Source organism: Mauremys reevesii, linkage group 8, assembly GCF_016161935.1.
Source record: "Mauremys reevesii isolate NIE-2019 linkage group 8, ASM1616193v1, whole genome shotgun sequence".
NCBI classification, from domain to species: Eukaryota; Metazoa; Chordata; order Testudines; family Geoemydidae; genus Mauremys; species Mauremys reevesii.
The window spans coordinates 845226-979708 of record NC_052630.1 but is presented as its reverse complement, the minus strand read 5'-3'; the positions used below and the strand labels follow the sequence as shown (position 1 = coordinate 979708).

General features: G+C 60.9%; 6 protein-coding genes across 19 annotated transcripts in view; 4 read left to right on the top strand and 2 right to left on the bottom strand.

The window, feature by feature from the left end:
• Window positions 1-4767, top strand: part of DDX41 (DEAD-box helicase 41) — a 10894-nt gene extending 6127 nt beyond the window's left edge. The window contains exons 14-17 of the mRNA XM_039485497.1: window positions 959-1108; window positions 2495-2566; window positions 2997-3107; window positions 3489-4767. Coding sequence (XP_039341431.1) covers window positions 959-1108; window positions 2495-2566; window positions 2997-3107; window positions 3489-3625 — 470 coding nt within the window. The 3' untranslated portion in view covers window positions 3626-4767. The remainder of the gene's footprint in view (window positions 1-958; window positions 1109-2494; window positions 2567-2996; window positions 3108-3488) is intronic.
• On the top strand, window positions 4352-12776 carry DOK3 (docking protein 3). The gene is made up of 5 exons (XM_039485498.1): window positions 4352-4483; window positions 8156-8449; window positions 8976-9072; window positions 10366-10538; window positions 10757-12776. Exons 1-5 carry the CDS (start codon window positions 4427-4429, stop codon window positions 11612-11614), a joined length of 1479 nt encoding a protein of 492 aa, XP_039341432.1. The 5' UTR covers window positions 4352-4426; the 3' UTR covers window positions 11615-12776.
• Window positions 12777-22727: 9951 nt separating this feature from the next.
• On the top strand, window positions 22728-46874 carry PDLIM7 (PDZ and LIM domain 7). Of its 7 annotated transcripts, XM_039484909.1 has the most exons (15): window positions 22728-22791; window positions 24902-25008; window positions 34429-34580; window positions 34829-34859; window positions 35733-35899; window positions 37052-37072; window positions 37867-37944; window positions 38254-38408; window positions 38914-38950; window positions 41530-41588; window positions 41770-41992; window positions 42156-42336; window positions 42614-42734; window positions 44435-44550; window positions 44803-46874. In XM_039484909.1, exons 2-15 carry the CDS (start codon window positions 24904-24906, stop codon window positions 44887-44889), a joined length of 1533 nt encoding a protein of 510 aa, XP_039340843.1. In that variant the 5' UTR covers window positions 22728-22791; window positions 24902-24903; the 3' UTR covers window positions 44890-46874. The 7 variants fall into 7 exon arrangements, with proteins under 7 accessions (XP_039340843.1, XP_039340846.1, XP_039340844.1 ...); XM_039484912.1 differs by lacking the exon at window positions 35733-35899 and having other exon boundaries at window positions 37052-37068; XM_039484910.1 differs by lacking the exon at window positions 37052-37072.
• A 5418-nt stretch (window positions 46875-52292) lies between these two features.
• Window positions 52293-81419, top strand: DBN1 (drebrin 1). Of its 5 annotated transcripts, none has more exons than XM_039486329.1 (14): window positions 52293-52440; window positions 63813-63868; window positions 64114-64226; window positions 65600-65674; window positions 66765-66911; window positions 67226-67303; window positions 67982-68133; window positions 73477-73540; window positions 73868-73930; window positions 74948-75062; window positions 79129-79263; window positions 79355-79923; window positions 80287-80386; window positions 80495-81419. In XM_039486329.1, exons 3-14 carry the CDS (start codon window positions 64161-64163, stop codon window positions 80563-80565), a joined length of 1635 nt encoding a protein of 544 aa, XP_039342263.1. In that variant the 5' UTR covers window positions 52293-52440; window positions 63813-63868; window positions 64114-64160; the 3' UTR covers window positions 80566-81419. The 5 variants fall into 5 exon arrangements, with proteins under 5 accessions (XP_039342263.1, XP_039342264.1, XP_039342265.1 ...); XM_039486330.1 differs by lacking the exon at window positions 52293-52440 and adding an exon at window positions 55124-55270; XM_039486331.1 differs by lacking the exon at window positions 52293-52440 and adding an exon at window positions 62912-63001.
• A 473-nt stretch (window positions 81420-81892) lies between these two features.
• Window positions 81893-90017, bottom strand: PRR7 (proline rich 7, synaptic). Of its 2 annotated transcripts, none has more exons than XM_039485370.1 (3): window positions 89885-90017; window positions 83252-83967; window positions 81893-82906 (listed from the first exon to the last, which is right to left on the bottom strand). In XM_039485370.1, exons 2-3 carry the CDS (start codon window positions 83544-83546, stop codon window positions 82527-82529), a joined length of 675 nt encoding a protein of 224 aa, XP_039341304.1. In that variant the 5' UTR covers window positions 83547-83967; window positions 89885-90017; the 3' UTR covers window positions 81893-82526. The 2 variants fall into 2 exon arrangements, with proteins under 2 accessions (XP_039341304.1, XP_039341305.1); XM_039485371.1 differs by lacking the exon at window positions 89885-90017 and adding an exon at window positions 84116-84373.
• An 11594-nt stretch (window positions 90018-101611) lies between these two features.
• On the bottom strand, window positions 101612-133709 carry GRK6 (G protein-coupled receptor kinase 6). 3 transcript variants are annotated; one of them, XM_039484769.1, is made up of 17 exons: window positions 133559-133694; window positions 125751-125838; window positions 124466-124561; window positions 120329-120441; window positions 119858-119935; window positions 119431-119531; window positions 117804-117896; window positions 117375-117438; window positions 116396-116536; window positions 114244-114434; window positions 111540-111577; window positions 111269-111358; window positions 108038-108246; window positions 107253-107390; window positions 106792-106929; window positions 106368-106502; window positions 101612-103382 (listed from the first exon to the last, which is right to left on the bottom strand). In XM_039484769.1, exons 3-17 carry the CDS (start codon window positions 124515-124517, stop codon window positions 103332-103334), a joined length of 1632 nt encoding a protein of 543 aa, XP_039340703.1. In that variant the 5' UTR covers window positions 124518-124561; window positions 125751-125838; window positions 133559-133694; the 3' UTR covers window positions 101612-103331. The 3 variants fall into 3 exon arrangements, with proteins under 3 accessions (XP_039340703.1, XP_039340701.1, XP_039340702.1); XM_039484767.1 differs by lacking the exon at window positions 125751-125838 and having other exon boundaries at window positions 133559-133709; XM_039484768.1 differs by lacking the exons at window positions 101612-103382; window positions 125751-125838 and adding an exon at window positions 103389-104275 and having other exon boundaries at window positions 133559-133709.
• Window positions 133710-134483: the final 774 nt, after the last annotated feature.

Below are 134483 nucleotides of genomic sequence, written 5' to 3'. Positions count from 1 at the left end.
ATCATAGGGCTTTTACCAGGGGAGCTGATGGACTCACCATTTCTTGGAGTCTGGAAGGTGAGATTAGATGGCTTAAAAAGTTACACTTGAATCCAGCTTCTAGGGGAAATCCCCAAGCCTGCATGCCTGGGGTGTTGGGCTGGATGGTCACCGCGGTCCCTTCTGGCCAGGGACTCTGAGTTGCCCTGTCCTGTCCCCCCGTTCTCCCCCCAACATGGCCCATGAAGGGGGTGAGTTGCATGCATGGCCCTCAGCGTGCTCAGAACCCTTCCCCTCTGCATTAAGATAATGACTAATCCAGTGTCAGGCTTCAGGGCTTCAATTGGTCACCTGCGGGGGTCAGGCAGGAGACTTTTCTGTTGGTGCACAATTGCCTAGATGTATTCTGGGGTTTTCTCACCTTCCTCTGGGGTGCCAGGGATCGGCCACAGCTGGAGACAGGGCACCTCCCAGGTGGACCAGTGCTCCGAGATGGTGTCTGCGTGCCAGACTGGTGGGTCCTGCTGACATGCTCAGGGTTTGGGCTCGAGAAGGAATTTCTCTCTAGGTCAGATTGGCTGGGAACTAAGGGCTTCTTCGCCTTCCTCTGCAGCGAGGGGCGTGGCTTGCCATCGGGGCACATCTCCCCAAGTCACTTCCCAGCTGCTGCAGACAGCCCAGTTCCCAGGCCTCTGCTGTGAATCTGGCCCCAGCCCCCTAATGTGACGAGCGGTTCTGGGCTCAGCTCCATCTGCCCTGGGCCATGGCCAGGCAAGTCGCCACACCAGGTGCAGGGCCGAGGAGATGAGTGAGCCTTCCCTGGACCGCCTACTCCCTCGGGCCCTCTGCGTCCGGTGCACGGGGGAAGGGGCTGACTAGTACTTGGCACATCGCTCTGTCGTGTGAGTTGGGTTTGGGGGCGGGGCCCTTAGCTGGCAGAGCTAGGCCCACACTAACCCTCTGTGCTGGGCCCTTGCAGACCAGGAGGAGCGGACGAAGGCCATTGAGGCCTTCCGGGATGGGAAGAAGGACGTCCTGGTTGCCACCGATGTAGCCTCCAAGGGCTTGGATTTCCCAGCCATCCAGCATGTCATCAACTACGACATGCCGGAGGAGATCGAGAACTACGGTAGGGCAGAGGGCCCAAGGGTGGGGGGTGAGCCAGGCAGCGGTGTTACCCGCACAAAATTCTGTTGTTCACACGTTCTAGGGCACTAACCGTTACCCAGTTCCTAGGGCTCCAAGCGACGGGCTCTGGGCTCTGCCCCGCCGTGGGCTCCAGGCAAACACCCTTTCCCTGTGGGCTCAGGGCTTAATCTTCTGCGGATTTACAGGGTCTTTTACCAGTGAAAGAGCCTCACACAGTAATATCCTACTTAACCTCTATTTATTAACAATCCCCAAACCACACTGCACACGCTACACACACAGTGCTCACCACTCCCGCTAAGACACATGAACTTTTCTTGGTGGCCAGGCAGGATCAGGATCAGGATCAGGTCCATCTGGGGGATTCCAGTTTCTGCACAGTGTCATTGGCAGAGTGCAGGGGCGGCTCTAGGCCTCAGCATGCCAAGCGCGTGCTGGGGGCAGCATGCCGCGGGGGGCGCTCTGCCGGTCGCCGGGGGGGCGGCAGGCGGCTTTGGTGGACCTCCCGCAGGGGTGTCTGCGGGAGGTCCACCAGAGCCGCAGGCCTGGCGACCGGCAGAGCGCCCCCCGCGGCGTGCCGCTGTGCTTGGGGCGGCGAAATGGCTAGAGCCGCCCCTGGCAGAGTGTTGAGCTCTGGCGGCTCTGATCGTGGGGCCGCGTCCTGGAGCTGGTTCCCAAAGAACTTCCTCCTGGAGCCCAGTTTATATAGTGACACTTGAGTCCTGCTTAGCTGTGCCTCAACCAGCCACTTCACTAAAATGTTCCCAACCAGTCCTAACATTGGGACAAACTTCTCTGACCAATCCGACCCCACCCCCTTAATTTACACCTAGCACAATTAATTACCTAACAGACAGAAACAATCAACAAACCAGACAGGTCATACAGACAAACAATAGGGAATTGGGAACAAGGAAGAAATGAGGGTTTCACAACCACAACTGTTGAGAAGTGATTTCTTGACTGATGGGATTCTGTCAAACTAAGATTTCTTTAACCATCTTGTATCTGGTGATGGTGGTGCTGTTAGGTGGGATGTCCTTCCTAACAGCCTGCTATGACACTGTGTGAATGTAATTTAGATGGAATGTGGGGAGGTGAGTTCCTGCTCCTTAGCTAAAGGCTGCTGCCTGTTTTTAACCTGGCTGCAGACAAAGGCCTTATCCTTACAGAGAGTGAGCCAGGCCGATTGCTTTGCTCAGACTGAGGGCTCGGTTCAGGGGTGGGAGGACAGGTCCTTGGGCCTGCCCCTGCAGTGGCTGGTCTCCTTGTGGTGGGGAGTTCCCCAGTCTGGGTGCCCAGCTGGATTCCTGCCTGGCTCTCTGCGGTCAGTGGCCTGGGCCTGACTCTCTGTTTCTCCCCATAGTTCACCGAATTGGGCGTACGGGCCGCTCAGGGAACACTGGCATCGCCACCACCTTCATCAACAAGGCCTGTGGTGAGGGGCGCACGGGAGCGGGGCTGTAGCTGGCTGCTGTGCCCTTTGGGTTTGCAGCAGTTGGGCTGAGCTGGGCCAGGAGTCTCTGCCCTGAGAGCTTGCTCCCGGGCTGGGCTCAGTGCTTAGAGGGGAGACACCCACGTGCTGCGGGGAGTGGGCCGGGGCTCACTAGGGCTGGCCCCATGCGCCCCAAGGAGCAGGGCGGGTGACTCAACAGGGCTGCCCCGATGCCTGTGTGCTGCCCTGTGGGGTTTGCTGGCACTCGCGGACTCCTCTTGTCCCCAGCTTGGCTGGTTCTGCCCCCCCACCGGCCTCAGCTGGAGTGAGCATTGCCCTCTGTCCTGCTGTGATGCCCAGATCCAGTGGGCCCTTGCAGGTGGGCAGAGCTGCCCCAGGCCGGGCTCCGTTCTCACATTCCTCTCTGCCCCAGATGAGTCTGTGCTCATGGACTTGAAGGCGCTGTTGTTGGAGGCCAAGCAGAAGGTGCCCCCAGTGCTGCAGGTGCTGCACTGCGGGGACGAGACCATGCTGGATATTGGAGGTGAGGGGGTCAGCAGTCCCAGAAGCCCGGAGGGGCGGGGGGGCCCGGAGCACTGCTGCCTGCGTAGTGGTGCAGACACAGCGGGGGCAGGGCACTCTGGCACCCTGCACTGCCCGGCTGGCAGGCCACTCCTTGGGCAAAGCACCCAGAGCTGGCACCTCCAGCCCCCAGCACTCCCGTTGATTGCAGCGCTAGCCTGGAACTCGAGAAGTCAGTTCCCTGCTCTGTTGCGTGCGGTCTGGGGCTCAGCTCCCCACGTGATGGGTTGGCCCTGCCTCTGGGGGCGCTGGGCTGGGGCTGCTTCTCCGTGTGCCGTGGGGTGTGTGCACTGCCTCCCCCCGGCCCAGCAAGCTGCCTCTGACCCCACTCCCTCCATTACAGACGAGAAGGGCTGTGCCTTCTGTGGGGGCCTGGGTCACCGCATCACCGACTGCCCCAAGCTGGAAGCCATGCAGACCAAGCAAGTCAGCAACATCGGCCGCAAGGACTACCTGGCACACAGCTCCATGGACTTCTAGCCCAGGCTCCTGGGCTGTGCTGCTGCCTGCTGTGTGCTCGCTGGGCCAGGCAGGAGAGTTCCCTGGAGCCCAGCAGCCTTGGCAGCTGGCCCCACTTCTTCCCAAGAGCTGGGTCTGTCTGCAGGCAGTGCCATGCCCCTTCCCTCTGGGCTCAGACGTGTCGTAAGGTGCCCTGTGTTGTGTGGGCCGGGGGCCGGTGCTGCTCGGAGAGGAAGTACCGGAGCTATGCTGCAATGGCCCATTACATCAGCCAGTGTCACCATGCAGACATGGGGCAAGCCGGGCCCCCAGCCCCAACCCCAGCCTCATGCAGGCCCCGCAAAGCCCCTGGACACAGGAGAGCCCTGGCAGAGGCAAACCCCAGCCCTTGTCACGTGGGGCTGGGCCCAGTGACACCTGCCGAAGGCCTGGGCTTCTGAGGGGCGGTTGTGACTTGCCTTGCTTGAGTTGTTTGGGGCTGGAAGGGCAGCTGGAGGCTCTGGCCGACCCTCTGCTGTGGGCTGTGTCTGGCGCAGGCGCTGGCTGCGGAGGAGCTGGGCACTGTCTCCAGGCTTGGCTGCCTGAACCCAGCAGTCCCCTGCAGGCGGCTGCTGCTGCCTCTGCCATGCTCGTTCGGCCCCGCTGGGCTCCCTGGGGGCCGTTGCTCCCCCGCGCTGCCTGCCCCTCACCCCACGCACCACAAAGGGGAAGTTAGCAAGAAAGGAAGTCTCCCCGCGCACTCACTCCACTGCAGCGGCCACCACTCTCCATTACTGGCACCGCTGCCCTCCCCATCCAGCCTTGCCAGGCTGGGCTGGGTCCATGGAGACCCCCGTGCAGGCCGGGATCCTCTATGTCCAGTACTTCAAATTTGGAAAGGTAAAGGGGAGGGGCTGAGAGTGCTGGGTGGGGGGGGGTGTTAGTCTTCAGGCCCAGAAAAGGGGGTGAGGCCAGACCAGGCCCAGCAAAGCGGAGCCCCCAGGACTGGCCATGCTGTGTCTGATCTCAACCCCTGCTGGCCCCAGGGCACAAGCTCCGGGCTGGGTGGGGCTTGCCTGGGCAGCCTCTCCCTCCCCCCATGTTACTGAGCCACCCCTGCCCCAGCTCTAAACTGTCGGGTGCTTAACTCTCACTGAAATGTTAATAAACAGACTTAAAACAAACTCCAGAGCTGGGGGGAGGGTGTTTGAACAGGGAGTCCTCCTTGCTGTGTGCAGGGGGAGTGGGGCACTCTGGGGTCGGGTCCCCTGCCTCTGTGCCAGCAGACCTGGGTGTTGATTGCTGCAGGGAGCTATGGGAGATAACAGCTAGTGGGGGACAAAGGGGTCACCTAGCTCCCTGTCCCTTTGTGCTGTCTCTGGGGAAGGGCGGCTGCTGCTGAAGCCTGGCTGGGGCAGGTGTGTTCTGCCGGGGGCAGGTTTCAGGACAGCTCCCCACAAGTGTTATTCTCCATTGAGCAGCTGCAGGGTCCCACCTGGGCAGCTTCACTGATGTGCCTCGGCCCTGCTGGGGTACCGGGACTCAGCGCAAGAGCAGGCCTGGGGGGCGGGGGGGGGGGCTACCAAGGGGGCCTGTGGGCACAGCTTCCTCCAGGCCAAGTTCCAGGCTTTGGGAGCCAGGAGTCCTCTCCACTAGGCCCCATCTCGGCTGCATGGCAGGACTGCCATGTGCTCGGCCCCTCAGGGCTGGGGCTGTGGAATGCGCCTGCCCCATGGAGCAGTGGGGGGAGGTTTGGGACGGTCCATTCCTGGGGCGTCATCCCAGCCTGTAGGGAACCTGCCTCCGGCTTTACCCTGGCTGGGGCGCAGCTCAGAGCCCCTGGGCCCAGCCATAACCACAGGCAGGGCCATGACGGCAGCTTGTCTGTACCCCTGTCCCCTCAGCTGTGCCCAGTGGGGTGCCCCATATGCATGAGCTGAACAAAGCAGGGAAACGCCCCCTTTGGGAACGGAGAGGGGGGATGGACCCTGTGTGCACATGGGGACCGCTTGCATGGGCATAGGCACCCACGGGAGGGGGGCTTAGCGCCCCCCTCCCCCTGTGTAGGGTTTGGATGATTAACTAAAAGCCACGCTGCTTTGGGAACTGCTCATTTTATTACAATGAGCAACACAGCTTGGCCGGGAACAGATTTCCTCCTTGGGGGGCTGCTGCTGTTTTATTTATATGTAGTGCATCTCTCTCCCCCCGCCCCACCCCGCTTTGAAAAAAGCACTCTGCTGTCCTGCTGGGGCAGGTATTTATGGCCTGGTGTGTGCTGGGAGCCAGGCTCACCTGCCTTCCATCCCATAGTCTCTGCTGGGCCAGCCCCAGTGATCCAGTTGCAGCCACACTGTTCTGTTCTACTCCCCTGGGGGTGGGGGGCTGCCTCCTCTCTCTCCTCCCTGCTGTGCTCCGGTAGGCCAGGTGCTGGCTGATGCAGACCCTCCCCCGGGAGGATGTGGCTGCTGCTGGCTCCAGGGCCTGGGCTCATGCAGCAGATGTGGGGTTGCTATCGAGAAAACAAATGGCTCAAAATGGCTTAATTTGCATCAAGCTCTGGGCTAAAAACAGCCCAGCAGCCCCAGCCCAGGGCCCAGGCCTAGCTGTGGAGTGGGCAGCCAGTGGGTACTGCAGGGAGCCCAGAATCAGGGCTTGGCACCTCTCCCGCCCGTCGCTGCCTCGCCGCATGGCCCCCCGGAAGCCATAACGGGCTGGGGGCGGCTGCACTGGCCAGCCACTACTGTGAGGCTTGGAAGCCCTGCGGATTTGCCTCGCCCCCATCTCCAGCCCCCCCGGGGCTCATGACACGGAGGCTCCGATCAGGGTCTCTGCAGGAGTGAGGGCTCCAGGAAGGGGCTGGATGTCAGCAGGGCAACTGCCCAGCAGGCCCTCCCTGAAGCTGCCTGTCTCCTGCTGGGAAAATCAGTCTGAAATCAACAAGATGGAACTTCACTTCGGAAGGAAAAATCAAATGCCCAGCTACCCTCTGGGGCCTGTGACTAGGTGGTGATGCCCTGAAAAGGGTCTGGCCTAGCATGGGTCATAAATTGCCTGAGAGTCAACAGTGTGGTGCAGCTGTGGAAAGGCGACTGTCACTCTGGGTGGATTTAACAGGAGGTGCACACTGGAAAAAATAACCCCAACTATACATACAACATGATGGGGGCTAATTTAGCTACAATGAGTCAGGAAAAAGATCTTGGAGTTATCGTGGATAGTTCTCTGAAGACGTCCACGCAGTGTGCAGAGGCGGTCAAAAAAGCAAACAGGATGTTAGGAATCATTAAAAAGGGGATAGAGAATAAGACTGAGAATATATTATTGCCCTTATATAAATCCATGGTACGCCCACATCTCGAATACTGTGTACAGATGTGGTCTCCTCACCTCAAAAAAGATATTCTAGCACTAGAAAAGGTTCAGAAAAGAGCAACTAAAATGATTAGGGGTTTAGAGAGGGTCCCATATGAGGAGAGATTAAAGAGGCTAGGACTCTTCAGTTTGGAAAAGAGGAGACTAAGGGGGGACATGATAGAGGTATATAAAATCATGAGTGATGTTGAGAAAGTGGATAAGGAAAAGTTATTTACTTATTCCCATAATACAAGAACTAGGGGTCATCAAATGAAATTAATAGGCAGCAGGTTTAAAACAAATAAAAGGAAGTTCTTCTTCACGCAGCGCACAGTCAACTTGTGGAACTCCTTACCTGAGGAGGTTGTGAAGGCTAGGACTATAACAATGTTTAAAAGGGGACTGGATAAATTCATGGTGGCTAAGTCCATAAATGGCTATTAGCCAGGATGGGTAAGAATGGTGTCCCTAGCCTCTGTTCGTCAGAGGATGGAGATGGATGGCAGGAGAGAGATCACTTGATCATTGCCTGTCAGGTTCACTCCCTCAGGGGCACCTGGCATTGGCCACTGTCGGTAGACAGATACTGGGCTGGATGGACCTTTGGTCTGACCTGGTACGGCCTTTCTTATGTTCTTATGTTCTTATGACTGTCCCACAGTGCGGGGCCCTGGAGGGCTGTGTCCAGGTGTGGGAGCCACACTTCAGGGAGGTGGTGGATAAATTGGAGAGACCAGAGGCAGCAGAGCAACAAACATGATCAGAGGTTTAGAAAATCTGCCCTGTGTGTTTTGTCTGGAGAAAAGCCACCGAGGGGGCACCTGCTACCAGCCTCCCAGTCTGGGGAGGGCTTCTCTGCCAGGTGCTGGATGAGGAGCAGTGGGCTCCAGCTGACGTTAGCTAGCAGGAGAAACCACCTGACCCTTGGCATGGTTCAGCGCTGGGCCGGGAGGCCAGGCAAGGCTGTGGAGTTCCCATTGTGGGAGGGTTTAAGACCATTTTGGACAAACCCATGGGGGGCGGGGGCGGGTTGACTTGGTCCTGCCCCGGTGCAGTCCCCTCCGTCCCTCTGTAGGATTCTGTCGGCCCCACTCTGCTCTCTGCTGCCTCCCGCTGGCTGCCCCAGGGGCACCAGGAGCCATTTGCATTGTCTGGGGGCAGATAGGGCTGTGCTGGGAGCCCCTGTGGTGAGTCCTGCCCTATCCCCCCCCCCAGAAGTTCTGGAGGAAGGTGCGGGCCCAGCTCTTTGCCACCAGCCCCTGTGGTATTGCCCGGCTGGAGACGTGCGATGCGCGGGACAACGGCTCTGGGCCAGAGAAGACATCCCTGCGGAAGGGTGAGCGCCGGGTCATCCGGCTCGCAGACTGCGTCTCTGTGGGGCCGGCGGACGCCCACAGCTGCCCCAAGGACACGGCTGCCTTCTACCTGAACACCATAGAGAAAAGCCACGTGCTGGCAGCCGAGCGGCGGGACGAGTGGATAGCACAGCTCTGCCAGCTGGCCTTCCAGGTACTCCCCAGCCAGCCCTGGGTACCGCGCTCAGCGCGTGGGGCCCAGCCACGGGCCGACCCCCTGGGCAGCACCGGGAGACGCAGGGCGGGGGGCAGTGTGACAGGGAGAGGCTGCCATGAACCAAGGCAACGCTCCTGTGCTGGCAGGACTCCATCTGCAATGGCACCCCCCAGATGCCATCATGGCCTCGCCCGCACTGCCCCCCCCGGGGGCTGGGCCACCCTTCCCACCGCGCCTCCTCCCCCCGGGTACTGGCATGGCCTTGCCCACTCCCTCGGGTGCTGGCACGGTCCCACCTGTTCCACCCCAGGCGCTGGCATGGCCCCGCCAACCCCTCCCCCTCCCCTGGGTGCTGGCACAGCCCACCCACCCGACCCCCAGGCCCTGACAGGACCTCTGCCCCAGGGGCTCTGAGTTGGCTGCACCCTATTGTTCACATTGGGGTGCCAGGAGGGTGCAGCCCCTGCGGGCGGGGGGGGGCAGGTGCCCGGGGGCCTGCAGCTGCTCCGCTCTCTGCTTTCAGTGCACTAAGGAGCCAGCAGCGCCTGGCAGCACCAGGGACCCCCCCGGGCCCGATCTCCATGTGGAGGAAAACACCCTCTACTCGTCCTGGCAGGACCGTACGTACAGCTGGGCACCACGTGGGTCAGGCAGAGGGGGAGGGGGCGGGGAACAGAGACCCCTCCCCCAGTCAGCTGGGGGAAGGCTGCGATTGGGGGTCTCGCAATGGAGGGGGAGGGGGAGGGGCTTCCTGCGTGGGTTGCTCCTGGAGAGCGGAACGGCGGGAGATGGGGCCGGGGGGGGAACGCAGTGGGGCCAGACAGTGACCGGTGGAGGGGACGCCACAGTGGCTCCAGGCAGAGACTCTGGCCGGCAGGAGGGGGGCTGCAGTGGGCCGTGCAGTGACACTGGCAGTCAGGAGGGGGGGATGCAGAGCGCCGGGCACTGACTCTGGCAGTCAGGAGGGGATGCAGTGGGCCAGGCAGTGACTCTTGCAGGTGGGCGGGGGGATGCTGTGGGCCGGGCACTGACTCTGGCAGTCAGGAGGGGGGATGCAGTGGGCCGTGCAGTGACACTGGCAGGTGGGAGGGGACACAGGCGCCGGGCACTGACTGGCAGTCAGGAGGAGGATGCAGTGGGCCGTGCAGTGACACTGGCAGGTGGGAGGGGATGCAGGCGCCGGGCAGTGACTCTGGCAGTCCGGAGGGGGGATGCAGTGGGCCGTGCAGTGACACTGGCAGGCGGGAGGGGACAGGCGCTGGGCACTGACTCTGGCAGTCAGGAGGATGCAGTGGGCCGTGCAGTGACACTGGCAGGTGGGAGGGGACACAGGCGCCGGGCACTGACTGTCAGTCATGAGGGAGGATGCAGTGGGCCTTGCAGTGACACTGGCAGGCGGGAGGGGGGGACGCAGAGCGCCGGTCACTGACTCTGGCAGGGGGGGGGATGCAGTGCGCCGGGCACTGACTCTGGCAGTCAGGAGGGGGGATGCAGTGGGCCGTGCAGTGACACTGGCAGGTGGGAGGGGGGGACGCAGAGCCCCGGGCACTGACTGGCAGTCAGGAGGTAGGATGCAGTGGGCCGTGCAGTGACACTGGCAGGCGGGAGGGGGGGACGCAGAGCGCCGGGCACTGACTCTGGCAGTCAGGAGGGTGCAGTGGGCCGTGCAGTGACACTGGCAGGGGGGAGGGGGGGATGCAGAGCGCCGGGCAGTGACTCTGGCAGTCAGGAGGGAGGATGCAGTGGGCCGTGCAGTGACACTGGCAGGCGGGAGGGGGGGACGCAGAGCGCCGGGCACTGACTCTGGCAGTCAGGAGGGGGGATGCAGTGGGCCGTGCAGTGACACTGGCAGGCGGGAGGGGGGGACGCAGAGCGCCGGGCAGTGACTCTCGTGTGGGTTCGTTTCCCTGCAGTGAACGAGTTCCTGGTGCTGGTGCACAGGACGGACGCCTCCGCCAGGTGCGGCCTGAGTGGGCACTACCTGCTGGCCGCCTTGCCCAAGGGGCTTGTGCTGAAGACCCGCCAGTCCCACCAGACCCTCCTCACCTGGCCCTACCCCTTCCTGCGCAAATTCGGCCACGACAAGGTACTGGGCTGCCTCCCGCAGGAGCCGCCGCTGCCCTTGCAGTGCCAGGGGCCGCAGGAGCGTCGGGGTCTGCCCAGCCCTGCCGTCTGCCTGCCCTTCCCGCCTTTCCTGGGCGGCTCCTGCTCCAAGCCTGCTGGGCCCCTTGGGGAGACCCGAGCTCTCCGGGCAGACGGCCGTGGCCCCGCGCCCCAGGTAACGCTGCTGTCTGCTCCCTGCAGGCCCTGTTCTCCTTCGAGGCAGGCCGCCGCTGCGACTCTGGCGAGGGCATCTTCACCTGGGCCACCAGCCGGGCTGCTGAGCTGTGCAACCTCGTCTCCGCAGCCATCGCCCGCCAGAGCAGCAGCCTCCTGGACAGGAACAGCACCCAAGCACCAGAGCCACTGAGCTCCAGGCAGGGAACGGAGCCCAGGCTCTGGAGCTCCCAGAGCCTGGAGGAAGCGCTGCCCACCTGGGCCCTGGAGGGTGCAGGGAGGCCACTCCTCCCTGCGGGGCTCTGTCCAGAGAGTGGACAGGCCATGCCCTGCACCCTGGAGCCGGGGGGCCGTGCGGGGGCCGGAGGTGAGCCCCCCATCATCTATGCCTCCATCCACAGAGGCCTGCAGCCCCCGCTCGAGCCCTGGGGCGAGGCCAAGGTGGAGCAGGGAGGGGCCAGGGCGTCCCGGGGGCAGGGGCTCCCAGTTTCGGAGCATCTCTACGAGAACCTCTGCGCCCTGGGGCGCTCCTGCTCCATGGAAGAGGGGCCCTCACGCCTGGGCTCCAGGGGCTCCCCGGAAGGGAGCAGCACTGACCTGGCCCCCATCTACGACAACAGCTGCATGGTGTCCAAGCGCTGGAGCAGCCCCCTGGCTCCCAGCACAGGGCCCAGCCCCTCCCTGGAGGCCCAGTACAGGCGGCTGCTGGACCAGGACGGGCAGGAGCGAGGCGAGGAGGAGGAGGAGGGGGAGGGGGATGCCCTCGTCAGCTCCCTCCCCAGGGCCAGAGCTAGCAGTGGCTTCAGGAAGTTAGTCGCTCTCCTCAGCCGAGAGGTAGCCACCAAGGTGCCTGGCGAAAGCTCCAGTGCCCTGGACAGGGCCTAGCCCCCCATGCTGGGCAGGGCACCTCCAGGCCCAGGCTGGCGGTGAGGGGGGCCCCCCACACTGAGAGTCACCCTAGCACAGGGCCGTGTCAGCCAAGGGCAGCCCCAGCTCTCCCCGGCCCTGCCTCAGCCCCAGCCCCAGGCGCGAAGGCTGGCCCAGGACTCCTGGGTTACTCAGGCAGGTGCCTGGGTGAGGCTCAGTCCAGCAGGATGGTGGGTGCTCCAAAGCCTGGCACAGGCTGACTCTGCCCTTGGCACCTGGGCCCCTCCACAGGGGCAGGGACGGAGTCTGTACAGGCCTGAACTTCCCCTACAAGGGGGGTGGGGTGGGAGGGACTGAGCCAGCGTGGCCTCATGGGCCCCATGCTGAGGACATGCCAGGGCTGGGGTGCCTGGGGCTGTTGGATGAACGGGCTGTGCCCGATGGGTGATGGGGAAGGGTAACCCCTGCCAGGAGGGCGGGTCACATGGCAGCTGCCTGGCACAGACACCCCAGACGTGCGCAAATGGCAGGGGAAGGTCTGAGCGTGGCTGGGAGCAACGCTGGCTGCGGTGGGTCAGGGGAGACAGCCTGGGCTCCCTGTTATAATCACTGTCCCTGCGGATGTTCTGAGCCCTCCCCCCCCCGCCAGCATATGGTCTCTGGGCACGTCCCCCTCCTCGGCTCTGTGTGCAGGGCACAAGCTGGGCAGTGAATGGAGTGTCCAGACTCTGCTCTGCTGCCCCCAGGCGAGCTGTGAGCGGGCAGGAAGTGCTGGGGCTAACGCTGCAGGGGAGAACGGCCACACTGGGTCAGCCCGATGGCCCGTCTGCCGCCAGCGGCCAGTGCCAGGTGCCCCAGAGGGAGTGACCAGAACAGGGCGAGTGCGAGTGATCCGTCCCCTGGCATCCAGCCCCGGCTGCTGGCCCTCACAGGCTTAGGCACACCTGGAGTGTGGGCTGCATCCCTGCCCAGCCTGGCTAGCAGCCACTGAGGGACCTGTCCTCCAGGAACTTGTCTAGTTCTGAAGCCTGTTCTAGTCTTGGCCTTCGCAGCATCCCCTGGCAAGGAGCTCCACAGACTGACGGCGTTGTGTGAAGAAATACGTCCTTTGGTTTGTCTTAAACCTGCAGCCTGTTAATTTCCTTGGGTATCCCCCGTTCTTGTGTTACAAGAAGGAGTAAACAACACGTCATTCACTTTCTCCACCCCAGTCATGATTTTATAGCCCTCTATCAGATCCCCCCTTAGTCGTCTCTTTTCCAAGCTGAAAAGTCCCAGTCTTTTAACCTCTCCTAGGGAAGCTGTTTCAGATCCCCAGGGGAGGTGTCCCAGGGGCCCGGGCTCTGTGCTCTGGAGCTGCTCACAATGAAGTTCAGACAGGACCCACTAGTTGAGAGACACCCCCAGGGGACATGTTCACTAAGGCAAGACGCCTCCTTGGTTTCAGCACCTCCTGGTCTGACTCAGAGCGTTCAGCCTCCTGTTCCCACTGAGAGCTCCCCTGGATGTGCCACTTGGGGAAGCCCCACACAGTGGTGGGTTAGCCATGGAGCCCTGGCCTGGAAGAATGGGAGCCCCTGCACCCTGACCCCCTCTGCCCACCTGGCTCTGCTGCCGGGGAGTGGGGCAAGCCCCTGTGCCCCAACCCCACTCCCTGGCAGGAGCACGGAGGAGAGGTGGGGGGACTGCAGGCAGAACGGATAGGGAGGGGCCCCCACTTGCTCTGACCCAGGGCCTCACAACCCCCAATCTGCCTCTGCTTACACCCCCCACACACTGGCCCTACCCCCACCCCTGCAGCCAGCCGTGACTCCCAGCCAGCCTGTGGCACAGACAGGTTATTAGTCGCCTGGAGCGCAGCGTAGGACAGACCATGTGAGCGCAGGAAGTTTCAGTGAAGTTCAACCCCCCCCACCCAGGAGACTGAGCAGCCTCCAGCAGCCCAGCCTCAGTCACGCCCACTCCCCCTCCTCTGGCCCCTGGCCTCCAGCTCCTCTGGCTGGCTCTGTGCAGAGGCAGGGCCAGGATACAGAGTGTCGGCCATTGTCTGGGCCCAGGCGGCCCGTCGGCATCACACCTGCCCTCTGGGGTCTCTGCAACGATCACACACCCTTGTCCCGCACCGAGATACTTGTGCGACACAGAGGGGAAACTGAGGCACACACTGTGTTCATACAAAACATTAAGAAAACTTCCCCTTTGTCACAGGAGGGCACTGCTGGGGGCCAGGGTCGGGTGGGATGGCACCCGCCTTGTGCTGCACCACCCACCCCCAGCAGCTCGGGACCCCTCCCAGGCTCCCCACCATGTGGGTCCCACCTGCTGGTGGCTTCCCGCACCAGCCACTGTGGAGCCAGCAGGGCTCATGCTGGAGCGCGGCGGCTCCCGCCTGGTGGGTTTCACTCAGCCCAGGAGGCAGCAGTGCAGTGCTGGGCACCTCTGCAGCTGGGCCGGCCCGGGCACCCAGCTGCCTGGGCTGCTGCTGGGCATCATGAGCGCGAGCCATCTCCAGCTGCCAGCTCCGAGCGGGCGGGAGCTGCTCCTTGAAACCTGCCAGCAGCCCCTGCCCACATGAACCCAGGGCCGTCTCCCGTCCCTCCCCTCCCAGCATGCAGAGCATCCGGAGCCGGGCCCATCCAGCTGCTTGGGCCCCTTGTGCTCAGCAGAAGGAGCCGGCTGCCCAGTTTGCCCGATGGGTTGTGCACCCCTCGGAGGTGGGAGGGGGTTGCTGGGGGCTGGCTGGAGCCCCTGTAGGAGGGAGGGCTGCACAGAAGGGGGCCGCTGCCTGGCTGGGACTCGGCCAGGCCTGGCCAGGGAGGCGAAGGGGCCGAGATGCAGTGACAGCTCTTGCTCAGGGGACCTGCGCCCTGTGCTGTGAGCACACAGAAGCTGTGGGGGCGCGCAGGGCTCGGGCCCAGCTCGGCTGCAGAGCCACCAGCCACTGGCAGGGCTCACAGTCAAGCTGAGCCCAGCCGGGTGGGTGCCCTGCCCCCGGGAGCTGGGCTGGAGCACGCCGCTGTGGGGGGCAGGCAGGACCTAGCGCTCTGCCAGGGCACTGCTGGCAGTGTGGAGGAGGGGCCTGCATGGAGGGGGCTTGCTGGGGCTTTCCCCGTGGCCTGGCTGCAGCAGGGCTGGCACCGACACGGGCTAGTGCAACTGCTCTGCAAGGCGCTCTGTGGCTCACACGGGCCTCTTGCTGGCACTCCGGATCCCATCAGGGCAAGGGCACGGTCCGGGGCAGGGCCTGGTGCTGTGCCCTGGGGGTGGGCATTTCCTCTCCACCCTGGGGGATTAGCTAGCAAGGGGAGCTGCTCAGCAGCTGGGGAACGGCTGATCCGTTGAACCCCAAACACTTAGTGGCAATGTATCGGGTTTGTTGAACTCCCTGTGACCCACAGAACAGACTCCCTGGGAGCCTGGTCGCCCAGGGGCTGCAGCTCCAGGGCCAGCCCTGGGGGCTGGCACAATGAGGCTTCCTGCTCCCCCCAGAATGGAAATTCTGATTCCTGACCAGCGGAGCCTGCTTAGGTGCTGGCTGGCCCCTTGCCCAGCTGGGCCGCAGCTCTGGGCAGGGCCGGACACATGCCTTCCTGCAGCCTGCCCTAGGGGTGCCAACTTTCTAGCCGCACAAAACCGAAGGCCCCTGCCCTGCCCCTCCTCAGAGGCCCCGCCCCCTGCTCACTCCCCCCCCCCAGTCATTTCACTGGGTTGGCTCAGGGGCCTGGGGTGTGGGAGGGGGGCGTGGGCTCCAGCTGGGGGGGTGGGAATGAGGGGTTCAGGATGCAGGAGAGGACTCTAGGCTGGGCCTGGGGGTTGGGGTGCAGGGGGGTTGAGGGCTTAGGCTGGGGGTGCGGGCTCTGATGTGCGGCTGGGGTTGAGGGATTTGGAGTGCGGGAGGGGCTCTGGGATGGGGCAGGGGGTTCGGGTGGGGGGGTGAGGGCTCTGGCTGGGGGTGCAGACTCTGGGGTGGGGCTGGGAATGAGGGTTTGGAGTGCAGGAGGGGGCTCCGGGCTGGGGCAGGGTCTTGGGGCATGGGTGGGGGCGCTCAGGAGTGCAGGCTTCAGGCAGCACCTACCTCAAGGAGATCCCAGAAGCAGCAGCATGTCCCCTTCCAGCTCCTATGCAGAGGTGCGGCAAGTTGTCTCTGCTGCGTGCTTCCCCGTCTGCAGGTGCCGCCCCTGCAGCTCCCATTGGCTGCAGTTCCCAGCCAATGGGAGCTGTGGGGGTGGCGCTTGGGGTGGGAGCAATATGTGGAGCCCCCTGGCTGCCTCTACATGTAGAAGCCGGAGGGAAGACAGCACAGAGGCGAGCAGGGAGCCTGCCAGCCCCACTGCATAGCACCACCAACCGGACAGTCGTTGACCAGAGCTGCCAGGATCCCTTTTCAACCGGGTGTTCTGCTCGAAAACCAGACACCTGGTCACACTTCCTCTCACTGCCAAATGATGGGGTGGGGCCATGATTGGCTCTAGGAGTCCTCAGTGAGTGACAGGTGCGCTGGGGGGCCACGCCCCAGATCCCTGCCGCACAGGCTAGGCCTCGCTGCCCCCCACACCTGGTGCTGTTGCTGGGAGGAAGGAGCTCTGCAGTTGCCCTGCTGCATGGGAAGCTGCAAAGGCAGCAGGTTCTGGCAGCTCAGCCACACCAACGGAACAGGCCCCAGCTCAGCACCGTGGGCCGCGCCACCGCCAGCAGCAAATGCTCCTTCCCCAGCGGCCCCACAGAGCCCCTGCTCCCCACGGCTCCTGGGGGCAGCCAGGCTGGGCTCTGGCTCCAGGGCTTCTCTTGCCAGGCGCGGGGGCTCCGGGGCTGCTCCAGTGCAGCGGCAGCCTCTGGCAGGCAGGTGTTGGGCACATGGTACAATCCCCCTCTCCTCCCCAGGGCTGCAGGAGCCCAGCCAAGGGTGTGGGGGGCTCTGTCCGCTCAGAGCAGGCCCAGCATCGGGGTCGGAAACGTCAGTGGTTCCACCTGGCTCCCCACGGAGCTGCCCCAGGACACCAGGTGGTGAAGAGGGGGAGAGGCCTGGGACTGGGGCACAGAAACAGTGCCACACGGTCACGCAGAACAGGCATGTGCACAGCTGGGGCCGTCCCAGGGCTGCGGCTGTGACTGCGGATCATCATGTGGGCCCAGGATGAGCTGAGGGTGCTGGCCTGGCTGGCCAGGGCCGCAGGGGAGCATTGGCTTGTGTAAGGAGGTTGGGTTTTAAAAGGGGAGAGCAGCTTTTCGGATTAGGCTGTGGAGTTCCTGGGTGCGTGTGCAATGACTGTGATCCTGCATGTGCAACGGGCAGCGCGTGCAGGCAACCTTCAACCTCGCAGCTGGCACAGCTGCATGGCAAGTCCTCCACGTGCCTCTCGACACCTCGGCCCCATGTGGCCGGCCTTCGTTTCCCTCCTCTGCCTGGAGCTAATGCACAGCACTACTAGCCAGGTCTTGCTCCTGGCCCTGGGTTATGAGTGCAGGCATCACCTTCCCACAGGCCCCCATTAGATCGGGGTGACTCCTGGCTTTAAATGGAGTCCGGAGATTAACCAGAGCATGGAACCGAAGCGAGTGAAACCAGGAGCCAGCCGAGTTCTGGTGCTAAGCTTGGAGTGACCCTTCCGAGTGCTCCTAGGTGAGCACTGGGCTAAAGGAACTGGCCCCAGGGCCACAAACCTTTGGCTCCTTCCGCAGGGCTGGCCTAAGGCTGGTAAATGGTACCAACGGCGCTGGCTTGGTACATGGTATTAAAGAGTCAAGTTGGACGGAAGGTCGCTCCGGAGACCAGCCCAACCAGCTCCCCGCATTAGCCCTTTTGTAAGGAGCTTGGCAGTGGTTTGTTACTGATGGGCTGTAGCCAGTTGCTTGGCACTGAGGCTTTGAGGCATGTGTATAAATACCAGTTGGTCTTTGGATTTACTCCACCAATGTATGTCGTGGTAATGCCCTGCCCAAGTGATGATCATGCCAACACCCGGCCCTTTGGGCCCTGCATGTGCTAGTGTAGAGCCCTTGCTCAGGAGCAGATTGTTGTTTCCGGAGTCACATTTTTGGTTGATCACCTTTCGGCTTAAGAAATGCAAAAGGTTTGAGCATATCTGTGGGTGCCCAGGGCGCCTGCTGATCACCAGCTCAGCTGTATAGAGAAGAAATACAGAGCAGAGAACAGCACTTTGCCTGCATGAAGAGAACGCCTGCTGCACAGTGCCCCGGGGCTGCATGCCAAGTGGACTCGGAGGCGTTACCAGGCCTACAGAGGTGTGGTGCTGCCAGTGCCAGGCCATGGAGATAGGTGCAGCTTGGGGAGGGAGGGGGGAGGGCGATGCAGGGCCGCCCAGAGGATTCAGGGGGCCTGGGACAAAGCAATTTCAGGGGCCCCTTCCATAAAAAAAATTGCAAGACTATATTCTCGTGGGGGCCCCTGTGCAAATTGCCCCACTTGCAACCTCCCTCCCCCTCCCCCTCCCACGGGCGGCCCTGGGAAAAATAAACCTTCCGCATCTCAGCACAAACCCAGTTTTGAGAAAACTTCTTTACAAGGTATCACTGGTTCTCAGCGTCAGCTAGTGCTAAAAGGCTCTAAAGCTCATTAAAGGGGTTGGACAAATATTTTCCGTCAAAACTTTTTCTGGATTGAAAACTAGGGGTTTTAAAAAAGCAGAAAAAAATCACAGACAATGTCTGCTTTCCTTCAACATTTGTTGTGTTTTTTTTAATTGAAAAGCTGAAATTAGTCTGCCAAAACCTGAACATGGTTTGGGATTTCAGAAGTGTGGGGCCAAATATTTGCTGCTTGCTGTATTTGTTTAAAGAAACAATAACAAAATTCTGCTTAAAAAAAATCCAAAACTTTTGAACCACCTCAGCTGGTGACCAAACGCCCGAGCCCATCCAGTCAGAGATTTTTCCAGGTTTCTGATACTCTGCTGGCTTCCTTGACTCGCATCTGTCTCCATAACTTTGGGTTCATTTAGGTTAGAACATAAGAACGGCCAGACTGGGTCACACCAAAGGTCCATCCAGCCCAGTATCCTGTCTACTGACAATGGCCAATGCCAGGTGCCCCAAAGGGAGTGAACCTAACAGGCAATGATCAAGTGATCTCTCCTCTGCCATCCATCTCCATCCTCTGATGAACAGAGGCTAGGGACACCATTCCTTACCCATCCTGGCTAACAGCTATTAATGGATTTAACCTCCATGCATTTGTTTCCTAGAGACTGGCTCCATGGGGTCCCTCACAAACTGGAGACGGTTACTGTGGGTTTGTCTTTAGAATAGACTATGTACATACTCCACGAACTGGGCATTTGAGCTTGTTCCAGAATCTGGGATGAGCCTATGTTGTGAAAACTGAAATGCTCAAAATAGCACATGCATGTGAATGGACACAGGGTGCTAAAATTAAATTAACCCAGGGGTTCTCAAACTGGGGGTTGGGACCCCTCAGGGGATCACGAGGTTATTACTGGGGGTCGCGAGCTGTCAGCCTCCACCTCAAACCCTGCTTTGCCTCCAGCATTTATAATAGTGTTAAATATATAAAAAAGTGTTTTTAATTTATAAGGGGGGGAGGGGTCACAATCAGAGGTTTGCTATGTGAAAGGGGTCATCAGGACAAAAGTTTGAGAACCACTGAATTAACCCTTCTGGAGCCTCAGGGAATGCGGGGGAGGGGAGTCTCCCTTGGTAGGGTTGGGAAGGAGGTAGGTGGTGTAGGATATTGCTCTTCTCATGTGATCCCTCCCCCAGTGGCTAATTTTAAATGAAGCTCCCCTCCCCTGACATGAATCTCCCTATGGCACTGAAATTAAATACAGACTAGAATTTGGCATTTGAGAAGTGAAAGGGATGGGAGCCCTAATGGAAAAGCTAACAGCTCGGCTCTTCTGCAAGCCTCAAACTGCTGAATGAGCTTTAGGGTAGGGCAGGCTGTGCCTCCTAAACAGCCTGGCCCTGCCCCCTATCCGACCCCCACCCACTTCCTGACCCCCGACTGCCCCCCCGAATCCCCGACCCCATCCTGCTCCTTGTCCCCTCACCATCCCCCAGAGACCTCCCCCAACCACCACCCTGGGATCCCACCCCTGCTCCCTGTCCCCTGACTGCCCCGACCCCTATCCACCCCCCCCCGCTGAGTCCTGACAGACCCTCGGAATCAGGGCCGGCTTCAGACCCCAGTGCGCCAAGCGTGCGCTTGGGGCGGCGTCCCGTGGGAGGGCGGCAGGCGGCTCCGGTGGACCTCCCGCAGACGTGCCTGCGGAGGGTCCGCTGGTCCTGCGGCTCCGGTGGAGCATCCACAGGCACGTCTGTGGGAGGCCCACCGGAGCCGCGGGACCGGCGACCGCCAGAGCGCCCCCCACGGCGTGCCGCCGTGTTTGGGGTGGCGCAAATCCTAGAGCCGCCCCTGCCCGGAATACCCACAATCCAACCTCCCCCATTCCCTGTCCCCAACCTCTGCCCCCTCCCTGTCCCCTGACTGTCCCTGGGACTCCCTGCCCCTTAGCCGACCCCCCGCCCCCGGGCCCTGGCCCTGGCCCTGGCCCCTTACCCCCAGTTTCCCTCTCACCCAGAGCCTCAGCGCATACAGGAGCATCCTTCGACAGCTGCAGCGTGGCTCCGGCGGGGCCCCTCCCCGCTCCGAGCCGCGTGGGGAGGGGGTGGGGCTGCGAGCTCCACGCCGAGCAGAGGGAGCGGAGCTCAGGCCCCGCTGGAGCTCGCAGCCCCGCCCCCTCCCCACGCGGCTCGGAGCAGGGCCCCGACGGAGCCCCGCTGCAGCGCTGTCCCTGGACGCTGCTGGATGCACTGGGGCTCCAGGTGAGGAGCAGAGGAGGTGGCGGGGCGGGAGCCTCAGCCGTTCTCTTGAGGGCCCCTGCGAAGCCCAGGGCCTGGGGCAAATTGCCCCACTTGCCCCCCCGGGCGGCCCTGGGGCGATGCCTCGGGGGGGTTAATGACAAGAATTAGGTGCGTTATTAGCAGTGCGTGACGGGGTCTGCTCAAAGTGGAGGGTGAGTCTCTCTGCATCTGGTGCAGCAGCTTGGTCACTCAGTGCTCGCCATGTGCCCCCAGAGACCTGGCTCCAGGCTGGATTTCGTCCTTCCTTCGTTTTTGCTGGACTTGCTACTTCTTGTAACCAGGGCTTTGGAGCGGAGCCCAGAGCTGGTGCGCAGAGCAGCTCTGGAGCAGTGGAGCTGCAGGTTTTTGCCTGGAGCTGGAGCGGATCTGGAGCACAGCTCCAAAGCCCTGCTTGTAACCCCCTCCCCCTGTGAGGCACCGGTTAGTTTGGGGCAAGATGGTGTGAGGCGGAGCCTGGGGCAGTGCTGGGAGGTGACTGGGCAGTGTTAATTGGAAAATGAAAACTTAGTTTCGCAAGAAACTTTGAAATGCCCAAGTTGCTCCATTTTGAAAGGTTGGAGATGGCTGAATTATTTATATTACATGTAGTGAAATATTTTGCCTTCAGACAGTGTTTTCCAGTAAATGGAAAAGATGTCATGTTTTCATACATTTCTCTTTTTTTCTTTTTGCAAAAATGAAAAATATCAACATTTTCTGGCAAAAACACGTGCTTTTGAGAAATGGCCATTTCCCCAAGAGACCCTGCCCATTCCTAGCTCAAGCGGGGAGTGAAGGGCGGGGCGGAGCTGAGCGCTTCAGGCATAGGGAGAGAGAAGCTGTTCCAGGAGGGAAAGGGGGGGACAGAACGTGGGGCTCAAGAGGGGCATGGGGAGAGGAACTGAGACGGGGGGCAGAACTGCGTAGGGCTTGAAGCTGCATCTTGCCCTGGACGTGGGAAAGGGGAAGGTGCAGCAGTCGGGAGAGCTGTCCCTGCTGCCAAAGCTCAGGGTGAGGGGCTGGTGTGAGCCAGGACAGGTGCCCTTGGTACTAGCGCTGCCCTGCCAGGCCCCGTCAGCGTAGGCAGCACTCGCGGGAGGAAAGCCCCCTCCCGCCCACAGGAACTATCTAGCCCCTAAATTTGTGATGTGAGGAAGTGCCTGAGTTTGTTGGCAGCCTGGTTCTGCTGCCTCCTTAACTCTGAGGCCCAATGAGGGCTGGGCTGGGGGCAGGAGGGCGGGGCCTGTTGGCCGTGCAGACCCCTCCCCCGGGGGAACCTGCCCCCGCCCTTCGGCGCTGCCCGCAGGAGACGCGTTGTCCCTGCAGAGCCCATCCTGGACAATGATCCCACACTTTCACAGGCCTTGGGTGGCAGGCCAGTCCTCGCCCACAGACAACCTGCCAACCTGAAGCATATTCTCACCAGCAACTGCACACCGCACCATAGTAACTCTAGCTCAGGAACCAACCCATGCAACAAACCTCGATGCCAACTCTGCCCACATATCTACACCAGCAACACCATCACAGGACCTAACCAGATCAGCCACACCATCACCGGTTCATTCTCCTGCACGTCCACCAATGTAATATACGCCATCATATGCCAGCAATGCCCTTCTGCTATGTACATCGGCCAAACTGGACAGTCTCTAAGGAAAAGGATAAATGGACACAAATCAGACATTAGGAATGGCAATATACAAAAACCTGTAGGAGAACACTTCAACCTCCCTGGCCACACAATAGCAGATTTTAAGGTGGCCATCCTGCAGCAAAAAAACTTTAGGACCAGACTCCAGAGAGAAACTGCTGAGCTCCAATTCATTTGCAAATTTAACACCATCAGCTCAGGACTAAACAAAGACTGTGAATGGCTTGCCAATTACAGAACCAGTTTCTCCTCCCTTGGTTTTCACACCTCAGCTGCTGGAACAGGGCCCCATCCTCCCTGATTGATCTAACCTCGTTATCTCTAGCCTGCTTCTTGCTTGCTTATATATACACACCTGCCCCTGGAAATTTCCATTGCTTGCATCCGAAGAAGTGGGTATTCACCCACGAAAGCTCATGCTGCAAAACATCTGTTAGTCTATAAGGTGCCACAGGATTCTTTGCTGCTTCTACAGAACCAGACTAACACGGCTACCCCTCTGATACCTGAGCCCAGGTCTGGGCACCAGGGGGAGCCCAGCCGGGTGAGGCCGAGCAACCCTGCGCAGGCGCACAAGGCGTCGCGTGAGCGTGCATGGAGGCTGAGCTGATTGGCTGAGGGGGCGGGATCGCCCCGCCCCCTCGGGGTATAGAAGAAACTGGGCGGGGGGGGGCCGCGACTAGAGCGAGTCTGCCCCGCCCGGAGGCGGCGGCGCGAGCAGGTGAGGGGGGACCGGACCGGACCGGACCGGACGTGGGGCTCCGGGGGACCGGCCCGGACCGGGTCTGGCTGCTCGGCCTGGGCTGCTGGGCCCGGGGCCAGACGGGAGCCGCGTCCTGCTGCCGCCGGCCCGCTGCGCTGGGCCCCGCCCGCGGAGCCGGCCCGCTGCGCTGGGCCCCGCCCGCGGGGCCGTGCCGGGCGTTACGGGGCGCGGGCGCGGACCCGCTTCCTCCTGCGCCGGGTGCGGGCGGGCGGGGTCCGCCCCTCCCCTCCGGCTCCCGGGCCGGGCGGCGCGGCGCGGGGCGGGAACGGCACGGGCCTTTCTCCTCCACAGCCGCCGGCCTGGGCCGCGCCCAGCGCCTCTCGCAGCGCGGCGACCAGCGGCCCCGGGCGGAGGCTGCGCTGGGCCGGGCGGTCTTGTGCGGCCGGGGCCGGGGGGGCTCCGCTGGGCCGGCAGCCGCCCGTGGGCCCCCGCGTGTGCGGGCACCAAATGCCCGGTCAGCCCTGTCCTGCGGCAGCCGCTAGGGGCGGCTCTGGGGCGGTTCGCAGCCCCCGACTCCCCTCCTCCGGCCCGGGCCGCCCCTCCTCCGGCCCGGGCCGCCCCCTCCTCCGGCCCGGGGAGCCGGGCGCCAGGTGGGCGCTGCCCCGTTCTGTGCCCTTCGCTCGACCTGCCGCCGACGCTGTCACCGCTGCTCTCCAGCATCCAGCGTCCTGCTGCCGCGGGAAGGAGCCGTTCGTGCTCCCGCCCCCACTGGGCGCGGGGGGTTTTGGCTGCGGCCTGTCGCGGGGGCACCTGCACCCACCTGGGCGCTTCCCCCGCCTGCCTGAGCCGGTGACCCAGCTGCCGTCGGGGTCCCGGGCCCGCCTGGTGGCAGAAGGCGGCGGGGACCCCGGGCTGTGTGCGGGGCGAGGCGTGTTCGCGTCAGTGCAGGGCTGGGAATGGCCGCACCGGGACACCCCCCCCCCCAGCCAAGACTCCTGCTGCAGCCTGTGGCGAAGGGCCCCGCTCGGGCACGTCCTGTCGGCTCAGCCCAGGCAGGGGGGAGGGTTCAGCCTCCCCACCTCTGAGCCCCGCACATTCCTCGCCCAGCCCCGTGGAGATGAGCTTTAAGCTGCAGCTGAGCTGCGGGGAGGGGGGCTCTGGAGTGGGGGAGCGGATCGGGTCTGAGCACAGGCGCTGCTGTGGGGGGGAGGGATCCCAGCCCGGGGTGCTGGTGTTCGGGGCCAGGCAGGGAATGTCTGACACGCTCGCTGTGGAGTATCCCTCCCAGCCCCAGCCCGGATGAGCAGCCAGAGGAACATGCCGGTGTCATCTTACATGCCTTATATAGCCTGCAAGCTGCTGGGGAGAGCTTGGGGGAGGGGAGCTGGGATCCTGCCCACCACCTACCCATGGGGGCAGCGGGGGCGTGGAGCGAGGTTTGGGCGCTGAGTCCCTATCGCTGGTTGCTGGCCTCTCCCTGGGTTTGGAGGGAGAGGGGAGGCCAGAGGCCTTGCTCCAGCTCCTGTCAGATGAAGTTGGGGTGGCTCCTGGAACTGAGCAGGGTTCGGGCTGGCAGCTGTGCAGGGAAAGGCTGTCCTGCAGGGATTCCCTTCCCTCTGCACACTGGCAGACGGGATTGCTCTTCTCAGCTGGCTGCTGGGGTGAAGTCTGTCTGCCCCTGTGTCTGCCTGACTGCTCAGCATTGGGGTGTCAAGCAGGGCCCCTGGCAGTGCTGACTTGCCCAGCAAAAAGGTTTCCAAATGCCGCTGTCGCTGCCTGAGTCCTGTGGGCACCCGGCTGCAGGGGCAGTGGCTTTGCAGCTGTCTGCTCACTGCAGGGCTGTGTGGCTGGATGCACAACCTGCTCTGTGTGTGTGTCCCTCTGACTCGGCTGAGTGCTGGGGGAGGGTTGGATCCTCTCCCTGCAATGGATTGAGCGAGCTTGGGATCTTCTCTAGCAGTGTCACTGGGGAATCTCACCCGGGCTCCCCAGGAGTAGCTGTGGGGGCAGAATGTCAGTAGATGGTGGGCCCCCAGAGGCAGAGCTGGCCCCGGAGAGTGCCCTGCCCCCCTTCTCTGCTTGCCTTGCCTTGCTCCTCCTAACTGCCTGAATCTTCTTCTATCTTCAGAAATGAGTGGCATGGACTCCTATAAAGTGATGCTAGACGGGCCAGCGCCCTGGGGATTCAGGCTGCAGGGGGGCAAGGACTTCAACATGCCTCTCTCCATCTCCAGGGTAAGAACTGCAATAGAAAACCTCTGGACCAGCTCTGCTGTGGCTTCCCCCTCCCTGGCCTGGGGCTGCTGCTGAATTAGGGTATTGGTCTGCATTGCCCAAGATAAGCTGGGGTGCCTCCCATCTAACAAATGGGCCCTGAGCAATGAGGCAGGGGATGCCCTTCTGGGCCCAGTGTGAAACAGGAGGGCATGTGCCGCCAGTGAAGTGCCCTGGGCACAAGGGAGCTGTGGAAGTAGGAGGTGCCATCTGGGCTCTGTGGAGGGACTGGCCGGCCGTTGTCAGGACAAGGCTCTTCTCCCAGACCTGCTTCCATCTGTCTGGTTAGGGGGAAGGGGCAGCGCCCTTCCTGGAGCCCTTTGCCTGGTGTCTTGAGGACACCAGAACCTAGAAACGAAGGGAAGGGATGAGCAGTGATGCTGGGCATCCTGCCTGTGTGTCGGGGTCTTGGTGTGGTGGTTTCCATGCCAGGCTGATGCTGAAGTCTGTCTTGCCGCTGCCTGGAGTGCATGGGGCTGCCTTCCTGCTCGGGAGTGAGTCATTGGCTCCCAGCTGGGCCAGCCTGGAGCTCGGGCAGAGTGCTGCTGTGGGATGACCTGTCAGCTGCTGGGTCTGCCTTGGGGCTGTGCTGTGTGCCAGCCCTGTGGGGTTTGGCCCAGGCCTTGAGATAAGCTGCTGTAGGGTGCTGTGCCTGTTCTCAGCTACTTCTTCCCAGGGACCATCCTGCAGAGCCGCCTCCTCTCCTGGCAATTGGCAGTCTGCCCTGGGTCCCCTCTCCCAGCCCTGGCTCTGGGTCTGCACCCTGCAGCGTGGGGCACTCACACCAGGCTAGCGGGGAGGTGCTGTGTGCAGGGGGGCTGTCTCCGTAACATAGGCCTGCACTAATTCCTGGGCTGAGGGTCCGTGTGCGGCCAGTGAACTTCAAGGTGGGTGAGACCACCCCTCTAGAGCCATGTGCTCTGGGCCTTAGGGCTGGGCGTGGGGGGGCAGCTGGGCGTGGCATCAGGGTGGCAGTATTTGGAAGAAACCCCTTTGGGTATTGGTGCTGGTCCTAGTGGCCAGGTGCCCTAGCCCACCCTGTTCTATTGGCAGCCATGAGGAAGCCAAGGACTGTGCTCCCGTGTGGCCCAGGCTGGCACGGAGCAGTACAGGGAGCTGGCGCTGTCGTGGCTGTGAATCTGCACCTAGCACTAACTGCACCCCCGCCTTGCCATTCAAGGCTCTTGGGGCCAGCTCCTTGTGCCCAAGCCCTGCCTCTGGGTGGGGAGGGGTTCCATGGCCTTGCAAGTTGCCCCCCACGGGGTCCCAGTCCTGCCTGGGCACAGGGCGCTCGTGAACCTGGCATTGGATTGTTGGCAGACGGCCCTCGGGGTGGAATTGCCTTATAAGCCTTGGAATGTGGAGTGTCCGTGCTGCGATGCTGGTGGATGGAGACCGTTTCCCAACAAGCTGGAGGCAGGAGCAGGCTCTGAGGGCTCTCTGGCGTGCTGTGGCCAGACGTCTCTCAGCCCGTGTACACAGAAGTGAGCTTGCTGTGAGGGTGAGGAGGGGTCTCCGACTGTGCTGCCCCAGCCCTGTGGGGCGCTCAGGAGGCTCCTTGCAGAGACAGCCTCCACTGGTGTTCTAGACCCGCGGGGGGTGCGTGGCAGCGCTTTTTTGCTTCGGCAGTTAGACTCCCGCCCGGAGCGGCTTTTTTTTAATTTGGCAAAAATGGTAGAGCCGGTGCGGCAGGGGGTGCGTGCTCACACTTTTTACTGATAGGGGTGCGTGTCCAAAAAAGTTTGGAGACCACTAGTCTAGAAATGACTCTTGGCTGGCTGCCTGCACTAACCAGGACCTGTCTAGGCAGAGGGGTCTGCAGGGAGCCTAGCCGCTGCTTCCTAGAGCCAAAGCCCCCTCCCCACCAGCTGCTCCAAGGGGCCCTGCATGGGAAGTGTTGGTCGGGCAGCGCAGGGCTGTGCTAGCCAGCACCACATTGTGCCCTGCACGCAGCTCCTCTGCACGCCTGGGGGAGGAGGGTTTCCTGAGCAGCGCTGCCCGACGGGAGCCCCTGCTGTTCCAAAGGGCCGCAAAGGCAAAGCTGCAGGGATCTCTTCCGGCCAGCTTGGAGGCCAGTTCCTGGCTTGCAGGCAGCCAGCCCAGGGGTTGGGGTTTTATGAGCCCTGATGGAGGTGCAGCTTCCTTCAGGGGCGTGTTAATCCCAGGCCAGGTGCTGGAGCCAGGCGGACCAGCTCAGCGCCCCAGACACTGTCTTTGGCGAACTCCCTCCGGGCTGGGGGTGCGCTGCTCAGGAAGGCTGGCTAATGCAGGTGGGTGCAGTCACAAAGGGCCTGTTAGCTGTCCAGCCGGTGGGAGGGAGAGCCCGGCGGAACAGACTGCGAGGGACTGATGTAGATGAGACACAGGTACCCAGTGGTGTGGGTGCAGCTGGCACACGCTGCTTGTGGGATAAGGAGCAAATCTGACATGGGGAGATGGCAGGGGCCAGCTCGACTCCTCTGCAGTCACCAGGAGGCTTTGTTCACTCAGGACCCCTCTCCTGTGCATGCAGCCCTGGCTCCCCTTGTGGGGTTGGGTAGCCCCCGCCAAGGGCTGTAAGTCTCTGGGGCAGCAGTGGCAATCCGAAAACAGCAGGGAGAGGCCTGCTGTGCGGCTCAGGGGCAGGAGTGGAGGTGGTGGGGGCCAACCTGCAGTTCTGTAGGGACTGGAAACCCTCCATCACGATCTGCAGGCTCATGCTATGGACCCTGCTTTGCAACAGGCTCTGGGAGGAAGCCTCCAGTGGGCCAGACCCTGGGTGGGGTCTCTCCCCCTCCAGGGTGAGCCCATGGCCTCACTGCCTCCTGAGACTGAACCTCTGGGCCTGCTGCCCCTGCTTTGCACTGGACGCTCTGGGCAGCCTGTCCAGCCGAGACGGACTCGCCTGCTGGTCTGGACGAATGCTCCTGGCCTGGCCTTGGCAGTGGTGTGCACCCAGCACTCTCACCACCCTTGGGTTGAACTGCACACAGCCTAGGGAGCCCTTAGGGGAGTTGAGAGACAGGAAGGGTAAAGCAGAGGCTGTTCTGGCCAGCCCAGAGCCCAGCCAAGCTGCAGGGACCCCCTGGATTCCAGCGCCATCTGTCTGAGCTGGGGTCTGACCAAGGTCAGATGGAGGGGGATCCCTGACTCCTTCCAGCAACCTCCCCCATCTCACACCCCTCCAGTCCTCTGACCTCAAGCTGGGGTGTGCAGGGGAGGGGAGGGGGAAGTCCATCTCCCTCTGGGTTGTTGGTTGCTAGGTGTCAGTGTCCTGGTAAGTGGATTTGCTATTGTCTTCTCAGCTGATCCATGGTATGGGGATTAAGGCCCAGGCAGCCAGGGGCCACCCCCACCCATGTCTCAGCCTGTCCAGAGCAAACTGTCCCCTTCTGCTCACTGAGGAGCACTGCTGCACGCAGGGGAAACCGAGGCACAAATAGGCCCTCCATAAAAAACATTACCAAATATTCTCACTCATCACCCTGGGAAGGGAATTCTTGTGGATGAGGCAGAGCCTCTCTGGAGCAGCTGGCTTGCCCCTGCAGATGGTGCATGCAGAGGCACATGGCCTGGCATGCAGGGCAGGCAGAGGAGAGCTAGTGAGGTGCTGAAGGCAGCTACCACCCCTTCTCCTTCAGAGACATCCCTACTCCTCGTCCTCGAGGCTGTAGTGTCTGTACCACCCCTGTGCCCTGCCCCTGCTCTCTGGCCACCAGCTGGCCCAAGAGGTGGCCTCCACTTGTGCTGACATGCCCTGTCCAGACCAGCTCCCTTGCTTGGCTTGGCAGTGAGGCTGAAGCTGAGACTCGAGCAGTTGGCCTAATGGCCCCCCAGGTGCTGCCTTGCTCTGCGGTGGCCAGGTACTTCCTTGGCCCCTCAGTGCTGCCTGTGTGCGCACTGTCCTCCAGAGTTCCCCTCGCCTGTAGCCAGGACTTGTGCTCCTGGGCCAGGGGGACTTTTTCCACCTCTTGTGGAGAAGCATGACCCCCCCCTTATCCCACCCTCTGCTGAGGGGTTGGTGTGCCATGTGGGGGGGGCCCTTGGAGCCAGCAAGAAGCTTTCTCACTGGGTGCTGCTGATGCCCTATCCCTCTGTTTCCCAGTGACCAAGTGAGCCAGCGTTTCTGCTTCTCCCACATGGCAGCTTGTTGCTGGGCTGGTTGCCCTTCACAGGCAACCTGTAATGGAGCCAGTGTCCTGCCAGCGCAGTGACTCCCCAGGCACGGGGTGGTCCCTGCTGGGAATCTGGGCTGCAGAGCAGCCATTCACCATCCCCGCACAGTGTGGGGTGTTGGTGGGGTGCAGCCCTGGGGCAGGGGCTGGAAAAGCTGCACTGGGGGTGCTGATGGCCCAGACAGTAGGGACCGGAGAACACCCACCCCAGCACTCATCCCCATGGGCCATGAGGCCTCCAGTGGCTTGGGGCTTGTCTGGGCTCATGGACTCACCTGGAGACAGGCTCCTTGAGGGCCTTGCCTGTGCTGACTTCTCTCCTTGCAGTGGGTGGGCTCTGGGGCAGCTGGGGGCACATAGCTCTGGCATGAAGGGAGATGGGTGCTGCCTCTCCTGCCCCCAGCCCTGGGGACTGCTGGGTCAGTGCTGAAGGGGAGAGGAACAGGGAGCCGAGTGCTTGCTTGATGGGCTTTAGTGCTGCAGGGAGGAGGTGGATGGCTTGTTATGCTTCCCAGTTAATGAGCAGGGGCTCTGGCTTCCCGTGGGCAACTTCACGGACATGGGGGGGCAGCAATGTGAGGGGGTCACAGCCTGGCAGCCCCATGCTTACAAGGTGCTCGCGCTGCATGCCTACCTCCAGTTCTGGAAGATAGTCCAGTCCCCTGCCTTCACTAGCAGGGCCAAGTACTGTCCCTGACAGGTCCCCTCCAAGGATTGAACTCACAACCCTGGGCTTACAGGCCAATGCTCAAACCACTGAGCTCTCCCTCCCCCTTGAGACAGGCCTGTGGGTGCCTGAGGTGAGGGGCTGGAGGAGCTGCCTGCAGCTCAGTAGGCAGAGTGTCCTCAGACCCGGGCACTCCTCCGTATGCGTGTGTCTGGGGTGGGGAGGCACCATGCTGGGTGAGAGAAGGGAGCAGGTGGGGGACTCAGGCCTGGCGGTCTCAGCTGTTCCCAGGCAGTGCTGGGGAAGTGAAGGAGAGATGCCGAGGTCAGGTACAGAAAGGATAAAAATATGCCCTTGCTGTCAGCAGGGTGGGTGTGCCAAGGCCTCAGGACACTCCTGGCACAGCGGTCCCATGACCCAAGTGACTTCCCTGGGCTGGAGACCAAGGGGGGAAATCCCTGGACACCTCTGTCTCCCAGTGGCTCACTCAGAACACAGGTGCACGTGGCCAGCTCGGGTGTCTGCCCCCCGGGGGCAGAGCTGGCCGTGGCTGCAGGCGCAAAGCACCCTGGGTGCTCAGCATGTGCTGAACAGGGCCCCCTGCCTGGGAACGGAGGGGCTGGTGGCATGGGGAGTGCAGCCGTGTTGGGGAACTCCCCCCACTAGGCAGGAAATGGAAGACTCAGCCTTCCCCCAGCTTCGTAGGCTGGACAGAGGGCCGGGCCTGGCTACAAGGGCATCCCCTAACCATGGCCCTTCCAGCACAGCTGTGCTGTGTGGGGAGCTTGCTGCAAACTTCCTGCCTGGCGTGGGGAGAGGGGAGCTCTGTGTGTAATGGGGGAGGGTCCTGGCTAGCTTGCACACCTCTCAGCAGGAGCAGGGACCTTCCACCTCCCCAGCACAGCCTGGGCGATGCTCTAGCTGAGCCAGCCCTGGAACCCGCTTCTGTCCTGGGCACTGTGGGAGACCCTTTTCCTGTGGCTGGCAGCTGCTTAGCTCTCACCCAGGCAGCAAGGGCAGGCATGGGCCCCTGGTGCCGAGCAGGTCCTTGCCCGTGAGTGCGTCTGTTTTCCAAAGCCCTGTAGGGGTCTCTCCCAAGCTCCCCCATGGGCTGAGGCAGCGGCTGGAGATCTGAGTGGGGGTTGGAAAGGGAGAAGGGCTGTGCTGCCGGTGGGGACCCCAGTGTGTGGGTGGGCGGCCCGTGACCAGCTTGGCCAGGCTTGGGCTGATGCCTCTAGCCACTTCAGTAGACCTGCCTGAGGAGATGGCCTGGCCCAGGCGGCTCCTGCTGGGCTGGGACACGCCGTCTTTCTGGAGCCTTCTCCTGCTGCTGCAGCCAGATGGCGTGGTGTGGGGCCAGTGCTGCCAGTCCCCTGGGCCTCATCTGCACTGACATCCCACTACTGCCACCAGCAGCCCCCAAGGCTGACTCCTGGCAGCAGGGGAATGGTGCTGGGATCTGGACCCCCTGCTCAGGCCAGGCCAGCACATGGTGCTGTACAGTGACAGGCCCCTGGGCAGAGAGGGATTTTTCGGCCCTTCACTCAGCTGGGCTCCTGGTGCCACGGCCTTTCATGTTCATGTTGCGCTGAACGTGAGGAAATCTTTGGTCCTAATGCAGGGCCCGTGAGCGTCCCATCCCAGAGGAGCAGGAGTGGCTCCAGGCTGTGTATCACCACTTCTTTCCATGCCAGCATCCTGGAGCTGAGGGGGTCACACGGGCGTGGAAGGGCATGGCAAGTGCTGTGCACCAGCTCCTGGCACCCTGCAGCTGGCAGGCAGGGTGCCCTGGGAGGGGAGTCTTCCCCCTGCCCATGCAGGCAGCTGAGGCGACAGGGTGGGGCTTTGGCTGCCTGGTCATGCAGTGACCCCGCATCTCATTGCCACTGTGCCTTTCAGAGCTGCTTGTGCCTGCACCCAACTGCCCCACGGTCTCTGGGGCAGGGAGTGAGTGGAGCCTGCTTTAGCAGTGTGCTCTGTCCGCTGAGCAGCATGCACCAGCTCTGGACGCTGAGGGGGGCTGACCTGGGGCCCTGCTTTGGGAAGTTTGTGTGACTCCAGCCTGGCTGGTTCTGGGTGCCCCTGAGCATGAGGCCTGGCCACTCGCCCAGCCTGAGCAGGGCTGGGAGCGGAAGAAATGTTGCCGGCACTGAAGCAGGGTTAATGTCTCCCTGCCCTGGGCTGGGGATGAGGTAACGTCTCCGCCTGCTGCTGGAGGAAGAGGAATGGGCTCAGCGGAGCGGGAGAGGAGCGCTTCCTGGGGTCTGCTTGGGCGCCTCCCGCCCAGACGCAGCCTAGGAAATGCCTGTGGTTTGCAGGTCTAAGGCGGAGCGAGTGACACATGGGCTGTGTTAGGGAAGGCTCTGACTCACTTCCCTGGCTATCCCCAGGGACCCTGGCCGCTGCTATGGCCTCTAGCGCAATTCCTGCCCACGCTGGGTCCGGTTCCTTTGCCGGGGGCTTGGGGCCCTTGCTGTGGGGCTGCACAGCATGGGCAGAGCGCCAGTGGGCCTGGGGGAGGGGAGTGTAAACATCAGGCGCCTGGCTTCCCCGGCGAGCCCTGCACACAACTTCTGCCCTGGGAGCTTGGGACCCGGCAGCTGGCACCAGCTGGAGAAGGTGCGTGCCCCCTCCTGCCCTGGCCCTGCCTACAAGCCTAGGGTGGGTGGCAGGCAGAGAAGTGGAGAACACCTGGTGGGGAGGGAAGGGACTGAGCCCTAGAATTGGTGCTGTGGCCTTCCTGTTCCTTGGGTGGGGTGGGCGGTGAGTGCTGCCCTGGCCTGCCTAGCTCAGGGTTCAGCAGGTGCTGCAAACTCCTCTCCTCGTGTCACCGGGTAGCGCTGGGAGCTAGCGGCGGAGCCATGAGCGGCTCCTGCAGGGGTAGGGGCAGGCTGCCCCGGGGTAACTCATGCAGGCAATGCCTCAGCCCCTCTGCTGCCCCCTCCCCTGCTGTGTGCAGGGACGCCAGAGCTAACGCAGGCCTGGAACTGCACTGCCTCGCTGTTCCTGCGAGCAGAGCCGGTGCTCAGGCTCCCTGGGAGCCGGCACGAGGGCTGCAGTGCTAGGATCAGAGTCAAACTCCAGCTTTCCCAGCCCCTCCACTTGTTCCTGAACCTCAATGGCACAGCCCCTGGGACCCCAGGGGACTGGCTTTTTCTGTTCAGAAAGCTGTGGCCTGGGTGGGTAGCCGGGGTCTCACTGGGTTGGGTACATGCCCTGAACTGACCAGCTGAACCCAGTAACTGCAGATGTGGCTTGTTCTGTCCATCTGAGGTCTTTGGGTCAGACCCCATCCTGCAGCCTTAACCCCTAACCCCAGTTTCCCTCTTTGTGCCGGTGGTGGGGGGGAGGAGTCGTTGGACCTGGGTTCCAGAGGATGGATGCTTTCGTTAACAGTGACTTGCAAAGGGGTCTTAACCTCCCCAGGGGTTGTGCTGCAAACATGTAGTCAGTGCATCAAATGCCTGGGTCTGTGCTTGCTGTGAGGCACTGCACGGCTGCCGGAGCTGGGACTTGCAGCGTTCCCCAGGGTTGCCCCGGGAGGACTTACGCCTGTGAGGAAGGCCTGCTCACGGAGATGCTCAGAGCCATGGGAGAGCAGATTTCAGGGGTGCCTTGGTGCTCCATTTCCAACTTGGGTCCCCAGCAGCTCAGGAGTAAGGCTGTTACAGCTGCTCTGCTGCCTTGTCAGGAGTGCGGGGCGCCCTGGGCTGGGTGACACCCCCGTCAGTTACAGCAGAGGTGACGCACAGGGGCCGGAATTAAGGCTTAGAGCTGTTGGCTGAGTCCAGCGGGTGCTTGTCCTGGCGATCCCTGACAGGTTGGAGGAGGGGGAGCAGCAAGTCCTCAATTCCAGATCCCAAGCAGCCCTGCAGAAGTTGGATCCAGGGCCCTGCCTCGCCCAATCCCAGCGCTGCAGCTTCTCCAGCTATAGGCGTTGTCCTGGTCAGTGGGGAGGTGGGAAGGAGCCCGCTCTTGCTACGCGTTGGCAGCGAGGGCAGGTCCAGGAGGCAAAGTGGCACTGCACCTGATTGGGGAGCATTGGCAGATGGTGCAGGGGGCCTGGGGCTGGCTGCGAGAGCAGAGGTCTCCCCAGCCCCAAAACATCCCCACCTTTGGGGTGGAAGACAGCAGCTCTTGGTGCACAGCCAGAGGCCTGGAGATTCAGAGCACTGTGTCCAGCTGGAGGAGTTCGGGGAGGCTGGCCCTGGCTGGCTCCAGAGTTGCCCACCCTCCTGTGGCGCAGTAGGGCTCTGGGCCAGGGAGCATCAGGGCCCCTGGATCAGGTGTGCTCAGGGGATTGGCCATAGCTGAAAGGCAGGACTCCTGAAGCACAGCCCCCTAGCACCTGTGAGGGCTGTGGGTGGCTCAGCTCTCCCCTCTCCCTGCAGCACCTGTCTCCTCAGCAGCCTGCTTCCTGCACTGTCCTGCTCCAGGGAGCGGCTCTGGCTCGTGGGCCCAGGGCAGGGTGTGTGGGGGCTCTTGCCACCCCTCCCAGCAGCTCCCATCATTCCTGGGGAGCTCGTTCCATGTGATTGACTCTCTGGCTCTGCCCTGCAGCTGACCCCTGGTGGCAAGGCAGCCCAGGCTGGCGTGGGAGTGGGCGACTGGGTGCTGAGCATCGATGGGGAGAACACCAGTAGCATGACTCACATCGAAGCACAGAACAAGATCCGTGCCTGCGGAGACCATCTTTCCCTCAGCCTGAGCAGGTAACGCCTGTGCTGCTCCCACCGCCCACGCATGGTCCCTCCTTAGCCCCTGCCCCAGTTCTGATGCCCATGCCCCACTCCGCAGGGGTGGGCTGCCTCTCTCGGAGCCTACAGGTTTGTGTCCTGCCCCACAGAGCCCATAAAGAGCCAGTGCTTGGCTTGGCAGAGGGGTCGGGGAGGGGAGAGGGGAGAGCCCAGTCTGAGACCGGTCTGGTCTATTCACCTCAGCTCCATTTATTCTCCTGCAGAGTCCAGTGCCTCCTGGGGAAGTCACACAAGGTATGTGCTGCTCTCATCCCCGAGGCCGGTAGGGCTGGGGGTCCCCATTGCCTTGATGGCAGAACTTGTCCCTGGGCCCTTTCTGGAGGCTCTAGAATCAGCCTCAGGCTGTGCTTGGAGGGTACCAGGTGCTGGGGTTCCTGCTGGCAAAGGCATGGCTGGCTGTGGGTCAGGACAGATGCCATCCCCCCACCCCAGAATGTAGGAGGGGTGTAACTAGGCACTGACCTCTGAGACCTCCCTCCAAAGGGCCCTCTGCACAGGCCAGTGAGCCTCCCAGCGCAGATCCTGCTGGGAACCAGGGCTTTAGGCTGGCTCAAAGCGCTGTCCCGGTGAGGGGCCGGGCAGGGCTGGACCCAGCCGTGAAGCTGCCTCCTGCCTTCAGTATTTGTTCACTGCCTTGGAGTTTCCCTGGCACGGGGCTGTGGGGCAGGCCGCCGGTGCATGGCGTGGGCAGGTGGTATAGTGCAGCACGTCGGCAGTCTGCCTGTCCCGCAGGGCCAGCAGCTGAGTGCATTCGGCCAGGTGTCTCATTCCCTCTTGTGTCCTCTGGATCCAGTTCCTGGGCTCACGGCTTCCCATCATCCCCAGTGCATGGTGCTGTTCTGTGCCTCTTGCTGGCTGCCAGGCAGGCACATAGCTCTGGCTAGAGCCCAGAAGCAGCTGGTGGCTGAGTGCCACCCCAGAGTGCTCTCCAAGGTGCCAGAAGCTGTCACCCTTGGGCACCCCTGTGAAGCCAGGCATGGGCCTGGCTTTCTAGCATGGCTGCCCCACGGGATGCCCCTGCTTTGGGCACTGGCCTGGGGCTGCCAGGTGCTCCTCGCATGCTGCCTGATGTGTGAGCCTGTGTGCTGTGTTTTGTCTCCTGCTCAGGATTCATTCCCCTGCTCTCAGCCCCCGAAATATAACTTCGTTCCTAGCACCACCCTCAACAAAACGGCCCGGCCCTTCGGGGCCAGCCCTGCGCCCAACTCGCTGCCTGGGCTGGTGACGAAACCTGTGACGTACACGGCCCCTGCCTGCACGCCCCAGCACAATGGGTATGTTGTCCGTCACACTGCACTGCAGACTGGCCAGCTGGGCTCAGACCCTGCTCTGCAGGCTGGGCCTGGTCGCTCTCGCCCTGAGGCCCTGCCTGTGTCTGGCCGTGCTGCACCCTGCATGTTGGATGTGTCGTGTGCATGCCATGAGCCCCCGCAAGCCAGGGCTGCTCGCTGGGAGTGCCTGGGCTGGCACCCCCTCTGGGGAGCAGCGTCCACACGGCTGGTGTTTCAGTGACCCCTGGTGGCTGGTTCTGGTATTGCGGGGCACACCTAGTTCACACAGACTGGCCGACCTGCCTCGCTGGCCCTGTGCTTCTCCCTCTCCCCTTCCTGGCTCTTCAGGAGGGGCCATGTGGGCTCTGGCTGCCAGACCTCCGCACCGGGGCATGTTCAGCAGAGCCCAGCCTGGAGTCTTCCTGCCAGCGGACTGGCTATTGCTGGTGCCCCCTGCGCCTGGCCAGCGGCTGGCCGGGTACCTGGGACTCCGCGGGGGTGGGTCTCCTGCCCATCTGGGGAGGGCAGTGGCTCTGCAGTGGAGCCGCAGGCAAGGGCTGAGCCTGCCCCAAAAGGGGACAGACTGTTCTCTTGAGCTGGGGGCTCCTTTTGTGCCGCCTCCACCAGCATGTGCCTGGCCTGGCTCTCCTGGGCATGCTGAGGGTGGAGGTGCAGCAGGGTACCCCCAGGGCTGAGCTGCCAGAGCTGGTGTGGGGAGCGCTGGGATTCCTGAGTGTGGCTTGTGAACTGGTGCCCTCATCTCTGCCCTGCACAGCTACTTTGCCAAGCTGGGATCCTTCCTCATGCTCCACAGGGAGCCTGGCACTTGTCTGTGGAGCGCTGGGCGGCGAGCCCCTCCCGAGCTGAGAGCAGCCTAATCCTGGGGCTCGGTGCCCCAGAGAACCCCTGGCCAGGTCCAGTCTGTAGTGGGCAATGTGCTGTGATCTGTTGCTGACTCTGCACTCTGGGGCACCCTCTCCTCTGGCCCGGCAGATGGCAGCCAGAGCCTGCCGGGTGGGGTGCGAGTGAGGACTGGGTGTAGGGAGGGTTGGGCCTTTCTCAGTCTCACTCTGCAAGTGTCTCTTGTGGGTGCAGTGGGGCTAATCTTTCTTCCCTCCTTTCCTCTTCTCCCTCTCCCCTCCCCCAACTCCACAGGTGCAGAACCTTGACAAGTCAGTAAGCCTTTTTCCTCTTCTCGGCACCCCCTTCCCTCCCCTCCCCTCTCCTCCCCGGGTCACTGGGCTGGTGCCCACCCCCCTCTGGTCTCTCGAACCATCCTGCTGCCTTGCTGCTTCCCTCCTCTCTGCTGGGGGAAGAGTGGGACCTATGGGCTCTGTCTCCTAGAGCTGCCTCCTCCCCAAGTGCCATGCTAGGGTGTGGCTGGGTGGTGGCCCTGTGCAGAAGGAGGGTTCCTGGCCAAGGGTGTCACTCCTTGCCCAAGGGAGGAGATTTCAGGCCCAGCCTGATAGCTATAATTTGCTGCCCCCAGCTAAGGGGAACGTCCCAACCCAGCACCCACACGCTGCCTGGGCTCGGCCTGCTGCCCCTCCCTGGCTTTGACCTTGAGTGGGGAGCTGGCACGTAGCCAGGCAGAGCAGTTGCCTCCTCTGGGAGCATGGTGCTGACTCCAGGCAGGGCCTGGTTGGGGCAGTCACAGGGGAGGGGGTGTTCTGGCCACTGCTGGCTTCGAGACCCTGATGCTGCTCCACCGCTCTGCAGCCAGGGTGGGTGTCCCTGGCCGGTGGCTGTGGGAGGGTATCCCTTGCCCAGGCACGTGCTCTGTAACCTGCAGGCCGTGGAGCAGCCTGTGCCCTGGAGAGGTCATGGCCCAGCATGGAGCAGGCTGCGGGGGCTCTGCTGCCTGCGGAGGCCTTTCCCTGGTCCCACTGGGGCTCTCACTCGGCTCTTCCTCGGCGCTGGGATTTTCAGCTGACTCACCCGTGCTCTTGTTGCCTCTCTCCTGGCCCCAGGGTCGGTGCTGGCCCCAGCCCGCCAGAGGGGAAACCTCAGCCCCGTGGAGACCTGGGCCGCTCCTACGTGGAGGATGAGTAAGGGGGGGGTTGGGTTCTGTGTCAGTTGCTTGTTGGCATGTTGTGCTGTTGTTCCTGGGCCCCAAGCCGCTTGCCCCTGAGGGAAGGTGTCAGCGGGCTGCCCAGCCAGCGAGGGGACACCCCTGGGATGTCTGAGATGTGCTGGGGGGTGCTGTGCCCCGTGGGGGTGGGCTGCCCAGACCCTTGTTGTAGGTTACACTGGGGGAGGGGGACATGGGGTTCTGCTGGCAGGCCCTGCCTGCCCTGCGTGATGAGGGGTGGGCCGTGCACGCTGGCTGAGCGCCCTGCCCTTCTGTCTGCGCACAGGCACGCTCTGCGGCTAATGAGCCCCCCAGCCGGCCTGCCCAATGACTCCAGCAAAAAGCGGCTGATTGAGGATACGGAGGACTGGCAGCCTCGCACGGGCACAACCCAGTCCCGCTCCTTCCGCATCCTGGCCCAGCTCACGGGCACAGAGTTCAGTAAGTGCCTCCCTCTGGGTCCTGGCACGTGCGGGCTGATGGACGGGACACCAGGCCTGGGTTGGCCGGCAGCCCTGCTCTGATGGGACGGGACTGGACAGGCCTGGCACCCTGTGTTGCCAGGGCCTTGTGTGGCTGGTGGCCTGCAGGGTGTGGAGTAGCCAGTCTCCCTGCAGAGCTGAGTGCAGACGGCTCTTGGGCTGCCCTTCGCGGGCAGGCTCCCAGCAGCGTGCCAGGTGCCTTCCCCCCCAGCGCGTTCTGGGGGCCTGCCCCAATCAGTCCCTGCTGCTCGCGGAGTCTGGCTGACTCCGTGGACTCCATGTATTGCCTCAGTCTAGTCCTCGCAGTGCAGCTGGCTGTGGCAGGAGCGGCCCGCGGGCTCGGCGGGAGCCGGTTGTTGGGGCTGAGGGATGGTGCTTGTGGGCTTCCTCCTTTCCCCCTCGGGGCGTGTCCGACTGTGACTCTCTCTCTCTCTCTCTCCCCCCTCTCCTCCTGCTGATCTCAGTGCAAGATCCAGATGAGGAGCATGTTAGAAAAGCCAGGTAAGGGCTGTGGGCACGAGGGTTCCCGCATGGGTGCCTGTCTGGGGGTTGTCCCTGCTGCCCTGGACTCTGCCACTCCTGGCCTTGAGGCTACACTGGCCTCCCTGCTGGCAGGCCCCTCGCCTGGCCTTTGTCATTTTGCAGGCCCTCGTGCTGCCTGTAGCCTCTGCTGGCGGGGCTGGTCGGTGGTCCTGGTGCTTGCCCTCCCCGGTTGGCTGCATGATGTCATGTGGCTGCTCTTTCTTGTTCTGATTTCAGCAGATGGAGCCTCTTCCTTTCTCTGGCGCTAACCTCTCCTCCTCCCTCCCCATCTCTGTCCGTCTCCTTCCTTCCTTCCTTCCTTTCTTCCTTTCAGAGAAAAGTTTGTCACTGAGCTTCAGAGCCCCCGCTACACTGGCCTGCGTGACTGGCACCACCAGCGCTCCGCCGTCTCTCTGAACGTGAAATCCTGAGCAGGTCCCGGCCTTGTGCTGGGAGCCTGCACCTCTCGGCCCCGGGCTGGCGCGGCCACATCACATGCCTTCGCCTGGGGAGGGGCATCCGCCTGGCTCCTAAACGTACCCAGCTGGGAGCTCCTTGCGCTGTGCAGTCTGCTCTGCCTGGGCTGGGGAGGGGCTGGCCCTGGGCAGGACGCGTTGTATGGCACTGAGCAGGCTGGGATGGAGGCAGTCAGCACCAGGGCCCTGGCCTCAGACCCCAGGGGAGCAGAGGGACTCCACTGCTGCGTGTCCTTGCCCTGTCACACTAGGCTTCCCCTGTGGTGGCTGCACTGCCCTTGCTCTGCCCAGGGTAAAACTTGGGCAAGTGGGAGCTGGGACTGCTGCCTGGAGTGTCCTCTGGGCCTGTGTTCCCAGCTGTGTCCTGTTCCCATGAGCTGCCCAGGCTGAGTGGGCTGCTGTTCCCAGATGCCCTCTGCCTGTGTTTGTAGTGTGAGGGCCTGGCTAGCAACTGCACCTCCTCGGGGCTGTCTCCAGTCAACACCCACCCGTCCAGGCTGGGTAAGCGAGAATGTCCATCGGCCTGGCCCAGCAGAGGACCTGGCGGGTGGCAAAGGGCTCTGGGAGCGAGCCCAGGCTGCTGGGTTCTGTGCTGTGGTGCGGGCCCCTCTGAGCCTGTTGCCTTGCCGTGATGGGCTCGCAGTGCACCCCAGAGGGCTGATGTGATGTGACCTGTGCTCTCGGTGGGCCGAGTGTTGGAGTGGGCTGGGGCTGGGCCCCGGGTCTGCCCAGCACAGCTGCTCGCTGGACCCTGCTCTAGCACAATAAAGATTCCTGTTCTTGTAACTGGCTCCTAGTCGTCATTGCTGCCAGGAGGGGCTGGCCAGGGCACCCGCTGCCAGCTCTGCGGGGGTGGCCTGGTGCGGCCTGGGCTGAGCTGCAGCAGCTGGGGGGAACCTCTCTGCTCTGCTGGCTGCAGAGCCTGGCAGCCTTTTCCCCCTGGTGCTGGCCCCTGACCTGCAGCAAACCCAGCTCCAGTGCACCCTGGGGCTTGCGTAGGGTGCTGTCCATTAACTCCTTTGGGCTGCTGGCACAGGTCCCCCGAGGGTGGGCATTGCTGCAGGCTGGGGAACAGGGCTTCTGGCCTTTCCACTCCTGGTGTGTCAGGCACAGCTCCAGCAGCCAGTGCTGCCTCTGGCCTCAGGGAGGGGCTGTACCCAGCTGTCCCTGGGCCTGGGATTGGCCACTGAGCTGGCTGGAGAAGCCCTCCAGTGAGAGGTGAGGAAGGGGTGGCATCGAGTTCCCCCCCAACCCCACCCTGTCACCTTCCCCAGGCCTAAGCTGAGAGCTGCAAGGCCCAACTCAGCTGGGGGTAAGCGCTCTGGCCCCCCTGCACCCTGGAAGGGCCTGTGCGTTCTGCTCCTCCCTCGCCAGAGGCGGGCATGGGATCTGTGGCTGCTGGTGCCTCCCATCTTCCCGCAGGGCTGCAGCCAGGCGTGCTGCTTGCAACATGTCTGGGGGGGGCATTATGTCAGCTGGGTGCCTGGGGTTGGGGGCTGTCAGGCCCCTCACAGGACACCTTCCCCGTGGACAGGGGATGTTGGGTTTGCCAAGAGGGAGGAAGAAACTAGAGTCCAAGAAAAACCGCCTGGTGGGGGGCTGGACCTAATGGGGTGAGCAGCCAGTGGGCTGCTGCCAACCTTGGGCACCTTCTCCTGACCCATTGGAGCAGCAGGGCCTGGGAGGAGGTGGGACGGGGCTGTGGTTACCCCAGGGTGAATGTGGGACTCCCCTAGATGTGTTGGGGGGGGGGTGATCCCCAGCGTGAGCTGCCAGGCTGCTCCTCCCACAACCATGGGGACTCAGCCTGGCCGCTCAGGGAACCAGCCATTCGGGGGTGGGTTCTGCAGGCTCCTCGCCTTGCCTGCAGCCCGTTGGGCCTGGTGCCCCCAGCTTCGCCATACTGGGTCACTGTCGAACCAAACCAGCCACCAGGGGGTGCTGCCGCACAGCAGGACGGGGGTGGCTGCCTGGCCTCAGCAGCGGGTGCTTTGCCCCTGCTGGGGTAGGAGAGCGCCAGGCCCTGTGGGCAGGGGGTGGGTGGTGGCCAGCTGGCACCTGCATTAATTGGTTGTTCTGTAGCCAGGTGTCTGGGCTGGAGCCATCTGTGGTGGCAGCGCTGAAGGTGGAGCCTGATCACGGTAAGCAGGGGGTGCTGGGCATGGGCTCTCCCGGCTGTGGGGCAGAGTGAGGCCTGGGTGCATGCTGGGGGCTGATCCTCTGCCAGCCCCTCGAGGGGGGGGGCTGAGTGCGTTTCCACGCTCTGCCCAGGCCTGCAGAGCACAGCTGTCTCACTGGGAATCCCTCTGGGGACTGTTACAGGTCCCGCTGCTCCGGGCCCTGCCAGCCGCCCGCCCTGGGCTGTGGATCCTTCCTTTGCTGAGCGCTATGCCCCCGACAAGACCAGCACCGTGCTGAGCAAACACCGCCAGCCGGCCATGCCCACGCCCATGCAGAACCGCAGCTCCATCGTCCAGGCCGCCCAGCAGCCCCCCGAGGGCACCAGCAAAACCCCCATCTGCTACCAGTGCAACAAGGTCATCAGGTGAGGAGCGGGGCCCCTCTGCCACCTGGGAATGGCCTGGCAGCTCCCCCTTCCTGAGGGAGGAATGAACCCGCTGGGCTGGGGGGGCAGCTGGCTCCTGTGGCGCTCAGAGCTATGCTGTCCGGCAGGTGCACACGCTAACTCCTCCCTGCCCCGCCTCTAGGGGGCGCTACCTGGTGGCCCTGGGGCATTACTACCACCCGGAGGAGTTCACGTGCTGCCAGTGCAGGAAGGTGCTGGACGATGGGGGTTTCTTTGAGGAGAAGGGCTCGGTCTTCTGCCCCAAGTGCTATGACATGCGCTATGCCCCCAGCTGTGCCAAGTGCAAGAAGAAGATTGGTGGGGTGAGTCCGTCTGTGTGGAGCCCCCCCCCCCCCCGGGGCCCTGGGCCAATCCCCGGCAGCTGCAGGGGTCCAGCAGCCTGTCGGGGGTGGGGCCGGGCCCAGGGCAGGGTGTGGGTGGGGCAGGGGCCTGGGCAGGGGTGGAGTGGGGCTCTGGGGCGGGGGACAGGGCCTGGGCTGTGCAGGGCGGGGCTCTGGGGTGGATGTGGGGGGTGGGGGGTGGCGGGGCTCTGGGCAGCTCAGCGGGCTGCATGGCTGACGGTGGCGTTCCCTTTCCCAGGAGATCATGCATGCGCTGAAGATGACGTGGCACGTGCAGTGCTTCACCTGCGCTGCCTGCAGAACTCCCATCCGCAACCGTGCCTTTTACATGGAGGAGGGGCAGCCCTACTGCGAGAGAGGTAGGGGGTGTCCTGGCCCCTTCCCCACCCCAGGAATGCTGGGATTGCTGCTGTCCCAGACAGGTTGCAGACACATGTCACCCTGTGGCCTCGCAGTGGGGCTGAGAGCTGCGTGGGGCAGGGAGAGGAAGCTGTGGTCACTAGTTACTGCTCCAGCCCCCAGGCTGCCCCCACCATTGCATGGGACCCGGGGCAGAGAGCAGGAGCTGAGTAGGCAGCACCTGAGCCAGACGCCCTGTGGTTCCTGCCCTGGCAAATGGAGGGGCATCCTCCCCTCTACAAGGAGCCCCCCCATCCTCCGCTGCCGGCCTGGCCTCAGTGATGGTTGCTGGGCAGTGCCAGAGCTCCCAGGTTGCCATGGTGACGACAGTGAAGTACCCACATCAAAGCAAAGTGCTGCATGGCATCCTGGGAAATGGGGTCCCCCATTCTACAGACACTGGCTTTCCTGCACTATTCTCCTGGGTGGGGTGGGGGGGTTGGGGATGGGATTGGCTGTTACAATGGGGCAGGGGATGGCCACCTCGATGGCAGTGAAATCCCCTCTGTCACACCCTCTGCAAAGCGAGCAGGGCCGGGGGCGGCAGCAGCACACACAGACCAAGGGGAAATGCGCATGGGGACGTGCTGCTGGCTCCCGGGGCCCCTTCCGCAAACCTGGGCTCAGGGCTGAGCTGGTAGGAGGCTGTGGGTCGGGACTGAGGGGTGCTGGGGGAGCCCTGGGCTGGGCTGGGCTGGCAGGGGGCTGTGGGTCGGGATTGAGGAGCGCTGGGGAGCCCTGGGCTGGGCTGGCAGGAGACTGCGGGTCGGGACTGAGGGGCGCTGGGGGAGCCCTGGGCTGGGCTGGGCTGGCAGGGGGCTGCAGGTCGGGACTGAGGGGCGCTGGGGGAGCCCTGGGCTGGGCTGGGCTGGCAGGGGGCTGTGGGTCGGGATTGAGGAGCGCTGGGGAGCCCTGGGCTGGGCTGGCAGGGGGCTGTGGATTGGGACTGAGGGGCGCTGGGGGAGCGCTGGGATGGGCTGGCAGGGGCTGTGGGTTGGGACTGAGGCGCTGGGGGAGCGCTGGGCTGGGCTGGCAGGGGGCTGTGGGTCGGGATTGGGGCGCGCTGGGGGAGCCCTGGGCTGGGCTGGGCTGGGCTGGGCTGGCAGGGGGCTGTGGGTCGGGATTGAGGAGCGCTGGGCAGCCCTGGGCTGGGCTGGGCTGGCAGGAGGCTGCAGGTAGGGACTGAGGGGCGCTGGGGGAGCCCTGGGCTGGGCTGGGCTGGCAGGGGGCTGTGGGTTGGGACTGAGGGGCGCTGGGGGAGCGCTGGGCTGGGCTGGCAGGGGGCTGTGGGTCGGGACTGAGGGGCACTGGGGGAGGGCTGGGCTGGCAGGGGGCTGTGGGTTGGGACTGAGGGGCGCTGGGGGAGCCCTGGGCTGGGCTGGGCTGGGCTGGGCTGGCAGGGGGCTGCGGGTCAGGACTGAGGGGCGCTGGGGGAGCACTGGGCTGGCAGGGGGCTGCGGGTCGGGACTGAGGGGCGCTGGCAGAGCTGTTCCAATGGGGCAGGGGATGGCTAACGCTCAGGTAGCGGGTGGCCCCAGTTAGAGCCAGGCACAAACAGAACCCACCCACAAAGCAACCCCAGGACTCCCCCCGTCACTCTCGGCCTGGCTCTCCCAAGGGGTGCTCTGGGGAGGCCCATCTCAGCCCACTCTCTCCCCAGACTACGAGAAGATGTTTGGCACAAAATGCCGCGGCTGCGACTTCAAGATTGATGCTGGGGACCGGTTCCTGGAGGCGCTGGGGTTCAGCTGGCATGACACCTGCTTTGTCTGTGCGGTAAGAGCAGCCTGTGGCCCCTCGCTATTGCTCACCCTGAGATGATGGGGCTGGCCCCTGGCCAGTAAGGGCCTGTGCCCCTGCCGGTGGGGCTCCTCACCCTGCGCCAGCCTCTTTGCTGGCAGTGGCATGAGCAGGAATAGCCTGTGTTGGGGGCAGCTCCGGCTGCCCTGTGCCCCCCAGAGGGCTGGGGCAGGTCTTGGCTAGGCCTGGGCAGTGTGATGGGGTGCTGACCTCCTGCTTTCTCCTTAGATCTGCCAGGTCAGCCTGGAAGGGAAGACGTTCTACTCCAAGAAGGACAAACCCCTCTGCAAGAGCCATGCCTTCTCCCACGTGTAAGGGGAGGCTCACGCTGCACACGCTGGCCCTGCACACACCTGTCTCTGCCCCTTCTCTTGCTCCAGGAGCAGGAGCTGGAGCTGCCGCTTCTGGCCTGGGCAGCACCCTGCTCTGGTCAACCTTGGAGGCAAAGCTGAGCCTGCTGCTCTCTTGACCCTCAATGGTCTGTCTTCTGTCTGGACTATGTTCTGTGTCCCTCTGGTGTTCTCACCAGGCAGTCCCCTCCCCTCCCCTCCCTTCTGTGCCCACAGCCAACTGAGCCAGGCACCTCAGCCGGGGGCCAGACCTGTCCCATGCTGAGCCTAAGGGGGGAGAGGCTTGCTGGAGCAGGGCTGCTCTCACCCTACAGGCTGGCCAGCTGGATCCATCCTTTTTCCCCCTCCCCATGGCCCCTGTGTGGGACTGGTGCCTCTCACCTGGCCAGGAGTGGGGAATCCTGCAGGGCTGCTCCATTCCTCCTTACCAGGGGCCCTGGCCTTGCTGGAAGCCCTTGCGTCCTGGGCAGGGCACACAGCTGGTCCCCGAGCCCAGGCCTGCCTGGTGCCTGCTCTTGGCTGTCCTGGAAGGAGCTATTCCACACCAGCCACATGGCTGCACTGAAAACGACTGGCCTTGTTCCCTGCCACCATGCAGCTGCTATCCTGCCTGGGCCGCACACCTAGCCTGGCCCCCCAGCCCCCCGAGGTGGGTCTCTGCCCCGTGTGTCTGGTGCCCCTGCACAAAGGCTGTTCCCAGCTCCCGGCCCTGCAGTGGTCCCAGGCAAGGCAGTAGCAGACGTGCTGCCCCTGTAGGACAGACCTGGACTCTGCCACCATGGAGGTGGGGGGGAAGCTGAAAGCCGTGTGGAAGAGGAAGCCTCTCACCCTGCCCGCAGAAGCGGCTGTTTCACTGGTGGGGGCGTGGGGCAAGGAGCTGGGCCCTCTGTGAGGCAGGCAGGGCCGGGCCAGGACCTAGGCACTGAGTTTGCTGGCAGCTTGGCCGCCTCACCCGGAGCTGCCCTGCCGGGGGGGGGGCCGTGCGTGGTGTCGCCACGGTGCTTTTAGTGCCTTAATAAACACTTATCTGGCAAGTGTCAGCTGCCCTGGAGCCTGTGCTTCTTGCAGAGCCTGGGGCAGGACCCATCTGCCTCTGAGTCCCTCCCCAAGCCATTGGCTGAAGGCTTCTTTGGCTTTCCTGAGGGAATTGCCCCCTGCTGCCTTCTCTTAGCCCCAGTGCTCGGCTACCTCCTCCCGAGCCTGGCAGGACCTAGGCCCTCTGCTGGGTGTGAGATGCTGCAGGGGAGGACAATCCCCCCTGCTGCTCCTGAGTCCCAGGAGGTGTCTGCCACCAGGGCCTCGGGACAGCCAGGGCTCGGCCCTCTGCTTTAGCAGCACCTGGGAGCTGCTCTGAGCCAAACTCCTCCAGGCTGTCAGAGCGGCCCTTCCTGCAGAGCTACCCCAGGGCGCAGAGGAGGGGACCGGCCCCAGCGGAGTGTGAAGAGCAGTTAGCTAAGGGGTCAGACCAAGCCGTCTGGCTGGGTAGCAGCAGCAAAACGGGGGAGGGGGGCTACTGGTTCCCCAGGGGCAAGACTGAGACACTGAGTGATTCCTTTCCATGAGTCATCCCCTCTGAGGATGGTGGCGACACCTCCCTCCCACCTGCTCTTTCCTGGCAGCAAAGAGGAGGCACTAGCAGTGAGCAAGGTGTCGGACAGAGAGAGGCCGGAACAAACTGATCATTTCCAATGTACTAAGTCACCAGGCCCCTGGGGGAGGGTCCAAGCCACGGGTGCAGAGAGCATACGCATGAGTTAGCAGAGCTGCTGCTCTCAGACCCAGGGAACTGCTGTAAGAACAGCTCCTGCCTCGAGGACTGGACAGTAGCAGAGGTACCTAGACTTCAGCCAGGTTCGGAGGGGGATGGGGAGGGCTGACTAGTCAATCATAGCTCAGGGGCTAGCGAAGGGCTTGGAATGAGGATCAATAATCGAATACCTGGTAGGTCGTGCTGTGATAGTGTCTAGCCAGCAGGGGCTCGGTCAAGGAAAACTTGCTAATCCATGAGGCTTTTTTGGCTGTGGTGAGACCAGTACATGCTGGAGAATCAGCTGACGTAATTATTGAGATTTCAAAGACCTTTGGCAAAGTCCCACGCAAGGTTAGTAAAGCGAAGTGTTGTGGAGCCAAGACTGGCCAGGAGACAGGCAGCCAGGACAAGGGGAGACAGTTCACATTGCAGCAACAGGTTAGAAGCGGGGCCTGGAGCTCCTGACTAGCTTGGGTCTTGTGTCCTAGATTTGCTAATGAGCTGTGTTAAGGCTGGTTCCCCCACTCTGGCGCTGTGAGTGCAGAAGGTGGGGGCCTGCAAGGACTCTTAAAAATTAATACTGGCCCCTCCAGGCTTGGATTAAACTCCCCAGGTTACAGCTGCTCTCTGACCTTGGACTGGTAGATGCTGCCACCACACAAATGCATAACCCCTTTGAGAGCCCAGGAAGGTGCACTTGGGAATTCCTTCCTGTGAGTACCCTCAAGCCCCGCCCCCCCGAGGAAGAGCTGAGAAAGAGGTGAGGGGGGGGAAGACCCTCCAAGGATTAAGAATCAAGAATTGATTTCTTAAGGTCCATCTTAAAGGTTACAAGCAAAATAAAAGCACCTGGGTTTAGCACAGAGGAATCCACAAGCCATAAAGAAATCAAAGGGATAAATCTAATCATGTCTCGCTAGACATTTCCTGATCTACTTACACATCTGGGGTTTTGGAGGAGTAGTTTCTAGGTATGAGACTGATGATTTTTCATATGTGGCACAAGCGTCTCACCCCAGAACTCTGTCCTGTCCGCCTCTCCTCGGAGAACAACAACAGACAGACAAAAGGGGAGTCTTGTTTTACAAAGTTCTAGCCTTCCTATTGGCTCTTTTGGCCAGGTGCCCACCCAATTCCTTTTACCTATGCATAGAGTGAGACTTTTTAACCCTCTGCAGGTAGAGCAATTAGCGAACAGCTGCTAAGAGGGATTTTATAGATGCTGGCTGGGTGTCCACAAAAGGGAGCTCCCCCCCTTCATTTATCACAAGCTGGAAAGGGGGGTAAGCAGACAGCTAGCAACATTTGCAATGACACGATTATTCAGAGAAGATTAAGGAACTTCAGCAAGCCCTGACCAGGCCTGGGGAATGGGTCACATGATGGAAAATTAAGCTCAGTGTTGCTCAGCTGGCTTACAGGGGTCTGACTTAGCTCTCAGCTCCAAGAGGGACCCTGAGCATCACTGCAGATAGCTCAGTGGAGACCCCTGCTCAATGTGATGCTGTGGGTAAAAGCACAAATCGGGCTGGAGACTAATCGGGGAAGTACAATTCCACTAAATCGCTGCCCCAGTACTGGACAGCCCAGCTCCAGCTGGACCTGCAGCCCCCGAAGAGAGGCAGAGGACAGTGACACGACTGAGCCGGGCTCTGGAGAACTCTTTCCTGAAGTGAGAGTGACAAGACTGGGACTGTCTGCAGGCAGTGACCAGTGCCAGGTGCTTCATGGGGACTGAACAGAAATCATCATGTGATCGCCACTCCCAGCTTCTGGCAATCAGAGCGTGGGGCTGCATCCCTGCCCATCTGGCCTAATAGCCCTTGATGGACCTGTCCTCCATGAACGGGTCTAGTTACAGCTCCACCTTCACGTGCCTGGGCAGTGAGTTCCACAGGCCGTGCGCTGCTCCCCAGCAGGAGCACAACTCCAAGCAGGACGCAGGGGCCCGGCAAGGTGGGCCTGGCCCCTGTCGATTTGCTTCCTGTGCACGTCAGCATTCCTCATTTCACTGCTCCCCGCGTTAGCAGAGCCACAAGGGGTGCAGGGGGCAGAGCTCTTAATGCTCTGTCTCTGGCAAGGCCAGGGGCTCCGGGCCCGAAGTGCTGCAGAGCTGGAGAAGCCAGCAAGCTTTGGCAGGAGTGGGGGGAGCTTGGGGGTGGGCGGAGCCGGGGCTGGGACTCTGCCCAGTCCAGCTGCCTTGAGAGAACAAAGCTCCCAAAGGCTGAACTCTCCGCACGACGGGCCCAGAGCAGCCTGCAAGTGGCACTGGGCGAGGTGGCAGCTGCCCAGACCCTACGCAGCAGCTCAGGAAAGGCTGCGTGTGCAGGGGCATTTGGAGAGGTGCTGGAGCTGGAGTCCAGGCAGGACCCAGGGCCTTTCCTGCCTCTTGCGGAGAGCGCCGGGGGGCTTTAACAGGCAGGAGCCCCTCACCATTGCCTTTGATCTGCTGCATGGTGCTGGGCCAGTGGGGTCAGCAGCACTGACCAGAGGGACGAGTGCCCCCTGCAGCGCCGCACCCTGGTACCATGCTGGGGCATCGGTGTCAGTGCTGGCTGCAGGCAGCGTCCCACTCCTGAGCCCCCTGCAGCACCATTGTAAGTGTTCCTTGGCTGGTGACTTCCTTAGGTCCCCGCTGATCCCAGCTTGTGCCATCGGCTCTCGGGTGAGCTCAGGGCGGGGTGAGGAGGCCAGTGTGAGTGACAGAGGAGGGGCCTGGGCAGCAGATTCCCTGCCGAGGAAGATGCTAAGACGAGTTCCTGGCTCTCGTGGTGCCAGTGGCTGGGGAAGGCTCCTGGGGGAAGGTCCCAGGCAGTGGAGCGTGGCAGGAGTCGGTGGAATTGCAGGAGCAGGGCCTAGTGGGTCGTGCGCCCAGTTAGCAGAGCCTGAGGAAGGCTAATGCTTGGGGGGAGGCCCCAAGCTGCAGCCAAGAGCTGGCCACTGGGGGGGATGTTGCCTGCCCACGTTCTCATGGCAGGTCACCGGGGGGCTGAGGTCTGGGGCACGGCCTTTGGCTGCCTTCTAGCAGCTTTCCTGACCTGTAGGCCCGGCCCAGCGTTCCCCATGGAGCTGGGAGCAGCGCTTCATTTGTGGCAAGGCTGATCCAGTGACCAGGTGTCCTGATTTTATAGGGACAGTCCCGATTTTTGGGTCTTTTTCTTATAGAGGCTCCTATTACCTCCCACCCTCGTCCCAGTTTCTCACATTTGCTGTCTGGTCACCCTAAGGGCTGAGCCCCGGCAACCCTGGGCCTGCCACGTGAGTTATGAATGTAAAAAAACAGCTTGAGCTCTGACCACTCTGTCATTACAAATTAAGCCCTGGCTGGGGGTATGAAACCAGCTGTGTGGCGGAACAGGTCTGGACCAGCAGGGACCCTGGTGCCTGTCTGAGGCCAGCTAGGGAGCCCTGCAGGGCAGCTGAAGTCCAGTGCTCATTTTTGTGGTCAGAGCATGGTGCTGGAGACTGCGTGGGCTCCCCCGGGGGCACAGCACCCGCCTGCCAAGCCAGGCAGTGCTAATGAAGGACGTGACACAGGAGAAGTGGCGTGTTGGCACCTACCACGCAAGGTGCCATGGCAGCCCAGCAGCCACACTCGCTGTAGGGGGCAGGGAGCTGGGCACCGGGCTGCTCTGAAACAAAGCAGTAGCCAGGACCCACTCACTGCACAGCAAAGTCTGCCCGCACCCCTGCTGCAGGGAGAGGGCAGCGAGGAAAGGAGGCTGTCACGGAGTCCCCGGGCGATGGTCTGGAACTGCTCCCCACCAAGCCAGGCAGGACTCTGGGGAGCCTCCTCTCCCTCGGAGCAGCCTGTCTGCAGGGCAAGGAGCTCCCACGGCTTCACCTCCTGGGTCTCTCCTTGGAGCATTCAGCACGTGCCCCTCCGTGCGCTTCCCACAGCGAGTCCGCCCCAGCGGGGCCCTGGGGAAGCCACAGGGTCCTGCACCCCCCACTTCGCAGTCAGACATGACTCTCAGCCAGCCAGTAACACAGAGGTTTATTCGATGACAGAAACAGGGTCTAACACAGAGCTTGTAGGTACAGCAAACCGGACCCCTCGGCCGGGTCCATTCTGGGGGGCAGTGAGCCAGACCCCCACGTCTGCACTTCACTCCTCGTCCCCAGCCAGCTCCAGACTGAAACCCCCTCCAGCCCCTCCTCTGCTCAGTTCCTTTCCGGGGCCAGGAGGTCACCTGACCTCTTTGTCTCCAACACCTTCAGTTGGCACCTTGCAGAGGAGGGGCCCAGGCCATCAGTTGCTAGGAGACAGAGTGTCAGGCATTTAGGTGCACTGGCCCTTTGCTCTGAGGCAACCATACACCCTTATCCCACCACCTAGATACTTAAGAACCGCAGAGGGGAAACTGAGGCACCAACACCATATTCAGAGAAAACATTAAGAACATTCCCAGTTCGTCACAGAGGCAGCGTGTTCCCTCATACCCAGGGTGCCAGCCGGAGGCATGCGGGCTGGGATGAGGGTGGCCACTGGGCCTAGCACACTGTTCCTGCCAGAGGTGTCGTGCCGCCCAGTGGGGCAGCAGAACCACAGATTAGAAAGTCAGTGCATGGGACAGAGTGCGGGGGCTGGGCAGGGGCCCTGGCGGGGGCAGGGTGAGCCAGTGGAAGCTGGGGGGTTCAAGGCGGTTAGCGGGGCAGATGGTTGGGGGGTGCTGGGCGGTCCCGGCGGCGGGCAGTGGGGCGGTGGGGGCCAGGCACGGCAGGCCGGGATGCGGCAGGCGGTGGATGAGGGGCGCAGGGATGGGGCACTGGGGGGGCGGACGGTTGGGGGGCACTGGAGGCTGGGGCGCGGCTGGCTGGGATGCGGGTCAGGGGCGCTGGGGGTCCAGGCAGTTAAGGGGCGCTGGGAGGCGCTGGGAACGGGCAATTAGGGGCACTGGGGGCCATGGCGGGCAGGCCGGGATGCCGCGGACGGTGGAGGAGGGGCGCAGGAATGGGGCACTGGGGGAGTGGACGGTTGGGGGCACTGGGGTTCCGGCCGCGGGGCGGGGGGGCTGGGGGCCGGGATGCGGCAGGCCGGGGTGTGGGGCGCTGGGGCTCCAGGTGGTTAGGGGGGCGCTGGGATGGGGCGCTGGGGGCCCGGGGCGTGGCAGGCCGGGATGCGGCGGGTGAGAGGCGCTGGGGGTCCAGGCGGTTGGGGGGCGGACGGTTGGGGACGCTTGGGGCCAGGGCGCGCCAGGCCGGGATGCGGCGGGCGGTGGATGAGGGGCGCAGAGACGGGGCGCTGGGGGCGGACGGTTGAGGGGCGCAGGGGTGGGGCGCTGGGGGCCGGGGCGCGCCAGGCCGGGATGCGGCGGGCGGTGGATGAGGGGTGCAGGGACGGGGCGCTGGGGGGCGCAGGGACGGGGCGCTGGGGGCCGGGGCGCGGCAGGCCGGGATGCACCGGGCGGTGGATGAGGGGCGCAGGGCCGGGGCGCTGGGGCGGACGGTTGGGGGCGCAGTGGGGGCGGTGGGGGCGGACGGTTGGGGGCGCAGGGGGCGCAGGGGCGGACGGTTGGGGGCGCTGGGCCGGGGCGCTGGGGGCCGGGGCGCGCCAGGCCGGGATGCGGCGCGGCGGCGGGCGGAGCCGGCCCGCCCCTGGCCCGCCCCGCCCGCCCGGCTGCTGCAGTGTCTCCGAGGCAGGCAGGCGGCCGGGTCCTTCGAGCGGCTCCCTGCGCCCGGCATGGCGGGCGTGAGCTTCGGGCGCATCGGCTGGCGCTGCTGGCCGCCTACCAGGAGGTGATCGGCGAGGAGCCCCACGGACTGGTGAGCGCGGCGCGGGGACCGGCCCGGGGACCCCGCACCCCGAGCAGCGGCCACGAGCCGCCCAAAATGGTGCGTGGGCGGCGGGGCCGGGGCGCCGGGGACCGCCCGCTGCGGGGCGCGGGACGCGCCCCCCCGGGGCACAGGGGGCCCGGACCCGGGCGAGCCCTGCCCAGGCTGCTCCAGCTCCCGGAGCCCGCTCCTGCCCCCCGGCCGCGGTCCGTCTCCGCGGAGTCTGCCGCCCCGGCCCCCAGCGCCGGCCCCGGCCCCGGCCCGGCCCGGCCCGGCCCGGGCGGTTCGGGGCTGCCGGGCCTTCGGGGTGCAAGTGTCTGTAGCGACACGCTGCACAAAGGAGGGTGGGGCTGGGGGAGGGACGGGGGCTGGGGGATGCGGGGGGCGGTCAGGCTGCCAGCCGTGCCCATCCTCCCGTCGGCCCCGCCACTCGCTCCCGTGTGCTCCGGTCCCAGCCCTGCCGCTGGCTCCAGCAGGCCCATCGCCTCCTGTCGGGGGGCCCTGACCCACCAGGCCCCTGCCGGGGATGGGCAGCCCTGGAGCCCCATTCCCTTTCTCTGCGAGGCAGCGCCTGCCCTGCCTCTGCTGGAGGGACCCCCCCCAAATCGCCTCCTGCTGGAGTGGCTGGTTCCGGTGCCAGAGACACAGGCCCCCAGGCCCCGAACCAGAGCCCCCGAGGCTGCGCCCTGCGCAGGGGACACGGGGAGCGCTGGTCCCTGCTGGCTGGCATGGAGGGGCTGTGATCTCAGCCAGCGGGTCACCCGACCTGCCCAGCACCTTGGGGTGTGGGGCGGCGGCTCTGTCTAATGGGCCCCAGTAGGTGAACTCGCTGCCGGGAGCTGCCCCCCTGGAGCGAGGGCTCTGGGGAGCTTGGGCGGCAGTTTGGCCGCTTCGCGGTTCCTGTTGCCGTTGGCCTTGGCTCGCCGTTCCCGGGGCTGGCGCTTGCTCCCTGTTCACCAGGCTGGGGAACGGCCTCGCTGGGTGCTCCAGGGCAGCTCAGTCTTTGTCTTTGAGCAAAGAGGCCCCGTGGCTCCGGTCCTGCCCCCAGGCTCTCCCTGGTTTCCTAACGTGGGGCGGCTCCTAAGCCTGCCTGCCGTGCTTGGGGTGGCCAAATGCCTAGAGCCGCCCCTGCCCGTCGCTGTGGATTCTTTCCCGTCGTCCTTCCCCAGCAGCCCGTGAGGTGCCAGGCAGGTGCCTCCCTGCCCCCTTGCACAGCTCGGGATGTTCCCGTGGGAGCAGGGTCTCAGGGTGCCAAGTCTCTGGGGTGAAATAGCGACGCAGCCCCTTGGCCGGACTCGCCGGCGCCGGGGCTTTGTCCAGGGCATGGAGGGAAGCGAATGGCTAGCGGCCATGCAGGGCCGTGGCTGCCTCCGGAGGCTCCCTGGGCTCTCGGGCCTGGAGCTTTTCTCTGCCCCCACTCGCTGGTCCGAGCCAGCCAGGCCTGGGAAAAGGATCTGCACCGTCTGGCCCCTGAAGCCACACCCATCTCCCTGCCGTCTCCCCCCAGTAAATGGCCCCCAGTCAGTCTGCCTTTGCTTGCACACGAGTGAGGCTCTGCCCCCTGGCCTGGCCGCTGGGCCCCTCCCGCCCGCTGGCCCTGCTGAGCCCTGTGCCCCTTTTACACGCCCGGCTCTGCTGTCAGCGAGCCCTGGGGCCTGCTCCCTGCCCTGCGGCTGTGCACCCAGGAGGCCCTGCCAGCGAGTCTGTACTTCCCCTCTGCTGCTCTGCGCCGCTCCCTGCCTCTCCCGCCCTCTGCCAGGGAGCAGGGGTGCTGCCCTGCCCTGCCCTGGTCAGCCACCCCCTGCCACAGGACCGGGGGCTTGGAGGGGCAGCAGCCCCCTCCCCAGCCATGTTACTGCAGAGCAATAACTGGGGGGCTGGGGCGAGGCCCAGGGAGCAGGCGCAGAGGCTTGCGGGGAGATGGCCAGTGATGCAGCAAGTGGGGGGTGAGGGGAGCTGGAGGCTGGGGGCCAGCGTGGGCCCCAGCGAGTTCTGACCTGCTTTGTGAAGCGAGGCTGGAGTGCCAGGGCTGGGCGGGGGCTGGGGGCGCCGAGGAGGGGGCGAAGTGGGGAAGCTCCGTGGGGTGTGCAGGGCAGGGAGGAGGGGCTTGAGGTGCCTGGCTAAAGGCAGCGCTAGCGCTGGGGATGGAGTGGAGCCCTGGGGCTCTGGCGGCGGCTCTGAGCCTGTGGTGGGTGGGGGGCTGCATGGAGGCCCAGGCGAAGGGAGACTTTGTTCCTGGCCCGGGGGCTGCTGCATGGAAAAGTGGCTGGAGCCAAGGCCCCGGGTTTGGCGGCGAGGGGAGCAGCGACCTAGGGGCCGGGCGTCCGCCAGCCCTTGGAGATGGCCAGAGTCGCGGGCTGGCGTCGGGGCAGCTCTGGCATGGAGCAGGTGGCTTGTTGCTGGCGAGACGTGATCCAGGCCCCGGGAGCAGGAGGCTCCTAGGCCGAAGGGCCTGGCACGTCCTGGCTGGCTGTGGGGCTGCTGGGGCCGCTGTGGGGTGAGGCCCAGCCTGCAGCCAATCAGATTGCAGGCTGCAGATTGATCCAGTGCCATTTGATTGGCCCAGCGGCCATTGATGTCACATGGGGCTGCTGAGCAATTGCCCAGGTGGGGGGAGTCGGGCAGGGCGGAGCCGCACAGGGACCCGGGCAGGGGGGTCCTACCCGAGACAGGCTGGATGAGGCCGGAGGGGGCATGTGCCAGGCAGCAGGATAAGACCCTCGGTGCTGGACAGGGGGCAGCACCGAGTGCCCACCCTGGCAGGCCAGGTCCCGCCCTGCTCAGTCCCTGCTCCAGCCTGAGGTCACCCCTGCCGGCCCAGGTGTGTGTGTGTGTGGGGGGCAGTCGTGTTGCTGCTGGCCCCTGGGGTGTGGCGGGCACCTGGCTAATCCTGCAGACGGGGCCATTGGCTTCTCCCCCAGCAGCCAGCGGGACCCCGTCTCCCAGAGGTCACGGCCAGGACCCCGTCCAGCAGGGCCCTTCTGGCCTGTCTGGCTGAGCCTCGTCACTGCTCATCAAAGCAGGGTGTCCCCCAGGGGGGCAGCAAATCTCTGCTCAGACCAACTAGGGGCCAGGAGACACTGGCAGTGTTGGGTTGGCTTCTGACAGACTCTGCTGTGCTCTCTGGCTGGGACCCCCCCTTCCAGGCCGCCACCTCCTGTGGCTCAGGCTGAGCTGAGCAGCCCCCCCGTGGGCCCGTCTGGCCCCGGGGGGGCAGGGGGGACTGCACCATGGGAAGGAGCAGGGGCAGGGCAGGGAGAGCTCCCGAGAGCTGGGGTGCCAGGGCCCAGTCTGCCCACTGGAGACGGTCCCCTGGGAAACACTCTGTGCATGCAGCACGGGCCGGCCGGGGCTGAACAATGGGCTCCTTATGCAGCCGGTCCCCCAGCCAGCCATGCTGTGTGCTGCATAACAACAGCCCCGGCAGCAGTGTGCTCTGGTCACCTCCCCACCGACCCGGACGAGCCCCGTTGGGCCCAAGGCTTTCAGAGACTCCATTGTCCAGCCGCCTGGGGAGCACAGGCCAGAGACCTGCCCCACATGCTTCCTGCAGCGGAGCTTGCAGAAACCTCTCCCATGGCTGGGGTGAGTGCAGCCCGCCTGGGGGCCAGGGGGCCGCTTCAGCTGCGGCTGCCCAGGCTGGTGAGGGAGCAGGACTCGCTCGCTGGGGTTCAGGCCTTGCTCCCTCCTTTGGGCTCTCTGCCCCCTCCCTCTAGGTCACTGCTGGGCATGTGGTGCTTCTGGGCTGACAGCCCTGGGAACCCTGCAGCTTCTTGGGAGGGGCAGCGCCCCCAACCATTGGGCCTGATTGTTCCTTTATAAAGATCTAACCCGGGAGCCGGGTTCTCTTCTGGGGAAGCTGGGTGCATGGGAGGGAAGCTGGGTGCATGGGGAGGAGGCTGGGGATGGGGTGAGGTGGTGCGGGGAGGGGGTGGCTGCTCCACAATCCTCTGGGAGAGAGACTGTGCATGAGTAGTTCTCAGGGCATCATGCTCTGTGCTCAGGGTTCAGCTCGGATAGCAGGGGCTGCGGGTCAGGAGTGAGGGGCATCATCAGAGCTGTGCGGGGAGCCCTGGGCTGGGGTAGCAGGGGCTGCAGGTTGGGCGTGAGGGGCATCGGCAGGGCTGGGGTGAGCCCTGGGCTGGGGTAGCAGGGGCTGCAGGTTGGGAGTGAGGGGCATCGGCAGGGCCGGGGGGAGCCCAGGGCTGGGGTAGCAGGGGCTGGGGGTCGGGAGTGCGGGCCCCCGGCCGGGCTGGGGGAGCCCAGGGCTGGGGGGCTGCAGGTTGGGAGTGAGGGGCATCGGCAGGGCCGGGGGGAGCCTTGGGATGGGGGTCAGGAGTGAGGGGCACCGGCAGGGCGGGGGGGAGCCCTGGGCTGCCGGTCGGGAGTGAGGGGCACCGGCAGGGCTGGGGTGCGCCCTGGGCTGGGGTAGCAGGGGCTGCAGGTTGGGAGTGAGGGGCATCGGCAGGGCCGGTGGGAGCCTTGGGATGGGGGTTGGGAGTGAGGGGCACCGGCAGGGCCGGGGGGAGCCCTGGGCTGCAGGTCGGGAGTGACGGGCATCGGCAGGGCCGGGGGGAGCCCTGGGCTTGGGGCCGGGAGTGAGGGGCACCGGCAGGGCCGGGGGGAGCCCTGGGCTGCGGGCCGGGAGTGAGGGGCACCGGCAGGGCCGGGGGGAGCCCTGGGCTGCAGGTCGGGAGTGAGGGGCACCGGCAGGGCTGGGGGGAGCCCTGGGCTGGGGTAGCAGGGGCTGCAGGTTGGGAGTGAGGGGCACCGGCAGGGCCGGGGGGAGCCCTGGGCTGCAGGTCGGGAGTGACGGGCATCGGCAGGGCCGGGGGGAGCCCTGGGCTGCAGGTCGGGAGTGACGGGCATCGGCAGGGCCGGGGGGAGCCCTGGGCTGCGGGCCGGGAGTGAGGGGCACCGGCAGGGCCGGGGGGAGCCCTGGGCTGCAGGTCGGGAGTGAGGGGCACCGGCAGGGCCGGGGGGAGCCCTGGGCTGCAGGTCGGGAGTGAGGGGCACCGGCAGGGCCGGGGGGAGCCCTGGGCTGCAGGTTGGGAGTGAGGGGCACCGGCAGGGCCGGGGGGAGCCCTGGGCTGCAGGTCGGGAGTGAGGGGCACCGGCTGGGCCGGGGGGAGCCCTGGCCTGCGGGTCGGGAGTGAGGGGCACCGGCAGGGCTGGGGGGAGCCCTGGGCTGCGGGTTGGGAGTGAGGGGCACCGGCAGGGCTGGGGGAGCCCTGGGCTGGGGTAGCAGGGGCTGCGGGTCGGGAGTGAGGGGCATCGGCAGAGCAGGGAGGACGGGGCTGGAGTGGGGCCATGGAGGGAACTAGCATTGCTAAGCGCGGCCTTGTTGCCCAGACGGGGCTCCCATCCCAGGGCTGCTCAGCACAGGGAAGGGGATGTTTAGTCTGGGGCTTCCCCTCCCCTGAGCGGGGTCAGAGCGGCCCCTCCCCCTCCCTGCCTGGTGGAGGTGGCTGGGCCCATTACTCCATAGGAAAGGAATTTGGTGCTGTTTTCCCTGCAGTGAGTGGCTGGGGCTGCATTGGAAACACATGTGCGCAGGCTGGGGCTGGGGCTGGGGGCCAGGGCTTCTCCCCCTCCAGGCCGTGGGGCGCGGGGGTCGGAACAGGGCTGCCCCAGGCCCCAGCCATGCTCTGCGCAGGCGTGTCTGAAGCATGTCCCGGGCCCGTGGTTTCCGCTTCCCCCCTGGCTGGCTGCTGGGCCCTGAGCCGGGCTGTGGAATGTGCTGCCTTGTCCCGGCAGGGCAGGGGGCAGTGCTGCTCCCAGGGCACTGGGGGGCGCTGGCTCAGTGGCTGGGGTGCAAGAGGCACCCGAGGGGCTGACAAAGGGACACTCGAGGGGGGGTCTCATGGGGAGGATCCCCCTCCCCTGGGGACTCCAGGTCCTTTCCCCATGGGTTGGCCCAGGGACTCTGTCCCTGCTTCCTCCCCATGGGATCCCAACATCCTGCACCCCCCTGGCCTGACTGGCCGGCTTGTCTGCTGCTGTGCCCGGAGCTCTGGGCAAGGCAGCGGCAGCAGGGATCCCCGCCAGGGGATGGGTTTTGTTACGTGTGACCCATCACCTTCATATTGGTGCATATAACAAAATTCATGGGGTGGGGGTGGGGCTCAGGGCTGGGGCAGGGGATTGGGGTGCAGGGGGGTGAGGGCTCTGGGGTGGGGCTGGGGATGAGGGGTTGGGGTGGGGAGGGGCCAGGTATGAGGGGTTTGGGGGTGGGAGGGGATGAGGAGGAGTCTCAGGGCTGGGCAGGGATTGGGGTGCAGGGGGTGAGGGCTCTGGGGTGGGGCGGGGGCTGAGGGGGTTGGGGTGGGGAGGGGCCAGGGATGAGGGGTTTGGGGGGTGGGAGGGGATGAGGGAGGAGTCTCAGGGGTGGGCAGGGGATTGGGGTGCAGGGGGATGAAGGCTCTGGGGTGAGGCCAGGGATGAGGGGCTCGGGGTGCAGGCTGCCCCAGGGACAGATGGGGTCGAGGGAGGGGCTCCTCTCCCCGGCTGGCTGCGGCAAGTCCAGGACAGGTCCACGCCGGGTCCATCTCTCCCTGCCGCAGCCCTGAGCCCCCGTGCGGGGCTGCCTGGGCAGGTGCGCGGCTGCGCAGCTTCGAGGGAACGCAGGGCGGAAGATGGTGCCAATGGGGCGGAGGCCTGGCTGGGCCAGGGGGCTGGAGGGGTCTTACAGCCCGTGTGGGTGTATGGGGCACCGGTGGCCTGTGGGACTTTCTGCGGCAGGAGCCGGGAGGCAGAGCGGCCAGGTGCTCGCAGCCTGTGGGAGGGCAGCGGGGCAGGCGCCTTCTGGGCCTTTGTGCTCTGCCCACAGCTACCATTGCGCTGCGTGTCCCTTCCTCCTTTGCCTGCTTCCTGTCACCCCGTCCCATCAGCCCTGGGCCTGGGGACCCCCCGCCCCCGCCGGGCAGCAGAGGTGCCCGTGCAGCTCGCTCACACCAGCACTGCGCCGCTGGCCTGGGGCCAGGCACACGGGGAACCAAGCTGCTGAAATTAGCTGCCCGTTGTGTGAGTTAAGGGGAGGTCAGGATGGCTTGCGATGGCGCTGGGCTGGGCCGGGCCCGGCTCCCGGGCGCGCTCCGGCCGGGCCCGGCTCCCGGCGCGCTCCCGGCCGGGCCCGGCTCGGCGCGCTCCCGGCCGGGCCCGCCCCGGCGCGCTCCCGGCCGGGCCCCGGGCGCGCTCCCCGGGCGGGCCCGGCCCGCGCGCTCCCCGGCCCGGGCCCGGCTCGGCGCGCTCCCGGCCCGGGCCCGCCCCGGCGCGCTCCCCTCCCGGGCCCGGGCCCGGCTCCCGGCGCTCCCCGGGCCGGCCCGGCGCTCCCGGGCGGGCCCGGCCCCGCGCTCCCGGCCCGGCCCGGCGCGCTCCCGGCCCGGCCCGGCCCGGCGCGCTCCCCGGGCCCAGGCCCGGCCCCGGGCGCGCTCCCCGGGCCCGGCCCGCCCCGGGCGCGCTCCCGGGCCCGGCCCGGCCCCGGCGCGCTCCCCGGGCGGGCCCGGCCCGCCCGGCGCGCTCCCGGGCCGGGCCCGGCCCCGGGCGCGCTCCCGGGCCCGGGCCCGGCCCGGCGCGCTCCCGGCCGGGCCCGGCCCCCGGGCGCGCTCCCCCCGGGCCCGTGCCCGGCCCCCGGGCGCGCTCCCCCCGGGCCCGGGCCCGGCCCCCGGGCGCGCTCCCCCCGGGCCCGGGCCCGGGGCAGGAAGCAGGGCTCCCGGTGGCTTTGGTGCTATGCCATTGGGCAGATCCTCTGTGAAAAGGGGGCTCGGGCCACCTGGGCACTGACCCGGCCATGCTAGGGTTGGGGGGAAGGAAATTACCCAGTATCCCTCAGCCCCGCCCAGGCTCCCTGCCCCACGGTGACCCCCATGTTCTCCCCACAGCACTGCTCCCGCTCCGCTGGTGTCACCCCCACCTGCCCTTCCCCCATCGGCAGTGCCACTCACGCTGGCTGAAGCCAGGCGGTGCCAACCCAGCCCTTGAGTCTCCTCTGGCTCCAGCCTGCCCTGAGCAGGTGGGGGAGGCCTCGGATGCCAGGGCTGGGCATGCAGCAGGGAGGAACTTTTCTGCTGCGGTGGGGGGCAGGGCATCGCATGGCACCAGACACTGGGCGGGGGCAGTGCCCTGGTGTGGGACAGGCAGGACACTGGGGCAGTGCCTGATGCAGGGGGAGGGGGCTGTGCATGGGGGGCCAGTGCCCTGTGTGTGGGGGGGGGGGCTGTGCATGGGGGGCCAGTGCCTGATGCAGGGGAGGGGCTGTGCATGGGGGTCAGTGCCCGGTGGGGGAGAGGGCTGTGCGTGGGGGGGGGCAGTGCCTGATGCAGGGGGAGGGGGCTGTGCATGGGGGGCCAGTGCCCGGTGTTGGGGGGAGAGGGGTGTGCGGGGGGGGGGGCAGTGCCAGATGCAGGTGGAGGGGCTGTGCATGGGGGGGCAGCGCCCGGTGTGGGGTGGGAGGGGGCTGTGCCTGTGCATGAGGGGGCAGTGCCCGGTGAGGGGGGAGGGGGCTGTGCAGGGTGGGGCTGGGCCCGCTCTTTGTCTGGTTATGTTGGAGCCGGGGGCTGGATCAGGGATTTGGTTGCGGCCCGTGGCGCTCGTCAGGGGTGCAGGAACCCCGTGGGCTCCCCACTGCCAGGCAGGCGAGTGCCCCGGTGCGGTGGGCTGGGATTTGAAGGGTCCCCGCACATCCCCTCATCCCTGCAGCTGCGCTGGAGCAGAGTCCAGGACCATCCGGATCGAGGGGTGGGGGTGGGGACAGCCTGGGCTGGGGAGGAGCTGCCAATCTGGGAGATTTGGATTTGGGGATTAACGTTGATCTCCCTTATGCCATTATCTGTGCCTCGGGGAGGGGGGTGGCCCGGAACCGCCAGCTCTGCTCCGGTTCAGGAGCTGGGGGGTGGGCTGCCTGGGCGGTGTCGGACCCCAGTGGTGCAGCTGCTCCTGTCCCCCCACTCAGCGCTTGGCATGCCAGGGTCCTGTGGGAATGGGGGAGCAGTCTGCGCCCATGGCTGGGTTAGGGCTCTGCCCGGTGAAGGGGGGGCTGGGAAGGCCCACAAGAGCCACAAGGATGGACGGCGGTGGGGGTCGTGTCCCTGGGCTCGGGGCTTAGTGGTTACTAGGCTTGGCAAGAGCATCCTGCTTGAGGGGTAGGGCAGGGGTGGGCAAACTTTTTGGCCCCAGGGCCTCATCTGGGTGGGGAAATTGCATGCAGGGCCAGGGCAGGGGGTTGGGGTGCAGGCTCCGGCCTGGCACCGCTTACCTCGAGCGGCTCCGGGGTGGCAGTGGGGCTAAGGCAGGATCTCTGCATGCCCTGGCCCCGCACCGCTCCCGGAAGTGGCCAGCATGTGCGGCAGTGGCTCCTGGGGGTGGGGTGGGGCAGGTGGTTCTGCCATGTGCTGCCCTCACCTGTGGGTACCACTCCCGAAGCTCCCATTGGCTGTGGTTCCCCATTCCCAGCCAATGGGAGCTGCGGGGGGGTGGGGTGGCTGCAGGCGAGGGCAGCGCCCGGAGCCCTCTGCTCCCCCCTTAGGGGCCAGGCAGGGAGCCTGCCGTAGCCCCGCTGTGCACGGGGCTGGCGATCCCGCGGGCTGGATCGAAAGCCCTGATGGGCTGGATCTGCCCTCCCCTGAGCTAGGGGCTCCTGCTGGCATGGCCCTCACTGGGCCGCGGGCTGGGGGGCCCTCAGTGCTGACGGTCGGGGACCCGCAGAGCTGAGAGCCTGAGGCTGCAGCCTCCAGGGGCACACGTGTGAGGGATGAATGGGGCTTGTTAGCTCTGCCTTGGGGGATGCCCAGGGAGGGGTGGGGCCTGGGCTTGTGATTCCCCCTCCCCTGCTCTGGGCTTGCGGGGGCTAACGTGCCTGCCCCTCCCAGGATGAGGCCAAGGGGCCCTTCCCCTCCCCCCCAGGATCCCGGAAGCTCAGGCCGATGAGGAGCTGGAGGAGGGGATCCCAGCTCAGCAGATGGGGAATATGGTGATTCAGCAAAGGCCCCTGGCTTCACAGAGTGTCCCTCAGCCGCCTGGGGGAATGGGGGGCCAGGCTGCAGTGGGGAGCAAGATAGGTCCGTGGGGGCAAAGTACAGCAGCTAATGCCCCCGCTCGGACGCCTCCCCCGCTTCCCCCACTAATCAGCTCCTCAGCTTGCGAGCACCATCCCAGCTGGAGAGCTGGGTGGTTGCCATGGAGACAGAGGATGCTGGTTGCCTAGATAAGCTGAAATTTCCCTGTCTTCGCCCACCAGGCCTGGACCGACTCTGCTGCTGCCCACCCCCACCTTTGAGGAGGGGCCGCCGCTGGGGGGTGCAGGGGATGCAGAGGAGGGCAAAGACTGCGGGGGGTGGGGGGAGGGGGCCTTGCCCAGCACAGCCCGGAGCGGGGCCGGTATCCAAGAAACCGTCTCCATGGAGCCCCCATCGCCCCCTGAAGGCTCATTGATTTGCTGCTACTGCTTTAATTCCCTCCCGCTCCCTGCCAGGGGCTCACGCAGCCCGGGAACGTGAGCAGCTCTCGCTGCGTCCTGCGGGGGGCGCTGCTGCCCTCGTCCCAGCGGGCCCCGTGGGTAAATAGTCGCTGACTGGCCCCAGACGGGTGAATCCTGGTCCCCTCCCCCACGCTGCTGGGGATGGGGGGAGGTGGAAAGGAGCTGCTCAGCGGCTAGGTGCGTTCGCCTGGGGGCTAGGACCCAGCCCTGCGGCCACCGGCTGCTCAGCCAGGGCCCGAAGCCCAGGGGTGGGGGTTCCTAACCCCCACTCCCTGCTCACAGACCCCCATGGGGCTGCCACTTGGATCCCGCTCCTCGTCTTGCTGGGCGCGGCCACGTGGAGGCTTCTCCCTGCTGGCACTGGGACAGGTGCCCAGGTAGCTGGGGCAGGCTGAGGGTGCTGCCGGGGGGGCTGGTGAAAGGCTTGTGCCAGCGGCAGAGACTTGCTGGGAGCTGGGCTCTGCTGGGGTCCCTGCACCCCACTCTATGGGTGCCCACAGGGTCAGCGTGAGGCCACGCGGCTGGGTGGAGGAAGGGGTCGTGCAGCGTGGCCTGGAGTGCCCAGTGCCGGGGGGCACAGCTCCCCGCCTTCATCCCGGTTCTCCCGTGGGAATCTCCTCCCCAGGGCTGAGGTCTCCACAGCTGTTGGGAAACAGGGAGTGCCAGCTTCTGGCCCATGCCTGGCACCCCGCAGCCTCGTCTTTCCCCTTTGCTGTGGGGTTCCCTCCTCTGGGGGGGCTGGCAGGTGCGCTGTGTATGGTAGGGGGTGCAGGCCCCCCAGTGAGCAGGCTCTAGCGGGTGCTGTGCGCCCCCCCCCCCCCGGTGTCCGGTGCAGGCGCAGGGGGTGTGGCTGGAGACTCCCTGGCCCTCACGCGCTCTCCTCCCACAGGGCTCTGTACACCTATGAGGATGAGTCTGACGACCTGAAGCTGGCTGCGTCGGGAGGTAAGGGGACCCCAGCCCCCCAACCTTGTGCTGCTGTCCTTGCCACCCAGCCAATGCCCACGGGGGTTCCCTCCCTCCTGCTAATGGGGGCTGCAGTTCTGGGGGTCTGAGGGAGCCTAAACACCCCTCCCCACAAAAAACGTGACCCCTAGGGGGTGGGGTGGACAGACTGTCCCTGGTTCCTCCCTGCCCCACCCCCTGCCTGGGACAGACGGGCTGACTCTGCTTCCTCCCTGCCCTGCCAGGAGGTGGCTTGCAGGAGCTCGCTGGCCACTTTGAGAACCAGAAGGTGATGTACGGCTTCTGCAGTGTCAAAGAGCCCCAGGCAGCACTGCCCAAATACGTCCTGGTCAATTGGGTGAGTAGGGCCCGTGGGGGAGGGGGACTGGCGCAGGCCTGCGGGGGGCGGGGGGCGCCTCCTTTGAGCCGTTTGCACGTTCGGGATGATGAAGCTCAGGGTCCGGTGTGGGTTGCACCTCGTCTGAGTCAGTGCGGTGGGGGGCTGGTCGTGCTGTTCTGCGGCGCTTGGGTGCCTGTTCCTATACGCTGTCTGATCGCTCACTCTAGGTGGTGGGAGAGCCTTGCCCGGTTGAGGCCTGTTCCTGGCCTAATGCTAGTCAACGTGAGCTGGAAGAAAATATCACGTCATTGCTCGTAAAGTTTGCAAACGACACACCAGTTCTGGGAGGGACTGAGGCTGGGGACTGGTCAGTTCTGGGGGCAGCTGGGCTTGTTAGTCGAGCGTGTCTGAACACAGTGCAAAACAGGGTGGCACATCTGGCACCCGAGGGGGGGCAGCAGCTGAGAAAGCAGCGACTCAGAACAGGACTTGGAGTCGTGACGGGATCCAGCTGAGCCAGGGCGTCAAACAGGATATTGGGCGTGCGCAGAAGGTTCAGCGATCCAGGGCCTGGCAAACCTGCCTGGTGAACTGGGTCCATTGGCTGAACAGGGGAGGCTCCAGGTGCCCTGACCCTGCTCTCTGGATACCGACGTGGGGAGGAGATTCCCAAGAGCAGGGGCCTTCAGTCCTGCCAGCCAAGGCAGAACGAGAGCCGGTGCCTGGAGATGGGACAGGACACAAGCCAGACGGACCCGAAGGCACCGATGGGGAACTGACCACTGCAGTTCATTGGGAATTTCCTTGCTGCAGGCTGGGCGGATTCTGCCTCGCTTGGAGTCTGTAAATCCAGGCTGGGCCGCTCTGTCCGGCCTGCCAGAGCTCAGAGGAACAGTCCTGTGTGGCCTGAACATCTAGGAATATCCCCCCAGGACCCCCAATCTCCAGAGTCCCGGGGCTTTTCCAGGGATCCCTCCTGGGCTCAGCACCCGTCATGCTCTTGTGCTGCCACCTAGTGGACCTCTGCATCCCTGCACTGGACCCAGCTGGGCTTGGGTGGAGGGGGGTCTCCAGACTCCAGGCGTGTAGCCTGGGTGGGCGCGCAGGGGTGTGGTGCCACCACGGTGGTGCGGAGCGTCACTGGGGTGCAGGGCAGAGCTCTGTGCCCGCCCGTCAGAAAGTGACGCTCCGACAGCTCCGAGCTGCCCCGTGCATGTGCCCAGGCTGGCGGGTGACGCCCTCTCTGGGGCGCCAAGGCTGGGACCAGGGTGTCGGGGGAGACACTGAGCAAACACTATCTGCCATTGCCTGGCCCCCCGAATTTCCACTCCTCGCTGCTGCCCTGGTGCCCTCTGCAGCCCCGTCTCACTCTGCTCTCCGTGCCCCGGCAGGTGGGGGAGGACGTGGCCGATGCCCGCAAGTGCGCCTGTGCCAGCCATGTGGCCAAGATCGCAGAGTTCTTCCAGGTCAGTGGGGCGGGGGGGGCAGTGACAGGCCCAGAGAGTCTGAGGTGTTAACCTGACCCTGCCGCTGCCCAAGATTCAACTGGTTAAACAAGGGCTGGGTTTGGTATCCAGAGCCCTGGGACTGCTGAGTGCCAGGCACACGCCCTGCCGAGCCCCTCCCCCGGGTACCCCCCCACCAACCGCCCCCTGGGGACCCTTTGCTGAAGAGACAGAAAAAGAAAAGTTTGAGCCTTTGAAATGTGATCATCAAGCCGGGCTTTCGTTCTGCACGGTCCCTCGTTCCCTTCCTCTGGCTGCAGAGTCGGGAAAGGGGCAGACCCTTGTCCCACAGCAGGGGCGGCTCCAGGCCCCAGCACGCCAAGCGCGTGCCTGGGGCGGCAGGCCGCGGGGGGGGGGGGGCGCTGCCGGTCCCCAGGAGGGCGGCAGGCAGGCTGCCTTCGGCGGCATGGTCCACTGGTCCCGCGGCTTCGGGCAGGACAAGCGGACCCTCCGCAGGCACGCCTGCGGGAGGTGCACCGGAGCTGCGGGACCGGCGAGCGGCAGAGCCCCCCCCCGTCCCACAGCCCCGAGGCTGGGAACTGGCCTCTGTGCAGAGCCGAGGTGTGAGCTGGGCTGGCCCGGAGCTGCTGGTTACAGGCGGGTCCCTTTCCTGTGGGGCTGCACCAAGGCAAACGCACAGAGTGACACTGAAACTCGCAGCCTCCCTGGCCCAGCACGGTGAGGCCTGGCAAACGCGTACTGGCCACGGCTCGCAGCAGTGCTGCGGGAGACCGTCTGGGCCAGCAGAATTTCTAGTTCCCAGCCAGGAACCTTACACACGAGGCTTTTGGGTTCGTACTGATTCCCTCTGTCTTTCCCCCTCGCCGCCAGTTGTGCTGGGACCCCGCACCCTCCGCTGGCCAGCTGACAGCTAAGCTCCTTCAGAGCCCCACGGGGGGGCAGGTGCGGACCAGCCCAGGGGAGCTGAGCCCTGAGGCGCCCAGGAGCGGGGCTGGCACCTTGCTGGGGGTTGGTGCCACTCTCGGCTCAGATCCCCCCCCCCACCTCCCGCCGGCCAGCCCATCTCTCCCATGCTGCTCTCCTGGTGCAGGGTGTGGATGTGATCGTTAACGCCAGCAGCGTGGAGGACGTGGACCCGGGGGCCATCGGGCAGCGCCTCTCCAACGGCCTGGCTCGCATCTCCAGCCCCGTGCTGCACCGCCTGCGGCTGCGAGAGGACGAGAACGCCGAGCCCGTGGTAAGGCCCCGCCTCCAGCCGGTCCCCCACCTGCATCCCTCTCCCCAGCAGGTTAGAGACCCTGCCCCGTCAGCCATCCTCCGCCGCCTGGCCCAGACCCACTGCTCAGGGGCTGGGGAGACGGGCCCTTATCTGGGACCTGTAGAGCCCTGTGGCCCCATGCTGCCTGGCTCCAGCATGGGGGGGCTGATCCCAGGGCACCGCCAGGCTCTGCCGCCCCTCCCCCTGCTGTTGCCATGGCACCACTGTGTCCCCCCCCCCCCCCCGCTGGTGCTGGGGCACTGCTGCACCCCGCTGACCCCCATCTGTTCCAGGGCACGACCTATCAGAAGACGGATGCGGCTGTGGAGATGAAACGGCTCAACCGGGAGCAGTTCTGGGAACAGGCCAAGGTAGGGCCAGTGAGGGGCCAGCCAATGAGCCTGCCATGGGGCAGAGGCAGCAGTCCTGGGGCACCCCCACCCCTAGGGTACTCCCACCCTCAGGCCTGGCACAGCCCACAGGTCTCTGCAAAGCCTGAGCTGCCCTCAGCCCAGATGCTGCCTTCTGTCCCCTGCCCCGCTCATCACCTGTGGCTGGGATGTGTGGCCCATGCCCAGGGCTGCCTTTGTCCTGGGCCACCCTTGAGAGCTCCCCTAAACCAAGTGGTGTCTGGGGTAGCCAGGCCAGACCTGAGTGGTGCTGCGACCCCATGCACCAGGGCGCGGTGCTCGGAGCGGGGAGCCGGGCCCAGCCCGGGGAACAGGAGCTGCTGCTGCGGGTGAATGCTCTCCGGCAGCCCTGCAGTGCCAGTTGGTTTGGAACGGGGAGGGATTAGGGGTTCACTGTCAGGTTTTGCCCCAAGTCCCCCAAAAAACCTCTCTGCGACTCTGTCCAGCCCTGGCTGCTGAGCAGGAGATTGTCCTTGAGCACGGCCCCTCATGTGTCCTGCGGGGCCCGGGGCAGGCAGGGGCCCCAGTGGGCTGTGGTGGGTGGATGGGGTCCCCATTGGGCAGGTAGGCAGGGGTCCCACTGGTCTGTGGTGGGCGGGCGGGTGGGGGCCCTGCAGTGCTGACGGGCTGCCCCCGCAGAAGGAGGAGGAGCTGCGGAAGGAGGAGGAGCGGCAGAAGGTGCTGGAGGAGCGGCTGCGCTTTGAGCAGGAGCGCATGGAGCAGGAGCGCATGGAGCAGGAGGAGCGGGAGAGGCGTTATCGGGAGCGCGAGGAGCAGATTGAGGAGCACAGGCAAGGGCTGGGCTCGACGTGGTGTGGGAGGATTTGTGCCCCCCGTGTGTGGGCAGGGGATGAGGGGCTGTGTTCTTTGGGGGTCAGGGTGTTTGTGGGGCATGCAGGGGGGCACGGGGAGCATGGCGTGGAGAGATGGGTCTGGGGGCTGCGTGGGGCAGGACGCTGCATGCTTGCTGATGCATTGGGGCGGATCTGGGGGCTGTGTGGATGGGGGGCAGGGTGCCGCATGCTTGCTGGTGTGGTGTCGGAGGCGAGTCTAGAGGCTGCGTGGTGCCACCTGGAGCTGGGGCACCACTGAGCCCACCGGACCCACCAGTGAAGGCGCCGACTTTTCAATCTGCTGGTGGGTGCTCAACCCCCGGCTCTACCCCAGGCCCCACCCCTATTGCACTCCTTCCCCCAAGGCCCCACTCCTGCCCCACCTCTTGCCGCCCGGCCCCCTTCCCTGAGTGCACCCTATCCCCGCTCCTCCCCCCTCCATCCCAGCCTCCCTTTATGCCATGAAACAGCTGTTCACGGCGGGCAGGAGGTGCGGGGAGGGAGGGTGAGGTGCTGACCCATGGGGCCCGCTTCTGGGCAGGAGGGACCAGGGCGTGGGTGGGGGCTGCAGATTCACACAGATGCTGAGATCAGCTCTGCATGGGAAGGCTCAGCTAAGGACCTGCCCAATACTCAAGTGCACACCCCCCTCTAGAGGGCAAACCCAAAATTACACCATCTTGCGCTGCACAGCATAAGCTCCTGAAAGTCGCCCCCTCCCTCAATGTGGAGAGGAATATACACAGCTTTCTGCCCCAAGTTATGATTTACACACACACACACACACTGGTCTTAGACAAAACAAAACAAGTTTATTAACCACAAAAGATAGATTTTAAGTAGGGCTGTCAATTAATTGCAGTTAACTCACGCGATTAACTCAAAAAAATTAATCGCGGTTAAAAAAATTAATCACGATTAATCGCAGTTTTAATCGCAATAGAATACGAACTGAAATTTATTAAATATTTTTGGATATTTTTCTACATTTTCAAATATATTGGTTTCAATTACAACCCAGAATACAGTGTACACTGCTCACTTTATATTATTACTTTTTATTGCAAATATTTGCACTGTAAAAATGATAAAAGAAATAGCGTTTTTCAATTCACCTCCTACAAGTACTGTAGTGCAATCTCTTTATCATGAAAATGAAATTTACAAATGTAGATTTTTTTTTTGGTTACATAACTGCACTCAAACAAAACAATGCAAAACTTTAGACCCTACAAGTCCACTCAGTCCTACTTCTTGTTCAGCCAATCGCTCAGACAAGCAAATTTGTTTACATTTATGGGACATAAATTTGTCTGCTTCTGATTTACGGTGTCACCTGAAAGTGAGAACAGGCGTTCACATGGCACTTTTGTAGCTGGCGCTGCAAGATATTTATGTGCCAGATATGCTAAACATTCGTATGCCACTTCATGCTTCGGCCACCATTCCAGAGGGCATGCTTCCATGCTGATGATGCTCGTTTAAAAAAAAAAAAAAAAGTTAATAAAATTTTGACTTAACTCGGTGGAGAATTGTATGTCTCCGGCTCTATTTTACCTGCATTCTGCCATGTATTTCATGTTATAGCAGTCTTGGATGATGACTCAGCACGTGTTTGTTTTAAGAACACTTTCACTGCAGATTTGACAAAACAAAGAATGTACCAATGTGAGATTTCTAAAGATAGCTACAGCACTCGACCCGAGGTTTAAGAATCTGAAGTGCCTTCCAAAGTCTGAGAGGGATGAGGTGTGGAGCATGCGTCAACTTTCTGCTGGTGGCATCTGACTCAGATAATGAAAATGAACATGCAGCGGTCTGCACTGCTTTGGATTGTTATCAAGCAGAATCTGTCATCGGCATGGACCCATGTTTTCTCTAATGGTGGTTGAAGCATGAAGGGATATATGAATTTTTAGCGCATCTGGCAAATATCTTGCAACGTCGGCTACAACGTCATGCGAATGCCTGTTCTCACTTTCAGGTGACATTGTGAACAAGAAGCAGGCGGCATTATCTCCTGCAAATGTAAATAAACTTGTTTGAGTGATTGGCTGAACAAAAAATAGGACTGAGTGGACTTGTAGACTCTAAAGTTTTGCATTGTTTTTGTTTGAGTGCAGTTACTTTTTGTACATAATTTTACATTTGTACGTTCAACTTTCATGATAAAGAGATTGCACTACAGTACTTGTACGAGGTGAATTGAAAAATACTATTTTTTTACAGTGCAAATATTTGTAATAAAAAATAAAGTGAGCACTGTACACTTTCTGTGTTGTATTCTGTGTTGTAATTGAAATCAGTATATTTGAAAATGTAGAAAACATCCAAAAATATTTAAATGGTATTCTATTACTGTTTAACAGTGCGATTAATTGAGATTAATCATGATTAATTTTTTTAATCACTTGACAGCCCTAATTTTAGGTGATTATAAGGGATAGCAAACAGATCAAAGCAGATTACCTAGCAAATAAACCAAAACACAATCTAAGCTTAATATAGTAAAGAAAGTGGACCTGTGGAGCAAATTCTCACCCTAAATGTTGTTTTAGGCAGATTGCAGAGATTCTTGAAGGTAAACTGCACTTGCCGGCAGTTATTCCTTTCATAAGCCAGACACCCCTAGCCTGCGCTCAGCCCTTCTTCCCTAGTCCAGTCCTTTTGTTCTCAGGTGTTTCCAGCAGTCCTCTTTCCTGGGCGGGGAGTCAGTGAAGAACAAACCATGATGATGTCTCTCCCCTGCCTTAAATAGCTTTTGCATATGGCGGAAACCCTTTGTCTCCCAGTTTGATTCCCACGCCCGGTCAGTGGGAAAACACTAGTATTATAGAATCATAGGACTGGACTGGAAGGGACCTTGAGAGGTCATCTAGTCCAGTCCCCTGCACTCATGGCAGGACTAAGTATTATCTAGACCATCCCTGACAGGTGTGTGTCCAACCTGCTCTTAAAAACCTCCAATGATGGAGATTCCACAACCTCATTGGGCAATTTATTCCAGTGCTTAACCACCCTGACAGGAAGTTTTTCCTAATCTCCAACCTAAACCGCCCTTGCTGCAATTTAAGATCATTGCTTTTTGTCCTTACCTCAGAGGTTAAGAAGAACAATTTTTCTCCCTCATCCTTGTAACAACCTTGTATGCACTTGAAGACTGCTATCATGTCCCCTCTCAGTCTTCTCCTCTCCAGACTAAACAAACCCAATTTTTTCAATCTTCCCTCATAGCTCATGTTCTCTAGACCGTTCATCATGTTTGTTGCTCTTCTCTGGACTCTCTCCAATTTGTCCATAGAATCATAGAATATCAGGGTCAGAAGGGACCTCAGGAGGTCATCTGGTCCAACCCCCTGCTCAAAGCAGGACCAATCCCCTTCCTGAAATGTGGTGCACAGAACTGGACACATTTTGTATGTGTGCAACTGATTGTTCCTTCCTAAGTGGAGCATTTTGCATTTGTCCTTATTGAATTTCATCCTATTTACTTCAGACCATCTCTCCAGTTTGTCCAGATCATTTTTAATTAAATCGTGTCCTCCAAAGCCCTTGCAACCCCTCCCAGCTTGGTATCCTCTACAAACTTCATAAGTGGACTCTCTATGCCATTACCTAACTCACTGATGAAGATATTGAACAGAACCGGACCCAGAACTGATCCCCGCGGGACCCCACTCGTTATGCCCTTCCAGCTTGACACTGAACCACTGATAACTACTCTCTGGGAACAGTTTTCCAACCAGTTTTGCACCCACCATCTAGGTTGTATTTCCCTAGTTTGTTTATGAGCCGGTCATGCGAGACAGTATCAAAAGCCTTACTAAAGTCAAGATGTACCACATCTACTGCTTCCCCCCCATCCACAAGACTTGTTACCCTGTCACAGAAACCTGTCATGGAGTCCAGTACCAGGTGACTTGGTCACATGTCTCTGTAGGGCCACTGCAGCCATGACTCTAAGGCTGTTTGCAGCATCCCCAGGACGGCTTCCCAGGCAGGCTCCCAGATGGGAGATTAGCGTCTTCTAAGACCTATTGTTCTCCTTAATGGCCCTTCCCAGCTTGCCATCTAGACTGATTGCGTTCTGCTTAGTGGGCGTTCCCCAGGTGTAAACCCATTTGTAATAGATGCATAGACAAGATTCCCAACTTCAGATACCAAAATGATACATGCATACAAGTAGGATAATCATATTCAGTAAATCATAACTAGAGGCCTACCAAATTCACGGCCATGAAAAACATGTCATGGCCTGGTCTTTTGTGTGCTTTTACCCTATACTCTACCGATTTCATGGGGGAGACCGGCGTGTCTCAAATTGGGAGTCCTGACTCAAAAGGGAGTTGCTGGGGGGTCACAAGGTTATTTTAGGGGGGATGGTGGTATTGCCATTCTTACTTCTGTGCTGCCTTCAGAGCTGGGTGGCTGGAGAGCAGTGGCTGTTGGCTGGGTGCCCAGCTCTGAAGGCAGCGCCCTGCCAGCATCAGCATAGAAGTGAGGGTGCCAACACCGTACCATGACATCCTTATTTCTGTGCTGCTGCCTTCAGCGCTGGGTGCCTGGAGAGTGGCAGCTGCCGACTGAGAGCCCAGCTCTGCAGGCAGCAGCGCGGAAGTGAGGGTGGCAATACCGTACCATGACGTCCTTATTTCTGTGCTGCTGCTGGCGGGGCTCTGCCTTCAGAGCTGGGCTCCTGGCCAGCAGCTGCCGCTCTCCAGCTGCCCAGCTCTGAAGGCAGCGCTGCCGCCTGCAATAGTGCAGAGTAAGGGTAGCAGTGTGGCCACCCTCCTTCCCCCTCCCTCCCCCCCCATAACCTTGCGACTCTCCTTCCTCTCTTCTCCCCACCCCCACTCCTGTTTGGGTCAGGACCCCTACAGTTACAACACCATGAAATTTCAAATTTAGATAGCTGAAATCATGAAATTTACTGTGCTTAAAATCCTATGACTCTGAGATTGACCAAAATGGAGCATGAATTTGGTAGAGCCTGACTCGTATCCTTTCCAATGACACCTCACGTGCCTCCTGCACAAAATACATCAGAATTACGCCGGACTCGTGGTGTTGTCATCTGACTATGAAGAATATGGGGCAAAATGCCACCAGGGTGTTTGTGGGCACCCCGCCCTACCCTGCATGCATGGGGGTGCGGTGTGGGGGGGGCAGGGTGTGGTGTGGAGAGGTGGGTCTGGGGGCTGCGTGGGGCAGGGCGCCATGTGCTTGCTGGTGCATTGTTGGGGCGGGTCTGGGGGCTGCCCCCAGCAGCTGCTCAGGCCCCCTTGCTGGCTGTCGTGGCAGGCGGAAGCAGCAGACTCTGGAGGAGGAGGAGGCCAGGCAGCGTCTGCAGGAACAGTCCATCTTCGTAAGTGAGGTCCTGGGGTCCTCCCCCCGGGGGTGAACGCCAGTGGCTCTCCAGCCTGCCCAGGGCCCACGTACCAGCTCCAGCCCAGTGGCACCGCCTGAGGCAGGGGCCAGTGCTTAGTTTGTGCCAGGCGGTTTGTCGCCCCGGCCCCTCTTTCGTTGCAGACCGTCTGCGGGCAGCCCCCCTGCCCTCCGGAGCCCCCCTGCCTCTCTGCTACCACAGCAGGGGTCCTGGATTCCACGGTGCTTCTGGGAGGGGTCCCTGTGGGGTGGCTCTGCCCGGGGCTGGGGGGCTGCAGTCAGGGGCTGACACTGCCTCTCTCCCCAGGGCGAGCAGCAGCACGAGGAGGAGAATGGCCAGGAGCTCAAGAAGTCGGAGTCAGAAGTGGAGGTGAGTGTTTGGCCTGGGGCCGGGCAGTCAGGCCATGGAAGGGCAGTTGTGGGTTTAGGGATGTGTTGGGAGGCCAGGCCATGGCAGGGTGGGATTTGGTCTGAAGCAGGCCATGGTGGGGAGGGTTTGGAGGATGGGGGGTGGATGGCAGGGCAGGGGGTGGCCAGGGGCCTGGCTACAGATGGGTGGGGTGAGCAGAGCAGGGCACAGTGCAGTGGGGTGTGGATGGTGGGGCTCAGGCTGCGGGGGGTGGGGCATGGTTGGCAGGGCCAGGCGGGATTGGAGTGGTGGGGTGGAGTCGGGGCAGGCTCGGGTGGGTTGAGGTTGTGTGGGGCAGGGCATGTTGGCAGGCTTGTGGGGGCTGGGGCGAGGTGTGCGGGGCGGGCCCACGGGGCGGACAGGGGAAGGTTGGGGAGTGGGAGCAGGCTCGCACGGGGCTGGGGTGGGCTGTGGGGCGGGCTTGCGGGGGCAGTCTCCAGACCGGACAGGGGCGGGTTGTGGGGTGGGGGCAGGCTCGCGGGTGGGGTGTGGGGGTCGGGCTCCAGGCAGGACAGGGGCAGGTTGGGGGGTGGGGGCAGGCTCGCGGGCGGGGGGTGGGTTGCGGGGTGGGGCAGGCTCCAGGCAGGACAGGGGTGGGGGCAGGCTCGCGGGTGGGTTGCGGGGTGGGGCAGGCTCCAGGCAGGACAGGGGTGGGGGCAGGCTTGCGGCGGGGTGGGGCGGGCTCCAGGCAGGACAGGAGCGGGTTGGGGTGGGGGCAGGCTCGCGGGGCAGGCTCCAGGTAGGACAGGGGTGGGGGCGCGCTCGCAGGTGGGGGGTGGGGGGCGGGCTCCAGACAGGACAGGAGCGGGTTGGGGGGTGGCGGCAGGCTCGCGGGTGGATTGCGGGGTGGGGGCAGGCTCAAGGCAGGACAGGGGTGGGGGCAAGCTCGCAGGTGGGGTGTGGGGGGCGGGCTCCAGACAGGACAGGGGCAGGTTGGGGGGCGGCAGGACACTCACGGCTCCGTCTCTGCCTTGGCAGGAAGCTGCCGCCATCATCGCACGGCGCCCCGACAACCCCCGCGAGTTCTTCAAGCAGCAGGAGCGAGTGGCCTCGGGCAGCTCCGAAGCCACGTCCCCGTTCAGCCAGAGGACAGGTGAGGGGCCGGGGCGGCAGGCGCGGGCAGTCGTGGTGGGGCTGGGCTGTGGGCAGGGAAGGGCAGCAGGCAGGTCTTGGGGTGCGGCCTGGCTTTGAGCACTGGGGGAGGGGGTGTAGGGGGTGCATTGGAGGTGGGGGATGGCTGTGGGCATTGGGGAGGCGGGGCAGGGTATGCATTGGGGGTGGGACCTGGCTGTGGGTGTTGGGAGAGGGTGGGGATGTTGGGGTGGGACCTGGCTGTGGGTGTTGGGGAGGTGAGGGGTGTTGGGAGCTGGCTGTGGGTGTTGGGGGGGCAGGGTGTGCATTTTGGGGTGGGGCCTGTCTGTGGGCATTGGGGAGGGAGGATGTTGGGGTGGGGGCTGGCTGCGGGTGTTGGGGCATTGGGGGTGGGGGCTGGCTGTGGGTGTTGTGAGGAGGGGTGTGTGTTGGGGATGGCTGTGGGTGTTGTGGGGAGCAGGGTGTGCATTCGGGGTGGGACCTGGCTGTGGGTGTTGGGGAGGTGAGGGGTGTTGGGGGATGGCTGTGGGTGTTGTGGGGAGCAGGGTGTTCATTGGGGGGTGGGGCCTGTCTGTGGGCATTGGGGAGAGGGGAGTGTTGGGGAGGTGGGGCTGGCTGTGGGTGTTGGGGCGGGGTGTGCATTGGGGTGGAGGCGGGGTGTGGGTGTTGGGGAGGGTGTGCATTGGGGTGGGGCTGGCTGCGGGTGATGGGGAGGTGGGGGTGTTGGGGGCTGGCTGTGGGTGTTGGGGGCAGGTGTGCATTGGGGTGGGCGGCTGCGGGTGTTGGAGGCGTTGGAGGGTGGGGTGGCTGTGGGTGATGGGGAGGTGGGGGTGTTGGGGGCTGGCTGTGGGTGTTGGGGCAGGTGTGCATTGGGGTGGGGCGGCTTGGTGTTGGTGAGGGTGGCTGCGAGTGTTGGAGGGTGGGGTGGCTGTGGGTGATGGGGAGGTAGAGGGTGTTGGGGCCTGGCTGTGGGTGATGGGGGCAGGTGTGCGTTGGGGTGGCTGTGGGTGAGGGGTGTTGGAGGGTGGGGTGGCTGCGGGTGATGGGGAGGTGGGGTGTTGGGGCTGGCTGTGGGTGATGGGGGCAGGTGTGCGTTGGGGTGGGCGGCTGTGGGTGAGGGGTGTTGGGGTGGGCGGCTGCTGGGGATGGGGAGGTGGGGGTGTTGGGGGCTGGCTGTGGGTGATGGGGGCAGGTGTGCGTTGGGGTGGGGCGGCTGTGGGTGAGGGGTGTTGGGGTGGGGCGGCTGCGGGTGATGGGGAGGTGGGGCGTTGGGGGCTGGCTGTGGGTGATGGGGGCAGGTGTGTTGGGGTGGGGCGGCTGTGGGTGAGGTGTGCGTTGGGGTGGGGCGGCTGCGGGTGTTGGTGGGGCGGCTGCGGGTGATGGGGAGGTGGGGTGTTGGGGGCTGGCTGTGGGTGATGGGGGCAGGTGTGCGTTGGGGTGGGCGGCTGTGGGTGAGGGGTGTTGGGGTGGGCGGCTGCGGGTGATGGGGAGGTGGGGCGTTGGGGGCTGGCTGTGGGTGATGGGGGCAGGTGTGCGTTGGGGTGGGGCGGCTGTGGGTGAGGGGGTGTTGGGGTGGGGCGGCTGCGGGTGTTGGTGGGGCGGCTGCGGGTGATGGGGAGGTGGGGTGTTGGGGCTGGCTGTGGGTGATGGGGCAGGTGTGCGTTGGGGTGGGGTGGCTGTGGGTGATGGGGGCAGGTGTGCGTTGGGGTGGGGTGGCTGTGGGTGATGGGGGCAGGTGTGCGTTGGGGTGGGGCGGCTGCGGGTGATGGGGAGGTGGGGGTGTTGGGGGCGGGCTGGGGGTGTTGGGCCAGTCCATGCCAGCCGTGCCCCCCCCTGGGGTTGGTGCAGGGTGGGTGCTGGGCTAGGAGTACGGTCCCCAGGTGTCCGGTTTTGGCCTGGGAAGTCCAGTCGAAAAGGGACCTTGGCAGTGTCCGTGTGGACGTCCTGACTGGAGGCTAAAGGTCTGGTTCCTGCGGGCGGGGGGCGCCCAGGGCAGCCCCTACGCCGAGGAGCGCGGTTTGCAGGGGAGCGGGCGAGGGGCTCCCGGGGAGGGGCCTGGGGAAGAGGCAGAGTGGGCGGGGCCTGGGGAAGTGGCGGGGCAGGGGCGGGGCCTGGTGTAAGCGGGGGTGTGGGGGGGGCCTGGGTAAGAGGCGGGGTGGGGCCTGGGGAAGAGGCAGAGTGGGGTCTGGAGAACGGGGCGGGGTCTGGAGAAAGGGGCGGGGCCGGGAGGACGCGGCGGAGCAGGGGCGGGGCCTGGAGGAAGCGGCGGAGCAGGGGCGGGGCCTGGGGAAGAGGCGGAGTGGACGGGGCCTGGGGAAGAGGCGGAGTGGGCGGGGCCTGGGGAAGGGGCGGGGCGGGGGTCCGGTTGTCAGACAGCAGACTGTTGGCCACCCACGCTAGGTGGGGAATTGGGGGTGGGCAGCGCTGCCCTGGGCGAGGTCTGAGCAGATGGGGAAGGATGTGGGGCATCCAGGTTGCCCAGGGGTGGTCTGGGCTTGGGATGTGACTCCTGGGGGGTCTTTCTGACCTGCTGATGGGCTCCGGGGCTGGAGATGCGCCTGCTCCTGGGGGTTTCCTCAGCGCAGGACAAGGGGACACAGCTGCCCGGCTGGGCTGGGCTGGTCACTGCCCCCTTCTGCCTGGAGCTCCCGGGGACGTGGGGCTGGTGCCCTGTGTGCTGGCAGCTGGGCGCAGCGTCCTGTCCCGTTCCTGCCATGCAGGTTGTGCTACTGACCACAGGGAGCCAGGGCTGATGGAGTCAAGAGAGAAGTGCAGGTGTCCGTCCCTCACTCCCCCCTTTCCTGCTGCCCCCCGTCCCCTCAGTGCCCTTGACCTGAGCCCCCTGGGCGGCCCCACCCACACTGCTCCCCGTTCACGGTGGCACTGGAGGGGGGCTGGGCGCTCGAGCTGGGAGATTGACCGTTCTCTTTGCTTTCTCTGTCTCCGTGCGTCTGTCTGTCTGTCTTTCTCTCAGCAGGTCGTCTGCACTGTCCTTTCATAAAGACACCTGACAGTGGGCCGCCTTCCTCCTCCTCCTCCTCTTCCTCCCCCCCGCGGACCCCCTTCCCTTATGTCACCTGCCACCGCACACCAAACCTCTCCTCCTCCTTCCCATGTAGGTAGCAGTGCCCAGGCCCTGCCCTCCTGGGGGCAGAGCACATTGGGGAGGCCCCATCCTGCCCCCCCCCGCAACTCCCCTGCACGTGGTCACTGTGGAAGGAGGTGGCAGCTGCAGGGCACTAGAGGTTTGGCCAGGGAGATGGGAGGAGAAAGCAGCTGTGGGGACCAAACGGAAGAGCCAGGAATCTCCTTTTTCACAGACACCAGCTGGGGCGTGCCGGGGGGTCAGGGTGCTGGGGCATGCTGGGGTCTGGAGTGTGCGAGGAGACTGGGGCATGCTGGGGAGGCTGGCCGCGGGCGGGGGTGTGCTGGGATGTGCCGAGGGGCTGGCTTCAGTAGAATAAATATGTAAAATGTCTCCCTGAAATGGCAAAGTGGCACCTGGGTCAGGTGGGTGCAGGATTGCCCCTGTCCCATCAGGGGGCCTGCTCCCGCTGCAGTGCTGCCCCCTTGGCCTGGCGTGTGCTAGACGCAGGGCCCAGTTCCCGTGGGGTTTCTAGCTCCGGTGAGGTTGTGATGTAGGCCTGGGGCCTGAATTCCTGGCTGGGTGGGGCGGGCTGGCTGTGGGGAGAGCCTTGGGGCGCAGGGGAGCAACCCCGCTCGTGTCTGTGAACCCCAAGGGCTGGCCCTGGGGCCCCCAGCTGCCTGGCTGGAGTGTCCTGCTGTCAGGCTGGAGCTCGACCACCCAGGGGCCTGTGCTCTGGCAGGCGTGAGGCCTTCTCCCTGCTGCATGCCCCAGTGGGCGGTGGGGGGAGCCGCCCCTAGGGACTCTTGGCTGGAAAAAGAAACTCCAGGATGGGCTGACGGTGGGAGGGGCTATGCGTGCAAACGAGGTAATGCATATTAATTTGCACACGAGGGGCCTGCTTATTTGCACACGTACCAATGCACTGGCTGGCGAGGGGTCGGCCTGGGGCCCCTTCAGCTTCCGTCTCGCTCGTTCGCAGGCAGCCAGTCGGACGCTCACAGAAAGGCCTCAGCCGTGGGCTGCAGCCCCTGTGACTCCAGCCCGGCCTCCACACCCATCGGGGAGCAGATCGAGAGGGCCCTGGACGAAGTGACGCAGCAGGCCCCATGGAAAGGTGGGGTGCAGGGGAGCCTAGGGTGCCCCTCCCCGGAGGGCAGGCGGGAGCTGGGGCTGGCCTCTGATGCGCTCTCTCCCCCTCCATGCAGACTCGCCTGGGCCCAGCAGCGAGGCGCCGGCGCCGCTGATGGCAGACGAGCCGCCCGGGGGCCCTGAGTGGACAGCGGTGCAGGGGGGCGGGCTGGGCCCCACCGAGGACCTTGTGTTCCTGGAGCCCAGAGAGCCGCTGCTGTTCCCCGTGGCCATGGTGCCTGCAGAGGGCGAGTCCTCAGGCCACACGCAGCCCCCCAGCCCCAGCCCTGAGAGCCTTATCGACCTGTGGCAGAATGACAGCACCACCCCGCCCGCTGCCTGGGAGCTGGCCACACCTGCGCCGCCGGGGCCCCCCGCACCCCTCCTGGTGGAGGTGGATGTGCCCCCAGCTGCCCCCGCTCCCCCTGACGACAACCTGCTGAACTTCGACGAGCTGCCCGAGCCACCAGCCACCTTCTGTGACGCGGAGCAGGACGAGGAGCCGGCCAGCCTCATTGCGATGGAGGGGCCGCACCAGATGACGCTCAGCTACCAGCATGCCCTGCAGGAGGCCGCCAGCGGGCAGCAGGCCCCCGAGCCCCAGCTGCTGACCAACGGGGAGATGGCCCAGAAGGAAGGGGTGCAGGTGAGCTGGGCGCCAGGTTCCTGCTGCACCTAGTGCCCCTTCCCCCAACCTGGCCAGGCAAGAGGCTCCCTGCGGGGCCTGCCCCGAACTCACTGCGGCCCTGGCTCTGCCCTCCTGGCCCTGTGGAGCCCTTGGTGGGTGGGATCCGGCTCCTGGGCCTTCCCGGGTACAGAGCCCGGCTTGAGCCTGCAGCAGTGGCAGTGGGAGGGGTGTCCTGGAGCTGCACGCAGGGCCCTGCTCAGCTCCCGGTGCTGGCAAGCCCTGGGCCATGGCCAAAGCGCCAGCTGGAACCAGTGTCCCTGCTGGCCGCTCGCTCTGCTCCTCCGTGGCTGCTGCTGATGGCGGCTCCGCTCTCCTTTCCAGGCCAGCGAGGGCTACTTCAGCCAGTCGCAGGACGAAGAGTTCGGCCAGGTGGAGACGTCTGCCAAAACTCCTCCTGCTGTGTTCTACGCCAAGCCCCCCGGTGAGTGGGGCAGCCCTGGGCATGTGGGGGGCAGCCCAGCACCCTGCTTTGCTCCCCCTCGAGGGGGCACTGGGCTGCCTGGCACTAACACGTCCGACTCTCCCACAGAGATCGACATCACCTGCTGGGACGCCGACCCGGTGCCTGAGGACGAGGAGAGCTTTGGGGGCAGCGTCTAAGGCTGGGCCCTGTGCGCGTCAGAGCCCCGGGACCGCCACCGTGAGATCCCAGCAGTGCAAGACGGCCGCAGCAAGGGGCCCAGCCCCATCCCTCTCCGTCTGCGTGTGCCCTGGGCCCGGTTGGACGGGCCAGCCCCGTGGCACCCCTGCCCCCCGCAGGGCAACTTTTACAGCTCTCCTCTCTCTCTCTCTCTCTCTCTTTTTTAAAAGTTGTCTCACTAGGAGCCATGTGGGTCCGCCCGCCCCCCTTCTCCCGTAGCTCCCTGCTCCACCCTGCTGCTCCTGCCTCTTTGCGTTGAGCTTGTATATTTCTTCGCACCCCTCAGCTCCCCCTACCCTGGTGCCCTGAGGGAGGCTGGGCAGCTGGTGCTCTGTGCATGGGGCAGGGGCCTCATTCGCCTCTCCCCTGCCGGCTCTGCCCAGAGCCCTGAGAACTTTGCACGAATCAAAAATAAATATGGCAATAAAATGACCCTGTGTGGGTGCAGCTCTGGCTGGCTGCAGCCCCCTCACTTCAGCTGCACCCCAAGGTGCTTGTGCAGCAGAGCCCCGCCCCCAGAGGGGAAGGTGTTCCCCCTGCAGGAGTTAAGAACCCCTAGGGTGGGGGCTGGGAGAGAGCTAGTGCCAGGCTGCCTCTCCCTCCCTCACTGCCTGAGGCTGTCTCAGCTGCAAGGACCCTGCCAGTCGCAGTAGGAGACCATGTGGCGACACCCCCCCCCCCGACTGTGAGCCCCCTGCACCCCCCCCCCTTGCTTGGCCCCCTTCTCAAGTACAGTAACTGGTTTTTTTGAAAGCACAAATTGTGTATTGGCAACGTGCTAATGTATGTTAATAAATAAATTGCCTCCACCCTGGCCTGGGCTGAGCCTGGCTGCTTTCCAGGGGGAGGGCAGTGAGCTGGGCTGGCGAGTGCATTGGGGTGGGGTGGGGGACAACCCGGTCCAGCCCCAGCCCTGGCTGCAGGAGCTGGGGCCTGGGCATTGTACTGTGACAGAGCCAGCCCACGAGCACCAGGGCCAGCTCTGGGCACTTTCCAAGGGGCGGCGCTCCAGCTTGGGGCGCAAAAAGCTGGAAGCCAGCCCTGAGTGGAGGTGAGCTGTGGGGGTGGGGGGCACGGGGAAGGCCATAGGAAGTAACCCTAGAGGGGAGGGCAGACGAACCCCCCCCCCCCCCAGGTCACCTCTACTCCACTGCCGCCTGCTCCCCCCTCCCTCCCAGGCTTGCCAAGCAAATCAGCTGTTTTGTGGCAAGCCTGGGGGGGAGGGGGGGCGAAGCGGAGCAGTGGCGGCGCGCTCAGGGGAGCAGAGGTGAGGTGGGGGGCACGGGGAGGGCAGAGGAACCGCTTCCCCCCCCCCCCCCGTCACCTCCACTCCACTACCGCCTGCTCCCCCGAGTGCTGCCGCTCCACTTCTCCCCCGTCCCTCCCAGAGGGGTAGGAGGGGAAATGCAGCGCGCCTGGGGGAGGCGGCGGGGGGACCACAGGAAAACTTGGAACTGGCCCTGACGAGCACCCCACAGGGAGAGTGGGTCCTGGGGGGCTGTGCTCACCTGCTGAGCGGGATACTCCAGGCCCCATTGTGGAGGGCAGGGTGGATCCTGCCCCCAGTCCCCCCCACCCAGGCAGCCTGGCCCTGCTTGGAATGAATCTGGTGCCACAAACTTTTATTCTCAAACTGTAACAAACAAACTAGGGAAGAGCCGAGTGCAGGGCCTGCTCGGAGCCCCAGTCAGCACCAAGGGGGCCTGCAGGGGCCCATGGGGCAAGACGGGGACCAGCCCCTCACACACTGGCCGCAGCAGGCAGCACGTCACATTGTCCAGGCAGGGTTTGCGCTAACGGCTCCCAAGGGGAATGGGCAGCTTGAGCCCAGCTGCGCCAGTGACAGCCCCAGGGCTCAGGCAGGCTCTGCTGCAGCCCCAGTCCATGCAGGCTCCAGGGTGGCGCACTGCCTGGCAGGCCCCTAAACCGCCGTAGTCCTGCCAAACAAGGGCATGGAGACAGGGAGGTGCCAGGCCCCAGGTTCATACGTGTCCCTGCTGCTGAGCTCTGCGTCCATCCAGCTGGGGAACATGCGCTGGGCACGCTCAGCCTCCAGGTAGAAGGCGGGGCCCTGGCTGGCAGAGCTGGGCACATGCAGGGCTGCGCCGTAGCCCTGGTCCAGGAAGAGGGGCTTGTAGCTGGCGGGCTGCTCCTGCTTCTCGGGGCGCTCGTGGCTCAGGAAGGGGGCGTTGATCTTGCGGTACAGCCCCCGCGTGTCCATGAGCACCTCGCTGTAGGGCGGTGGCGGCTCAGCCATGAGCAGCGCCTCCTCGTAGCACGGGGGCTTGGACAGGTCCGACTCTGCAAGGCAAGCAGCAGACATGCACTGAGTGAGGGGCCGCACCAGGCTCTCCCAACCAGTGCAGGCCCCAGCCAGCCCCACGGGGGCCCTGCAGCAGGCGCTGGGTGGGGCGGGGGTCAGGCTCCCTAGGGCACTCTGCTCTGGGACCGAGCACGGCCGGGGTTCTGCTGGACTGGCCAGTGGGGCAGCATGGGGGTTGCTGTAGCCAGAGAGGCGCTGAGTGGCCGGCCCTGCCTCAGGCTCCGAGCCTGCGTGAGCAGCGCCCGCTCCCTGCCTTGGGAAGCCCCTGACGGCGATGGGCCGGGCCTAGGGAATTGGCACCATGGGTCACAAGCAGCCCTCACCGTGCCGGTAGCTCCATGGCCGCGGGGGCGGGCCGGGGGGGTGGCGCGGCTCCATGCGCAGCCGGGGGGGGATGGCCATGGCCATGCCAGGGGGGCTGCCCGAGTAGCCCTCGTAGTGCAGCGGCTCCATCTCCAGCGCGCGCAGGTTCTGCTCCCGCAGCCGCTCCTCCTGCTGGCTCTTGAGGCGGCGTCGCAGGTAGCTGCAGAAGCAGCAGAGCAGCACGATGAGGCCCCAGATGAGCCAGAAGCCGGCGAAGCAGGTGAGGAAGGTGTAGGTGCCCTGGGACATCACCATGGTGGCTGGGCTGGAGGCCGGGGGTTCCCCTCAGCTGCAGGCAGGCAGGGCCCAGAGCACCACACGCCCGCTGCCCATCGCCTGTGCCCAGGTGCCAGCGCCGGCGGATCGTCACTCACTCAGGGCTGCCCCCGCGTGGCCTGCAGCCGTTGCCATGGCGCCCGCTCCAAGCGCTGGGGGCGGATGGAAGGCAGAGCTGGGGAGGCGAGTCCATGGGGTGGGGGCGCTCAGGGGCGAGGGTCAGGGCCTGCCCTGCTCCCCAGGCACCAGGCAGGGACGACTGGGGGGGCGGGCGCTTCGGAGGGGCTCGTCCGCCGCAGGGATCTGCAGAGCCGCAGGCCAGGCTGGGTAGCCCCGTCCGAACCAAGAGCACCCAGGCCAGCTCCTTCCCATCGCTGTGCCGAGCAGCCGGCAGCACCCCCTGCAGACAGACAGACAGACCTGAGCACGGTGGGCACATCGCGCTTCCCAGTCACCCACCCACAGTAAGCGAGCCCAGCTCAGGGTCCCTCTGTCTGGGTCCCGCCCCCTGCCGACCCCCACCCATTAGCCCAGGCCCCCTTCCCCACCTGCTCATTTAAGGGCTGCATTCCTGTGTGCATAGCCAGGGTGCCATGCCTGCCCCCTGCCCTGCCCGGGCTATGGAGCCGTCTGCAGAAGCCAGCAGAGCCTGGTCCAAGGGGATTGGAAGGGAAGGGGGGCACTGGGCTTGCCAGCCTCCCAGGAAGGGCTGGGGTTGGCATGGCAACGAGCTGAAAGATTCTAGAAATGGGAGGCACTGCTTGTAGCTGGCAGCCCCGGATCCTGTCTGCTTGGGGAGGGGATGAGCTCCACCCCCCCCTTCTGCTGCTCAAGAGTCACCAACGGAGCCAGGGAGGCGAGGGAACTGGAAGGAGCTGGGTTAGAGAGTTTCCTTGGACCCCAGGGTTCACCATGATGCCACAGGGCCTGGCAGCCTGGTCCTGACCAGGCCAGAGAGCAGCAGCCACTGCTGCAGGGAAACATTTCTAAAGGGACAAGAAAGGATAATTTGCACTCAAGAGTTGTAAAAGAATTGGCTGAGGAGCAGCTAACTAATTGGTAAGATCTCATAAATCTTGGACAAGGGGTAAGTCTCAGAGAAGGGGAAAAAAGCATATGTTGTGCCAATATTCTAAAATGGTAAGTGGGATGAGCCAGGTAACTATAGGCCAATTAGTCTGACGTTGATCCTGGGCAAAATCATAGAAAAGCTGCTCCAGGATGCAATGAGTAAAGGCCAAAGAGGCGAGCAGCATAACTAATGCCAGTCCATGTGGTTTCACAGAAAACGGGTCTCATCAAACATGCTTGGCATTGTTTTGAGATTACAACCACAGTGAGTAAAGGTAATGTGACATGGCAGTTAGATTTCTGTGAGGCATTCAGTGGTAGCCCCACAGGCCTCGTTACATTGCAACTAGATTCATTGATTGTGTTTGTATAGTGCTAGTTTTTAACGAAGCACAGATTAAATGGACTAGAAACTGGCTGACAGATTCCCAAAGCAATTATCAATGGGGTATTTTCATCCCCAGAGGCTGTCACAGGGCAACTAGCCCCTTTAAGGGGGGGGAGGGGCTAGCACACCCATGACCGATTACTTGGTGCCCCACTGGGTTTACGGGAAGCCCCTGGGCCCTAAAGGGGAGCCACCAGCGGGGGAGGGGTGCTGTCTGTGGACCCACCCCCCCATCCCAGGGAGGGAAGGGGAAGAATGACTGAGAGCTGCTGAAAAGGCACCTGAAGGACACAGCTGGGGAAGCTGAAAAACAGGCCCAGCAAGGAGGCCTGTGCAACCCCTGCGCTCACAGGGACAGACCGAGCAGAACCTGGGAAGGGCTGAAAATTGGGCCGAATGGAGAGGCTGGGAGCTGCCAGAGCTCCGGGAGGAGGTGCTGTGCCCCGTGGGAGGCTGGTGGAGCAGAGACTTGCCTTTGGGTTTGCTTATGTTAATGAACCAGTCCCCAAGGAAGCGGGTTGGTATTGCATGTAAGCCTCCGTGGAGCATTCCTGGGAAACTGAGGCTGGGTGCTGCAGAGCCACCCCTGGCCATAAGGGGGCAGTGGGAAGGCAGCCTGCCCTTTACATACATCTTGTTTCTAGAGGGGTCCCACAGGGGTCTGGTTTTGGCCAAAGGCTGGTCAGTATCATCCTCCACGATCTGGCTGAAGATAAAGCGGTTGCTCTAAAATTGTTGGCGTGGTAACTGCGGCCAGGTCAGTTCTGCAGAGTGAGCGGCATCACAGGGTCAAGTGGGCTCAGGTCCCTGCCTTCAACCCAGAGCACAGGCCGCACTCCCAGGCTGGGGGACAGCACCTTGGAAAGCAGCGAGGCAGCCCAGGGCTTGGGGTGCTGACACGCCTGCCCAGCGTGCACACCCAGCGGAATGCGAACGTGATCCTTGGCTGTATGAGCAAGTAATCCCCACGTTACAGAAACAAAGGGCTGTAACCACCTCGACCTGTCACCGCGCCCAGCCCCCTGCACTGAAGCAGGACTAAGAAAAGCTGGACCCTTCATTGCAGGTGTTTGTCCAACCTGCTCTTAAAACCCTCCAACGATGGGGATTTCACAACCTCCCCGGACGCCTGTGCCACAGATTAACCACTCTGAGAGTTAAGAAGTTTTCCTAATCTCCAACCTCAATCTCCCAGGCTGCAGATGAAGCCCATCGCTTCTTGTCCTGCCTTCGGTGACATGGAGAACAACCCATCAGTGCCCTTTAGAACAGCCCTTCACATAACTGGAAACTTCTCAGGTACCCACCCCTTGCTCAGTGTCTTTTCTCCAGACTAAATGCCCAGTGTTCAACCCTTCCCCACAGGGCAGCGTTTCTAAGCCTTGGACCATTTCTGTTGCTCTCTTCTGGACTCCCTCCTATTGAGCCACATCTTCCCCAATGGGCGGCACCCAGAACTGGCCACCGCTGGGGTCCAGCTGGGGCCTCACCAGTGCTGAGCAGTTACCTCTTTTCTCTTCCATATGGCATTTCTGTGAATACACCCCCAGGAGGATGATAGCCTTTTTTTTTGCAACTGCATCATATTGTTCACTCATGTTCAATTTGCGATCCACTGTAACCTCAGACCCTTTTCAGCAGAGCTTTCACCTGGCCAGTTATTCCCTCTTTTGTAGCTGGGCATTTGATTTTTCCTTCCTAAATGTAGTACTTTGCACTTGTCTTTATTTAATTTAATCTTATTGATTTCAGACCAATTCTTTAATTTGTCACGGTTATTTTGAACTCTAATCCTGTCCTCCAGAGTGCTTGCAGCCTCTCCCGGCTGGGTGTCATCTGTGGATGTTATAAGCACCCTCTCCACTCCATTACCCAAGTCATGAACGAAAACAGTGACTAGCACCAGACTCAGGACTGATGCCTGCACCAGCTCCACCCTCCCAGTTTGACAGCGAACCACTGATAACTCCTCAGTGAGTCCGACTGTTCAGCCAGTTGTGCACCGGCCTTCTAGCAATTCCATCTAGCCTGCATTGCCCTGGTTTGCTCATGAGAATGTCATGTGGGACCGTGTCACAAGCCTTGCTAAAATCAAGGTATCACGTCTATGGCTCCCCCCCATCCGCTGGGCCAGTGACCCTGTCAAAGAAGAAGATGAGGTTGCTTTGACATGATTTGTTCTCGACAAATCCACACTGGCTGTTCCTTATAACCTGTTCTCCTCTAGGTGCTCACAAATGGATGGTTTAATCAATTGTTCCAGTATCTTTCCAGGTACTGAAGTCAGGCTCAGTGGTCTATAATTTCCTGGGTCCTCTTTGTTCCCCTTTGTTACCTGTCTGCCTTTCTCCAGTCCTCGGAGTTCTCCAAGGTAATTAATTGCTAATGGTTCTGAGATGGGGACAGCTAGTTCCTTAGTACCCTCGGATGAACTTCCTCAGGCCCTGCTGACTCAAATCCATGGAACTTATGAAATATTCTCTAATGGGTAACTCTCGGCAGGACGAGGGAGGCAGTGTCACCTCTGTACACGGCCACAGTGAGACTGTTACTAGATGCGTGTCCAGTTCTGGGTGCCGCACTTCCAACAGGATGCTGAGAACACTTGGAAAGGTGCCAAAAAGAGCCAGAAGCACGAGCACCTGTCTGGCAAACCTGCCCAACAGCCGGAGGATCAATTGTTTAGTTTACAAGGGAAAGTTAAGAGGTGACTAGATCACAGTCAGAGTTCCCACATGGCCGAAAGATTTGACGGGAGAGGGAACTTTACTCTGAGACAAAGGCAGAACTAGATCCAATGTCTGGAAGCTGAATAAAAATCAGTAGAACTAAGGGTGTTTGTGTTTCAAATACAGTCAATGATTAACCCTTGCATGCTGCACCAGGGACACTTGGGGGCTTCACAGCAAGACTGGCCCCTTTCTCTGCTCTAGCTCCGCTAGCAGTTGAGGAAGTTCTCTGCTCTGTGTGCTGCCGGAGTCACAGTCCACTCTGGCACCAAGATTCTGAACGAGCGATCTGCTCCCCAGGCTCAAGCACTGCAGCCTCCCTAGCAATGGAGGAAGGAACCTCCCCCAAACCCATGTAAGGTTCTAGACCAGCCAGCCCTGGAGAGAGCACCTCAAAAACAGCACAAGCCACATGGCTGCAGCTCCTTGCACAGGAGGAGGGGCTCGCCGGGTGCACAGCTGCAGCAGACTCTCCTCTAACACAGTCAGCCATCACCAAGCCAGAACCTGCCCTGATCCCAGGAGCGTGACTGTGAGACTGGGCCAGATACTTTCTATCTAGCATCTCGGGCCAACCCCAGGGCAAGAAAGAGATTCCCTTCAAGCTGCAAGAAAAGCTGCTGAGGGGGAAACCCCCCAGGGCCTGTGGATCTTTCCCCTGCGTTTCCAGAGGGAACATCCCCTGCCAGCAAACGCACACCTGAGTGTGTCGGACCCCAGCTGGGCTTTGAGCTCGGGGGAGAGCTCTGGCACCAGGCACAGATGTGGCCATAGGAGGCCCCAACTTGGAGCAGTGTTGGCCCTAACAGGTTGTTGGGTGCTGGCCAGAAAGCAGGGGCAAGGAGCTACCCTACACTCTGCAGTGTTCATCCTGCCCCCCTCCAGGGCCCAGCCCCAATCCCGCTATGGGGCCAAGCAGCAGCACCTGCCCAGCTATGCCAACGCCTCCATGGCACCAGCAGGGGGGAGGTTTAACTGCACCTAAAGCCATTCCAAGGAGTCCCCTGCCTGGACTCCCCAACCTGGAGCCATCCCCCTTGGGGCACACAAGTAGCAACACGCAACCAGCCCTGGTTAGCAATGGGCAAAGCCGGACCCAGGACAGGGCCTAAACCTCATACCCTGCATGCAGCCCAAGCAGGCTCCTTCCCCGGGGGCACATGGGGCTGGGCTGGGCTGGAAGTCAGGGGAAAGCCAGAGCCGCTTCCCACGCTCCAGCCATGACCACGCTGAAGGAGGGCTGGGCTCGAAATGAACACGAGCACTGGCCATGTGGTGCACTGGGGCAAGGGCAGTGCCAGTGCAGGCCACAGAGCCTTGAACCAGCGCCTGGCTTCCTGGGCACGGGTCCAGCACAGCCCGAAACTGACCCAGGCGCCTGCACGGCCAAAGGAAGCGGGAAGGGGGGCACTGCAGGGGAGGGCTGGCTCCCTGGAGGCGCTGGGGGCTGGTGGTGCCCCAGGATTTTGGGGCTGGCTCCTGGAGGCTTGGGGACTGGTAGAGCCCTGGGATGGGGCGGGAGGCTCAGTGTGGTGGTGGGGGCTCGGGGAGTGGGTGGCGCTCTGGGATTTGGTCAGGGGGCTGGGGCCCTGGGGCTCGGCGGGGCGAGGGGTGCTGGAGCCCAGGGACTCAGTGTGTGTGGGGCTGGCTCCTGGAGGCTCGGGGTGCCCCTCGATTTGGCAGGAGGATGGCTCCTGGAGGTTCGGGGAGGGTGTGATTTGGTGGGGGCTGGCTCCTGGAGGCTCGGGGGCACCCTGGAGGCTCAGGGGTGGGATTTGCCGGGGGCTCCTGGATGCTCGGGGAGGGATTTGGCGGCGGGGAGGGCTCCTGGAGGCTCGGGGTCAGGGGCTGCGGTGCGGAGCCGCCGCGGGTCCTGCTGGGCGCGGTGCGGGGGCCGGGCCAGGCCCGGGCTGCGGGACCCCAGGGCCCAGCTGCAGCCCCCCCCCGGGAGCGGAGCACGTGGCCGGGTCGCGGGGGTGGGAGGGGACTGTGTCCCAGCCCCGCTCGCCCCGGCTCGTGCACGTGCGGCCCCGCGCAGCCCAGGGACCCGCGCGCCCGCACCCAGCCGGGCACGCGCGGGGCGGCCCCGTAGCCGGGCGCGCGCTCCGCCCTCCCCGCACCCCCGTTACCGGCTGCGCCGAGCCTCAGCGTCGGGCGGCCCCGATCCCGCCGGTCGGCTGCGCACGTGGAGCGCCGCGCTCAGGCCGGGCCCCGCCGGGCGGCCGCTGCCCCGCGCCCCGCCATGGAGGCGGCCCCGGCCCCCGTTGTATGCCGAGCGCTCCCCCGCGCTGCCCCGCGCTGCTCGGCGCGCGCCCCGCCCCGCCCGCCGCTGGCCCCTCCCCGGCCGCCCCTCCGCCCCCCGCGGCCGGGGGTGGGACCGGCTGCGGCTGCGCCCCGGAACCGGCCCGGGAGCCCCGCCTGGCACTGCCTGCCGGCTCCAGGGACCCTCACCCGCGCTGCTGGGGCGAGAACCCAGGCGTCCGGGCTCCCGACCCTCCCCCAACCAGGGGCACCGCTCCCCGCCTAGAGCCGGGGAGCGACCCCCCCCCAAGTGTCCTGCCACCCCCGCCTCGCCATTATTTGCCACCTCACCATAGGGCTTGAGCGCAGGGCTCTGGGGCGCAGCGGCTCCTGTCCAGTGGATTATGGGGAAACTCTGCCCCCCCCCCAGGCTCCAGGGAGGGGCAGGCCAGGGCTTGGCCTGGAGTGAGGACAGACGGGGGGGGGGCAGTGGAGTCACTTGGGGGGGGTGCCATGGGGCCGCACTGCCCATGTGTGTGGCACGGATGTGATGCCAGGTCAGGCGAGGCTCCGGGGTGGGTGTCAGGAGCTGGCACTGGGCTGCCACCCAGTACTGAGCTGTCTCTCAGCTGCAAGGCTGGCCGGGGCTGGGGCTGGGGCTGGGCATGGGGCAGCGCCTGCTGCTGCCTCCCCCTGTGCCCGCCGCAGACTGACAGCTGCCAGGCCTGACTGCAGCGCTGCCCAGGGGCCCATGGCAGGAACAATGCGCCTGGCAGCCACTCTGCGCTGCTGCCATGGTGACAGCACGGGGGGCACACACAACGCTGCCACTTAATTGAATGGGTCGTTCTCCTCTGGCCAGGGCCGCCCAGAGGATTCTGGGGTCTTCGGCGGTGGGGGCCCCCCTTCGGCGGTAAGTCAGCGGCGGGGGGGGGGGTCCTTCCGTTCCGGGACCCGCCGACAAAGTGCCCCAAAGCCCCACCGCGGGGACCCCCCGCCGCCGAATTACTGCCAAAGACCCGGCTGCACTCCGGCGGGGGGGTCCCGCTTCGGCGGTAATTTGGCGGCGGGGGGGTCCTGCTGTCCCGGAGCGGAAGGACCCCCCCGGCCAGCGAAGACCGGGAGCGGAGAAGCTCCGGGGACCCAGGCCCCGCGAGAGTTTTCCGGGGCCCCCTGAGCGAGTGAAAGACCCCGCTCCAGGGGCCTCGAAAAACTCTCGTGGGGGCCCCTGCGGGGCCTGGGGCAAATTGCCCCTCTTGCCCCCCCGCTCTGGGCGGCCCTGCCTCTGGCAGGGCCCCGGGAGTGAGCAGGGACAGGCCAATCAGCGCCCGGTAATTTAAACAGCCTCTGGCCCCCGTGGGACTCACATGCCAGAGGCGTTACCCCCAGGCAAGAGAGATGCCCCACCCCCCCGGGGCAAGGCAGCAGCAATGGGCCTGCACGGATGGTGGTAGAGGGGGCTCAGGGAGTCGAGGGGCAGAGACTTGGGAAGGGGGCTCGCCCCAAAGAGCCTACGAGTTCTCTAGCCAGCCGGTGAGGTCCCACTGCCCAGCCTGCGGCCCCACAGACACAGGGGCTGGCACTCACCAGCCAATGGGCCCAGCGGCTTGGCACTGCCTGACACATGCCCAGCCCGTGAGCCTGAGCCTGTGTTCTGAGATGCTTGCGCTGGCCCAGGGACGGAGTGGGGCCAGCTTGGTCTCCCCGTGCTGGGGCTGGCTCGAGCAGCCCCACCTTGTGTCCTTGCTGCCTGTGTGTGACCCTCTCGGTCCAGCCCCATTGGGGACCAGCTGTGGTGCAGGGCTGCCCTGCAGCAGGGGTATTCTCCAGGAGGCCTCATCTCTCTGCCAGCTGCCCCAGTGCCCCTGCCTCACTGGTGTCAGACATGGAGACTGCCCCACAAGTCCCCCCTCAGTCACAATCAGCTGGCTGAGGCTCCCAGCCCCAGGCTCCCTTGGACTCAGGCCAGAGCTTTTAACCAGCCCAGCGGCAGAGCCCTCCAGCCCCAAGCCATTACAGCTGCCTGGCTGTTCCCTTCCTACATCAGCCCCTTGCTACTCCCATGTCGGTTGGCCTGTCTGTAAGATATCAACCCCCCGCCCTCCCCTTGCCAGGCCAGAGCGGCTGGCCTCAAGTCAGCCCAGGAGCTGTAGTGTAAGTTCCATGGTTGCTCAGGAAGGGCCAAGAACTGACCCCGTCCTCCCAGAGTGACTGTCCGTCCCCTCCATGCTGTTCCCTCCAGGACCTTCCACTCCAAATTGCATTGGCCTGGGCTGCTGCCGTGTTGTACTGCAGGTGGCCGCCCTCTGCTCCCGGACCAGGGGAGCTGCCTGGGGTCATGCCCCAGCAGTTACTGTGGTGTCTCTCCAGGCGGACTCTCTGGCTGGTACTGTGACTTACAGGAACCATTAGAATATTTCTGAGGGCAGGGGCATAGGACAGGTCGTGCAGGGCAAGGGGCTGGAGGCATTTGGGACAACAGTGAGTGCCTGCCTCTCTCTTCTTCAGGCCAGAGGGGAGGAGCAGGTCCCATGGCTGGGTATTGGCAGATGCATTATTGGGGGGGAGGGGGCAGGCGAGCCCTTCCTCTGACTCACCTCCTTTGGGAACCAGGCCTTGCCCCCTGGAATGGGAATCACGCTGCCACTTCCAAGGCCTGGGCCGTGGGAGAGCAGCATATTGGATTGGCACATGCCTCGGCCAGAGCTGGATTTCCCCTTCCCCTGAAGAGAGCCTGGCTCAAGTCAGGGGGACACGGGGCCCATTGCCAGCAGCAGCTCCTGCCGTCCTTGTTCCTAGGCTCAGTCCTGACTGCCTAGCTGCTGCAGCCAGCTCTCTCTGCAACAGCAGCTCCACTGCTCTGAAACCCACCAGCCCAAGCAGGGCTCCAGGGCCCTCCTCCACAGCACTGCTCTGGCTCTCGCCTGGCTCTCCCTCACTAGCACGGGGAATTTGGCTGCTGAGATGGAATCTCAGAGCGGTCTCCCCTGCTGGAGCCCAGCCTGGCCCAGCTGCAAGGCTGCCAGCGAGCGGAGTTTTCCTGGAGCTGCAGCATGGTCCAGCCAGCAGTGATGCAAGGTGGGAGGAACTCACTGCCTCTGTTCCAGGCAGGGTTAGTCACCTACTCCCAGGCCGCTCTGGGCTGGTGGGCAAGAGACCAGGGCTACAGCTGGCCAGAACCCTCCAGCGCCAGGCCAAGAACTCGTCCAGCACTGCAAGGCAGAGCGTCAGCACAGAATCCAACTCCCCCAAATAAGCCCAGAAAGTGGAGGGTGGAAAGAGTGAAAAACCTGCTGCCAGCCACACAGTTGGTTGGGGGAGGAGCTGTTATCCTAGCAACAGCTGAGAGCGTCACTCACCCCTGAAAACTGCTTTGCTATGTTGCCTCCCTGGCTTATGGCAGGGAAAGGGGGGTGCAGCGGGTATGTGAAGGCAGAACCACCCTGGGTGCCCAGGCCAGCCTCGGAGGAGTCACGTGCTCACTATTCTAGCTGAACTGGCCTAGGGTCCAGCCCCCTGCACCCGGTGAGCTCACCCCAGGCTCTGCCCCCTGGAGGTGAGGAAAACCCTTTCCTCCCTCTGCTGATGCAGCTTAGAGCCTGCTAGCTCTGAGAGATGCCCCGTACTCCAGGTTTTACAGGGGTGGCTAGCAGGGATTCAGCTGCTATAGAAGCCTGGGCCCCCCCAGCACCACCCCACTAGGACTAGCTCATGTACAGGCTCCGGCCCGCTGCTCCTAGTGCTCAGCTCAGCCATGAACACTCAGGCTGCCCAAACTCATTGGCCAGGCAACCCTGCTCCTCTCAGCCGGGCAGCAGCCTGCAAGGGCCTGAGACCGGGGCAGCCCTGCTCCCAGATTGAACCCACGTGGCTTTTCCCAAGGAGCCAGAGATGGGGTGGAGAACCAGCCCCAGCCATGGCTTGGCATCGTCTCAGCTGCCAGCCACAACGGGGCGCGTAGCCCGAGGCCACGCAGAGACCCCATTTGGGCTGGACAGCTGTTGGGGAAGGCGGCTGTGAGGGGGCAGGGCCCCTCCTGCAGGACTGGGGGATTTGGTTCTTCAGGCTGCAGCAGAGATTTTAGCCGAAGATGCTCCTTTTCCTGGCGAGAAAGCACTACCTTTGCCTGTTCCCATGGCAACGGTTCCCAAGATAACAAACGGCGCTTGCCGTTCTCAGGCATGTGCAGCTGTGACAGACAGGGACCGAGCAGAGCAGCAAGAGGACCCTGCAGAGGGCCAGCACCAGCTAGCAGCAGGCAGAGGGTCCATCCCCTCCCCAGCCAGACCCAGTACCACCTAAGCAAGACACATCAGGCCGCAAGCAGCACCAGCCTCCTGAGCCTTCCCGTGGGTGGCCTGTTTCCCCCACTCCCAGCCACAGCCAAGGGAATGGGGCCAGCCCAGCGCAAGCTCTGCCAGGACACCTGCCATGCAGGTGCTGCTCTTGCAAACTCTGGAAAGAGAAGAAATTCCAGCTTAGAACCCACATACGCAAGGGTCAAAGCACATCTCCCCTGACCCCACAGCGCTGGAGCAAGATACAGCCACACCAGGCTGGGGGCTGCAGGCAGCTTTATGGGCAGAGCAATGGCCCCTGCCACAGCAGGTATGACTATGTGAGGTGTTACAGCCACGGTGCACTCCGAGGAGGCAGAGTGGGCCGCTCAGTTCGGAATACCTTAAAGACAGCCTTGTTCCCAGAATGCATCAAGAAGAAATGGCCTCATGGGCTTTGCCATCTGTCTAAAGCAGGGCACCACGCACCAGGGCATCCAGGTGCCAACAAGTGAGTAGTAGGTCTGCATACGAGGGAAAGGGAGGCAATTGAGAGGTGTCCTCCTGTGGCTGGAAGAGTTTGACAGTAATGAGTTCCACAGTAAAATACAAAGGGAAGGGTCCCTGTCAACCAGCATATTTCACAAAAGACAACAGGCATTCCTCAGGGGCTTGGTTAAAAAAAGCCCCTCCACCGTGGTTGAAAAGAAATCAGCCAGGGCTGGGGGGGGGGGGGGGAGGGAGAATGGGATGTGACTCTAAGCAGATTTGGATGGGATTAGATTTCACTAGATGCCTAAAAACCAAAAAAGTCTCAACTGAGACAGAAAAGAAAGAAAGAAAGAAAATCTGGCTTATAGGGAAAGTGAAAGCAGCTATAGAAACAACCCGCAATCTCTAACAAAGGGGAGAAAGGGGAAGTGGAGGGTAATGAATACAGATCAGCCGCTAGGAACTGCAGGAAGTTGAGAAGAGAATCAAAAGGACACAAGGCAAAAATCTAAGGCCAGCAGCGTTACGGTCAATAAGGAGTTTGTAAAGTATATTAGGAACAAAATGACGAAAATCCGAACACTGGGATTGGTCCATGGTGGAATTGTCAATAATGATGCAGTAAAGACGTGTTCAATACATACTGCTGGTCTATAGTGGAGGGGGAAGCAGATGATATAGCCATCTAACTGAAAGGTCTCAACATATAATTGTAAACAGGGAATCATCATTATTAAATGCACAACTGCCACCAATTGCGATGCAACAGAAACATAGGGAGGCCAATACAGCACCCCCAGGAGCCCTTTGATGGCCTGAAAAGCAAAAAGAAATCCTACAAAATGTGGAAACATGGGCAAATTGCTAAGGAGGAGTACTAAAGGATAGCAGAAGCATATAGGGGAAAAGAATCAGAAAGGCTAAGGTACAAAATGAGTTACACCTAGCCAAGAACATAAAAGGCAATAAGAAGAGGTTCTTTAAATACATTAGGAGCAAGAGAAAGACAAAGCATAGGTCCCTTACTTAGTGGGGAAGCACTATAACAGATAACTTTAGGAAGGCTGCAGCGTTTAATGCCTATTGTGATTCAGTCCACTAAAAAGGTTAATTGTCCTGAGTACCGTATCTGGTCGCCATAAACGACGACAAGGGGGAATGCAAGCCAAACTAGGGAAAGAACACATTACAGACGGTTTAGAATACTTACGGAGCTAGCCAGGCCTAGACTCTTTAGGCTGGGGTGAGGTGCTCAGCCCACATCTTGAGAGAGAGAAGATGAGGGCAGCGTGGAAGACTGACTGCTGGACAAGGAGACAATCAAAACAAATCAGGATGCAGGCTTCCCTCAGCCATGCAGGGACTATCGGGACAACCCTGGCTTTGTCTTGCCTGATCTTGTTCCTCACTTTTAGAATCAGAAATATTGGGGGAAACGTGTAATACAGACCCTTCGGCCAAGGAAGGAGAAATGCATCTTCCAAAGACTGAAGGCCTAGGCCCCCTGGAACGGAACAGATGACACTTCCTGTTTGTGGCTGAGTCAAACAGATCCACCTCAGGACATTCCCACATTCAAATGAGTCGTCTAGGGTCTGTGTGTGTGTGTGTGGGGGGGGGTCCAGCTCCCATTCTCTGTCCTGGAGAAGCATCTGCTGTGAATGTCGGTGTGGTGGTGTGGGCTTCAGGAATGCACATTGCTGAAACGTGAACACGATGGTCTATGCACCCATTCCATAACTGTATTGCTTCAGCAGCCAGAGGGGATCGATCCCGTGACACCCTGCCAGTTGATGTGAAACACACATGCCACATTGGCAAGATCTTGCCAGACTTCCCTCTGACGAGAGGGAGAAAGTGGAGACAGGCATTTCTGACTGCAGCTTGATGTGGAGACTGATCCCTTGAGGTGATGGATGTTATGGGTTTGGTTAAACGTGTTTAAAAGCAGGGGGTGTAACCAGCACCCTTCATTGGAAACGACCTGCAGCGCACAGAACGGGCTAACCACTTGGGTCAGCAAGGAGGAGGTCGCCTGCTGTCACCCACGGGGAAGTGCTCGCTGGCAGATAGGCACCATTTAGGGTCGATTCCGTTATTGGTCCCTCAGTGAAGCATTTCCAAGAGTTTTCAGATTTTTGTTTTTAAATGTAACTGCAACTTAGAAGCCCAGGGCTTTTAGGTGTAACTAAGGACAAGGAGTTCTTGGCAAAGAGTAATTTGCAACCATGTTTCAAAGTTTTTATTGGGGAATTTCCTTAAAAAAAAAAAATTGCCAAGAAAACCAGTGCTGCTCTCAGCAGATAGCGAGTAATTTCCTGTATGGAAAGGGGCTCTAGGTGTCACATTTGGTAGCCAAACGCTTCCTCTCTCCTTTGCTATTACTGCTGAACAACAATTTGGAAATTGGGTCTTGAACTCTTCTTAAAATTCACAGAGCACAGCCTCCGCCTGGCAGAGCTCAGTGAGGCTGCGAGGAGCCTGGAGATTTGCACATGCTCCCAAGTTGCTAGCAAGTAGCTCCAAAAATTAAACTGCCCAGCCTTTCAATACTGGCATCTCACCAACCACCTAGTCCCACTCCTCCACCTTGAATGCAACAGCACGGAGCCAGGAGCCAGAGGTGCCATTACCACGCTGAGTTATGAGAGAGGATATTAAAAAGTCACATCTCCCCCAAACTCTTCTTCCTTCCCTGTGCTGTAGCCACACAGCCTTGCTCACTTCAAAATCTCTCTGCTTGCAGGAGCCCCCTCAAAAAACCCACCCCGCAGCAGGCAGGATCTGTTGTGAAGTTACAGGGCACCTGGCATGGGTAGATCCATGCTCTAATAATGGAGTCACTCAGCCCATTCCCATGGGAACAGCCTCAAACTCTGGCTTCAGCACTGAAAACCTGCTGCCCCCCCCCCCCTCAGGCATAACACAGGCCTGGAAACAGGAGTTTTGCTGCTTACAGCCCTAAACAGAAAACCCGAATCCTTTGCATGTGATGTCACACCCATCCCCCCAGCATCCCAGGTGACATCAGAACCAGAATGGCGGCTTGCGATTGGAACGCAACAGCGGGTGAAGTTGTCAGAGAAGAACGCGGCGCTCCCTGCCAACAGCCAGAAAAGGGGCATGCCATGGTGCCCGAGGCATGCAGGGTCCTGCCCCCGGAGGGGCACCATGTGAGGCACAAAGCAAGTGGGGGGCAGCCTCTGGCACTTGTCCACCCCAGGTTATCATCAGGTGACAGTGGGGGCAGACTGTTCTCCCCAGGCAGGTGCCGTTCCTCCACAGGCTCACGTCAACTACTCTGACCTGGCCTGGTGACGCCCCCCTACTGGAAACCCCACCCCCAACCCATGGACGGCAGAACCAGCCTTGGAGCTGGCTACTGACTCCAGGGCCAGCTCTCAGTAACATCTGAAGGGGGGGAGCTGGGACTCTGCCTGCCCTGCCCTGCCCTCCACACACAGAAGTTCCCCATGTGCCCAGGCAGCTCTCTCAGCCACTTCATCACAGCCTGGAGTGGGGCTAGGACCCACCCACAGTGCCTATTTCTCCTAAGGAATAGAGGGTTTGATCTCCAGCAAACAGAGGGGAGAGACACGGCTCCCACCATCAGCGTGCCCTGTAGTGGGAGGGCAGCGGCTATGGGGCTTGTTCCAGCACCTAGGAACAGTGCTTTTAGCCAGTGGTTCCAAGTAGGAGCCTAGTAACACCCTGAGGGGGCACACACTGGAGCAGTGGCTAGCAGAATATGCTTGTGGCTCATTCCAAGTGTCCGGAATCCAACTAGAAAAGGGACCAATGCAGCCCACTCCAGCTGGCCGTGCAAAACTGATTTAACTTACCCCTCCCACCCCCTTAAAACACACCCAACATGCCCCAGCCCCCTGCTGTCACACCAGCCTGCAGCATGTGCAGCACAAACATGCTGGGGAGGAAAGCAACACTAGAATGGCTCCAGCAATTACTAAAGTGCTGCAACAAATCCTGGCCCTAGTACACAACCCCCCATAGGCCACAGCTTGGCAGGGCAAGTGGCTCCTGCTAGGAGCCACTAAAGGGACACCAAGTATCTGGCTGACAAGCCCCAATGCCTGCGCCAGCACCACAGGAGGAGTGAAACACCGTTGTTCACAGCCTCAGCGTTTCCTTGGTGTACCTGACAGCACTTTGGTCGAGCCGGGTCTGCGCTTCCCCCTGCACATGGGGCTGCCACAGCAATGGGGTGTGGACAACCAGCTTCTAAATGTAGGAAAATGCAACATTAAACCCACAAACTTCAGCAGTTGTGGAGGGAGGGGATGCACTGAGGGCAGGAGGGATTAAAGAGCAAGTGGATGTGGGGAGTGTAAAGGCTGGTGGGAGGCAGAGGGGGCAATGCACAGAGGGCAGAATGAGAGCACCCTGCACAGGCCCTGGAACTGCTTTTCAAACTCATTTGCTGACCCTGACTAGCACTGCAGCTGATGGAGGCCTAGCCTGTGCCTAATCCCAGCTCCAGCACGTTGAGAGGGGCTGGAGCACATCAGATAGCAGAGGTGGGTGTTACAGCTGAGCATCCACAAGGGCACTGATTCAGAGCAAACCCTGGTACACAGCCACCCTCCCCTGCTAGAGATATACCCATCTCCTAGAACTGGAAGGGACCTTGACAGTCATGGAGTCCAGCCCCCTGCCTTCACTAGCAGGACCAAGTACTGATTTTGCCCCAGTTCCCTAAATGGCCCCCTCAAGGATTGAACTCACAACTCTGGGTTTAGCAGGCCAATGCTCAAACCACTGAGCTACCCAGGCTGCAGGACACAGGTTATATTCCCTTTTCTAGTGCCTCAGCAGGAGCGTGCCTTCAGTTTCCAGCACAGGGGCAAGTCCCCCTTCAGCCAGGCAGTACTAGCACCCAGCCATTCCCACTGTCCAGATGGAGCCAGTTCAGCAGCAGAATTTGACTGGGGCTATTGGAAGGGGTTCTCAGGGAGAAACACTTTCTCTGCCTGGGTGCCAGTGTGCAAGACCCTTCTCTGCCCCAGGAATAGGAGAGTATCTGCACAGCCAGTTTCCATGTGGTTTTGGGCCCTGTGCTGAGGGTAAGCCAGCCGCTGTGTCTCCCTCCACAACCCCAGGGAAGCCAGTCCCACATACCCCTCTGGCGATCAAGCCGCTACCCCCTTTCAGCAGAGTGCCCAACACTCCCTACTGGTTGGACGGGGCTAAGCACCTGAGATCCCCGCATGCAGCTCAGACAAGCTGGCTGGGAGCACCCAAAAACCAGTCCCAAGGCCCCCAGTGAGGAGAAGTTGCAGATGAGCTGCTAGAGATTGATTCACCGGATGGAGGAAGAAGGGATCCTGCAGTTTGGGATTGGCATCACCCAATGCACAGAGCTTGGGCAGTGTGGGAGCCAGGCCCCACCGGCAGAGTTACTCTCAGGATTCCTGGGGAGCATGGGTGCAGCAGGGAGACGAACATGACTGGCAGGTGGATATTCAGGCCTGTCTGCAAAGGCCTCTACTTTAAGAATTTAGGTGTATTCTTATCACTTAGCTAGTTATAGAGATATAAAAGAATCAAAAATCACTGTCTGTGTAATGGCCTTCTCTTACTGTGACAGTGCAAGGCCTGGTTCTTCAGCTAAGCAGCAGAGGCCAGCCATAAACTGGGAAGTGTATGGTCACATCCTCACATTCCAAACTAGTCATATTGAAATAAGGCAGTCTGGGGCTGTTAGGAAGGTGATTCCATCTATCACCTCCAGAGAAAGGGAAGAGCCTAGAAGATGTAAAAGGAAATTTAGTTTGATAGTTTTCTGTCTGGCAAGAACTCACTTATCAATAGACACAGCTGGGAAACCCTTCTGTCTACACAGATATAGTTGTGAAATCCTCACTTCTGTATTGTTTTGCATGTTTATTTGCATGGTCTCTACCTGGTTCTGTGATTGTTTCTGTCTGCTGTATAATTAATTTTGCTGGGTGTAAACTAATTAAGGTGGTGGGATATAATTGGGTAGCTAATCATGTTACAATACGTTAGGATTGGTTAGGTAAATTTTAGTAGAATGATTGGTTAAGGTATAGCTAAGAATATTACTATATAAATTAGGGGCAAATAGGAAGTAAGTTGGGATTCGAAAATAAGGAAAAGGAACTTGGATTTAAGCTTGCTGGAAGTTCACCCCAATAAACATCAAATTGTTTGCGCCTTCGGGTCTTGTTGCTCTCTGTTCACGCGAGAAGGACCAGGGAAGGGTGAGAGTGAAGGAATAAGCTCTCTAACACCAGGGGAGGCCTCTCAGTGTTCACAGCAGAAGCCTCATCCAGGCCTGCGGAAGGGCAAAATTTAGAGGAGTCACCCTGGCCCAGGAGAGGCAAGTCCTTTCACTCCTCTGCATGCCCATGGCTCAGCTGGCAGCCTAGAACCCAGTGGCTTGGCTGGGCTGATCCTGGGCAGACATGGCAAACCCATGGGAAAAAATGCAGAAATTGGGCTTGTTTTGGGCTTAATTGGCTTGTGAGTTGCGTGTTGACTAGTTTTTGGCTTGTAGCTTGTTGCAGCTTGGTGCTTCTTTATTGTGATTGGCTCATGGCAAGCAGGGGAGAGAGTCAGGGGTGGACAGCTGGCCCATCACAGGCCCAGACTGCACCCCAGGGATCTAGTCACATACAGTCTTGGGGTTCTTAGGGATTAGCAGTTTTGGCCTTGTTTTGAAAGGGGAGTAGCTGGATTTTTGGCTTGTTGTGAAAGTCAGGGAGCTAATTTACTGTTCCTGGGCAGAGCAGCACAGGTCTCCCTGAGCAGGTTTGTGTCCCAGGCTGCTAGGCAGAGACGGCAGGAGAAGGAGGAGGCAGCGGGCAGTGTGTTGTGCTCACTGTATTCACCTCTGCACAGCAGCAACAGACATGACAGAACTTACATTAAACAAAAAGGTTAAAAATTCTTTAAATATTCCCACCATCAGTGCAATGCAAGCAAATGATACCACAGGTCTGACCGGGGAGCAGCCAGCCCAGTGCACGGGGAAGAGTCCCGCTATCGCTGGGAACACGTGTGCACTGTACAGGACATGAGCAAATGGATGGACCCGAGAGCATGGCCGAGGGCTGAAGCAGCCTCATAGGGCCATGCAAGGCTCCAGCTGGGACCTGAGCCCCTCTCTCTTGATTCCCCTGAAGGCACAAGATTTCCAGATGCTGCCAGCTGCTGAATGGAAGAGATTCCCATGGAGAAAGTGTGAGGTGCACTCAGCCTTTGGCACAGGTCCCTGGGGCTCAGCAGCCAGCTGGGCCCAGCCTGGAGGTGGGGTGCCTGAGTGGGGCCGTTCCGAACAGGACGGAGCTGCAGGCACTACAGCTGGACACAGGCAGCACATTCCTATGGAGGCTGCACAAAGCGAAAGCTATGAGGGTAACACACGTTGGGCACTCATGGCCTGTGCCAGCCCCCGCAGTGAGCTGGACTCCGGCTGCAGCTCCTCCAGGGGACTACCCAAGCTGTGCGTGACGGCTCTCAGCAGCAGCCAGGGCAGATGGTCGGTTATCCCACACCCCATGCAGAATCCAGAAGCTGGCCTGGCTTGCAGCTATTTGGGAAAGGCCATATCCCGCCTGGCTGCAGAGAGCGGTGGAGGCTGAACTGCAGCCTCAAACAGCCGAGGTGATCCTGGCTGCCAGCAGAGGGTCCAGAGGCAGTGAGTGCCAGGGTGGGCAAGGAGGAAAGGTGCCCAGCAGGGAAAAGGGGGTGAGGCAAAGCATTGACTGGTCCCACAGCTGGGCTTTTTAGTGGTAAATGCTTTGGCATGGTGCTTTCCTGTGCCCAAAGGGCTGTGGGAATGTGTGCACAATGGACCTCCCCTCTAGCCTGTGCTGCAGGAGACAGCAGCTGCACGCCCCCAGGAGGACAAGCTGCCTCGGGAGCAGTCCCAGAGGGTCCTAGGGAAGATGCTTTAGACACGTTAAGGTGCCAGAAGTGGCCAAGGGGCCCCTGACCAAGGCTTCAAGGGACGAGCAGGCACAGCAGCTCCCCCACTGTGGGAACGCTGTGCCCAGAGTCCATGGCAGGGGGAGGAATAATGCAGAAGGACCCCCTCCCCCGAGAAATTAAAAACCTCTGCACGATATATCATACATACAGACCTATATAAATATATCAAACCTGGGGCTTGCGAGACTGGCCAGATACTGGAATGTGTCACTGGACCTGCTCCTGCCAGCTCCCGCCCTGGCAGCCCCACCATGCGCTGGGGGATCCCTCCCTTCCCGGTGGAGGGGAGCAGCAGCGGCAGACGAGCAATCCCAAGCAGCAGATTCGGAAGCATCCAGGTCTTCCCAGCCACGTGCTTTCCCCAAGCACAGCGAGGCCCTGCTGCAGTGTTCCCCGGTGTGGGGCTTGCTGCTCACAGCCCAGAGCATCTTTCTGGGTCTGTACATCGAGTGTCTCAAAATAGAAATGTGCAAAACTGTAAACAAATCCCATGTGGCAGGGCAGCTGCTACCTTGTCCATCAGGCTGGCGTGCTGCACGGCTGGGTGCCTGGGAGAGGCAAGAGGGTCCAGGCCCGGAGAACAGGCTGGGCTCTACAGCCGGCTGGGCTCTTCCTCACTGTCGCTGCAGTTTCCACAACAGTCCTGAAGTCAGAAGGGCAACAAGAGGGAGGAGAGGGAGAGAGGAGCACAGCAAGCAGAGGGTGAGCACGGTACAAAACAACACCCCCCAGCTGCCCTGAGCAGGGCGGGACCCCCGCCTGCGAGAGAAGGGACTCGGAGCCGGGGAAGAGAGCTAACACCCGTGGGAGGGGAACAGACAGGGGAGTCCTTCCAGCAGGACCCTCTCCCAGGGGACATGCCCTTGAGTGGAGGAACAATCCTATACTGGCCGGCTCAGCGGCCTGAGGTGGGACCTCACTGGCCTTGCCCAGACTGAAAACCATTGAGGTGCAGAAGAGACACAGAAGCCAGCTCACGTCTGACCCAATGTCTGCACCCCACACAGCACAGGTACCCTGGATCACTGGGGGCCAACCAGCCGCCGGCTCCCTCAGCAGGGAGAGGGCAGGGATCTGGGCAAGGTAGCTCTCCGAGCCCAATCACAATCAATCCTCGTGCCCTCAGTACATACAGACCTATACAAATATACCAAACCCTACAGAGCACCTGGCCTGGCGAGACTCAGAGCCCAGGATGGAGGTCAGGGTTCAGCAGGAGCCTTTGGCTTCCTGGAGCCCCTCGCTGGGAGCAGGGCCCACAGCAGTGGTAATGCAGGGAAGCTTTGACTGAGCGGACAGCAGTGGCAAAGCCCCCTCACACTGGGGCGAGGCAGCGAGAGTGCAGGGAAGCAGGGTTAGTGGCTCACGGGGTGATTAACACACACAAGCAGCATCTGCTCTGCTGGGGTGGGGAGGGTGGGGGTTAGGCACTGAAGGACAAGACTCCTCTTCCCCAGGTCTTGCCATGTCCGCAGGTGAGTCTAGGCCACCAGGTATTTCCCTGAGCAGAGCAGCCAGGAGAGGGGCTGCTCACCTCTGGAAAGAGAAAAGAGGTGGCATGAGAGGCCGGTGAGTCACAACCGGGCAGGGCCCCATGTTTGCTGCAGCTCCCGCCCCTCTGCCAGGGACAGGGAGCTGCAGGCACTCCCAGGCCCCAGAGCTGGTTCAGAGCACTCCTGTGCCAGGACAGTGGGGTAGGTGGCGCTGGCTGGAGGCTCTCCTGGAACAGCCATGCTGAGAGCCTCCAAGGGGAAAGCAGGAACCAGCAGAGGAGGGAGCTCGGAATGGGTCTGGGCCAGGCTGCTCTGACGTGCACTCGTGTTCACACAGCTGCTAGGCAGGAGCTCAGGGGCAGAGCATGGGCTCTGCCCATCCCTGGATACAAACAGAGAACATGCACAGGGGCGAGTCTGCAGTGGTTCTGTCCCCACTGTCACCTGAGAGCTGTGCGCCAAGCAGCATATCCCTGCTCCAGGCTGAGCCATGCTGGGAATCCCGGGAACGCTGGGGACACTCAGGAGTCTGCGCACTGAGTCCTTCTGCCTGGGATAGGGGCACACACCTCAACTCCCCCCCCCCCCCCAAACTACACAGATAGATCTGACCCAGACACTTCTTCCTTCCCTCCCCAAGCCAGCTGCTTCAGGCCCTGGGCACCTCTGTCAGTGACGTTCCCTTCCCAGCTCCAACCCATTCCAGATCAGCTCCCTGACCCGCCACCCCCCGGCCCTGCACAACACCCACTTCAAGTTTCTTGTCCTCACTCATCCAGGCCTTGCCCACCTCTGCTCCTCCATGTCCATCTGGCCTTCTCCCGTGTCATCCCCCTTGTCAGGTTTGCTACCTTGCCCCCTTCCGCTTGCTCCTCTCCACCGCCCCCTTCTGCACGGGACACCCTCCCTGAGCTGGTCTGCAAGGCCCTGCCCCCCCACTCCTGTTGCAATGCCAACACAGGCAGGAGAGGAGATTGGGCATTCCAGTGCAGGTAGAAACATCCACCGTCCCTAGGACTCCGGGGCGCCATGCCCCAGCCCCCCCCGGCGTGTGTTCCAGACCAGACTGAGCTCTTCAGGGCAGCGTCCTTATCTCCCTGGCAGCACCCAGCATAATGGGGCCCATGCGCAGCCTCTGGGGACTACCGCCACATGCAGGGTAAGAGCTAACAAAGGGGGTGGTGGAGAGGGAGTTTGTCGGCCTCCAGCACAGCATAGGTAGCATCCTGCAGACAGGCTGGAGCTGCACAGGGAGGGCGTGTGCACCTCCAGCAGAAGCCCGACAATCGCCCACCCTCTGGAGGGATGCAGGCTCTTGTTGATCTACTCTGAGAGCAGAGATGCATGCAGGGGCCTGAGTCCAGTTCCCCCCTCCAGGGGTTCGAGTGGCTGTGTCCGCACGAGCAGATCTGAACTAGGGCCTCACGTGAGCTGAACTGCACTGACCTAGGGCTTGGAGATCACTTGGCAACAGTGCAGTTGGCTGCAGCTGGCATTTCCTTTTCGGAGGGCTAGGCGCACAGGATCGTGCGAGGACTGGAGGTACAGAGCCGCCTCTTGCAGAGGGAAGCGACAAGTCTCTACGCTACAGACACACATTGTTCTCAGACCAAGAAGCATGGCTCCAGTGGGAAACATGGGGCTCAGGAGAAGAGATGGGTCTGGACCCCTGCCAGACCAGGTCACCATTTCCTGGGAGCTACCCTAGCAAGATGCAAGCCCAATCAGCCCAGCACGAGCCGGGGTGATCAGGAAGTCTGCAGGAGTACAATTCCCCCCTCCCCATCAGGCCATGTGCTACAGGGATGTCTGTGCAGAGATGTCAGGGCTGGTAACTCCCGAGGGGGACAAAGCTCCATCAACTGCAGGCCTGAAAATCCAGGGAAAGGAGTGCGCACGGCAGGCACCGGCAGACAGGGCAGAGGACTCCAGCCCATAGGGAACCTGGCAGGGAGGCTCTCAGCTGCCCTGGAAACCAGCCCACTCATGCTGGTGACCACGTGTGGGACATTGCTCCTCTGGTGCCCCCTAGTGTCTGGCTCCTGCCATTGATTCTGCTGGGCGGGGGAGGGGGTGGATGTGCTGGCCGTCGCAGTGCAGAGGGGCGGTGGGCCCGCGCCCCACCCAGGGGTTACCTGTCTGCTGAAGAGGCGCTGCAGCAAGCCCTTTTTGGGCTGTGGAGAAGGCTGTCCTTTCCAGTCCAGGTCAGGGGGCACTGCGCCATCCAGGCTAAAGACATTCAGCTCCTTGAAACACTCGCTCTCAATCATCTAGGAGAGAAAGGAGATGACTGCAGCCTGAGACACTCACCCACCTGCCCCAGCAGACAGGATCCTGGGTGCTGGACCCCGCTGACCGGAACAGCCCAGAAAAGCCCCTACCCACCCACCCCCCTCAAGGCTGATCATGCAGGGCACAAGACACTGCCAGTCACTGCACGGAGGAGCAGGGTCACTGGGCTCTGGGGCCTTCTCCAAGGCCCAGACCTAGTCAAGTGCTGTGCTATGGGAGGCAGCCCCCCCTGCAGTGCAGATGCCCTATGTGCGTGAGCCCCCCTACCTCGTTCTGCCACGGGATGGGCACACTCCCTGTAGCAAACTTCTGGTAGAAGTCATTGTCTGTGGGCTCCAGCTCCACTCCCTTCACCGTGGAGAACTGCTCAATGTCCAGCACGTCCTTGCAGTAGATGGCCTGGGGCTGGGAGAGAAGTGGAGGCAGCGGTCACAAAGCAGCATAGCTGAGCCCCAAGGGCCCTGCCAGAACTCCCACCATTTGCCAGGCAGTTCCCTTCTCACCTACCCCACTCATTCCAACAGCTCCCCTCACGTTGGGGAGGCCAGGGCAGCTGCTCCAGAAACATCCCAACCACAGCGGGGAGCAGAGAGACCACCCTGTTAGTAAGTAGCTACCGGGCCCCTGCACACCTGGGATAAGATCCTCACAAATGGGACAGAGAGGTAATGGGGAGCAGAGCTCCCCACAGGGCCACGGCCTCTGATCTGCCCAGGAATGACACTTACGTCTGGTTTGAAGGGGGGGTCCAGCATGCCTGCTTCCAGCCTCTTGAAGTTCAGGTGTCTGAAAAGAGGATGCTCCTTCACTTCCTGGGCTCCAGCTCCTCGACACCCCAGCCGCTCCCCAGGGTCTTTGCACAGCAGCTGCAACACAGTGCAGCACGGTGAGAACTGCAGGCAGAGGGCAGGACCCCACAGGGGCTGGGGAGGAAGACACTGGAACAGCAGCACTTAGCTAGGCTAGGTTGGGCTTTTGAATGACCTCCCAGAGGGCAGGATCTCCAGCCAGGCACGTGCTAGGGCGAGTCAGTGCACCCTGCAGCCACCCGACATGCCTTGTTTTTGGATGCCAGGGTGCAACTCCCCCCACCCCCCGCCAAGTTCAGGCAGCAGGCTGTGCCTGCAACCTGATCCCCAGCTGACTCAGCTGGAACCAAAGGTACATGAACAGTGTTAGCTGAGCCAAGGACAGCGAGCCTGGACACTACTGCTCTGCCATGTGCAGGGGCAAGGGGGAACTCAGGCATAGGCAGACTTAATTTTCCCCAGGGGCGCTCCACCCAAGGCCCCACTCCCACCATGCCCTCCCCCAAGATGCCACCCCCACTCTGCCTCTTCCTGCACCTGCTCTGCCCCCCTCCCCAAGGCCCCTTCCCACTTCCTGCTCTCTGCCCTCCCCCAAACCCTTCCCCGATCTGCCAAACTGCTGTGGCTGGTGGGTGCTGAGCACCCATTTTTTTTTCCCGTGGGTGCTCCAGCCCTGGAAAACCCATGGACTCAGGCATTGGTACCATGGAGCAGAGGGAGCGAGCGCCAGGCGAGAACTTCTCAGAGTACTCCTCCTGTACATCCTTCACCAGCCGTTCCACCTCCTCCCGCTTGATCTTCTTCTTCCTTTGCTGGAAGGGAGATTGGCCCTCGATCATCTCATAGACAAGGCAGCCCAGAGCCCACCAGTCGGGACTGAACGTGTATCGCTCGTTCTTCACTACTTCGGGAGCTGCAAGGGGGCAGGCAAACGAGTGGAACATGAGGCTGGAACGCAGCACAATGACCCACGAGGGCAACAGGCGAGTCTAGTCTAGTAAGAGATGGGCTGGGATTGGCTCAAGCAGGAGAGCAGGGCAAGGGCTCCTTCCAGGCTGCCAACTTCTAGTCTCCTCCACCTCTTAGCAATTCCCCAGCTTTTCTCCCTGGATCTAGGGCTGCTGCACCCCCTGGCTTGAAGTGGTTTCCATCATATCCAGGGTTCAGTTTGGTTCAATGGCTCGCAGCCCCCCGGGGAAGTCCTGGGGCCACAACTAGGGAGCTGGCTGGCTCTGTGGCACTGGCAGAGTCTGAGAATGAGCAGCGTGGTCGGGGTATGTGGGCACAACCCCAGCCCTGCCTGTGGCTGGAGGACTCTTGGAAAAGATGAATAGCCACTATATGAAAAGCATGATTTTTGTGACCAGTGGAGACCTGTCCAACCTTGAGGCTATGCAACCACAAGTGCCTGGGCATGGTTTTGCTATGGGACACCTGTGATGGGGTGTGCTCAGCATACCTGGGCTGCGTGCATGGGCGGCAGGTAGAATAGGCCAGGGGTTGGTGGCAGAGTTTGGCGACAACGTTTTTGCTTTATTATGCCCCATGCAGGTTCCGGGGCGGCTGAGGAGGCACATACCGCCTGTTCAGCCACCCCGGAACCTGCATGGGGCATATCAAAAGCATCTTCTAACAGACACAGCAAGTTGGGTCCAGGAAGGGGAGGCACGTGGCTTCGGCCAGCCCAGGGCTCTTCCAGCCAAGGCAGGGGAGAGCTCAGGGCTTCTCCGGGTGGGGGAGGGGCTTGTGGCTCTGGCCATGGGTGGCAGGGAGAAACAGGGGGTCTCAGGGCTCTGGCCATGGGGAGGGCGTGGGTGGAGCCGGGGGCTAGCCTCCCCAAAGGGGGGCTCCACCTGCCCGCCATGGCTGCGTGCCACTGCTCAACTGCTATGTTAGTCGCCTTTAGTAGGTGGGACGCTGTATGGAATATGGATGACCACTTATATTAGAAGATACCAATATTATAATATTGCAATGAATCTTGCCAGATAGCCATGTAAGGTCTCAGTGGAAAAGTTATGATTTGCTAAGTATGATAATCGTGTTTATATGTCTGTATCACAAGTTATAAATGCGTGATGTACATGCAACTCAAACCTGTGCTGTGTGTCTGGGTGACACCCCTAGATAACTTGGCACCAGCACTATCCAGCCTGCTGGATGGGCCATCAAGGGCCCTCAGCTGTACAATGAATCCACTGAGAGAAGCCAGGGGCTACACCTATGAGTCAGCAGGACATGTCGGGACAAGGACGTGCCTGTGGACAGGGGACTCCAAGCGCTTTTCCATGCCCATGTGCTGGGAGCTTGTGTCTGGGACAAAGGATGCACAAGCCACATGGCAAAGGATCTAAAAAGGCAGTTGCATCTTCTCCATTGTGTCTTCAATCCTGCTTCTCACCACTGGACTCACTTCTCTACAAACTGAAGCTTTGAACAAAGGACTGACAGACCCATCCAAGCTTTGGGTGTGTTCCAGAGGGACTTTACAAGCCAGCAAACTCACTAAGAACCTGATATATGGGTCATATGTATGTGTCTGATTGCTTCAACCATTTAACAACTCTCTTCTCTTTCCTTTCTTATAAACTTTTAGTTTTAGATACTAAAGGATTGGCTGGCAGCGTGGTATTTTGGGTCAGATCCAAACTAGTATTGATCTGGGAATGTGGCTGGCCCTCTGGGGATCAGAAGAACATTTTGTATAGCGAATAGAGTTTTAAATAGGTCCAGTAAAGTGAGAAGTTATTTGCTGATTAAGAAACAGAGAATGGAATGCAATAAAGGGGGCTGTGTGGTTTCTTCTTTTGGCTTCTTGATAACCAGTGTGGGGGATCAGGAGCAGAGTTTGTGACTGGTTGGTAAATCTAACTACAGTGTTAACCATTGGTTTTGGGAGAATCTGCTCTCCTTGCAACCGGCGCTGACTTTGGCCTTTTCAGTGTGGGCTACCCTAGGCACCTCGGGTCACAGGAGGGATGTAGAACCAGTGCCTGCAGTATTCTGCTCTAAGGTCTCCAGTCTAATGTTCAGTAAGCACGCACACCATCCCCTCACTGTAAACCCTGCTGAGGATACCAGCGCTGTTAAGATCTGTCAGACTCCTAGTTTTGGGCACCCCTGCTTCTGACTCCTGTTTTCACTGGGAGTGTAGGGGAGCTGTGTGCACGAAGCACCATGTCCCTATGGTTACGCAATCCTCAAGGACTGCTAAGATTCTAAATCAGAGATTCCAAGGGTCTTCCAGGGCTCTGTCCATAGACACCTAGCTCAAAAGCACGGCCCCCAGTCCACCCCCCGTCATGGAGCTCTGGCTAGAATGCAGCCCAGGGTGATGAATAGAGTGGCATTGTTTAGGTTCTCAACCAGGGGTACACGTACCCTGGGGCTACGCACAGGTCTTCCAGGGGGTACATCAACTCATCTAGAGATGTGCCCAGTTTTACAACAGGCTACATAAAAAGCAGTAGTGAAGTCAGTACAAACTAACGTTTTATACAGTGACTTGTTTATACCGCTCTACACACTGAAATGTAAGTTTTACATTTACCAATGTAAATGTTTACATTCCAGTGGATTTATTTTACAATGACATGGTAATGAGAAAGCCGGACATTTGTCAGTGACAGTGAGGCTGTGACACGTCTGTATTTCTATGGCTGATTTTGTAAGTGAGCTGTAACTTGGGGGGGTGCAAGACCAATGGGACAGTAGTCTGGAAAGGCTGAGAGCCACTGGTCTAGGCAGTCACTCTAGCCATCTCTTTATGGCCACAGGCAAGCTGTTGGAGGCCACACTCTAGGCAGGGTCTCTATGATCAGGAAAGACATTGTGGGGGGCAGGGCAAACTTTGGAAGAGGGAGGTGGTATACAAATTGAACACGTTTCAAATCAGGGACAAAGTCTCCAGATTGCCTGTTGCAGGAGATACTTACCCATGTAGCCAACTGTCCCCACCCGGCCTTTGATCGTCTGGCCCTCGGGCACGTGCACAGCCAACCCCAGATCTGAGATACGGATGTGACCTGGATACGGGAACAACAGCATTAGGAGCCCAGGAGCCGACGGGCGAGGCCACGGCTGCTGGTGAGCGCAAAGTAGCCCTGATTCACACAAGGAAATGAGAGAGGCACCCACAGTCCAGGCACAGGGCAGAGCACCGCCACACACTCCTGGCTCCTCTCCCACCTGCGGCCCTCGACTCACCATGGTCATCCAGCAAGATGTTCTCTGGCTTCAAGTCCCTAGAATGGGAGAGAGAAGATTCCATTAAACATGCCCTGGAGCAGCAAAATCCTCAGGCCAGCTTGGGACAGTCCTACAGGCGACATCCCACCAGGGCCCTGCCTGCTACTTCAGTCTGACCGTCTGTATAAGCAGTGACGTTATTGACATAAACTGTTACTGTATAGATCATTGTTGCAACAACTGTTATATATTTGCAGCAAATATTGTACAAAGGTTGTGTGAGGTGTTTATAAAAAGGTTATGATTTGCTGGTTATGATTATGCTGTCTGTGTGCATGTATCATTTTGTATTTGAAGTTATAAGTATTGGCTCTAGACTGGCTGTATTTCAAACTTCTGGGTGACACCCCAGACAATGTGGCGTCAGCACTGCCCAGCCTGCTTGATGGCCCATTAAGGACCATCAGCTACACCAGGGGTCGGCAACCTTTCAGCAGTGGTGTGCCGAGTCTTCATGTATACACTCTAATTTAAGGCTTTGCGTGCCGGTAATACATTTTAACGTTTTTTAGAAGGTCTCTCTAAGTCTATAATATAAAACCAAACCACTGTTATGTGTAAAGTAAACAAGGTTTTCAAAATGTTTCAGAAGCTTTATTTAAAATTAAATTAAAATGCAGATCTTAGTTTAGTGTGATCCTTGCCCTTGCTTTTCCTTGCTGAGTTTTCCAGTGTCTGGTGGCGCGTATTTGGATACCAGGGGCCAGCAGTGGGAACCCCAGAGCGTCGGCGGGCTGAGCCGCTCAGCCCGCTGCCACTCTGGGGTTTCCACCACCAGCTCCTACCAGCTGGGGTCCCAGCCTGCTGCCAGCCTGGGGGAAGAAACCCCAGGCCAGCAGCAGGCGCTGAGTGGGACCCCAGCTGGCAGGAGCCAGCGGTGGAAACCGCAGAGCGGTGGCGGGCTGAGCGGCTCAGCCCGCCGACGCTCTGGGGTTTTGGTTGCTGGCTCCTGCCAGCTGGGGTCACAGCCCGCTGCCAGCCTGGGGTTCCTTCCCCCAGGCCAGCAGTGGGTGCTGAGTGGGACCAGCGGCAGGACCCCAGCTGGCAAGGGGCCAGCAGTGGGAACCGCAGAGCGGCAGCGTGCCGAGCGGCTCAGCCCGCCCCGCGTGCCACCAAAAATCGGCTCGCGTGCCGTAGGTTGCTGACCCCTGAGCTACACAATTGACCCACAGAGAGAAGGCAGATACACCTTGTGACTCAACAAGACATACAGGGACATGCCTACGGACAGAACTCTACCGTTTTTTCGTGCCATTTGCTGGGTGGCTTGTGGTTGGAACAAAGAAAGCACAAGCACATGGCAAAAGGACTATAAAAGGCAGCATCATCATCTCCATTTTGTCTTCAATCCTGCTTCTTGCCTCTGGAGGAACTTTGCTACCAACTGAAGCTCTGAACAAAGGACTGAATGACCCATCCAAGCTGTGGATGTATTCCAGAGACTTGATTTGAACCTGCAGTTTACTCCATCACTGCCACAAGCCTGAACCAAGAACTTTGCCATCACTGTATGTAATTGCTTCCATTTAACCAATTTTAACTCTCATCTATATTTCTTTCTTTTATGAATAAACCTTTAGATTTTAGATTCTAAAGGATTGGCAACAGCGTGATTTGTGAATAAGATCTGACTTGTATATTGACCAGGGTCTGGGGCTTGGTCCTTTGGGATCAGGAGAACCATTTTTCTTTTACTGTGCTGTTGGTTTTCATAATCATTTGTCCCCATAACGAGTGGCACTGGTGGTGATACTGGGAAACTGGAGTGTCTAAGGGAATTGCTTGTGTGACTTATGGTTAGCCAGTGGGGTGAGACCAAAGTCCTCTCTGTTTGGCTGGTCTGGTGCCTTAATAGTAAAGGAACCCAGCCTTGGGCTGTAACTGCCCTGAACTGATACTCTCAGTTGTGTCCCACCAGAAGCCAGCATCGTTACACAAGCCCAGTGCAAAGGGCAGATACTGCATCTTATGAGCAGAAGGGATGCAGCTCCCACCCCACAGGCAAGGAGCGCAGCCTTCCTACAGTCACATCCCCATCACCAGGCTCCTGGTCACCCTGGGGAGGAAGAGCTCAGTGGTTTGAGCACTAGCCTGCTAAACCCAGGGTTGTGAGTTCAATCCTTGAGGGGGCCACTTAGAGATCTGGGGCAAAAATCAGAACTTGGTCCTGCTAGTGAAGGCAGGGGGCTGGACTCGATGACCTTTCGAGGTCCCTTCCAGTTCTAGGAGATGGGTATATCTTCAATCATAAAATTAGAAAATATAAACCCTGTGGCTGACAGCTCAGACTCCAAGCCTCATGAAAAGAGGGGAAGTAAAAAGCCACTGGGCTGCTTCCCTCTTCTCTTGCAGAAAAGTGATCCAAACCCATCCAGAGCAGGCTTATAGCCAGTCTTTCCTCTAAGGCCTTCCCCGCTCCCACTAACCTGGGCTCCAAGGTGACCCTCATGGAGGATGGGGAGGGGACTAGCTGGGAGAGGCAGAGCTCCCCAGAGCCCTCTTGCCTTTGCAGCTAGTGAAAGAACCAGCCCTGCTAAAGGACATATCGTGTCTAAACATGAGCTTCTTCTCCCACCACCATCATGGGGTACAAATCCCGAGCTCCTGCCAATGTAAGGGAGACCCATACCCCTGCCTGGGAGCACAGAGAAAGCTCACTAACCTGTACGCTATCCTCTCCCGGTGCAGGTCCCCCAGACCGCAGCAGATCTCAGCTGCATAGAACACCGCCCGAGGCTCCTCAAAGCCAGCCTCACCCATGTGGTAGATGTGAAACTTGAGGTCCCCTCCATTCATGAGGGTCAGTACCAGGCAGAGGGCATCTTTAGTCTCGTATGCATAGGCTAAGCTCACCTGCAGGACAGGGCAGAAAAGCTGTTAGAAGACAACAGAGCTGCTGCAGATAGAGGCCCTGGCAGGCACCATGCCCACCCAGGCAGCCAAGCCTTGGACACAGCTGCCTGGGTGGCAAGGTTAGAGCTGTTTCATATCCTCATCTCCTATCAGACACATTGGGGATTATCTCTTAGGAGGGGGCTTTTGCACCCCACCTATTTTTCTGGCTTCACCTGCCTTCCAGCTGTGAAGCCTTCAATCAGCCAGGGCAGACACTGCAGAGAGGAAAACCATTCGAACCCAAGTCTCCCATGGGGCAGTAGCTAGTGGGCCCAGCCAGACAGATACCCAGCTAACAGGAGATTCCCTCTTCACTGCACTGAAGGGGAACTGGCGGCATTGTCAGTGCAAGGAGCTGGGATGCCTCCAGGGAACAAATCAGAACCAAAGCTGCTACCCAGCTGGGACAACAAGACAGCTGGACGGAAGCATTTCATGCAGGGCCCTCACCCCAAAGCTCTACCTGATGGGAACTGTCACACTGCTCAGTGCCATGGGGCCAACACCTCCCTACGACTGGAAGCAGCAGCCCCCGCACCACGCATTGCCTGCTCCACTGAGCACAGCAACGTGGGCCACAGTTGCTCAGTGGATCTCTGCCGCACATCCCCACCGAGCTGCAGCAGTTCAGAGGTGGGACTGGCTGCAGCTCAGTGGATCTCTGCCGCACATCCCCACCGAGCTGCAGCTTGCCTCCTGCATAGGCCAAGCTTTCCCTTATGGCTAAGGACACTTTAGCCCTTTGGGTTATGAAGAAAGCCCTAAAAAGAAGTGAGCAGAGTGTAACCAGACTGATGCTGTGACACCATCCAGCCTGTAGGGGGAGCTCTATCACTGTGCCCTGTTCAGCAAACAGCAAGTGCAGCCCTGGCCCGCAGCAGGGGGGTGAAGATCAGCAGGTTCTGGGTTCTCTCAGGTTGCCAACTTTCTAACCCTAACCCAATCCTTGCCCCCAGCCCCCCACCCCCCCCATAACTCACTCTCCCCCACCCGCACTCACTTTCACCGGGCTGGGGCAGGGGGTTGGGGCCCAGGAGGGGTGAGGGCTCCGGCTGCGGGGGCTGGGCTGGGGCCGAGAATGAGGGTTTGGGGGTGCAGGAGCCGAGAGGTTCAGCGTGCAGGAGCAGGCTCTGGGTTAGCGTGTGGGAGGGGAGGGTGGGGTGGGCTCCGGCTGGGGATGGGGGGCTGAGGTGCAGGCTCCAGGAGGGAGTTTGGATGCGGGAGGGGGTTCCAACCTGGGGCATGGGGTTGGGGTGCAGGAGAGGGTTCAGGGTGCAGGCTCCAGCCAGGCAGCGGCGCTTACCTCAGGCAGCTCCCAAGTGGCAGCCCAGCAGGGCTAAGGCAGGCTCCCTGCCTGCCCTGGCTCCGCGAAGCAGACAGCATTTCTGGCCCTTAGGCACAGGGGGCTCTGTGCGCTGCCTCTGCCCCCACAGCTCCCATTGGCCATGGTTCCTGGCCAATGGGAGCTGTGGAGCTGGGGGTGGGAGCAGCACATGGAGCTTCCTTGATCGCCCCTGTGCCTCGGGGCCAGACATGTCGCCACTTCCGGGAGCCACGCGGAGCCGGGGCAGGCAGGGAGCCTTCCTTAGCCCTGCTGCACAACTGACCAGACTCTTAGCAGCCCAGGCACCAGTGCTGACCGCAGCTGCCAGGGTCCCTTTTCAACCAGGTGTTCCGGTCCAAAACCCTAGGGTTCCCCCCAGGCAAGGCCTGCTCCCTCCTCAGAGCACTGCTGCCATGCCATCTCATGCCCAGCCAGGGAGATGGCACCTTTACAGTCCAGACATTGGGGAAATGCAGCACCAGGACCAACACAGGCTCCTTGTGCAGCCCCAATGCAGCGCAGAGCGTGGGCCGCAGGCGGGTCAGCTGCCTCTCAGCCCCTTGATGCAAAGTGAAAGCTGTTCCTATGTACTTACTACAAACCTACTGTTCACTTTTTCCAGGATCTGCTTCTCGTTCAGGGCCATGGACTCCCCCTTCCGCTTTTTGATCCGCTTCTTCTCCAGCTTCTTGCAGGCATACATCTTCCCAGTGGCTCGCACCTGGCATGCGCACACCTGGAGGAAGCCAGCAGGTTCAGCATGCAAGCCAAACCCTGCCCCGGAACCCAGCTGGTGCAGGCCAAGGGATTAGACTCTACCCCATCCAAATAGCTAATATTAGTGGCTTGCACTTCTGGGTCTGCCAGCCAAGCAAACCATCAGATCAACTCCTTTCCTGTTGGGCTTACATGGTTCTCCCTTGCCTTCTGGTCTCTGATCATTGCCCCAGTGTGGCCTGCACATCTGACTCTTCTGGTTACCTACTCCTCCCAACTCTGAGCTGTCCCCCTGTGAGCACATGGCAGTGAAACCTGGACACTTGTCACCAAGTCCTGACAAGGCCTGCAGCCCATTGGCCACCATGGAGGGGATGCTTGAGGCAGTTACAGCCCGAGAGAGAGGTGTAACCCAACGGCGTAAGCAAGGGGCTAGGAGTCAGGAAGTCCTGTGTTCTAATCCTGGCTCTGCCAGAAACTCGGGAGAATCCCAGCTGTGTGCCTCAGTTTTCCCATCTGTAAGATGGGAGAGAATGACATTGGCCCTCTGCCCAAGCAGTGGCAGGCGTGACAAGTGTTCCCCCAGCACTGCCTGTCCTGAACAAACACCATGCCAGCCCCTCCCTCCCCACCAGACGCAGCTCTAGAGTCCAACATGAGGTGCTCTCCCAGCTCCAGAAAAGGGGATCAGGACCAAAAGCAGAGAGCACCCAGCAAGTGAGGCTTTCCTGGGGACTGGGTCAGAAAGCAAGGCCCAGTCCCATCCTCAGGGGCAGGTGGGGCCCTTTGGCAGGACAAAGCTTTGGCCCCTGAATCTCTCTCACACTCAAAGGCAGGAGAGCGTGCAGGCCACTCACCTCACCAAAGCCTCCCTTTCCCAGCACACGATACTGGCGGAAAGTGTTTTTAGTCACTGGCTGCCTGTGAACAAAGCAGAAGAGGCTGACATGAGTGAGAGGGGGAGCAATGAGGTACCAGGCGGTATGGCACAAGTCCCCTACCCACCCTGGCGCAGCAGGCACACCCGGTGCGAGCTAGCCGACAGTCAGGCACTCAGAGGGCTACCGCTGGCGCAGCAGGCACAGGGAAAACAGGGCCTATTTCTGGAAAGGGCTCTGTGGGAGCTGAGGAGAACAGCACCCTGCGCTGATGGGAGGCATCAGAACATCTGCTCCCATTTCACTGGCTTCGGCCAGAAAGCAAGGAAGGGCTGCAGCTCCCCTTTGAGCAGCACCCCCCAGCCCTGAGCCTGCAGGGCCCCATGAGAGAAGCAGGGACAGAGTTACCTTTCCATCCATTTCCACTGCAGGAAGCGGTTGAAGTAGATGCTGTCAAGGTAATCGGCAAAGGGAGCCACGCTCAGATAGTCATGGATGAGTCTGGGAGAGAGGGACAGCCAGTCAGTCATGCCCCCTGGGCAGGAGGACCCTGTAAATGCTTTCCAAAGGGTGGAGCAGCTCGCCAGCCCAGACTTGGGCCTAAGACCCCTCTGATCTAAGCAGCAGCTGGCCTTCCCCACAGCTGCACCCAAGACAAACGAGACCCTTGCACCCTCCTAGCAGGGCAGCCAGGCATTGCCCCAAGCACCCACCACCACCCCAGAAGAGCCCTTTCCCACCGACTCCAGCTCTTTGGTCCTGACATTCAGTCATCTGCAGCCACTGAAAGAAGAGGAAGCTGACCCTGGGAATGACATCGCCTGTGGGGAAAGCAGCTTATGGAGCTGGGCTGGCACTGCTCAGACCGAAGCATGGCCCGTGACCAGGTGCTGGCTGTGCTATGCACACGAGGAGGAAGTGGTGCTGTCTGCCCCTTGGGAAAGAGTCCTTGGCAGTGGTGCCCCTTGCAGAAGGCCACGCCCAGACATCATAATCAGCTGCTGAGGCACTGTTGCTGTGTGCAGACACGGAGATTGGAGCAGGGTCCACAACAGGCCACCCCGGGGACCAGTCTGAACCAATACCAGCTCCTGAGGCTGGTGCCAAGGCCAGGCTGCAGAGCAATGAGCCCTGCAGAAAGCGTCTGGACTGCAGATGTACAGCAAGAGCAGCAGATGGGCTCTTCCCTTTTCAGGGGCTCCCAAGAGATGGCAGGACCCAGACTGGAGACTCCTTGTTCATACAACGCCATTGGTTACGTTCCATAAAGGCAGCGGGCGCACCTGCTGCTAGGCCCAATATTCAGTCAGGCAACGTCTGGGTTGGAGAGCACGGGGAAGGCAGGGGGGGAAGGAGGATCAGCTTGCTTAACAGTTTCCTTTACATACTTACACAGTACAGAACTCCAGGCACCATCACTGTGGTTCCCCCCAAATCAAGCAGGCCTCAGGCCCTGCACGTCCCACCTCCTGGAGTCCCCTGGACTCTCAGTTGCTACCATGTGTTCACAACAGCCACATCCAGATGCAGACAGTGTTAGGGCAGGTAGAGCATTTGATACTTGGTCTGTTCCAATCTCAGCCCAAAGAGACGGGCTGGAGAGCCCAACAAGAGCCACAAGCAGGTCAGCAAGTCCAGGGCTGACCACAGGAGATAGGACAGGATCCACTCAGGACGGTGACTCGAACACCAGGAAAGAGAGAGAACACATGAGAACAGAGATTCCTGCACCATCTTGTGGCCTTCAGGGACCCTTGAAATGCAGGAAACGCAGAAGTTGGCCTGCACTCACACCTCCTTCCCCCATCAGTGCCGGCTAGACTCAGCCTACTCATTACAAATGCAAATCCCATTAGCTATCAATGCTAGGGAGCAAGGCTCAAATCCCAGGAGCAACCCAAACTGCTCCTTCAAGGGGCATATGTTGATGGCCACACTGGACTCAGCCAATTACCTGTAATGTTAATTCCCCTGGGAATATTTACACTATCCAATGTTACCTCCAGCCAGGCCCTGGGCCCCCTTCCCAACTTACTTGGTTGCTTCCTTGAAGAGCTCCTTGCATGGCTCCTGCTCCAGCCTCTCAGAACAGGCACTCACCAGCTGCAAGGGAACTTCAGGCACGTGATCTGCATTCTGGGAAAGGAGGGACTGAATCAGACACAGGGAGCTGAGCCCCAGGGTCCTCCATGGGCTGCCGCTAGGGGAACGGAATCCGCAGGAACCCAGCACAGGTCTCGGCCTGCCCCCAGGACACTTAGCACTCAGGCACATTTATTCCTGGGGAAGTGGAGGAACTCTTTGCTCCCTCCTCCCTGGCTATAAGGGGAAGCCCTGCATTGGGGGTGGCTGGTGCTCTTTCCCGAGCATGCTGTGAGAGTCTGGGTGCTAATGGTTTCCAAGCGTCCCTCGGCACGGAGCCGGCAGCTCAGCCTCTGGAGCAGCCTGCTCAGGTCGCTTACCTTGGGGTTTAGGTAGCTGTCAATCAGGTGCCGCCCACACTCTTTCCGTTTCTCATCTGGAGTCACTTCATACTCTGCCTGTACAGAGAAAAATGAGGCAGGTAGGACTGCCCCTGCTGGGCATGGAGACATGCAGGAAGTGCGTGAAGAGAGAGTGCCACAGAACAGCATGAATTAGCTGCCTGCCATCAGTAATACCCCTCTCCCCGTTACTTGCACATGGGGCTCCTGCAACCTTAGGCACAGCCCCAACCTTTACAGAGATCTTTACTGAATAGCAGGTAACAGATTCTTTCCCCAGGGAAATGCTGCAGCATAAAGCGGAGGGTCAAGAGTTCAGGTCTCCCCACACACTCAGCCCTACATTTAGCAGCAGACTGAGGGCTCTAGGCCAATTGAGCTTTGGCCCCCGACTCTCCGAACATGGGTCACAGCATCCTGGAGGAATTTCTCACACAGCTCTGTACTTACCACAGCATCCAAGAACTTGACACAGCGTGACAGCTCAGGCCGCGTCTCGCAGAACAGCCGGAAGAGCAGGCGCCCAATCGGCTGCTTCTCACACAGGCTGCGATAGTCCCGCTCTGCAAATGGAAAGGAGGAAGTGAGCCGCTTGCCTCAAACATGGGTATAAGCAAAGCCCATCTAATGAGAATTCACAGACCAGGCCAGTAGGGGGCACTGCGACAATCTACTCCGACCCCCTGCTTATACAGGCCAAAGAATCGCACCCTGTGACTCCTCTATGGAGCCCATAACTTGCAGCTGAACTGAAGTGTAGCATTTAGGAAAAGGCATCCAGTCCTGGTTAGAGACTCCACCTGACATGAGCCTAGGCAAAGCTAATCCAACAAGTCCCTTCACTGTTAGAAGTCTGTGCCTTATTTCCTTCATTAATCTAATCTGGATAGCTTCAATATGCTGCCATAGGATCTTGGTCTGCCTCTGTCTTCTACATTACAGAGCCCTCCTATCCAAAATCTTTTTCCCATGGAGATATTTACTGGCCATGGTCCAGTCACCACAGCTTTCTCTTTGATAAGTTCAATCTATTTAACTCCTGAACCCTTTCCCTGTACAGCAGGTTTTCCCAGACCTCAAATTGCTCTTGTAGCTATTCTATAAAACTTTCATAATTTTCCAACATGCTTCTTAAAGTGCAGACACCAGAACTGGACTCTTCCCGTAACAGTCTCACTAATGCTGTATACAATGGTAATGTCACCTCTCCACATCTGCTTGATAGTCCCACTTGTACATCCAAGCATCACGTTAGCTCTCTTAGCCATCGTATTAAACTGGGAATAATGTTCAGCTGGTTATCTACCATACTGCCTCCCCCACCCCAGCCAAGTCCTTTTCAGAGCCACTGCATTTCAGGATAAAATATGGTCCATGTTCTTTATTCCTAGATGTATGATTTTGCATTTGACCATAATAAAACGCATTTGTTTATGCCCCACTTACCAAGCAATCCAGATCACTCAGTATCAGTGACCTGTCCTCATCTTTATTTACCACCCTGATCAATCTCTGGGCCACCTGCAATTTTTTTTCTTTATTTCTTTTTAAGTCTGCAATGCCTTTATATTTTCTTTCAGCTCATTGGTAAAAATACTGAGGGGTGGACTAAGAACTGATTCCTGCAAGACTCATTAAAAACGTTGCTTATTCCCCATTAAGCAGTAATGTTTTAGAGCCCTCACTCAGCCATCAGGGACTGGGACACCTGGCCATCCCCAGCCTGCAGGGGGCTCTATTTGGCCTTGGGGTCTATGCCTGCTCCAGGCAGAGCAGAAGGACCTCGCTCTGCTCACACTAAGGGGTGAGCGGGGTGGCACTGGGGGCAGGGGGAGAATGCATGTCACTGTATTCAGCACCTACTCCCTGCCCCTCCCCTGGACAGAAGTCCCCACTGCTCCATAGGACGTCAGGGCCCCGCCCTCCTACATGGCAGGCATATTGTAGGCGTTCCCCTCCCCTATGCAGCAGTTTCTCCTGAGGAAGTTGCGGCTTCCTGAGTGGTGCAGAGCTCAGCGACAACAGCTCCAGCCCAGTGGAGGGGGGGGGGGGGGGTCCACACTGCTGCCTCACTAGCTGCACTATTTCCTTCTCTGTGGGGAAATGAGCTCACTCCAATGAGGAAGGTGAAAGGTTTGCAGCCTGGCAAGGTCAGAGACTCCCTCGCTGCCATCACTGGCCCCAGCGCGACACAGGCCTCACTGCTTTCAGGACTTGGCACTACCAGTGCATGCAGAGAGGCTGGATTTCTGCAGTGGGTTTTTTTAGCTCAGTCATGTAGAGGGGCCTGTTCACCCCCCTCAGGCTGTGTGGGGAGGGAAATAAGAATGCCCACACCTGGCCTTGAAGCCATTAGTGAGAGGGGAAAATATGGGACCCCCTGCTGGAAACAAACATGCTGACCCATCCTGAACATGGACTGCCATCCCCCTCACCTCTCCCCAGAGGGGAAGCAGTACCTCAGTCCTTTAACTGTAAATGAGGAGTCGTCTCTACCTGGAACAGATCTACAGCCAGTAAAGCATAAAGCTGGAGCCCACCAAAGGGAGTAGAGGGGGCACAGGGAGCGACCCAGCAGGGAGGACAGGAACCAGGTCTTCCAAAGCAACCCAAGGGCAATGCCTTGGCCAGATGTGCCAGAGGACAGTGGAAAGGACATTTAAACTGACAGCCAGCCTGAGTGAACAGGCAGCACAACAGCAGATGAAATGTACCGCTAACAAAATGCCTCGTAATGCCCGCTGAACACTGAGCCCAGCTGAAGAAAAAGCTCTGCTTAGCAAGCACAGCAGTCAGAAATGCAAACATTGGGATGGCTACGGAACAGGCTAGAGACTAAGGCAGCTACCAGCCACAGCGATGGGGGGCAGAACTGTTCCAAAAATCACAGCTTTTGTTTAAAAAGGCAAACAGGAGAATTTGGTCCTAAGTTCAGCAGTGGCACCCTCCACCCCCAGCAAAAGGGAGTTGTGGGGAAGGGTTGGGGTGAGGCAGGCAGGGCCGGGTGAGACGGGGTGTGATGGAACTGAGCTAGAAGCTTGGAGCTCACATGTGGGATGGAAGTTAGAGTAGGGCCCCTGTTGCTCTAACTTCCAGCGGGGCCTCACACTCAGGATGAGGGAACCACACCTAGCTCTCTGTGGCCACCACCATCCAGTGTGCTCAGACACAGTGCAGAATCATGGCCCAAGTTTACAGGCCTCTTGGTTACACAGAACCTTCCTAATGTGACCTGAATGCACCTGATGCAGTGACATCTGCCCTAGTCTGCAGACAGCCTGAAACAATAGCTCAGGGGGGTGAACTACATAATTCATCTCAATTGGCTGTTAACGCTGAAACTTAAGGGTGACAACTTAAAATGTGACTTCACTATTTCACTAATATTTATCTGTGAGGCGTTTATCCCACAGCGTCAAACAACCCCAGGTGCCCAAAGCTCCAGCTGCCCCCTACTCAACTGCCAAAACCTCCAGCTTTCTCCATGGCTTTGATGATGCAGTTATACAATGTCAGTACCACACCCTGAGCACCTCACACACTGAAAACATGGGGACAGCATACAATAAACTGAACTGAACATCAGAACAAACAACCCAGTGCTACTAAATCAGCTGTGACTATTTCAGCTTCAGTTCACTGAAAAGCTTCACTGGTAACCAGAATGGAGCTGCTGCATCAGAGCCCCAGGAACCATGGTGAAGAATTTAAGCCCAGCTTGTCAGGGAGTATATGGGCCATAGGAATCTGCTACTCCATCTATGTAAGGGAAAGCCCTGAAATGTGATCTGGGGCTCAGCTACACCCTTGGAACTCTGTTCACATGAAAAAGAAAGTTCCTGTTTCTGGGGAAACCTCAAATGGTTTAGAGCAGTGGCTCAACCAGGGGTACACAGAGGTCTTCCGGGGGTACATCAACCCATCTAGGTGTTTGCCTAGTTTTACAACAGATTACATAAAGGGCACTAGTGAAGTCAGCACACACTAAAATGTCATACAATGACTCGTTTCTACTGCTCTATATACTGTGCACTGAAATGTAAGTACAATATTTATATTCTAATCGATGTATTTTATAATGATATGGTAAAAATGAGAGGTAAGCATTTTTCAGTAATAGTGTGCTATGACACTTCTGTATTTCTATGTCTGATTTTGTAAGCAAGTCGTTTTTAAGTGAGATGTAACTTGGGGGTGTGCAAGACAAATCAGCCTCCTGAAAGGGGTACAGTAGTCTGGAAAGGTTGAGAGCCCCTGGTCTAGAGGACCCTGGAGAATTTTGCTGGATGTGTCCAACAGGCTTGGAGAAAGCATGACTTACCAGCACTCCCCCTTTCTCTGCACCCAAACTCTTACCACATGTCTGGCAGATCTGTGCCCCATACACACCACAGTGACCCTAGTTTCTCCCATGACACAGTGAGTCTCACAAATGCAATTAGGCAGAGCTTGCAGGACAACGGATGAACAGCTCCCCGCCAGGCAACTAAGAGTCACCCCAAGGAAGCCAACCATGTATATCCGCCAGCCCCACGTGCAAACAGGGTGGGGAGAGCACTTGGCATCCAACAAACAGCTATTCCTCACCGAGTGCTTGCCGGAGATCTTCACACAGGCTGATGTGCGGGAACTGCAGCATCTGGCGCCATTTCTTACTCTTGCCCTTCCTGTTCCCTCCGCCGCCTGCAGGGGCATAGAACAGACATCACAATGAGGCAGCCACAAATGAGACCTAGCTAGAGTGTCTGACCTGGCAGCACAGAGAGCTGGGAAGGAGACACCCACCCTGCTGAGCCACATCCAGCCAGCAGGAATCAGGGAATGGACTGCCTGGAAAAGGCACCTTGGGGACCTGAGCCCCGTGCTGTGGATCTAGACAGCAGTGGGGCCTTTCTCCCTGCGTGACAGGACCCCGCCTTGCTGCTAAAGGAAAGATAAATCACTCCAGCTCATTAGAGAAGAGCAGGAAGTCACTGAATCAACAACAATTCATGGTGACTAAGTCCATAAATGGTTATTAGCCAGGATGGGTAAGAATGGTGTCCCTAGCCTCTGTTCGTCAGAGGATGGAGATGGATGGCAGGAGAGAGATCATTTGATCATTGCCTGTTAGGTTCACTCCCTCAGGGGCACCTGGCATTGGCCACTGTCGGTAGACAGATACTGGGCTGGATGGACCTTTGGTCTGACCCGGTACGGCCGTTCTTATGTTCTTAACAATGAGCTCTTCTGTCCAAGCATTTCAAAGGAGTTATCTGCATTTACAGATGGGGAAACTAAGGCATAGACTGGAGAAGGTCTAAGAGCCCCTGTATCAGCTGAAGTTCTAGCTCCCAGGCCTGTATTCAGACCCCCATCTCTGAAAGTAAGCTGAAGGGTAACATTTAGCCGGTGCTGCAAAGGTATGAAGTCCCCAGCTGCAGAATTTCTCGCTTAGCACAATTAGACATGTTCATGCTACCTAGTCTTCCAAGGCTAAATATATTCACTACAGGGAGGCAACATGCTATCGAAAAATGCACATGGGACTGGAAGAGAAGAATTTCTGCTCTAATCCCAACTCTGCAGCCAACTCACTGGGTAGCCTTGGGCAAGTTGTTTCAGCCTCCCCACCTACAAATGGAACGAACTCCTCCCTCCCTGGTAGGGAGCGAGAGTTAGTTATGTCTGGAAAGCAGGATCCAAGTGCTGGGTATCATTACAGCATCAATATTGTTAAAAGCAGATTTGTCTCTTAGGGTTAACTGCCCAGCGCCATGGGACAGGATTGGGAAGCTCTCTAAATACTGAGTATACAATACTTTATGTAAATGGCAAGTATTAAAATGCTGCAGGGTATGACATCCACTCTGGAAACTAGGCCACAGCACACCTGTGAATCCTCCAGGCCAGCCAAGGTGCACTTGAGCTGTGTTCACCCCTCAGCCAGACCCAGCTGATTCAGGCACAGAAATGGGACTCTTTAAAAGAAAGAAAAAAAAAAAAGAGTTGGGGGGAGATGTTTTTCTGATTGATCGATCAGCTAGTGAAAAAGCAGCTGGCAGCAGCACACCACCAACTGCTGAACACGAGCCAACCCCTAGTGTTGATCCTGGCCAGTTTGCACATCCCCGTCAGCCAGATTTCCTGCAGCCACAACTGGGGGGCGGGGGGAGGCTATAAGAGACCATCTGGACAGGACAAAGGGACAGGATGAGGCACTTACTAAATACACAGACAAAAGCCTTGGCAGAGGGGTGTGGGGAGGGACTGTACTCAGCAGAAAATCCCCAGGTACAGCGCAGGACCAAGTGCCTCCAGCTCTGGCCAGCCTGTGGTATTGCTGCCTTCAACAAGAGCTGTTTAAATCAGCAAAGAGCTTCCCCCAGGCTCACTTCACACAGTTGAACAAATGCACAACACTGAAAGCTTCAAAGAGGCAAACATCCGGAGGAGACACTGCTGCCTCCGGTACTAGGCACGAGCCACCAGCTCAACACATTACTTGGGCTCGGCATAGAGCGAAATTCCAGCCCAGAGTGTCTCATGCAGCCACACAAGACTACAGCAGACTGGAGCCCAAGGAGCTAAGCACCTGGTGCACATGCCAGAGTTTGCTGCATGTTCTGTGGGCAGCAGCATTGCATCTGCCCATCAGCAGCTCTGCTGTGCAACTCTAGAAACCCAGGAAGGAAGTGACTCAATGCTCAGGGCAAGCAGGGGTGGGAAGGAGCCAGCAGCACAGAAACCTTCTTCTCAGCTACAGCCTGCAGTGACAGGACGTGAAGGACAAATCAGTGACAAGGATGAAGGCAGGGAGGGGGGTGTGGGCCACAGAGCCAGGGAGAGCCCACCTGCCATGCAGAGGGTTTGATGAAGGGAGACCCAGAGCCCCACTTCATGCTGGGGGAGGCAGGGAGAGAAGAGAAGAGAAGAGCTGCAGAACTCATGTTTCCTTTGACTTGTTTGTTTAGAAAAGGAACCGTAGCAGCAAGGCATTCACCCCCCCAAGCTCTCCCCTCAGTTACAGCAAGCACCTGGGTGCCCAGCTGAGCTCTAGCTGCCCTCCCTGCACAACAGAGGGGGAACCTGCCTTAAGGGGGAAGGAGGCAGGGGCAGCCCCTTCTCCAGGAGGCGGCTCTTCCCCACCCAAGGCCTGAAGGAGCTGGGCACCAGGGCAAGAGTGGGTGAGTGATGGGGAGTTCATTGAGGGGAGGGGTTGATATTGTAGAGTACAGCTTTACATTCAGTGGGCCAGATCCTCAGCCCCTCTTGGCTCCTGGCCCTCCTGCAGTAGTGCCACGGAAACTTGCAGTGCTCTTCAGGCAGCTGCTGAGGCTTTCCTGGAGTGTGCTGTTCCATAGGGGTAGGACAGCATCACCCCACCCCATCTGCATCAGTGTAAGTGGTGTTCCAGGGATGGCTGGACTGGCTAGCAATCCTGGCCGGCAAAGTGGTTCTGTCCACCAGCACCGGCTGCTCTCACTTGCAAGGGGGGCTTTGCAATTAGACTCCCAGGATAGGGGGATGCAGAAAGGTGGTATGGCCACCTACTGCTCTGGCACCTCCAAGCAGCTAGTCCAGCATCTTCCATTCTCTAATCACATATATTGCAAACTCTGGCTTGGTACCTTTCATGGTTCTAATAAAAGACTGTACAGCACATTAACTCTGTGGGTGTGCTTAACTGCACCCAGACGCCCAGGGAAAGTGACCATTAACAGCAGAGCAGAAAGGCCGGCTGAGCTCCTTGCTGGATAGTTGGCCAGAACCGAGGCTGTGGGTCCCCCATGTGCAAGTAACTGACTCCAGTCTCTGGAAGTCAGCAGTTTATGGCAGTCAGTGCAGGGGCAGGGTTCCTTTCACATCTCTTGAGTCTGGGAGCAAGATAATTGCTGCCACATAGTTTCCTGTGGAGCAGTGGTGGGCAACCTGCGGCCCATCAGGGTAATGCACTGGCGGGCCATGAGACACTGTTTACACTGACCGTCCGCAGGCATGGCCGCCTGCAGCTCCCAGTGGCAGTGGTTCGCCGTTCCCAGGCAATGGGAGCTGCGGACGGCCAATGTAAACACCGTCTCGCAACCCACCAGTGCATTACCCTGACAGGCGCAGGTGGAGGCTTTCATAGCATCTCCCTTCAGACACTGGATCCTTCCATATCTAAGTCCAACAGTGAAGGGATTTCAGTTTCCCACCTCATTGGCACATAGCTCTGGGATTACCTGGCCTGAGTCTTCAGCCTTGCCTGAGGTTTCTACCCCAAACTTGTTTTTCAAGTAGCTTGAGAAGTTTCTCTGCCCATGTCCCTATTCAGCTTTTGTTTTTCCCCCAAAAACCCTCATCTTCAAAACCTTTTCATAGACTTTAAATTCAGCAGGGGCTACTCTCTGTTCACTTAATCTGACCTCTGACATAACAGAGGCCAGAGAATTTCACCCCCTATTTCTGCAGTGAAGGGAATTCTTCTTCTTCACTCAGCAAGTGACACTGTTGAGCTCAGGAATGTGTGGCTGAACTAGATCTCTTTTAGAAAGACAACCAGCCTTGATTTAACAGCTTCACGTGATGATAAATTCACCACTTCCAGTGGTGAGCTGTTCCATTGGCTAATCACCCTCACAGTCAACTTGCACCTCCAGCGAGCTCCACGTTTCACACAATTCTGTTGCTACTAGCCTGCCACCCAACCCAGAAGTCCTAGAGTTCAGACTCCACACCTGGCAGAGCCTGCTCCATTCTCCAGAGGGCTGAGGCCCATGGTCACTATAGGAGTCAGCAAAGGAGTAGGACCTGCACCTATAAAGCTTTGGGGGCAGCACTGGGGTGGGGAGAGCCACTACAGAGGCAGTTGGTAGATTTCAGCCTGACAATCCATTTTGCCCAAGAGACTGCAGAGCCAGGCTTTGCTCCTTTGCCTTTATGACAGCAGCAGCCTCTGTGACAGGCTCTGGAACCACGGAGATCCACAGTGTGGTGTGTAAATGGCTTTTCTGACAGAGGAACTGCTGCGCAGAGACGCAGAAACCCTAAAGGGGCTTGTGTTCCTGGTGCAACATCAGCAGTAAGGAACAGTGGCAAATAGACAGGTGTGCCAGTCTCACAGCCACTTGAAGCCCCAGAACTTTGTGTCCAGTCCTGCACTCATTTAGGGACAAGTTTATCCCACCAGTCCTGCAGAGTTCACCAGCCTCCTAATCAGTAAAGTCCACAATCCTCGGGGTTCAGAATGACACACAAGAAATCTAGAACTGAAATTCCAGGGTCCAGGCTGATCTTTGGCAACAAAGGCATCACCAGGCCTGATCACACCTGCAGTCCATCTAGTCCAGTATCCTGCCGCTGACAGGCCAACACCAGATGCCTCAGGGAAGTTAAAAGAAACCCAGCAGCAACAGATGTGAGGTAAACTACCTACCATGTAGGTCTCATCCTAGTCCCTAATAGGTTTAACCCTCAAAGCATGAGTTTTTATCCCTTCCAAACTCTGGTTGAATTAACTGTTATAACTGCATATTCTTGAACTCCATATACATGGCTAGCCATGTCCGGCTCTTGCTTTTCTCTGCAGCAACAGATACGATGCCCTGTCTGCGCCTCTCCTTCGATAACCATGTCAGGGCAGCGATCCAGAATCAGAGCAAAAAGCAGCATAAGATATTCAAACTCTCTAGTATCTCAGACTGTGATGAAGAAACCAAAAGCCAGCTGGCCTCCAGGACTGAAAATACATCAGAGGAAATCTAATAATGCCCAGCCCGCAGCAAACCCTCAGTGAGTAATTCTGCCCCTGTAGCGCAGCTAGCAGATGAAGAGAGAGTCTCCGCAGTTGCCACTGAACCAGGTTGAGATCTGGTTCCATACTAAATAAGGATAAGGCCAACAAGGTTGAGGGTGACTGCCCAGCACCAGAATTTCACTGTGTAGCTGCTTTGTGCATCCATCAAGATACAAGTGGTGAAGAGCAGCAGTCGGAAGGGCAAGAGTGAACCCTAGGCACTAAGTGCAAGTTTCTCCTGGTCCACCTATTGAAAGTGCCACTATTGCTTCTCCTTGGCAGCTAAGCGCATGCTTGGTCGCAGTGGCACTGTGAGCCAGGAAGCTTTGACCTGCATACTTGTGCTCACCGACATCCCAGCCATCCTCAGACCATGCAGCAAGGCCTGTGAAGAGTTGCTCAGGGCAGAAAACCTACTGGGAGAGCGAAGGGGAGGGGAGAGGATCCTCACACCTCAGGTTAGAAAGGGGTCTCCTGATAATGCAATCATGAGCTCAGTGAGGGAGAAAGAGTGGGGGGTTTGCAATGCTGACTGAGCAGATGCATGCTTCCAGTGGGCTGCCAGTGACAGATGCCTCTCTGCTTGTAAGACTAAAAGCTCAGACTAGAGAGAGCACTGCCAAGAGTGCTGGCAACTCCTGCTCCCTCTTCCACCTCATACAGCCTCTTCTCCACATTCATCTGACCAGGAAAAAGTAGGGTAAGGAGTTGGCTTCCTTCTGTGAAACTGACAAATCCAATTCATGTTGGTATTTCCTCTACTGGAGCATTCCTAATACCTTCCCCTTCCTTATCCACCCCAGACATTCGAGGCATTTAGTTATAACCTTTTCAGGACACACACAAAAACTAATGACAACATGATAAACTAGGCACAGCAGCACCGTAAAGCCTCCCCAATGGCAATCCTGGGCTGAACACAGACAGGATCTCCAATCCAGGACCTAGCAGACCAAGGAGAGGGAAGTCAAGAGTCAAGGACTTTTCACCAAGAGTTCCCCACCCTAGGCTTCTCTTGCTTAAGCCATGGGCCTGTGAGCTTGTGCACTCCTGGGGAACACAGCTGCTGTGGAATCAGACAAGGAGAATGCGTCTTGCCTCCTTTGGAGATTACCTAGCTGTCCAGGGCTTCATAGGTCAAAGCCGACTTCATAAACATCCCATGAAAATGGGCTGCTAGCCAGTACAGGCCACAGAAAACCAGGGAGAGATGCTCCCCCTAGGAAAGCCCACATTCCAGATACGTTGCAATCTCCAGGTGGTCTCAGGCACTGTCAACCCAAAATCATACGGTTTAAATAAACCTCTCCTTGTGTTACTAACAGCACTCAGAGTAATCAGAAGGGAAAGAGTCTCTAGAAGGCAGTTCGCATCTGGACATTGTTTATGCATCTTGCTCAGTTGGTAGGAGGATAGTCAGTCCCACTCTGGAGTTCAGTGCTCCAAGGTTTGGCGGGCACACTCTGCTGGAGAAGGGTTATTTGTTTAAAAACAACTTGTTCCATTGGATTTGTAAGACGTCGAATATTCCCACTCGTCTGAGGCTTAATAAAACCTTGTTCACCCACTGGAGAGTCTGGGCTGAACATAACGTAACAGGCTCCCTTGAAGATGTGGCCCATGTACAGATCATTGCAGTGACTCAACTCCGAGATGACAGACCTAGATACCTGCTGCTAAATCCCTTACTCAGACTCCAGGCAAAAGTGATGGAAGGTTCTCTCAACTGGCACCTGGATATCCAGCAGCAAAGGATCCAACAAGATGCCAGGTCGTGAACTCAGGTAACAAGTGCCAGGCTGACACCCACACTCAGGGGCTTCACACAAATGTCTCCGTAAATCTCACCCATCTTATCCATATACAGGCCAATCTATTCGACATGCTCAGCCACACCCAACATAATTCATTCTCCAAACTCCCTTCCCTCTTCTGTCATTTAACCACAGCTCCCTCTTCCTACATTGTCTCCACTCTCAACAATTCCTTTGCCCTTGGAACCTTCTCAGGCTCTCTAAAATGTGCCACTACCCACCTTATATCCCAGCATGACCACCACCCTCTCACCAGCTCTTGGGAAAGGATTTTCCCCTCAACATCTCTGACTGGTTTTGGGTCTAGGACCCAGATCCCTCAGCATAATTACCCTCTTTTTCCTAGTGAAGATGCTTAATTCAAGGCACATCCTTGACCCCAGCACAGCCCTACAGCCCACAACAACTCCCTTAGCTAACTCACCCTGATTCTCTTCAGACACCTCAAATGCCCCCATCTCTGCCTGCCCCAACCATATCAGCTTGTGGCTATGGCTCAGCTTCCTGCATTGCATCTCACAGGCAGAAGCTTGTGCAACAAGAGCTTCCCCCAAACCAGCCACTCTGGCCTCCCAACCGCCTCCACCATCAGTAACCCTGTCACTGATCCCAAGTCCTCCCCATAGATCTCCTGCAGCAGAAACACTGCTTCTCCCCAGCCCCACCACATCGCCCACGCATGCCACAGCCACATGCCCAGGCCTTAGTTGTGCCTTGCTGATTGCTGCTCCTGGATGCGCTCTGTGGCTTGGCCAAACCCCAGCATTCGTGTGTTCAGGGCATTAACGATGGCATACCCCTAACCATCCCCAACCATATCCCCTACCTACCACCCCCTCTGCCCACTGCCCCCCATGCCCCTACCTACCCTGCCCCTGGGTCCCCTACCCACCACCCCTCCACCCACTGCCCCCCTGGGTCCCCTACCCACCACCCTCCACCCACTGCCCCCAATCCCCCTTCTTACCCTGCCCCCACCTCCACCCTTCCTATCCTGCCCTCCTCCACCCACTGCCCCCAATCCCCCTTCTTACCCTGCCCCCACCCCTCCACCCACTGCCCCCATGCCCCTCCCTACCCTGCCCCTGGGGCCCCTACCCACCACCCCTCCACCCACTGCCCCCAATCGCCCCTTCTTACCCTGCCCCCACCCCTCCACCCTTCCTATCCTGCCCTCCTCCACCCACTGCCCCCATGCCCCTCCCTACCCTGCCCCTGGGTCCCCTACCCACCACCCCTCCACCCACTGCCCCCACCCTCCACCCTTCCTATCCTGCCCTCCTCCACCCACTGCCCCCATGCCCCTACCTACCCTGCCCCCTGGGTCCCCTACCCACCACCCCTCCACCCACTGCCCCCAATCCCCCTTCTTACCCTGCCCCCACCCCTCCACCCTTCCTATCCTGCCCTCCTCCACCCACTGCCCCCATGCCCCTCCCTACCCTGCTGCCCCCTCCACCCTTCTTATCCTGCCCCCTCCACCCACTGCCCCCATGCCCCTCCCTACCCTGCTGCCCCCTCCACCCTTCTTATCCTGCCCCACCCACTGCCCCCATGCCCCTCCCTACCCTGCTGCCCCCTCCACCCTTCTTACCCTGCCCCCACCTCCACCCACTGCCCCCATGCCCCTCCCTACCCTGCTGCCCCCTCCATCCTTCCTATCCTGCCCCCTCCACCCTTCTTACCCTGCCCCCACCCCTCCACCCACTGCCCCCATGCCCCTCCCTACCCTGCTGCCCCCTCCACCCTTCTTATCCTGCCCCCTCCACCCTTCTTACCCTGCCCCCACCCTCCACCCTCCACCCTTCCTATCCTGCCCTCCTCCACCCACTGCCCCCATGCCCTCCCTACCCTGCTGCCCCCCTGCCCCCATGCCCTCCTCCCTACCCTGCTGCCCGGGCCCCTGCCCCCATGCCCCTCCCTACCCTGCCCCTCCCTACCCTACTGCCCCCTCCACCCACTGCCCCCCCTCCACCCACTGCCCCTGCCCCCTCCACCCACTGCCCCTCCCTACCCCGCTGCCCCCTCTGCCCCCGGGCCGTACCAGGCTCCGCGGCCGGGCCCGGGGGGTGAGGGGGGCCCAAGGCAGCGGGCGGGGCCCGGCCTCACCTTCGCGCGCCTTGAGCAGGACCGTGTTGGCGACGATGTTCTCCAGCTCCATGGGGCCCGGGGCGGCGCCGCCTCCTCCCCGGCCGGGCTCGCGCTGCCTCCGGCTCCGGCTCGGCGCCCGCCTCCGCCGCTGGCCCCGCCCCTGCCGCTCGCCCCGCCCACTGCTCGCCTGAGCCCTGCAATCCCCGCGCACTCGCCTCCCGCGCCGGCCCCTCATTGGGCCGCACGGCGCGTGAGCCCCGCCCCCTCCGCGCCGCTCCACTCCTATTGGCCCATAGGTGAGGGATGCGTGGAGGGGCGGGGATCGAGAGCTCTGTGTTAGCGTACGGTGATTGGCTAAGACTGGCACCTGAAGTGTCAGAGGTGTCTGATAGGCCAAAGAGCTGCCAATCAGAAAAACGCACCCTCTGCTCTATAGCGGATTGGACAGTCATGAGCTACGTCCAAGAGGGAACGGACCCCGCCTACCGGGCGGAGCAGACACCTGATTGGACAACTAGCTGCCACTCTGTCGTGATAGAAAGGGGCGGCCAAGAGTCACCCCCCCATAGACCCTTTTGTTAGCGCGCCGAGCTGGGGCTCGCGGGGGGGCGGGGGCTGTGGGGAGGGGCAGGGCGGGAGCTGTGGGGCAGGCGGTGGCTGGGACGTGGGGAGGGGCAGGGCGGGAGCTGTGGGGCTGGGGTGTGGGAGGGGCAGGCGGTGGCTGGGACGTGAGGAGGGGCAGGGCGGGAGCTGTGGGGCTGGGGTGTGGGAGGGGCTGGCGGTGGCGGGGACGTGGGGAGGGGCAGGGCAGTAGCTGTGGGGCAGGCGGTGGCTGGGACGTGGGAGGGGCGGGGCGGGAGCTGTGGGGCTGGGGTGTGGGGAGGGGCAGGCAGTGGCTGGGACGTGGGGAGGGGCAGGGCGGTAGCTGTGGGGCAGGCGGTGG

Coding starts and splice junctions, on each gene's coding strand:
- DOK3 (XM_039485498.1), top strand. CDS start 4,427: ATGGAGACCCCCGTGCAGGCCGGGATCCTCTATGTCCAGTACTTCAAA. Junction 9,073..10,365: donor CTACTCGTCCTGGCAGGACC/GTACGTACAGCT, acceptor GTTTCCCTGCAG/TGAACGAGTTCCTGGTGCTG. Junction 10,539..10,756: donor GCAAATTCGGCCACGACAAG/GTACTGGGCTGC, acceptor TGCTCCCTGCAG/GCCCTGTTCTCCTTCGAGGC.
- PDLIM7 (XM_039484909.1), top strand. CDS start 24,904: ATGAGTGGCATGGACTCCTATAAAGTGATGCTAGACGGGCCAGCGCCC. Junction 34,860..35,732: donor TCCTGGGGAAGTCACACAAG/GTATGTGCTGCT, acceptor TCTCCTGCTCAG/GATTCATTCCCCTGCTCTCA. Junction 42,337..42,613: donor GCAAGAAGAAGATTGGTGGG/GTGAGTCCGTCT, acceptor TCCCTTTCCCAG/GAGATCATGCATGCGCTGAA.
- DBN1 (XM_039486327.1), top strand. CDS start 63,212: ATGGGGCTGCCACTTGGATCCCGCTCCTCGTCTTGCTGGGCGCGGCCA. Junction 67,304..67,981: donor AGTTCTGGGAACAGGCCAAG/GTAGGGCCAGTG, acceptor CTGCCCCCGCAG/AAGGAGGAGGAGCTGCGGAA. Junction 73,931..74,947: donor AGTCGGAGTCAGAAGTGGAG/GTGAGTGTTTGG, acceptor CTGCCTTGGCAG/GAAGCTGCCGCCATCATCGC.
- PRR7 (XM_039485370.1), bottom strand. CDS start 83,546: ATGGTGATGTCCCAGGGCACCTACACCTTCCTCACCTGCTTCGCCGGC. Junction 82,907..83,251: donor GCCATGGAGCTACCGGCACG/GTGAGGGCTGCT, acceptor CTTGCCTTGCAG/AGTCGGACCTGTCCAAGCCC.
- GRK6 (XM_039484767.1), bottom strand. CDS start 133,610: ATGGAGCTGGAGAACATCGTCGCCAACACGGTCCTGCTCAAGGCGCGC. Junction 107,391..108,037: donor CTCGCTCCCTCTGCTCCATG/GTACCAATGCCT, acceptor ACTGTGTTGCAG/CTGCTGTGCAAAGACCCTGG. Junction 106,930..107,252: donor ACCCCCCCTTCAAACCAGAC/GTAAGTGTCATT, acceptor CTTCTCTCCCAG/CCCCAGGCCATCTACTGCAA.